Source organism: Takifugu flavidus, chromosome 20, assembly GCF_003711565.1.
Source record: "Takifugu flavidus isolate HTHZ2018 chromosome 20, ASM371156v2, whole genome shotgun sequence".
Classification (NCBI taxonomy): domain Eukaryota; kingdom Metazoa; phylum Chordata; class Actinopteri; order Tetraodontiformes; family Tetraodontidae; genus Takifugu; species Takifugu flavidus.
Genome location: NC_079539.1, coordinates 3,267,094 through 3,376,556, shown reverse-complemented (window position 1 = coordinate 3,376,556; position 109,463 = coordinate 3,267,094). Strand labels below are relative to the sequence as shown.

The following is a 109,463-nucleotide window of genomic DNA, read 5'->3' as shown; positions in this document are numbered from 1 at the left end:
TGGAACCAGACATTTACACTGATTCCATTTTGCCATGAAACTGTTGGTAAAGGACCTGTTCTCAGAGTGTTCACATGATAACAATATAGATGTGACTGAGTATTATGTGTTTGGACATGTCTTTTTTTCCAAGTAAAGATGTCACACGACAGCAATATACAATTACAAAGATTATGAAGGTTATCAGGGTACATAAAACTTTACCAATATCATGAATATGTGAAAAGATAGTTTAGGAAACTTGATTGCAACATCTGATGTTGGAGTAACTGAGACATGTCCCTCATGCTATAGGAGGAGGATCAGAATCATAATGATTTTTTGGATATTATTTACTTTATGTAGATTTTTTTCTGTATGTTAATTTTTTTAAGATCAGCCATAAGAAAAATATAACAGGATTAAACGACACAAATATCACCAATATACTACTAGTATTTGTAAGTGATTGTCGATTCCTCTATTAATATATGCAATAAATGGATAAAACGAATTACAGCTCAGATCCTATAGTGTTATTTTTAAAAAAAGGATTAAAACAGATCCCCCACGTTACTTTATTGTTTTAGTCTATTTTTTTATTTGGTTTTTCTTCGTCAAGGCTAGAACTGAAGCCGGTATCGTTTCACATCACTAACACATCGTGTCGATCTGCATTCGATTGCTTCAAACTGATCGATTTGTCTGGGAGCAACTCGTCAGGGCTGGGCTCATTGATCCACATCCAAACACACGCACACACGGCTAAGCTACATAGCATTAGCAACAGCGAACATAAATCTACAATTTCCAACAATGGCAGAACAAAGATTACGGCAAATCAAAATTAAAACTGGAATCGTTAAGAGGTAAGGCAGGCCTCATTTAATCGTTATTTGTGTTAAGTCATCTACGTTAAAATAAAGCTGCTAGCTGGCTACTAGCTCTAAAGGGGAACGTTTTCCAGCGAGGAATAACTTTAGCCCGGTGATGTTGTTGAGGCCTATGCCCATTGATTGCTCCTCTTTCCTTTGTTTTTGGTTTGCTAGTTCCCTGCAGCTTGTTTACTTCACCCCCTTATGTAATAACACATAAATCGAGTGTCCTCTTGGCATGAACGATATACTGTAAATATTTTTAGGTTAGTACATCGATAGTATTAGTGATGTTAGCTTCACTGTCATAATGCTAATGCTATTATCTTCTACTGCACAGATACAAAACTGCCTGTTATGTATCTAATGGTCTAATGGTCGTTTTTGTGAGCTAAAGTTGCACACACTGTGTAGCGGATTAAAATTGTTAAAGCCAATACATCTTTTTATTGAAATCAATTAAATTGGTGGGGAGGTTGCTGCATAATCATGCTCTCTCAATGAAATTACGTCTTCATGTTGTTTCTGTTATTAATCTGATCTTAATGATCGCATTCTTTGAGGTTTTAAAACCATAAGTGAATGCCATAATGTTGGGACACTAAGGCTTTTAGTAATAAAATGTAACAGCACACGGTGTTGTTTTTATTATACTGCGTAGTCTGACACAAATATCAAATTGCTTATGTGATGGACTTCATTTACTGTCTGCCATGTATAAAATATCGCGTTGTCACCATGGCCTGGGCCAAAATGACATTGGAGTTTTATTACAAGTGTTTCCTTCAGTGTCGTGATGGGTCACATGATACTGTGCTGACCGTAAATGTCTGCGAGGTTTATTAAATTTGTGTTAGATACTCAGCATAATATGACATACTGTTGAATTGAGTCCTTTTTTGCAGGATTGTGCATAGAAATAAGCAATTAATAACTTTATTAATACTACTAATATTTTCATATTGATCAGTGGATACAAGCTGCTGTTATTAGAAGCAATGTAGCTTTAAAAATGTGAGACCTGTGTTAAACTGTCTTTATAAAATCATTTTTAAAAATGTGTTTGCAGCGCTGAGGGATCGCCAGTCCCAATCCATTCACATTTTTCCCCTCTGAAGAATGTAACGATAGCTGGGCTCAGGATTTTTATGAAATCTACACAAACGTGTTTGTGGTGTAGGATCATTCATACTGATCATCCATGTCAAGGCTGCGGGGATTGGCCTGATATACGATGCCGAAATGGAAAATAGGGATATTATGAGGTGTAGTGGAAAGGAGGGTCTGTTTGATGGGTTGTGAGACCCGTCGATGAAGCAGACATCTAATTCCTTGCTGTCATTGGGGGTAGTGTAATTTGCTATTGATCGTGTTTTGATGAGGGTCAGATTGATAAGACTCCCTGAGGTGGTAATGATGGCGGCTAGAGTTCCCGTGGAGGATAATGTCACAAAATACACATGATACAATGGCTGCACTTTATCAAACAGTGTGACATTAACTGTTCTAATGTGTTCAAGGGTTGAATTAATAAATACATGGTGTTAGATGTTACATCCTGTGGGTAAATAATAATAGATTGAGATGGTTTTGTTGAAATCTGCAGACTGTCATTGGGTTTTCTTTTATAATCCCGTGTCCCATTCAGTCCCTTTTTACTTTCCTTGTTCACTCTCTCTTTACTTTCATATATTGGAATTTAGTGGGAACCTGCCTTCTCTTTCAGCCAAGCCTATTTCCAGTGGCTTTTGCGCATTCCAGTCAGTGGCTTTTCCTGCCCTAGCGAGGCGGATGCCCTTAATAAAGTGACAACAGTAATTTGCCTTTGTCATTCTGGTCCCTGCACCGACTACAGCGCGGCTCAAAAATACAGTGCTGGAGGAGGCGGCCCAATGTGTGACGGCTGACTCTAATTCCCTTTTTTTTCTCCTATTTTCCAGAGAACTGCTTTTTCCATTAAGGCTGAGGTGGCAGGTCTATTTAAAACCAGCCACGACCCCACCCCAATTCACACAGCTCTGCAAGTCTGGAGAAATAAGAAATTAACATCAGAACTGGAAGGGGAGAAATGGACATTTTGTTATTAGACTGTCCTTCAGTTTTATTTAAATGAGTCCAGCCTTCCCTCCGCCATCGTTCCTCAGCCTCTGCATCGCCTCTGACTGTGAGCAGGTGACATCTCTCACTCTGCATCAGAGTTAAAGGCAGGAGCTGCCGTGGCACTGGCGCCTGCTTAAAAGCCTCTTGATGGACGCACATTAGAATGAGAAGTAATTGATGTAAAATATGACAGAGTGCTGTTGGCTTCCATGGTTAAGCGAGGAGCAGCGCAGCACGGAGGGAAGGGTCTCCAGTAATGCGACTGATTAATGAAGGATCACTCACTTACACACACAGAGCTGATTTTATGAAAAATTAAATTTGTGTTGTCATTTCGACAAGCAAGCGCAGCCGGAAAAAGACTATTAGTTGGGGGAATCATTATCAATAGCCGTATTTTAAACTTCATTATGCCAATCAGGGTCAGAATCTGTTTAATAGATTTAGTTCCATTTGGCCCGTAATTGATAAATAATCAAAATTTATCAATGTACTCAAGCCCATTTTCACTAACAATCAAGGAAAAGAGGCCCATTTACCACCTGGCTTGGTCCAAATTAGGGACTAAATTGATGATCAATTAATCCTTTAAAAAGGACTAGTAGTGTGTGGACTCATTTGTGTGTTTGTTTGGGATAAAGGAGTCAGATCATTAGTGCAGATATTCCATAAAAGTTGTAACATTATCTGCATTTATGATGCCTGATGTGATATTGTTCACCAAGAATTTAAATGTGATGAATAGACAGTTTGTTGCTTATCCATAATACTCATTATTTATGCATTCTATATGAGAGATCACTGCTAACAACTGCCCAGCCAAAATCAGAAAAAATACACAACTTTGCAGGACGGTGTGACATTTTCATGTGGGATTCAAGGCCAAGTGCCTGGGTGACTGCTTTTTTTTGTGTGTGTGAAGCACCAGTGAGGAGGAATGATGTGTTTGCTGGTTGTTATTGAGGTTCGTGTCTTTCCATCCTGTGGGAGATGATCTCACCACGTCCCCTCAGTCGGTGAAACATTAGAAAGAATGAGGATAGATGGCCTAGTCTGGGAACGGAGGTGACCATCACAGCCGTTCTCTTTTTTCTTTTTTTTCGGCCTGCATGCGGGAAGCTGTGCATTCAGGTTTGTGTTTGTCGCTGCCGTTAACCACGATCCGTCTTCTCCCCGTTGTCGAGCGCAGGCTGGCTAAAGAGGAGAGCACGTACAAAACCGAGGCAAAGGAGCAAGAGGAGAAGATCGAGCGCATGAAAGCGGAGGCGGGAGACGAATATGTCATCAAAAAACAGGTACACGCTAATCTGGAATACTCTTGGCTCTCTGCGGTCGTTTATAGAAAGATTTCCTTCTCGGCTGATAGGAAGTGAATTTCATTGTGCTAATATTAGCAGGCCCTCGTTTATTTAATAAGGCCGCTCCACTGGGATAATGAAGAGTTGAGTTTTCAGGGGAATCGTTCGAGATTTAGTAATTTGCCTATTTCAGATGTAATCAGATCATGTTCGCTGAGAGGAGTTTGGTAATTGACTGACAAAAGCTTAAAATTTGGTGTCATCTGTGCCTACATCTCCCATCATGACTTTCTGCGTGTGGTTTTCATGCAGTTTGATGCCCTTTGATGGAGTAATTCAGAAAGAATGCTTTAAACAGATCTGCAGAGGATTAAGAAAGCAGGGGTGGATAAACCTCGTAATTCTCCACATCCCCATGTCACAGATACATCTCCCGACATCTCAGACCTCTTTGCCGATGCCGTTTGTGATTATGTTTCCCGTCCACATTGATATTCTGGGTGTGTTTTGTTTTGTCTGTTCATTCTAACACCGTGGGCTCGGGCTGAGCTGGAGTTAAATGAGGAGTTGTGGAAGGCCAGGGGGATTATGGTCAGAGATGACGGGTCTGAGATGCGATGGATTACAGGTTTTTCTTTTAATGGAATCAATACACTGTAAGCGTCTTCTTTATCCGGTGCTGATGGGATCATTCCACTCGGAGGGCACCATGACTTTACCGTGTTTCGACACTCTTTTGCTTAGTCCGCCTCACCTTGTCACATGTAAATGACACCAAACTCGGACTAGCCTGCTGCCATCCACCTTTTACCGTGTCAGGTATGAATTCGTCTGTTGGAGAGCACCGCTGTGGAAAGTGCAGGCGAAAGGCGTGTTGTGGCTTCCCAGGGTGAGCTGAGGAAGCACGAGTGTGTGTCTGACGGCATTAGCCAAGCCCTCTCTGCTCGTTGGGGTGCCAGCTGCACAGGGGAATTCCACATCAGCCACGGCCGTGCTACCTTCCCAGGCTTTAACACTGCCCAGAAATCCCTCCTTCACACCCACACTCGCTGTGCCCTCCACCCAGGGTTACTTCATTTACCCAGGCGTGGGGCCTGATCACGGTGGTTCCCCGCTGTCCGAGCCTCTGCCCGATCGATACCGCTAACATTGTTTCAAAGCACGGACTTATTGGGAGGTGTCAACCTCAGTAAAACGGTGGTTTGGGACCGCCTGCATGTCGCCGTTGCTGCTGAGAAACACTGAATGGGTCGACGTTCTATATTGTAATGTTAAATAAGAATTAAAAACTGTGCCAGACGGTGTGCTGACACTGATGTGGTCTCTATGTGATTTCAGATGGAGGTCCTGCAGGAGTCCAAAATGATGATCCATGACTCCCATCGGCGTCTGGTCACAGCGCACAGCGCTCTGGTTCAGATATTAGTGAGTAACATCCATCCAAAACATGGAATGCTCCTGATAATGTACACACAAGCCCTCCACACTGGTTACATAAGAAAAGGAACAGCATGTTCAATGTCTCTTGCACCTTTGTGAAAAACAATTCCATATATATATTTATATATTTAAGGACATGGGCACCAAAATGTCACGTTACCCCTCTGTCCAACCCTCAGGTTAAAGACGACGACCATGATTATGATACTGACACATTTTGTGATGTAACATCTGAGATGCTTCTGTCAGTGTGTTTTTAATGTTGGGAATTAAATTCTTTCCCTTAAAATGACTCTCCAATGACAGCTCTGGCTATTTTTGTTTTTCCAGGAAACAGAAGAGGACTTGAACGAGTCTGAAGAGTACAAAGAGGCTAAGAACATCTTGGATTCCCTGAAATCCGTCATGTGATTCCAGACTCTTTAGTGCTCGCACATAAAGATTCACCTAAGTGTTATATCATTCCTTTTGCCAGATTCTGCTTTTTAATTGTAGTTATTATTATTATATGCCAACTGAATCAGCCCAAGTTCTGTTTTTGATGGAAATGTTTTACTTTCGGAACTTGTTCAGCTAACGTCTGAACTTCTGCACTGGTCCTTTGGAAGCATTTCCATTATCAACAGTGATGACTGACCGGAGGTCCCGTTTTTTAGGACCCGATTATGCCTTTGGGAAATCTGCTCTGATTCAGTTCTTACATGCCAGGACACAAATTAACCTAACATCTAATATTTGCAAATGTGAGCCAAACACCCAGTAATCACTGTGGCATTTACTCCTCCCTGCTCACAGAAGAGCTTTAATACTAACCCAATGGTTAATAAAAATGATGGCTGACTCAAGATGGTGGTCAGTGTGAAGTTTGTTGTTCCTGTTAGGGGCCGGTAAACGGATTGCAGCCCCCTCTCTGATGAAAACCTGTCGGTCAGATGACGAATCCGTGAAAGGTGAAATGTCCCTGCCTGCTGACTGTGCCGCAGCTTTTATTATCCAAACGGCTGGAAATAAGCACACCTTGTTGCAGGGGCGAGGCAGCCCTTCCTGAATAGTCATACTGACAAATGAACTCAATTGCCAGACAAATTAAGGTTACATTTGACTTGATCCTTATTCTACACATTTCGATAATTATCGGGATCACCCCAAAGTCTCATTACCGCCCTAATGAGGCGCTGCTGCTCCGTGGCATCTACCCCGCTCCATCTCGTTAAGGAAATCGCTCCTCAATGCTGATTATTTTATTTGGAGGTATAATTATATTTCTTTCGGATAAATCACGGCCTAATCGAGTCCGTACAGAGGGCATTGGCGCTAATTGAGGCATGAGATGCTGCGACAGGGCCGCTCCATCTGGGTTGGTGTCGCCGTCAGGACCCGCGCTGACTGCTCTCAGCAGCCAGCAGGAATTCAGGCTTCGCACTATGAAAATAAATCACGGCATTCCTTTTTTTGTAGTCTGACTTTTTCCATTTAAAAAGTTCGATCATTGCAGAAATAAGGGAGTAACAGCTTCGGTTCTGCAGTCATGGGTGAAATGAAATGACAATGTGACAGCAGCAAACAAAATTTAGAGATTTAAAATCCATACAAATACAGTTTCTCGCCCTTTTCTGGCACGACGAAGTTATTGCAGTTAACTCTTCACATTTTCCCCTCTTCAGCTTTCAGGTTCAACTGAATGAACAGAAAATTCTCTCTAGACTGTTAAACTATTACCAGCTGCCACATCGACAAGCTGCCTATAATTTCGTCCTGGAATCTCGCTGCAATTGTTAGATTCATTATCAATTTTTGGCTGTATTATGAGGACCAGCGCAACAAAATAGTCCCTTGAGCGCGCAAAAAACATCTGATCTATCATCACTAAAAATAATCGTGAATTATAAATCGTAGGAGGGTTATGTTGAGCTGATTCCCAAACTTTTAACAATTAAAACCCAACCGACCCAATCAAAGAAACAACTTCCAAAAGAGTGAAGCTTCGCTGGCTTCCTTCCTCCGTCAAGGTGCGCTCACCTGACCGAGCTTCTGATTGGTACATTGCATGTTGATTTTCTGGTTACAACTGGGTCTCTTTTCAAAACTTAAGGCTAATGTAGATCAACTACATCATACAATGATTTCATTTATTTAAACCGAAGCCTGGAAAATCGATTCTTGTTCCCCAGTTGCTCAACGTGTACCAGGCGGAGGAATGGGGAGGGAACAAAATAGGGCCTATAGATGTTTGACGCAGGGAGCCCAGGCAGCCTCCCGCTGTGTTACCGTCCCCAACAAACACACCTCTGATCCTCCCCTGGACGTATGCAGGGTTTCCAGTACGAGCCCATTATACTTTCTGGTTTTTTTTATTTGTATTAAAAGCCACTTTCTATCTTCACAAGGCGTGAAAATGTCTACTTTCCACTCAGATGCACCGCATTACCTTGCGCTTTGTTTGTTTGTCTATTTTTATTTAGTCCTGTATGTGGAGAAGATTGATGCCAGCGTGTTAGTGGAGTCTGCAGCTCACTCTTGGTCAGCTCATCAAAACACGCGCGCACACACACGCACACGCACCCACAGGCGCAGAGAAAAGGTGCCTTTGAATTACGCAAATTTACGCAAATAACTGTTAACCAGATAGATAGATAGATAGATAGATAGATAGATAGATAGATAGATAGATAGATAGATAGTAATGCATGTTTGAACTGAAAGAAAAAATAAAATTAGCGCATATTTAGATCAAAAATCGAGAAAAAATATACAAATCGAGAAGTTTGTTCTCATTATTATTGTAGTTTTGCTGCTCCTGCCGGCTATAAATATGCTTTTTAACATGTGTGTCTCCCCGCTCTCTCTAAAAAAAAAAAAAAAAAAAAAAGACCTGCCGCCACCAACGCAGTCGTTCAGCTGTGTTTGCGCAGCTATAAAAGCACCGCGCTCGAAATGTCGTAAAATTAAACGCCTATCCATCATGTGGACATGTGATGATTCTGAATTATCCTTAAAAACACATTAAAAGCGTAAGAACCTGCTATTAGAATATGAAATGTCTGCAGGTGTGGAAAATAAAGGAAAAATAAAAAATAAAGGATCTACGCTTTGTTTCGGTTCTCAATCCCTTAATTTCTACCTTAAATCCAGTAAAAATAGGGAGAAGTATCTCCAAGTGAAGTGCATCTTGATGTCTTTTCCTCTTAAAAAAGGAGCGCGTTTCATCGCTGAGACATTTCCACAGCCACCGGTGCGCCCGGAGCAGGCTCCATCCAGCCGTGCGTCCTACCCGCGCTGTCTGTCTGTCGCTCGGTCTCTGGTTTCTCCAGATTGCAGACGAATAAAAGACGAGCATGAGGCGACTGCAGAGCCGAAACGTGCCCTGGGTTCACGCTCGGACGCATCCTTTGTGCCACTTTTCAGCAGATGATAAACAAACCGGCTCCAGAACATCCCGACATCTGCCTGAAGGCTGATTTTCTTTCTTTTTTCCCCCTTTCTTTTTGTGAGGGCCATTAAATATTTTAGAAGACAGCAAATTAAAAGAAAATCCCGATGTGCTAATTGACGGCCATTGTAAGTAACATCAAAGAACGTTTTCTCTCCACGTCTCCTTAATTCTACACAGATGAGGAAAAGTTGGGAAATAAACCTTTCTCCTCAAGGATATTTGCTCAGGCGTCACGTTATTCAGCTGTCCCTTTGTGAAAGGGAAGTAATCGCCATTACAGCTCGTGTTAAACTCCACTTTCCGCCGAATTAATCCGCTCACACATCATTTAAAGCAGGTCCCTCCCTTTCTGACAGTTGCGCCCAAACACTAGTAAATTACCTCTAATTTATACTGATCTTTGATTTTTCCCCTCCAATAAAGGTGCATGGATTCGCCACCAATTACATAAAATCTTAATGGCCTTGAAAATGAGCCCGTGTAGAGGCTAATTCAAAGTTTGTTTTTTGGTTGGCTGGAAAATCAAGGAGACGCTCGCTCGTGCTTATCACAGAGTAATGATAATAAATGCAATTTCACATTAAATACTTCATATTCCATGCGTTTCAGAATAGATCTACAGAAGCCATGTGCTTTAGCCACAGTGGATTTTTTTTTTTTTTTGCAGAGCAACACGCACAATTAAACAAATATCGTGGTGATCCAAGATTTCTTGAACGGCTCCAAGTTTCACATACATATTAAATCAGGTGATTTTATTGGATGTAATTTGGGGGAGAAATCAAAGCCAATTACGGGAATGAGGAGGAATGAACTTGTGAATGTAAGAGTGTAAGAGACTGGAGGTGCGGGCGGAGGGGCTGCTGAGGCTGACAAACCTCGGGCTTCAACTCTGATTGGTCCTCTTTTGCAGGAGCTCATGGGTTCATTCCGTCGTTAAGCGCCTCCCCATTTCTCTAAACTACATTATAATGCAACGAACCTCCCTTTAACCACAAGCCGAATTTGCTTTCATTTAGGATATATATATTTCTTAAATAGGTTAAAGTCATAGAGGGTTTTTTTGGAATAGCACTTCGCCCTGGAGCGGTGCGCAATGCTATCTCACGCCGACCTCCTGGATGCTCGCCTCGGTGAGTTATCATCACCAAACTCCGGTCTTCAACTCTACTGTAAGATGGAGACACTTCTAATCTCAAATTACGTTTTGAATGTTGTCAATTTGCTTCTTATATTATTTAATGCGACTAGAATTGAACTAAAGTGGCTTAATTCATTGGGAAAGTAATTATTATTATTACATTACTGCATAATTTGATTGAACAATTTTCTGTTACGTTCGGATTAAATAGAGTATTTAAGGAGCAGATTGTCATGTGCATGCTGTCCCTCTTCTGCTGCAGTCGCTTTTTTAAAATTCCTGCATTTGCCTGTTTAAATTGCAGTGTAATGCATGCATCTCTCAAGTATTTCTGCTGCAGGAAAATGTCGTTTGGTTGATTGACGCTGCATGTGTGGATTTCAAGTGTCATATTTGCCTCTAACCTCTCGTTTTTGCCTCCCTGTAGCTCAAGTGTTTTCTGTACAAATCTCACCAGATGTGGCTCTCTGTGCAGGGATGAAGGATGCCGCGGCGGAGCTGCTGGGTCACAGGGAGGCTCTGAAGTGCAGACTCGGTGGGGGCGGACCTGACCCGGGACATTCGGGGGAGCTCGGCCCGGGCTCGGATGGTGTGGAAGGGGCCACGATGCTCCCGGGAGAAGATATAAGCAGCGGCGGCGGATCCAACGCGGTGCAAGTCAATAACAAAGAGCAAGAGAAGCAGCAGCAGCAGCATCAGCAGCAGAACAACAACCCAAATCAGTCCGGAGCACAGCAGACACAAAAACAGAAGCGGCACCGGACCCGCTTCACCCCGGCGCAGCTCAACGAGCTGGAGAGGAGCTTCGCCAAGACGCACTACCCGGACATCTTCATGCGGGAGGAGCTGGCGCTGAGGATCGGCCTGACGGAGTCCAGAGTGCAGGTAGGAAGACAGGAGCACCGTCAACCACCTGAGACTGCTGCTTTTTACGCCAAAATATCACCGTGAAAATGACAAATGACTGTGGAAAATAGGAGATAAAGAAAACCAAAACACTGAAACAAGAAACAATGAGTCAGTCAGTAAAATAAAGCAATTCTTTTTAAAAGCACAACAATTTTAAAAAATGATTTATTTCGGGGTAAAAAAAATATTCTTTGTAATTGCCATATTTTTCGTAAATTCCTTAATTTAAAGAAACAAAAACCAGACCGTTTGAATAACTTTGTAAATAGTTAAAATTGCGCAAAATGTAAACAGCGATATTCAAAAAATACATATTAAATTTACCGACTTCAATTAACGAAGCTTTACTTTGGAAAACTTATCATTTTCTATATTTTATTTACACTCAATCAATATGCTACATCTATACACTAGGTCTGGATATTTTCGTTAAAAATCAGCAATATATAGGGCTTACGCGTTAAATTGTATTTCTACTTATTTATTTTAGGTCCGCAGATATTGCGATTATTATCGTTACTATAATTACAATAGCAATTATTATTATTATTATTATTATTATTATTATTATTATTATTATTATTATTATTATTATTATTGAGGAAGTTACATCCTCTCACTGATGGCACATTTTTGTGCCATCCCATAATGGATCCATAAGGGGTAGATGATGATGATGATGATGATGATGATGATGATAATGATGATGATGATGATGGTGATGATGATGATGATTGCAGTTTTATTACACTCCTTTAATAGCTTTAGATAAAACCGACTAAATACCAGCTGGTTAACCTGAATTATGTGGACCAGCTTGACTAAATCCTCTGCTCTGTAATTCTCCTTTATGAAGCTCATCACATTCTTATACAAATCCAAAATATAATTTATATGATCTTCCAACAGCCAATACAACGGAACCTCCTCAGATGTGAAATAACATCACAATAATCTTTATTATTAGCGCGTGAGTCAGTTCCGTTTCTATGGCCCCTGTACGATTTCCATAAAATAGGAATTAGTGAAATGAGGCTCATCTGCTTTTATGGCAGAGCTGAAATAAGAAGCAGGTCGGGGTTGCGCTTAGCGATGGGCCTGTCACTTCCCTCCACGTCTTAATGCTGAGAGCGCACTCTGTCTTTTTAAAGGGAATGAGAAATTGGCTTTTCTTTCTTTTGAAGTGTAATGCATTTCAGGCCGGATTTCACGGCTGGCTAGGCGGAGGGAACGAGAGAGAGAGAGAGAGATTGTCTCGTTCTTATTACCGAGCCTCACTTTCTCAGGCAAATCTTCACATTAATCACAGACGTCCCGTTTACACGCAAAGCTATTGAGGCTCAAGGACTCCTGAAATAAAACCCTGTTCGTCACCGGCGATTATCTTTATTATCTGACTACGTGCGTTCTTCCAAATATGAAAACATTTTCTCCAAAAATAGCAATAATATAGAAATAAATAAATAACACAGAGCTTGTAAATAATGTATGTATATATGTTGTTTGCTTTTCAATCCAGTAGACTGATAATAAATATTGGTCCGTAGATATTTACCACAGAGACGGAAAATAATTTGATTTCATTCAGTGAAAAAATAATAAAACTAATTATTAAATAACAGTATCTTCCGTGCATTTGTTTAATCTCCACTGTCTTTTTTCACCTTTACGCGCGGATAAAAAGACGTTAGTGAACAAAGATGATTGTGTGATTGACTCCGGCCCTGACTTGCTGTAGCAGGTTAACAGTATTATGACGATCCTATACGATACCATAACCTTTTTATTACAGCTCTGACAACATGGTCGTGGCCATGCAGACTTGTATTACCCTCTCCTCCTAAAGCTCATCACCTGTCTCTCCGCAGGTCTGGTTTCAGAACCGACGCGCCAAATGGAAGAAGCGCAAGAAGACCACTAATGTCTTCCGAGCGCCGGGGACTCTGCTGCCCACACACCACGGCCTGCCTCAGTTCCCCTCCGCGGCGGCTGCAGCGGCGGCCATGGGCGACAGCCTCTGCTCATTCCATGCCAACGACACCCGCTGGGCCACGGCGGGGATGCCCGGCGTGTCTCAGCTGCAGCTGCCGCCCGCGCTCGGCCGCCAGCAGGCCATGGCTCAGTCCTTGTCTCAGTGCAGCCTCGGCGCCGGGCCCCCGCCGAACTCCATGGGTCTATCCAACATGTCTTCAAACGGTTCCGGGCTCCAGTCACACCTCTACCAACCCACGTTCCCTGGGATGGTTCCTGCGTCCTTATCGGGCCCGACCAACGTGACCGGCTCGCCTCAGCTGTGTAGTTCCCCGGACAGTGACGCCTGGAGAGGGACAAGCATCGCCTCGCTGCGCCGCAAAGCGCTCGAGCACACAGTATCCATGAGTTTCACTTAGAACTTTTCTTTCACGCGTATTCAGTTCTTCATTCAGTCCACTGGTGCGCGGGGAGGAACCAGGATACTTGACCAACAGAGGAGGCCTGCGTAGGACCGATTCTGCGTGACGCTATTTATTTATTATTTCGCATGACGCTTATGGCAACTATTTATTTGTATATTTAAACTAACTTATTGGTTTGTTCTCTATTTATTTATTTGTTTATTTATTCCTCCACTGCGCCCTCATTGCGTTTGCAGGGCTTCGCAGTGACTTTTGCTCATTGACTGATGGTTTTCCCAGACAAACCTGTGGATACTTTGACGTACTGAGTTCCTTCCGCGCCTGCGGCACAGCGGGCACCTCTGAGGGACCAAGGGGACGCACAGACGTGCAGGGACAGGACAGCTGGACTCAACAGTTTTTGAAAAAAAAAATCATAAGAAGAAAAGGAGACTGGGCAGGACTGAAGATGACTCGACTGCATGTGCTGTCTAAGGCAAAAAAGGGACAAACTAGAAATAAAGACGTGGAAATCGACATTACTATAATCTGTTATATAGGCTGTTTTGTGTAGCGGAAACACTTGTTCCCATTTGGTCATTTTGTGATAAATTATTTCAAAAATTATGTCTGTGCTTCTGATCAAATATGACTTTCTAAATGTTTGAACATTTTATTTCATGGCCATGTTTATATCAATTAAATGTAAATGATCAAATAAAAATCATTCACCCTCTTTCCTCCTTACTCCAGTCCTGCCCAAACCACGTTTTTTTTTGTCTCAAATGTATAAATATAAACAATATTTTGGTTTTATCTCAACCAATTGAGGGAGACCTGACCAAAATAATGACCAAGAAAGAAATTTTTGCACTTTTTTGCACAAATTCAACTCAATTCTTCATCGCTGTATTGACTCTTACTGTCTGACCTCCAGCTGCAAATCCCACTCACACAGCAGGTCATGACATCATCACCGGATAAGGAGGTCAGGTGACCCCAGCAGTCAGTGGAGGATGATTTCCAAAGCAAAGATGGTGGAACCCTGAGGAACATATGGCTCAAAGTGATTTATTATCAGTGTTTATCAGTCAGGGTTGTGGTCCTCAAGAGAATAAATAAGTCAGTTTTCTGTAAATAATTCAATAAATAAGCGTATCTGGAACTTTGGAGGACCACGTGCCAGGGTTGCTTGACTACGTACTAAAACCTTAAGTTGCTCTGCTTTTTCTTCACTGTTTCAAAAACAGCTCAGGCGCCAATAAGAGGTCAAATTCAAGCATATTGATTAATCACAAACACTCAAAGCCTGACTAATCTCCTGAGTGCAGGCTCCTCGTTCCAGCTTAAAGAACATCATATTATCAAAATAAACACTGCGGTGCCTTTGGCTTGATTGTTTAAACCTTAACAGGGAGCGTCCAGTCGAAAGACTACTCAGCAAAGAGATATTTACATATCTGGAAGATTTAAGACCACCTGATTGTGAGATAACATAATCAGCAATCCTCAAAAATGTTCATTAGAGAATACATCCATACAGTAAATGCGACTTATTTTAAAACCCTTTAAAGCCTGACACATCAAAAAACAGCCAGAAAATTCTAATTTTTTGGAAATGAGATGTTTATTGAACCTTTTAACAAAATCCCATTTTTTTTTTGATTTTGTTTATGACATTTTTTTTGTATCAAATATGATACAAACGGCTTTATAGGGTTAAAAAAATAAACTGGTCACTTTTTATTTAAACTGGGTTTAATTTCATCGATCTCCTGTCGAGTTCAGAAGCACAAAGATGGCGTGATCACAGCCGGGGAGGCAGAAGGATAGAGATTTCTGTAGTCTGGAGACAGATGTGAAATAATATTACATAAATGTAATAATTTGTTTCACTATCACCCAGGTTAATTAGTTTGTGGAAATGGGTAACCTGTTTCTCATTGGGTAATTTGTCACACACTGACGAGGTAGCCAATCAGTGACCCTGCTGCTGGTGGGATCATTTCTCCCAGAATGCTGTGCAGCGAGTGTGTCGTGGAAAATGTGAAAGCGAGCCAATGTTTACCTCCTATTTATCCCACACAAATAAATGAAATCAGTCAATAAACCATCCAAGGGTGAATATGGCTCTCTCTATCCTGGATTATGAATGAGAGCTCATTAATTTTCCTCTCTGAGGTGTGTGTGTGTGTGTGTGTGTGTGTGTGTGTGTGTGTGTGTGTGATCTCACATCTTTATTTTGTGCATGTTTATTAGTTACTGTATCAAAAATCAAAACGGTTACTTGAAAAGGTCACCGTTTATAGCTGTAATGCTAATTAGCATAGCGACAGGAAACACAATCTATGAATTCTAATCATTTTCTATCTATATGTATTTTTCTTTCTCTCTCCATCAGTAAAGTGGTGTACTATAATAATTGTTATCTCTGTTGCTATATCTCTAGTTTTATATGTTTATATACAATTTATGTGATTTCAAATACAAATGATTGTTGTTGAAGAAATTTAGAACTTTTATTTTGTAGGAAATTTGATCTTTTCAGCCACTAAATGAAATGCAACCTGACCAGGAGATCACAGACACGCTGACACGTCTGCCATCTTGGGTCTTGGGAAATCATGGGAAAGTAGAGAAACTGAGACGCATTTGGTGGTTTTATGTCCATAATCCAGGTGGTTGTCGGGCCAGATGGTGGGGAGAAGATCCCCGCTGAAGTTTTTATCAATTTTCGTTAAAATCAAGAGCTTTTTCTCTCACTCTGATGAAACTGATTGACATCTTGCTGTTCCTTCCATTTGTCATTGTTTGAAAAGGTCTTAATTGTATTACATGCAAATGAAGAGATTTGATTTTAGCCCATTATCTATTCATAAGTGAAAATGAACAGAACATTAGTGGGTCACGGAATGAGGGAGGAGGGGCAGCGCTGATGGAGAGAGACAGAAAGACAATCGGGGAGACAGAATGGAAGTGCAGAGCTAAAGGGAGCTGGCAGAAGGGTATAGTTTACTTCTTTGGTTTGTATTGATCAACAAGAGTCTCTCCACTCAGCACACACCCATCCTGGTATGTGTGTGATGGGTGGAGGGTGATAATTAACGCGTGATGACTGAAACACAGCAGGATTACAGTCACACACGTGTCAAATCAAAGTGACAAGCTTGAGAGCACTTCCTTGGTCAGCGTTCATACCTTCCATTATCTTCCAGATATATGCTGCGTATCATAATCTGTCACTAAATTAGGTGACATGGCAAGACATTGACCATTTTGTATGGATTAATTATTTTAAAAATCGGAATATTGGGGTTATATGGTTCCGTTCATCATGTGGGTTGATGCCAGGAGTTTTACCTCTTAAACCAGTGATTCTGGCCCACCCTTGTACTGCACTACATAAGCATGTTAGAGTTATTGACACTATAGTTTTGAGATCCAGATATCACTGTTTCTATGGTGCAACCTGGCCGTGCTTGTAAGCATGACTGTTCCTTTTTGTATTTGAACACGTACATTGTTTGGAGTCTTCTATTTGACCTATTTACTCAGACATCTGACAGACAGTTAAACAGAGCATCATCCAATCCCCAAATCTAAAATCCATTCACTCCACCTCAACCAATCCCTCTCCCTAACCCTCCTCCTTTCACCAGCTGCCCTTGAGCTTTTCTATTACCGCATGGAAAGCACCTCGCAGCCCCTGACAAGCGCGGCGGATCGACACTAAATCAGAAATCAGTGCCAGTCGCAGATCTGAGCCACCATGAAGGTCACAGGCCCCTACACTGTGTGTCGTCTCAATCTGTGGAGCAGGAGGAGACACAGCTAGGGCGATGTGTTACTCTGTGTGTTTATGTGTGTGTGTTTGTGTGTGTGATGGAGAGGGCAAATACTGTATGTGTGTGTATTAGCAGAAAGAAGGGAACATGGAGGAGAAAGTACAGAAGAAAAAGATATGGAGGATGCTCTCAGCGTATTGCAGAAGACATGGAAATCAGCAGGGAAAATTAAATCATAAAACTGCCTTTGAATTTCTCAGATCAAAGGCATAAATTGTGGAATAATGGAAAAGCTTAACTACAACCTGGCTTGTATTTTTCAACGAAGACTTCCCCCGTCTGAACTCCTGGGATTGTTACACGCTGCCATCTAGCGGCCGAAAGAAGAACCTCACATGTAAACACGTTCAGCCGCTGACGACGTTACATTACAACATCCCCCCAAGGCAGTGTTTTTTCGCTTGTGTGGATATTATTCATTTTGTTGCGTTTCATTTGGATATGTAATTTCACATTATATCGACCATAACGGCGCGTCCTCGTTCCTCACAGGTTACGCTCGCAAACGTTTGCATTTAGTGTCTTCTTGTCAAAAATGGATAAATGTTGGTGATATCCGCTTTTGAAAAATGACACAAAGCGCAACATTTGCACAACAAGGCAACGTTTAAGGAAAAGGGGAGTTTTATTCAGTGGCCAAACATAAGTCGACCTGAATAAGTAAGGTCCCACGAAGGCTTCCGTAGTTTCAGTCATATGAGCGTTTGTTGTGTTCGTGACTGTGGTGCCTGTTATCCTGCCAAATATGGTGCTATCCTTTCAAAAAACAGTATTAACGTTGCGTTTTTGGTCACATATGGTGGGGTTATTAGGAAGGCAGAACGATCGGACGGGAGTTCATTAAAATACCCGCGATTTTCTCTTTGTGCAAACGGGAGTGACAAAATTGCGATTGAGTGCAGTGGCGCAAGCCCATGTCTTTCTCATATTCTAATATTTTGCACGCAGCATGTATTAGCCTCTTTAGAGTCATCGGTAGACGAGCTTATTAAAGGGTGATTTGGGCAATAATCGCTTAAAGAGTCATGCTTCGGTGGTTTCTCGGGGGTCGAGATGCGCAGAGCTCAGTGGAGGTAAGAGGCAACAGCTTCCTCAATACACACTTTATTTGCAGTAACATTCTGTTTATCACGAGCACTGCATTGGCCACATTTCCCTTTATTTTAAGGAACAGTGTATATATCACTAAAGGGTGGATTTTTTTTTTTTTACAGTTATTTGGAATTGAAGTACTTTTATCTGGAATTTTAGTGATTTTGGTGTAATTGACTTGAATTGTATTGGTTAGATTTGATTTCCGTTTTCTTTAGAGTGATGCTGACTTTAGATGTAGAAACAGCTCTTGGCCGTTTTCCTGGACCCACGCATAAATTATCTTTACTCATGGAAAAGGTCATCATTTTGCCGGAAATAAAACGGTCTTTGTAAGATGACAAACCCCAAAATGTTCTTAAAAATATTGGAGAAAGACAAGAATCTGGTGGAGTGAAAAAGAAGTTTAATACTTCTCCATAAACATAGCAACTGAAGACATTCAGAAGCTTTGCAAATCATTTTCAGAGAGGAAACTCGGGCATTGACAAATATTAAAAGCAGCTGTTGAATCATTGCCTAAACACGCTGAGCTGCGTTTGACCCTGCCCGTGTGCCCGTGTGCCCGTGCACCTCCGTGCACCTCGGCGCGCTCCCCTCACGCTTTCTCTCTGCTGTCTGCAGAAAAGCCCGGTGCTGGGCATTGGAGAGGAACAGCCCAAAAACTGGTTCACTGAGCTGCAGGTGCTGAAAGGACATTTTGACATTGTTCGATTTCTGGTGCAGATTGATGACTTCAGGTAAGCCCCCCCCCTCCCCCCCAACCTCTCCTCCACCCTTGACTGGCCTCTATCCCTCTGTGATTGACAGGAGATCCTCACCTACACAAAGCTTACAGAGCATGACATGAGCCCAATCATCACCACTGGGTGACTGGGTGTGCACAGTACAGTACGAAGCATTTAATAAAGCCTACACACACGTGCGCGCACCCGTACAGTATATGGAGGATTTGCACCTGCTCTCCTCTCTGTGTTGCGTCCTGGAAGCTCGCCGCACGCTGGCACGGTAGAGCGGGCCTGCATAAGTGCTCAGACTGCGATGTGGAACAAAACTAAGTATGTGTCTGCGTGTGTTTGGGAGGTGGCGGCTACTTCACGCCTGGCCTCCTCCAGTAATAACCCCCTCCTCAGAGTGCCGTCCGCTCTGCACATAGGTCCGCACTCGGGGGCAAAGGCCAGAAAATTCCCTTCAGATTGCTTTTGAAGTCGGAAAATGTAGCCTCGACGGTTCCGCATTTCTCATTTTACCTCTCTTTTCTATCTGTTCATCCTGTCTGTTGGTTTTGGGAGCGGGTACTGCGGACGGTCGAGGGTCAGAGGCCGAGTTAAAGTGGAAGGCCCATGGACAGATGTTTTTTTAATACGGTTTCTCAGGCGGAGATGCGCCCACTGGAAATAATTCTTCACCGAGACAGAGATTAGCTCTGTGTTTTTGGCTCCGCTGAGAGAACTTGTGAATGATGAAGGCTGCCATTACGTTCCCAGGTTTGCCTCAGCGGGGGACGACGGCCTGGTTCTGGTGTGGAATGTTGAGGTAATGCATGAAGGGATTATTTCAATGGTTTGTGAAACTGCACCCAACACTAATTGTTTCTATTTTCTGGCCAGACTGGAGAACAGCTGCAGGAGCTGAGAGGTCATTCCCAGCAGATAACGGCCATAACCACCTTCAGCAGTGACAGTGCATCGCACACCTCGCTCATCACGGCCTCCTCGGATCGCAGCCTCAGCGTAGCCTTTCTGGCAACGCTCTGACCTTTAAAACGTCGGCGTTAAGATTATTCGTGCGTGTTTGTCAGCGAGATTCACAACCGAACCTTTCCTTAATCTCACCTTCAGCTGTGGGACCCTGATACAGGTAACAGGGTCCAGACCATCTCCGAGCTTCAGTCTTCTGTGAAGGTAAATGACCTTTTTGTAAATAAGCTGTGAAGCTCCCACACACAGTGAATGCTACTCCAGGTCATATTAGCACCATCATCAAAGAACTATGATTTATATGCTAATATGTAATGGGGAGGCTCAAACTCTATCTTAAGTACTCTACAGGATAAAACCTGGCTTTGCTGTTTTTATAAAAATGAGTATCTTAGTGAGTGTTTAACAGTGGAGGTCTTTTCTGTTTTGCTGAGAGATTTAAAAAAAAATGAAATCGACTGCTCCTGATCACAGATTTAGGTTAATTACTGCATCTACGGGCTAATTGGCTTAGATTGTTCTTCATCTGTGTTTGCGTGTGTGTTTCAGTGTTTGCTGGTGCTGGAGCGCCTGAGCGTGTGGCTCTCCGGCGGGCAGGAACTGTGCGTGTGGAACGAAAACTTTCAGCTGCAGTGTCACAGGCAGAACCACAGCGACAACGGTGAGACTGTCACAATAAACCCTTCAGCCGATGAATTGTCGCCCCGCTGTTTGCACACAAACTGATTGATGCTATTTTCTGGGGGGCGGGATTTTGCAGGAATAACTGCATTGGTGGAGCTGCCGAAGAACTGCGTAGCTGCTGCCATGGATAAGGAGATCAGTAAGAAAAAAAATCAAATACAAGCAAATACAAGACCAGTGAAAAACCCTGTTCCTTTTTTTTTTGATAGTGATCTACAGGTTGACCGTCTCCACCGACTCCTCTATATCAGTGGCTGAGATCCGCTGTCTGTCGGACCACCAGGACCAGATTCGATCTCTTATCAACGTCAATGGTCAGCCAACCAACAATCAAAGAGATGAAAGAGGGAGCTCTCACTCTGACGCCTCCCAGGGGGGTCAACCTGCATCTGACATGCACGTGCCCTCTCTCCCTCAGACAGGCTGTTTGCCAGCGGCTCCCATGCAGGCGAGTTGATCCTGTGGGACGCGGTCGACTGGAGCTACCTGGCCTATGAGCACATCCTGTGGGAGGAGCCACAGTCTTCGACGCAGGTGGAAATTCGCTTAAACGCTCCCAATCCGAGTGAGATGTCCATTCAGCACCTGTGCACCAACGGAAAAGTGAAGACGACAAAATGGAAATATAAATTTTAGCCCACGAGGATGATTAGCATAAAACAATTAAATGGTGTGTTTTCAGTACATCCTGGCAGCAGTGGGATGTGGACTGTACGTCTACAGCATCTTGATGAGGGCAGTGGTGGCCTACAGGAAGGTCGCCCACGACTCAAATGTCTTGCACACCTTGCTGTTATCTGACAGGTAATTAAGTTTTGTTCGTAGAAAAAAAAAAGAAATGTTTTGCGTTTGAGTTTGTGAGTAAAGCAGATGTTAACGGGGTCTCTGGTGCAGCGAACTGATGTCCTGCTCTGAAGATGGCAGCGTGAGGATGTGGGAGATCCAGGACTTGCCTTTGGCTGCTGAACCAGCGTCCCCAGGTCTCACACACACATGTACAAAAACACACACGTACGCATGTGTTTTTGACCTCTAATCCACTATTGTAAACACAACTAGGCTTCTTTGGAATGTGGACCCTGGGCCGGTCGAACAAGCAGGCGGGCTCTTCGTCAAAGAAAGCTGCAGATGTGCCAAACCTCAAGACTCTGGAGTTGACGGGCGACCTCATTGGGCACTCCGGAGCAGTCCAGGTACGCTGTCATACCGGTCTGCAGTCCCTCAACATTGATGGTCTCACAGTCCTGTTTCTATTCCTTAACAGATGTTTATGAGCTTCGGGGAGAACGGTTTGGTCACATGCTCCACCGACCACCTGCTGATACTGTGGAAGAATGGACACAGGCAGTCACACCTGCGCAGCCTCGCTCTGTTCCAGAAACTGGAAGAGGAAGGAGAACTGTGACCTGCGAAGCCTTTTCTTGTGCCTTAGAGGACAGTTGCATTGCTGGCTAAAGAATTCAGTGTTAGTGTTTGCATAAAACAATAATGTGATAATGTTTGCCTTTGTACCAGAATTGTCCTGTGGATTAAAATGCCTGTTTCAAACAAATAATTGTCTTTATTTCCAACTTGGTGTTTTAAAACAGTCAATTCACAACATTTCTGTAATCTGTTAGCACTTTATTACTCAGTGTGTTAGACATTATATATATATATTTTTCAGAAATTACATTTCAAATCAAATCAAATTGTTAGCATCCTAAATTACCCTTAACTATGATTTAATCACATTTGCTACAGTAGTCCATTTTGTCATTTTTTTTAGTCACCATTGCTATTTAAATTACACATGTCATATTACATATTTAAGTTATACCCAAAGCACAAATTAAACTCTTCTATTAAAAGCTTTTTGTCCCCCGGCAGCCACCGTAGATGTTATAAGGCTTGCGATGGATGAATCATGCAATCTTTACTCCCACCACAAGGGGGCTGATAAATAACGTTTTCCGTTGTTGGAAGCAGGTGTGTCGGATCCCAATCCTCGAGGGCCTCATCCTAGCCATGTTTTCGGTCCTCCCAGGTGGAAATGAGCTTGAAACGCGAAAAGTTTAGATCAGAAAACCTGGTAGGACTGCCGCTTTTGAGGACTGGATTTCGACATCCCTGGATTACAAATTATGGTTGTTATTCTGCGAAACTCCGTTATGACCTGGGTACTTTTAATGACATTGCGGCTTTATATCGTCTTTGGGCTTTTCTCAAGAATAAAGTTAGCACTTAACTCAACATTCTTTTAGATATGAAGCTGCAGCCTCAATAACTTAATGTCAATCTCAGCAAGATCATGTGGAATCATATGTCTTCTCGTAACAGCACGCACCTTATTTAAGAATGCTTTAATTGTCTTGCACAATACATAATTGTGTGTTTGACAGGGTACAATAGAATAAGACATGAGAATACAGACAGTGAACTAAATCAGAGACGTTTAAAGCATTTTCAAAGCTTTGTTTTAATTACTATGCATGAGGCAGTGAGATCTGTGAAATCACACTTTAGACCTGTGATTGGATTTTTAATCTTCAAAAAGGTTTGGCGTCGATTCACATTCTAAAAAATGTTCTGTAGTGAAATCATTTTAAAAAAAATCCGGGATCAACATGGAGTTTGTACAGTTGATGAGGGAGGAAGTGATGAAGGCTCAGGAGAGACACAGGAGACTGAAAAGGAGTGAGATGTTACGTGATCAGCCATATAATTGATAACTTGACATTCCAACTGCTTCTCACACACACACACACACACACACACACACACACACACACACACACACACACACACACACACACACACAAAAGCATGTTTATTTCAATGTCTCTGAATAGAAATCTTTGATCATCGACTAGCAAAAATATCTTCTAATGTTCACAGAGCGTTATCTTTCAAGTCAAGTGTAAAAATGATGCATTTTAAACACACATGAGCAAATTATGGAAAAAGCAAAGCAGAAATTGTATTTAAGGTTTTTACAGAAACTAAAAGTAATGTCATTCACACTAATTAGACATAAGATTAAGGCGTTCTGACGTCGGTCATCCTGTAAATCATGAGGGGGCAGATGTGACCAGTTTTGTGTCCATAATAAACCAAAAATCAAACCAAAGTTTTTGAACATATTATTAGTGTTGTGATAAGCATTAATACACCCATATTTAGCTACATTTCTAAACACCTTAAACATGGCTTTCCTTGCAAAGTTTGTCAAAGGATGAACATCTATTTTAAACCAAATAATTTTTTGTTTTTTGTTTTTGTAAAATCTGACCAAAGATTAAGGCACCCGTAAAGATCTCTGTGTGCCTTTGGTTAATACTGTAATGTTGGATTCTTGGATGTAATGGGTGTGCCATTAAGTGTAGATGAACAAAATCTTTAAATTAGCTCAAACACCATTGTCTTCAGACTGAACCACTGATCACAACATTCAAATGATAGTGTTCAAGCTGGATCTTTCCAACACTCGCAATTTTAAGAATTCTCTGAATGATAAATAGACTTAAATGAATAATTATGGGATATTTCATGAATAAAATTCTCAAATCCTGCATTAAAATAAAAAACCTTTATATTCGCGTTTGCGTCTTTACTGCAGTTTCAAAAGAAGCCACTAGAGGGCAGGCACGTCATACAGACTTTAAGTTCTGAAGGCCTTTTCTGTCCATTTCTCAAAATCAAAAAATAACAAAGATGACGTTGTTGCAGCTGCAGGATCAGACTACTGTCAGCGCCAACCACTACTTAGATTTCAGCATTTCATTGTACAAGAGAACACTTTTACTTCCTTCTGATTTTTGCCACTCTACAGTTATTGTCACAAAGCTACATGTGTAATATCTAATGGGTTTATATTTGTCTGAACACTTTAGCTCTACAATGGCTCAGACACAGTTTAAATCAATTCGTCCATTAACAGTAGGTCGTTGTTGGCGAGCCTTTTCACCACAAGATACACATCCCGCGACTGCTGCAGCCCTTCTCCGATTTCCGCGGTTTCATTTTGCTGGCTGGTTTTAGACAGAAAAATGGATTTCTGTGTACTGAAGAGGATGAATAATTCCACCTGAGCACTGTCTCAAGTTGGCAGTTGGATGAAAAGGCTGTAGAGTTCACACGCATTGGCCCAAATGCGCACGTTTCAATGCTTCTGGCTTCCGTGAACACCTCATTCAACAGCTTTAGACGGATGTATGATCAAGACAAAAGTACAGAGAGGGAGCTCAAGATACCTAGATTAGCTAAAGTGCAGGTTTGTGGTCTTGTGTTTAGGACATACTGTGAGGTGAGCTATCAGGTCCACATAGGTGCTGTGGAATATTCAGTCCAAAGGGTTCTCCAATGATCCTCCTCTGCTGAGAAGTGCATGGGAGAGGTCAAGGTCAAATTAGTCCCCTCAGAGAGCAACAAACATCCATCTCATCACTCAAGGGACACATTGTTCTGGAGCAGGGGCTGTGAGCGCCGTACCACCCCGCCAGGGGCAACAGGTGAGTTGACGAGGGGTCGGTCAGGAAGGAGGCGGGGGCCGCAGGCTCTTACACTTCACCTCGTCCAAGCCCTTCCAGTAGTTGTAATTCTCCGACAAGTGCTCCATGAGGCCAGGCAAGTTGGCGAAGGCTGGATTGAGATATACAAAAGAAGCAGATTTGGATCATTTGAGACTAAATAGATAAATAAATTAAACACGCCTGTTTCTGACACACGCGGTGGACAATGACAAGTTCTGATGTTGATAGTTAAAGCTCACTCCTGACTGCTAAAGCCAAAAGCCTCCCACTGACCCCGTCTAGTTTGCGTCCTCATTTCCGGTCTGCCGCCGACCCGCGCTCCATCTGTACCTCCCTGAACTCGTGATGACCGCCAATCCTGAGAGGCTGCATATGTGTTTTTATGTGTACGTGTAATTCAAGTCGTGCTCGCCTGCCCCTCCCCCACCCACCATCAAACTCCAGTGATCACAAACCCGCATCCATCCAGTATTTTCCCCTGACGCCCTCATGATTGCTCCTCATCCCACTTGACATTTGGGATCTTTCCATGACATCATAGCTGTGTTGATAGTAAACAAGTTTCGTCTCAGGGAGACCAAACTAAAAGAGAAACTCAGTGGGAAAGGGGAGGCGGGCCCCATAATATCCTCGTCCATCCTCCTTCTCATAATATTCCTGTAATTTCCAATTTTTGAACCTTCCATGAAACCACTTATGGTTGGACTGATTGGACTGGCTCGGTTCCTGCATAAGGCCATCGTGTGTTTGCAGGAAAACAGTGTCGTGGCTCAGCTGCTGATTGGAACAACATTACACATTACAACATTACAAACCCGTTTGTCTGTGTGTTGCCGTATTCTGCGACTAAATATAACTCTCTGACTCTTCCGCATCCGCTTTTAAACCGCGTCCTCGAAGGGTCAGTGCAAACACGCTAAAAAAAAGCCAAAGCAACAACTCAGAAAACGAATGAAATCAACAGAAAATGTCTTATGTACCATCCCAGGCGTCAAACATGTCAGAGATGAAGTAGTCGATGAAGGAGAGCTGAGATTTGGGTATGCTGCAGGTGTTCCTGTCAAACACTGGCATCACCACGGGCAGCCCCTGCCGCTTCTCCTCGTCCGTCTGCAACACACGGACCGGAGGGACATGACGTCAGAGGGATGCTACTGAATTTAACCGAGCTCTTCCTGACGTTTGTACCTGTGCAAAGTACTCCTCAGAGATGCGGCCGGCCCACTCGATGCAGAGCTCCAGCGGCCTGCAGGGGTTGGACACGTCCGCACACTTGATCAGCATTCTCTTTATCAGCAGGCGGTTCTCCGGAGAGTTCCTGATGTTGGCCTGGCCGTCAGCGTCGCTGTTCAGACTCTGTCGGAAGCAATTAACGCGTCTCATAGAAGCCAAGACAAACATTTCATCAAAAATTAGGATCAAGCGCTTACATTTGTGCTGCTCTCCTCCAGGGCAGCCATTGGCTTGTTGATGCTATTCACAAATTTGTTGACGTGCTCAAAATGTCTGGTCATCTCTGTAGCCAGCACCATGTCGATAACGGCCTGCCGCAGCGTCCGGAACTGGTTCCTGCCAGAGGTGAAGGGGGTTAACTTGAATATGTGTCTCTCATTCACAACAATGTGGCGTTCGGGGGCGGCGCGGACCTTTCAATGTTCTTGAAGATGTTGCTCTTGCCGTCGCGCCCGGTGAGCTGGAAGGCGAGGGCAGCGTGGTGGCTCTCCAGCACGGCTGTGTCGTTGTAGAGGATGGCCAGCTCGCTCCCAGCGTTGCACAGGAAGGAGTTGGTTCTCCCTGGGTGGTCCACGTCGTGCACCGTTGCTGCTATCAGAGCGGCTACCTCATCCAGCTGGTCCAGACTGCTCTGAATAAGACAGCAGAGACACAGGGATGCCATCAGTACCGGACTGTACGGCAGTTTTAGCACATTCGCTAACAAATAAGCAAAAGGTGTGTTTTTAATTTGGTTCCTATCAGTTCTTTAACACTCAGCACCAAATACCTCTAACTCAACATGCTTCTCCTCTAACCTTGACTCTTTCGGTGCGCAGGAAGTAGGCCGTGGCGTGCAGCACGTCAGCAGCGTGCGTGGAGTTGTGGTAAGAGTTGGAGGAATGGTAGCTGGCCTCGATGAGCTGCAGCCACGAGCGCAACGTGGCCTCCGTGCAGTTCAGGAACTCGCAAATGCCGAAGGACGCAAAGACCTTCAGGCCAAGGTAGGTCAGCGGCCTGCGGAGGATCGCGCAGAACAGCTTTTGTTAGGATGTAGCGAAAACCTCGACTGGTCCTGCGTTAGGCGAGAAGATCAAAGATGAGGTAACGCAGACCTAGACTTAAAGGTTTGGAGTGACGGGAGTGGTCAGAGAAGCACAGTTTGCTTCCTGGGTGCTTGGAACTAACTTTTATGCCATAGAATCAGTGTCATCCAGTGCTCCAAAGCCTGATTTTAAAAAGGTGCAAAAAGACTCGGCTTGTTTGTGACGCGACCATTAGAGGGAACGCTAAATGAAATGATTGTCACGCGTCGAGCGGGCTTTCTTTCCTCGCCGTCTCTGTACCTCTTGTGCGTCGCAGCCTCCAGCTCCAGGATGTTGAAGTCCCAGCACTCCTCATCATTCAGCATCTCAGCAATGGATGGCGGGACATCATTCAGAGTGATGGGGATGGACAGCTGGCTCTGACTCATATCTAAACACACACACACACACACAAACACAGATTTCAAGGTGAAACTGACTATAAAAGGCGCTGGTGAGACACAGCCTGTGTAGCATGGCATAAATTACAAACACTCTAGATCCACACAAACTAATATGTTTATAGCACGTGAAAGCACGTCTGTCACCACGTACGTATATAGCCAGCTCAGGGAGAAGCAAAGATCGTTAAATGCAATTGTATAAGACCCGTACACTCAGTTACATCATCAGCTTTGATGGAGGGAATTAGATTCAGAGGCAGCGGATCTCATGTTCATTCATGTCCTCCCTGATGACGAAGGTCTGCACACCGACACGTTCCTCGGCTAATTTCCATGAGTGCAACATCTACGAGCGTAGCTCTGTCATCAGATCCAGGACATTATCAGACTCAGAATTCTCATTTAGATTTGACTTGCTTTCTTATTCCTTCTGACTTAACCAGCATTTAAACTCATCAACATCAGGAGTTGTTATCTGCATTAAATGTGGAATCAGCGTAGCTTTGCTTGTCTTTCAAGACAGAGCACGTTCCTGCCTGTGATTTATGCCTCTTTGCCTCATGTATAACATGAAAATAGATCTTAAATAATGTATAATATTGCAGTATTTGTCCAAATGAAGCTTACTTTTGCAGAAAACATATTCATTCCCAGAGAGTCTTCGTAGCCCATCCTAGGGGTAATGGAAAACCAGAAGTGAGTATAATCATATAACATTATATTTCTATTTATCAAACTGTCAATCCAGATTGATAATATATATGTTTAGATATATATGTTTATATGCTGCTTCTTACATTCATGAGCCCCCCAACAAGGTCATTGGTGTGGGGATCGTCCTCTTTCGAGGCGAGCTGGGGGGAGTAGAGCTCAGTGGTTCTCAAGATCTCCAACACGCGGTCCAGGGCCTCGGCTACGGTCACTGGGCTGCTCTCCTGGGCCGCATTAATGATGTTTATTACCTGGGAAAGGAGAAAAACAAAAGAGTCTCTCTCGATGCTACATGAAATCACAGGCAAAAACAGCCCCCTGTCAGACACATAGGTCTTTTGTGCACGTGGCATAAAGATGTGCATGTGAAAGCTTCAATGGGGCAAAACGGTTAAAGAAAGTTGTTTCTCTAATACAAGTGCGTCACTGGACTTTGAGTAGGTTGAGTAAAGACACATTGTGACACAGTCCGTCACCCTAGAAGAACTCAGCCTAGAGCCTGTTTTACTCCTGGATGTTCACATATCATCTGTGATTAAAGAAATAGTGCACAGCAATCACTGGGTACACTGATTGTATGTGATGACCACATTTATTTCACTAGTTGATTGGATTAAAAGTGTAAAAATCCTCAACTGATTGATATTTAAATATCTGACGCCCTCAAAACATCTAAACACCAATAAATGTTGCAGAAAGATACATTCAATGCTGGTTTGTAGAGATGTTCCTTTGTTCCAGCATAAGAGCAGCACCTGACTGGAAACACGCCCCTGGATCGCCCATAAAAATCGCTATTTTGATATGTGGAACCCGACTGAGGGTTTTGCCCACAAGGAGCATTTGTGTCTATAAACGTGCCTGAAGCAGACGTTCAAACAAAGGATTCATTGCGAAGGTCATTTAATAGATGTTTCCTTGGATGCATCGCGGTGTCTCGGTGATCTTGTGTTGACCATACATTAACCCTGAGGTTTATTTTAGAAGAGACAGGAAGGAACCCTGGATGAAACTGAAATACCTTTGTGATGGGAGCCTCAATAGTCATGGAATGAATCCTGGCGACGGAGGAATACCTTCGGTTCTGCAGGCTGGGAGCTGCAAATCAGGCATAAATGTTCACAAATCACCTGGAAAACTGACTGTCAGCTAGTTTAAACTTCTGATGGGTGTAATCACAGTGGGGACATTAGAAATGAACGCAAAAACTTCTCCAGAAACAGCCAGAAAAAAAGGTCATTAAGGACACACAAGTGCAGAGTAAATAAAGGCGAAGGAAAGCAGCAGCACTCATTAGAGACGCCTTAAAATAGCTGCAGCTGTGTCAGAGTGAATTGTGGAGGAAGGCACTTAATGCCATCATCAGCCCACGACAGCTCTCTATAGCATTCGAGTGCCTTCCATGGCTCATCCCGACTCCCTAACAGCCCCCCCCCTTCTGCGCTGATGTCTTTACCTTCCTTGGTCACCTTACAGGTTGTCCTCCGCGCCCACCCCACCCACCCACCCGAGCCATCGATGCGGCGGAGGCCTACCGTCGCTGCCGCGCGAGCTGAGCGAGCGGGCGTCCATCGAGTCTTTCCTCCTGTCGCGGTGACGTAAAGAGAAGCACTCTGTGGAGGGAAGCAGCAAATAACAAACAGAGAGGGTGTTTACACGAGGAGCGAGCCCTCTGGTTCACATCAAACATAGTGTATTTTTCTTGTGATCCATGTTTAACTGGACCTCCAGTAGTCGTCCTTTTAAAGCCAAAGCCATTTATTAACAGCCCTCTTGGGCGATAAACAACAACTGCAGCGGTTTCAAAGACCTACAACCCTCAAGGGCTTTTATAAACACGGGTGAAAGGATATTTAGCCAGCAAATAAGCACGTTTAGTTGCAGAATGAGACTGAAGGTGAAATATAAACAGTACAAAAGCTACCGACAGGGCCATTTTCATGCTATCCACAACTTTTCGTTTAGGTAAAATATGAAATTCAACAAATGCACCGTAGCGGTACCTGAGTGATCTCCGCCCTCCTTGTTGTACCTGTGGACCTGACAGAGAAAAGAAGCTCATTAAGTTTCAAAATTAGATGAATATTGATTCTAGTGTGGGAATGCTGAGATGCACCGACGTCTATAAGCGTGCAACCCCTCTGGCTGTCATACTGAATGTCACCAGACATCTGCGTTTTTGCCAAATTCTTCAACCTGTTCCTCTACTGCTCTTTAAAAATGACAACTAACGAACCAACGAGAAGAAGCATAAATCCAGCGAAGCAGAGGTAGAAAGAGTAGAAGTGAGTCCCTGAGACGATCCAGCTCAATGAGTTTCTCATTGATTCAAATCTGACATGGGGGTGGGTTCATGAGAGGCTCCTCACTCATAAATGTCACATCTCATCAGAATATGTATAAAAATTGTTATTCCTGATTGATATTCACCACGAGAGCACCTTTTTAATCACAATATACGCTTATGCACGTCTATGCAGCACATCCTGTTAGTCACAGTGAGCTTGGAGATGTGGATATAATCCGGTTACGGAGGATTTTCCTCACCCACTGACGCACGGCACCTTTGCATCTTGCTTACAGTGCATCTGGCACGCTTACGTAATGGACAGGTGCACAAAGTTGTGACACTACGTTCTAAGAAAAAGGACATTTCTCTGTTTTAGAAAGAGCTCAAAGAGTTAAGCTGCTCACAGCGCTAACAGTCACCTGACCTGGTGGTCTACCCATAGGATTAGGAGAGTATAAACAATTCCACTGACACTCAAGGTCATAAGGTGGGACTGGTTACATGTAACCAACAGACATTTGGTCTTTTTGAATGAACCAGGGTTGTGAAATGGCTGCGGGAAGGTAAAAACGTGAGATGAGACATGAAACGGCAAAAATGGATCCTTGCTGTCGTTCAAGTGCATTTAAAAGGAGGACTTCCTACAAATCCTGTGTTTCGACTCTGCACATTTCAGATGACTCCTCTGGTTTTGAGAATGGGATTATCCACTGCCAGGATTAAGGAGCCACAATCCCAACAAGCAGGAATGAGTGCCATTTGGCTTTGGCGGGCAGATGCCGACTGCTGACTCACCGTTATACACACATGTTTTCAACGGCAGTGAGCTAAAGCTAGTCGCTGTGTGGCTTTTCCTGGGGTATAAATAGCCTTGGCGCCTGGCTGCTAGCCTTTGCTGGTCTTAGCAGGGGGATCCTGGTGATTAGCCATAGCTTAGCATAGCATGACGTTACTGGCCTGGAACACAGCTGAGAGCTGAGCTGCTGCTGTAGCATAAGCGTGCATGCTGAGGAGCAGAGCGGTCTGACAACCTATAATATTCAAGTAGGTTTAAAGGCTTAGGGACTTAGCAAATTAAGATTTTCAGCAGCTTTCTTTTTCAAAGCGGCCGATTTATCATCCTGGGCATTTCAGCCAGATTTATGAGAACGCCTCGTTGGTTGCAAACGGACAAAGACCCACCTGGTTATTGTTGTCGGCATGAGGTCTTTTAATGGCTACATAATGGCGAATCTTCCTGTTGAAAGACGGGAACGTCAGAAAGGCCCATTTGCTTAAACACACACGGGTCTTAGGCTGCTTGGCTTACCCTCCTTGCCCAATGACAGGCGTTATCTTCACATGCTGCTGTATGCTGTCGCCTGACTTCTTTCTGGCATAGTAAATGCCCTGCCATTCCTGGGGGGACAAGACAGTAAGACAATTGTTCTGATCCCAGGTTTGGAGTGAGGTGTGTGGTAGGGACGGGTGCGAGACTGACTTTTCCTTTTTTGATGCAGGTGTTGATGGTATCCAGCAGGTCAGCTCTGTTCTTGTCGCTCTTGGGGAGTTCAGTCAGTTCTTTCCCAATCAGCTCCCCCTTGTGGTAGCCCATCATCTGCTCGAATGCTGGGTTCACATACTGGAGGGAAAAACAGTGCACGAGTTAGTAAAAATTCCACATGTGTTTCAGGCAGATGTGCCTGATGTGTTCGCAGAGCCCTACTTGAATCACGTGGTCCTCGCTGGTGATCTCCACGGCCTCTTGACAGTGATCCAAGGCAGTGAAGACCGAATTACAAGCCCTGCGAAAGAGGAAGGACGCGCCCCCGTTGGTGAGTGTGTCCTCGTGTTTGCAGACAAAGGCGGTGTGTGTTTGTCTTGGCGGTACCTGAGTTTGAACTGGCAGCGCACCTCTCCGTGTTCGATCTGTACGAGCTCGTTGTAGCAGGCCGACACGCTGCTGTTCTCCACAAACCTCTGGAGATCAAACCAGGTTAAGTGGGGTTTGGAGAAAGAAGCGAGACGCAACAGAAAAAAACGAAATTTTGCCCGGCAGCGACCACCGGCGTTTTAGCGCCATTTCATTTGACTTCAGCGGCTCAGACCACTTTGTTCTAAACAAACATTCGCTCCTTGTGAATTTGACTCACTCTGCTAAATCCAGCACAGAGGAGAGGAAGAACAGACGGCTCCTCTTGATCTGCTGGCCTGAAAAAACAAGAGTAGGAGCGTCACCCTCTGCTGCTAGAATCATTTTTCATAAACATCTGTACACAAACTTGCACTGATCCACACTTAATTAAAACAATCCCGTTTAAAGGCTTTCCAGGGCTCTGCTGCAGGTCTGGAATGTGTTGATGAAAACACAATATTGATGTTCGCGAACAGCCTCTGTTACATAACAGGCCGCTGTAGATTTGGTGATGCTTTGTCCCGCGGACCCATTAGGAATCATCATTAATTGAATTTGGCGTCAGCTGTCAATCATTCACAAAGCTGCCAGACTAACCAAGTCTGTTATCAGAGAGTGCACACTTCTAGATTGGACATTTTCAAATTTAGGATAAAATGTACATATCTACAAACAAATATATAATAATAATAATAATTTAAAAACCTTACTTTTGGGGAACAACAGCTAGAATAACTGTGTTTTCTGAGGGCTTTGTGGCACGAATCAACCTGAAAACCAGATACAAATGCATGTTAGCTTCACTTGCTTCGGCTCAGACCCGAGGCTGCAAAACAAATAAGCGGATCGAGGACGACGTCACTGTCGTAAAGGTTTGCCAGAACTTTTCTGTGTTTTACACAAAAACATCCAAACATCCACCTCAGAGGTTTTGGCCGCAAAGCCAAATCAAGGCCTGGGGATGAAAGGAGGAACAGACGGGTGGTGAGAGCCTCATGGGGATGAAAAAGAAACATCTTTATACTTTATCAGCGACTGGAGCAAAAGGACAAGCGGCAGAAATGGGATGAGATGAACCGTTCTGTTCCGTTACTTGAATAAATAATGAAGCGCTTTTAATAAATCACTATAAAACATACAAAGTGAGTTCTTTTGGTGTATTCTTCAACTAAATTGCCACATTGTCTGGCAATAACTCCTGCTATTAGAAGCTCTGCAGAATTGAACAATTTTGTCAAAAAAACAACGTAAAACAAACATTTGTAATTTTCTATCACATTTCTAGACCTACTATGCTTTATGAAATCAAAAAGGAGATGTATTTCAACTTTAAACAACTAGGCTGCTGGTTAAACGTTATACATCAAACGACCACTAAGCAGCAACAGTGAGCACACAATATCAAATAAACGCTATAAAAATCGAACTCATTCATAAATATTCCATAAAGTAACATTTCCAGTACTACACTGGAAAGTTGGGGATGCTTTTTAATTTATTTAATTTAAAAATGCAGGAGACTAAGTGTTTAAATAGACAAATCTGCTGCTGGATTGAGCCTCATGCAGAAGGTTATCATTTAATCTTAATAACAGTATCCCTGAAGCACAGCTAAATCCCACCTGCACACAGCTTCAGCTTCAAAGTACAGCGGGTGACGGCCATCAATGACTATAATCTCATGGTGCTTGTCCAGGAAGCATTCTACTGCAGACTCGGGAGTCCGAGCAATGTTGCATCTGAAGCCAGCCCGGTCGCAGGCCCACCAGAAGGCATCGCTTTGGCTGTCCTCCTTGGCGAAGACCAGCAGGACCTGTTGAGGGAGCAGCTGCAGGGTGAGACAGCACTGGGCAGCAATGTCATTGCTCAGGTTAGACTGAATTTACAGCTCTGGAGGGGTGCTTTATCTGGTGGGATGTCTTCTTTACAACTTAAGAATTACAACAGGTGAGATATTAAATCTTCCAAACCCTACTAAATGTCACTTTTTGCACAGTTAAAGACAGTAAAATTTAGTAAAATTGATGATACCACTGAGTGAAAACTTTATATTTATGCTAAATTTCTTTTTAATAAATCTAGAAGTGCCATCATCGTCATCACAAAGACCCAGAAGGAGGACGTGTCCAACATGGGGTTCATGGAGTTCTCGTCATATTAAAAACCCAGGAGAACTGAAGATACACCATCATGTGAATTATTCTGTGTGACTGCAGACTCGTGTTTCTGATCCCGCGGTGTGTTCATGGCCTAAGCACACCGCGGCAACTTTGATGCAGCGGTGACGAACTACAACACAGCGGCCGCACACACGCACGTACGCGTGCACACGGGCAGCTGCGGCCAGAAACAACAGCACTCAGCAGCATCACCTCCTGACCACCCTCAAAGGCCGGCGGAGGATTGAGGGACAGGTGGAGCGCACAAAGGCGCAGGTGAAGGAGAGGAGCCACAACTGCTCCCACCTCCTGTAGGGTTCCCAAAGCCAGGCTGCAGCAGAACACAAGAGAAAATGAGCTCATATTGGTGGGAGCCTGTGAAAGGTTCTCCGGCTTTGATCCATCACCAGCTTGTGAGGCCACAGTGCTCAGATGTGAAATTCCACACGTGCGGTACCCCCTCGACCCAGGGATGAGTCCGACCGCACTAATTTCTGACCTGCAACCCAAATATGTCACCATAAAGACAGGATAAGCCTGGCGGGAGGCCCACTTCATCGCACCGACATCTGATGCATCTGAGAGTCACATTGTAAAGGCTGCTAGCGGCACAGAAATGTGCGCATGCTCACACCAGCACCTTTCAACACTATCTTTAATATAAATACTTCATCCTGGCTCTAACACACAAGTGTTCAACATTCTGATTCATATGAAAATAGCTGATTTAACCTCCAGGCAGTTCTAGCCATGACCTCTGCGAGCTGACTCATATTTTCAGGCTTTAGAGGTTGACCAACCATGTCTGCAAGGCCAGACTACATGTTTTTAAATGCTGGACAGGGAGAAGGCACTGGCACAATATTTGTTGCAAAAATCTTGACAATAACTAATAATATAACTCGCTAATAATATAACTATTTAATGACTTTGCAGTGATCTCAACACATGTTCATGTTCCGTCTTACGGTGTGCTGACCGGTCAGTAAATGGTTAAAGTTTGACACAACACTTTCGGCAAGACATAGTGTATATAACGCTACACCTGCATGTAAGGGCAATGTAGCAACACATAACATGTGTGACCTTGGCTGGAGCAGAGCACATAAATCGTGAGATAATTCGAAGGAGGTAACCAGAGAGGGAGGAATTCTTCTGCAAGTAACAATAAATGTCAGGAAAATTAACTGTATTTTAGCTCCCTCTCTCCGTCCCTGTAAGAGGAATAAATCCGAAGAGGTCACGGGTCCAGAAGAGAGCTGGAAATGCAGCCTCAGAGAGCTGCTCAGTGGGATTTTACAGGGCAGGGAGGATTTTAAATACCCTCCACCTGCCTGGATGTAGCTATGGCTTCCCGGGGTGGGTTTGGAAGACCTCTGGCATTCAAATAACATCAAAGCTGGAGTCAATAAAACCCCTGGAGATCAGTCAAACTCTAGCAAATATAATCAAACTAGCAAACAAGCAGCTAATACAGTGGAGGTTTACTGGAGTAGGAAATGCCCTGAGAGGGAACTCTTAGTTCCTTTGTTACATAAGAATAAATCTGACTAGCACCTGGTCTAATCCCCAAACAGAGGATGAGTCCCGGCAATCCCGGACTCAACACCGCCTGACAATATTCCCATCTTTTCACAGGTGGAGGTTTGAGTCTAAAAACAGGTGCACAACATCTAACAGGAGGATCCATTCCAGACACTTTGAAATTAAATTTGGAATGATTACAATCAGAAAAAAAGGTGTTTGGTCACAGGTGTTGAGTCTAAGAGACAAATAATTTATCTGTTTATGAGTAATTTATCTGTATTCTGATGCAGGACCTGAAAAACAGCTCCGTTCTGTTCTTACCTGACTTGGCTCCTGAGTCAATCTCATCGGTCCAACACATTCTTCTGTAGCTGAAACCTGCAGCAGGAGAGAAAAGGGCTGTTAAATAAGATCAAATCAGTCCTGCAGAACCCCAGGATGGCAAGCGCTCCTCACCATTTGACCGCTGATGTCCAGAATCATGATGGCATATTGTTTCGTTTCTGCACCAACCTTCAGCTCCTCTAATCTTATCTCCTCTCTATTAGCATTTAAAACCCACCGCACAATAAAACAAGTCCCTCAGTCAACAAATGTCTCCTTCAGCTCCGATCACTCCCTCTACTCGACATTTACATGCAGCATTAGCAGTCCCGAGGGGACCTGTCCACCGCAAACAACTTTAGAAGGTATTAACCGGCACACTCGGCTTGAACTGGCGGGTTTACTTGCATAATCCCCCTGCAGAAGCAACACACTCTGTGCTGTGTAAGAGTGTGTGTGCAGACTTCTTAACACCATGCGTCATTCCGGTATGAATAAGCACTCCATGTGCAACCTTGGAGTACATGCAGACGCATGCATGCTTGCACAGGTGATTCAACGCTAGATGACGTCATCCAGTATCGGAAAGTGGGCATCACGTTAGCTGGAGTTATTCCGTTTCCAGTCACGTTTGTGAGTTTCTTTCAAGGGAAAATCTTTAAATTCTCCCTAAAAACTGAATGAAGAGGCATCACACCTACAGAAGAAACGAGTGTTCAGTGAACACAAAAATCAGCTGTTATCCTCCCTTTTGCGCTGCTTTAGATGAAGTATTTTGTTTTCCTGGATGACAGCTGCAGTGAGACCAAAGACCCAAATGAGTCACAAATGAGTGATCAGAGGGAAAAGGTCACGACAGGGCACCAGCGGCGTCACCCCGGAACACATTGTTCTAAGTCAAGGCTGCGATAACCATCAAAAGACAAGAGCTTCGTGGTAAAGGATCATATTAAGCTTTGGTTACTGAAGGTACTTAATTTATCGCTCATGTGGTCGAAGTCGGCTCTTCGGTGACTCATCTCTCATTCTCATGAGTCCTGAACAACTGGACTCTGTTTTCACGCAGTTCTGCAAAATCAGTAAATGTAAAACTTACAAAAGGATTTTCCTCTCCCCTTTCAGTCCTCCGCCAGCAGGCATGCTTCAATGCATGAGCTGTTTACGTATCATAAGTGCATCACATGTCGTGTTCAGATGTTACATCCACAATGTTTGCCATTGAGGAGGTGAATACATTGACCCCAGGGTGGCTGCCATGTGAGGAGACGGACCACCTCGTGTACTGGGGCCCTTTCTGGTGACGCCGTTGAAATGATGATCAGTTTTCAGATGTGATTGGATGCATATATGTCAAATGTATTGCACATAAAGCCTGACTGTAGGGTCATGGGTGTGTTAGCATGTGCTAGCATGTGTAGCTCAGCATACGTGCATTTACCTGACAGACCCAAAGCTTCTGTAGCTCTGTAGCTCAAACGTTACATCACATCACAATGACATCACTGATGATTCCTGACTTAATATCAACTGTTGAAACGGTGCAGAACAACCTGAGCTGAGCGTTTCTCTCAGCGTCATTTCATCCGACCGTGTCTGCACTCTTTGTTTTTGTCAGTTGCTGCGCAGTGATGAAAGGTGCCGTACAAATAAATCCTTAATTACCCGCCCAGGTACACGGCGCCATCGCGTGCGCCTCACACACAGCACTAATCAAACGGCGCTTTCGCCGCCCGCCGCTCTGGCGTTCATTCAGCCGGGTCGTTTATTCCTCAAAATGGAATAAACAGGTCAATGTCCTGGCATGTTTACCGCATTATTTTAGTGGAATTTTCAGTGTTTACAATGATGTCAGTTTATGAAATGCCAGTTTACATTATCACCGGAAAACAGGAAGAGGAGTTTACACTTCGGCTGATGCCTGAAGGAGGTGCATTTCATTTACTCATGATGTGGCCTCTCTTTCAAACGCAATGATGTGGTCAGATATCACTAAATGAGACGGTTTAATACTGCTGCGCGCCGTTGACAGAAGGGGCCTCAGTATTTTCACAAAGTCCTTGTAACAAGGTCTCACCTTATCATCAGCATAAGTGACCTTCTGTAGTGCCAGGATGGTCAGAATCAGGCCGTGCACTGTTCTGCTTATCCTTAGTCAGAAGTCATGAATAGTTCACAGTGATTTACACGGGTTAACTCAGTCAGCTGAGCAAGTTGAGCAAATGAGACACACAACAGCACCGACTCCGACTAGCACATTAAGACTAACATTTGTCTTGATATTCAGGATTGAAATAATGATCAGGTCCACGACCCCGACATGGTGGACAGGTTTGTGAGGACTTAAGGAAGAGGCTGACCAACCGTGTGTGTGTGTGTGTGTGTGTGTGTGTGTGTGTGCGTGCGTGTGTGTGTGTGTGTGTGTGTGTGGGTGTGTGTGTGTGTGTGTGTCCGCATATCATGTGAAATATCTTGACATTTGGTGCAGACGCTCAAGGACATCTTATCAGAGACGTAAAAATTTCTCTAGGGATCTTTTTCTTATCTTATCTGTTCAGACTGGTATTAAACCTGGCGTAGAAGAATCAAAATGTTGGCGATCTTGACAGTTTAACATCTGTAAAACACAGATTCAACAGTGCCCCCCAAACATTCTAGGTGAAATCTAGGTTTAGAGCCCAAACCAGTCAAACCTACTGTAAATTTCTGGCCAAATTAGCAAATATTGGTTGTCTGCAGAATTATCTCTTGTTATTTTTAGTCTTTTTTCCAAAAAGGCTTGTGACAATTATTATTGCTGTCTTGCAGACGGGTCATTGGAGCATCGTTATGCAACTCGGGTTTTTTTTTATCCCGCTGCCCCTGTGGAGAACTCCAGTTCAGACTGCCACCCAGCACAGTAGAACACACATAAATACGAACCGCCAGGGACTTTGTAGCACATAAACAGTTGTCTCATGATAGTCAAACTATTTTCCACTTCAGTCTTTCCTGCTGTCACACATTCCACTCTGAAAACCCAGCTCAGCCTCCAGACATATTCGGAACACAGCTGGTTTTTATATTTAAATTGAAATAAGTAAAATTAAGGTTTACTATATAAGTAATTTGGACATATTAATTTGGACATGCAGATCCTCTCCAGCTCAGTTTTGATGGAGACTTTCGTTTACAGCTGGTGGTTCTGGTTGATCCACCAGAGGACACAACCGAGCTGCTCCCCTGCAGTCGTCTCTCCTGGAGTTACGGTCTTGTTGGGAGGTGAACCTTCGGGCCTGTCAGAGGTCTCGGGCGCTCAGGAACAGGCTTTCATTCAGCATCTCCATTCCCTCCTCCTGGAAAGGATGGTATGGGGGGGGGGGTGATGTTCAGTGGCTGCTTTCCTCCCATCATGATGCTCAGAATTAAGGTCGAAACATTAAATCTTGGTGTCAGGATGAGCTCTGGAGGGGTCCATCTCCTCCACCATATGCTGAGGCCTCGCTTCCCCTATCACAACAATGTGGAGCCACTATTTCCATTTGTTTCTGCACACCAACGTGAGAATCTTTCAGTCACTTCCATAAAATTACACAATAGATCCCCGGGAGGTGAATCAGCAGCAGATTATTCCAGACTTATTTGCTTCCTTTATTTTTTTCTTTGGAGATTTAGGTACGTTCACAGTAAGTAGTTTTTCTTGGTTGACCGAGGAAATAAACTTATTGAATTATTGAATTACATTAGAATCCTGAGGAGAATTAGGTATCACTGATTCCTGCTAAATTCTTTGAGATTAAGTGGAATTGAGGGGAGGAACAGTTGTTAAAACACACACACACACACACACACACACACACACAACACACAGAATACACAAGCTAAATATTCTTATGCCATTTTCTGGATGATCTGATCTGGCAGTGATGATGATATCACTTCATAGATCACTTCAATCCATAGATTTTACTTTATTGCTCAACACAGACGAACAGAGCCCCTCCCCAAACTAAACACCATACGTTAAACATGACCGTTGAAGTCAAGGGCAGCAGCGATGTTTTACGTACACAGATCTTCACGAATGTGCTCCGCTAGATGCCTCCTGAATGAGTGACTCTGTTCCGAGGGTCTGGTGACACGATCATCTGCTCCACCACTTCCTAACAAAACACAGTAATATCCTCTGGGGGTCCATCCCAGCCATGAAGAAGAATTTGTTCACACGGTCTCCCATGACAACACATCATGTTGGGAGCAACATTGGGATGCCCCCGCCGAGGATTCTCTCACTCTCTAACGCCTGCATGAGCTTTTTGTGGCACATATTGACCTTGTAATGCAAAACTGTTGAAATTACATTTTCAGCCCCAAAATAGAAAGAAGCCAGCGTCGGTGAATTTCATTAGTTACGTCCTCGTGGACAATGAAACCAATTGTTCCACTCAAGCTGCAACCCAGAATTTGTCAAAAAACCGGGAAGAAGGCGTCAAGAACTGGTTCAAGCGATGTGATAAATAAGCCAGTTTAGGATTATTATCAGATCTATCTAATATTTGTTGGGTCACATCCCACGTGGTCCAAACCTACACTGCTTTTCATGAAACCTAAAGTTTGGGAACTGTACCGATTATGAGAAAATTAAGTTAAAGTGCTTAAACACACTGGCCCGCTTGCGCGTAATTCAATACTGCTTCGGGCTGATCTGAGACATAAATAATGTGCTTTCTGGTCAGCTATGAAACCAAAAATGTAAACCCTTCCTGACACCTCCGTGATCTCATGCTTCCTTACATTTCTTGTATTTTTCCCTGTTGGCCAATAATTCCATTTGAATGTGAGGCTCAGCTTTTGCATCCTTTTGCGCCAAGAGGATGAAACCAAAGTTCACATATGTGTTGGTTTGTTGGACAAAATCAACCACACTGGACCCAAGAAAGAAACTGAGCTGCATTTAAAAAGACCAAATGCTCATTAATAACACTTTGAAGCAAAGAAAGGACAGTTTTTTACTCTCTCTTTTCAGCTCAGACACAGTGTTGAGTTACCCTGTGCTAGGATCTGGACTAGACTCGTCTACGCCCCTTAATTCAACCATTTCCTGTGGCCATGAGACTCTGGGAAGTATAGATGCTAAACACAGAAACTCTAAAACCTTCTGCACTGTACATTAAAGCAGGCCGACAGTAATAAACACTAATGCCACATAAGGAAGAGGCCAAATTAGAACAGCATGCTATTATCTCATTTTTGCCATGGTAACATGATGCATTCACTTACCAAAGTAGAAAATTACACCTGTTTCCCATCAGGACTTTAATTTTACTCAACATTATCCAGACGCTCAAAGAACGATGGGAGAAGATATATTTGGTGTTTACTGTCTAACCAGTCATGGGCAATAGTTGTGAGTTTTCTGTAATTAACCACAAAAGTTATAGTGGAGTTGGAACAACTGCGTTATTTACATTTAGATTAAACCCTCAAGGTTATTTCATTGGCGGAGAGATTCTTCTTTCTGAATGTTTTTTAAGTTAAAACTCCCTCTTCCATTCGCTCCTTATGAGTGTGCGAGACAATAAAGTTGCTCCTGAGCAAATTCCCATTAGGAATAAAGGATTTGAGGCACATTTATCAGTCAACATCACCGCTGCTACAGAATTTTGTGGGGGGAGGAAATTCTTTGCACAAGTTTAAATGGCAGTTTCATGCATATGTCCATAGGCGAGTGCATGAGCAGGACTGAAGCAGCTGGGGCTTTATCAGCGGGTTTGTTGTTGCACTGCAGAGCTTCTAAAATAATAAATTACTGTTTCGGCCTCTTTCCTTATGCTGACCTTTAGAATATTGACAGAGGCATCGCCTTCACATTGGAATAAAGGATCATACGCGGATGCTTGCGCGGACGTTTCGATCGCGAGTCACCTACAGTCGTGCACAATTGTGAGCCGGGCCTGCTCTAGTGACAGATAAACATCCCCCACCCCCATCCCCCCACCTCCGCACGTGCGGGTTTCACTCACGACCCGGTGATGTTGATGGTGATGGCGATGCGGTGACACGTCGCGTTTGCGGCATTTAAACGGTACCTTGACGCTGGCGTGGCTGGTCTGCGTCTCGGCCTCGATGCGGATGTGCGCCCCGCTGTTCTCCCTGCGATCCCGGTACGAGTTGTTACGCGAATGCCGGCTCTGGTAGGTGATGACGGAGGGGATGGTCTCGGCCGCATCGGTTTTGATGAAGAGCCCGTGTAGCGTGGCCGCGGTGCCCTGAGAGATGGTGGTGGTCTGGTGAGGGGAGTTGGACTCGTCTGAGTCTCGGCAGTAGATCACGCCGCTCTGAGAGACGTGGATACTGGGAGCGCAGCCCATCACTCAGCGACGCGCCTCCGGAGTCCGATCCCAGATAATAAACACCGACACTTGGATCCCACCTTCCTGTCGTCCACAGCTGCCTGCACACGGGCTGCTGGCTTCTCCGGGCATCAAATCGCTCTCGCTTCCACACACCGTTTGAGCACATTAAGAGTAGGAGGGGGACGTGAGGTGCTGGGGATTGTTTAATTCATGCATCCAGTTCCTCTTCTCAGCTACTGTAAAATGCTGCAATCCGGAGTCATGTTTGATTTAAAAAAAAAAGAAAAGTCTCAACTAAACGTCGCCGGCGCAACAATGGAGTCATGAATGGATGAGAAGACGACGCAGCACCTGGCGGCGCGGTCCCCTGACGTGGATGTCAGGCCTGCAGACTAACTGCCTGTGTGAAATCGTGTCTGTGCCTCTGCTTAAGTTATCCAGCTTGCTGACGATTTGCCACAGTCAACTTCACTTCCAGCTCCATCATGAGTTCCCATCTCCCTGGAGACCATAAATTGCCCTCCAGGGGCCACTGAACGGCTCACTGTAGCGATGGATCTCCGTTATTTATCGAAATAATCAATAGGTGGCGCTAAATTTACAACTATGTCATAAAACCAGCATAGAGAGGTTTTCAAGCACAACTCCCTGTCTCTTGTCCTTTCTGCTTCTGGTCTGTTATATAAAGAATGTATTTATTTTTAAAATCTGGGTTAAGGACTTAAAAGAAACCAAACCTGCCAGCTGCTTCCGCCATGTTTGGGAAGCAATAAAAGAGTTAAAGTGGCCCTAACCCTCAATAAACACACACCAAAGAGTTTTAGATTATTATGACCCACGGCTACAAACATTATCCACATGTTGTGCACAGAACGATTAAATGAAGTGTTTAGTCGCAGCAAGTATACCTGGCATGAAAAAAAAACTTTAGCTAGAGAAAAAACTAAACTAAACTTGATGGTACAAGTCTTAAATGCGCTGCTAACCCTGACCAGTAGGGGGCACAGTGTCATCATGTCACACACAAATTAAACTCAAATGTGCTGAGTCAAGAATGGAAAAGAGGGTTCTTGGTGAGTATTTTCTGTCTGAAGCTTGATTAAAACTGTCTTCTTTTTTCCAAGTAATGGATTTTTATCCCCCCCAGTGTCACAATGTTCTGTCCAACCCTCAAAAGAGTACAAAAGTGAATACAGGGCTAAGAAAGTGTTGTATAGTTCCAGCAAGAGTGTTGTCACATCAAATTAACGTTTCTGGTCATTTTTGTTGTCCCCCACCTTGTTAATGGAGCCAGTGATATTTAGCCCAGACTAAAAAAAAACCCAATACAGTACATCAAATAGATTCTCGCTTGACGTCAACTTTAGAGTGTTAAATTCTATTTTAGTACGCGGCTTGTGCTTTTATTGAAAAATAATGAAAAGAACAGCGCCATCTAGTGGTCACGATGAAATCAGGTTCAACTGACTAAATGTAGGTGAAAGAACAGGCTGAATATCTGCAACGAACCACAGTTATTCTTTTAAGGCCTCATGCAGATAAAATTAACCATGAACTGCTCATGTGTCATGCAGCTATTATTTATGGTGTCACAATTTTAACACTTAATGCTGTATGGTAAATAAACAAGTCACTTTAATGCAAATAAACATGTCAGTAGACTAGATGAGCTAAATGACATCATTTAAATGACATAATTTTCCATGCAAATGGAAGCATGGAAACAACAACAGTCAGCTCCTACCTTTCGTCTTCCATTCAGGGACGAAGGTTTTGACCCACCACTCATGTCTGAATCTAACGTCATGTGAAACGATGGAATTTCTGCCTGCAGAGAAAATAATTTCTATTAGAGATTTTAAAACAACAACAAACAACCACGGTAACCTACAGGACAGATCTGCACACATGCAAAAACATTTGATGCAAGTATTTTAACACTTTATACCTTGTGATTGCATTGGAAAAAAGACTCACATTCATGCATTTTGTATTCTAAATACCCCACATATTTACATCATATATAAAAAACTGTAATTACTTGAAAAATCACGTTATAATCACTTACTGACACATTTGACTGAAACATTCAATGCTTTTCTTTTTCCCTTCAAGCTTATTCTTTAGATCTTTGGTGAGTGTTTTCGGATCATTACCTGTTATTCCTTATCAAGTCATTGGAGGCTAAAGCGCACATGCATAAATCCTCAGCCTGTAAAAACAACTCCTGTTGCTCCTGCAGGCTCATCGATCACAGAGTGAACATTTGGCTGTGAGTTTTCTCTTTTACTGGAAGGAGGATTAAATCAGATCTGATTGCCAGGGGATTCAATCATCCATGGGCACTGAGTGGGGATGTTGTATATCTAAAGATTATTCTGAGCGTCAACACGGCAGAATGGAAGGCACAGCCGTCAGCTGGTGTGTTATGATCCAGAGCAGACAGGATGCAGCCATCACGAGGAGCGTGAGCTTGGTTCCAGCAAAGCCAGAGGAGGTTTGGGAGAAACAGTTACTGCTGGATGTAAACTGGTGTAAACGGTGTTAAGTGATAATGGCTACATGCCTTCATATCGGAGGCATTAATTTATTTTGTGTATTTTTATTCAGAATTAAGGAAGCGTTTTTTGTAGCTCCCTCAATCGACCACTAGAGGGAGCAACGGGCATAACAGATCATAAACTACGTTTTGAGTACATTTCTTCTCCATCTGGAATTTGATTTAAAAAATAGAGACATGGGCTACAACCTGGTGATTTATTTTGATTAAAGGAATACAATTTTAAAAATTGCATAAGTCAAATATAATGGGAAAAAGTATCCTGTTTCATGTGCATAGAAAGATGGAATTCTTGGAAAAACTGAAAGGGAAAGATGCTGATTGAGGACAAATTTTTCTCTCCTCTGCTCATCTTGCACGTAGCTTAACCATGTTATGACATAAGAAGGCCTTTGTTTCCATAAATCTGAATGAGCTATTGCTGTACTGAATCCAGCGCTCTTTGATGCACAGGGAGGATTTTGCACGCAAGGATTCCGCATGTGTGTCTTTTCATTTCCTGTCGAGGAAAATGAAGGAATTGTTTTCTTTCATTTTGATCACAATCACATTTATCCAACAAACCAACTTTAATCAAAAAAAGAGATCACTTTGATACTGAGATGACAGGATAAATCCTGTATTTTTATATGGCAGAATTTTATGGCAGTAAAATTTGAAATATTTCAGATATTTCATTGCCCAGACTATGATGTCAGGTTAAGGTGTCTGCACGTCCAAACTGTCAGCGCAGGGGCACTTTTTATATTAGTCTAAGTGTCCACATGTGCTGACAGGAGGCCATCTGTAAACCTGACAGTGTGCTCTGTGATAAAAAATGTAATTTTAGCCTCCCTGAAAAAGAAAACACCTGAAGAAATTCAAACCAAAGAGTTTCATTAACATGTCATCTGCAGAGGGTGAGGGCTGTTTATCAGTGTCAGAGGGGAGCAGGAGGCATCACAAGCTCATTACCAAGCCTCAGTCTGTTTTTGACACGCTGTGATGCTGAGAATCTTTTTTTATTGGCCTGTTTGACCTGTCCAGGGGGCTTTGCTGCTTCTCAGACCCCAGCATCACCTGTGACCATGACTGGGAATAAAAGATGGTCGGCAGGAAACTGATGGATGGATAAATAAACAAATATTTGTGTCTGAAATTAAGCATCTCAACATTTGGTGCCCATTGACAGAACTACACTATTCAGACCCAGAGACAACTTACAGTCTCTAAGCTGGGGTGTTCACACCCAGTCCTGGAGGCCACAATCCAGCCAAGTTTCCTACCCTACCGGATAGACAACCTTTCACCTGGGCTCCAGCTTTGCGTGATCTTGTTTCTGACTGGTAGGACAGAAAACCCAGCCGGGATGTGGCCGTCGGTGGACCTTCTTGTTGTGACCCAACCTTGTGACAGACTGATTAAAAAGAGGAAACAGAATAAAAACAAAGAAAACAGGTCACCAAAGCACATGGAGCAACTCAGAAGATCAACTCAGTTACTGGTATCCTGATTTTTCCCAGATGAAGAATGATATATTAGCAGTACACAGTGATTTAAATCGGTCCTTTGGTAGCCTCAGGCTGTTGAAAAGGACTCTGCAAAGAGATGGCCAAACCAGGATGTGTGTATTCTCAAGATAAGCCAGCTGGCAATCGGAACTTGGCAAATGTATTAAATATCTCTCACCCAGAAGGCAAATGGAATTTCAAATATGATCAGATATAAAAGGAGACAAATGTCTTATTTAGAATAACTTCTGCTGTCCTTGAAAAGTTTTGTGCCATGTTGATGTAAATAACTCAATTCGGACTGCAGCACCGCTGGCTCGGAGCTTTGTCAGCGTCGCTCCAGTGGGTGAGAAGACAAGAACCGGATTCTACCTTCACTCAGGTAGTCGTACTGCACCTCATTTTAAAAGAAGGATCACCCAAGGGTGCCTACTGACCTCTGACCCTTCTAACCCACTCAACTCCAACATCAGCACTTTGTTATAATTAATGTATTTCCATGATCTCTACCTATTCTCTCCTCTACCTGTCCTCCCCCTTCTCCTCTCTCTCTACCCAGCCCCCCCATCAGCAGGAGGGTCCCGCCTGGTCCTCCTCAAGGTTTCTTCCTGTTAAAGGGGAGTTTTTCCTTGCCACTATTGCTTGTTGGGGGTCAGGCCCTGGGATTCTGGAAAGGGCCTTGAAACAATTTTGATTGTAACAGTCGCTATATAAATAAAGACTGATTTGATTTGAGTTGAAAACATAAGAAGACGTAAAGTAATTACACAGATCTGTCCCATAAGGCATCTGTCACAGAGCATGACCCCCAAATTAAATGACAAGATAATATATATACACACACATGCCAGGTCCAATATTTAAGACACACAAAAGTACATTTCATTTACATCTGGAAGTAAGCATTCGGACTTGTGTAGTTTGTATTGTGGCTGTGTGCAGCCCTTGTGCAATCAAATAACATATAAATAACATATCACATCTTAAATTTGTGGCATAAACATGGCAAATGGCCCAGCACCCCCCACATTTACCTTTTAATAGAAGCAGATTCAGTCCCGCCCAGTTGAATGGACCATTACTGACTTTTGGAATAACTATCATTATTTTGACTAAGACACGGCTCCAAAACAGGCAGCCATCAAAGAACGATGTTTAACACTTGTATTCCACAGTCTGTCACCTGTTATGTAAGCAGACAGGGAGGTCGTCGGCTGAGCCAAGTAAACAGAAACTGGACTGCACAGCAGATCCCAGATCTGTGCCCGTGTTCTGGAAGGAGGTCGGGGCCATGTTACCGCCGATGCCCCCACTTTATCCCGTCAAAACGCTTTTGGAAGTCAGCTCAGGGTTACTGTCTAGCAGGTTGGATGAGTGGGAGATGCTGAGAGGAAGGGGAAGTGTGGTTGGGGGAGCAGCATCACTCGTGCTTCCTTCACATCTTCGCATGCAGTGATGTTTTTTTGTAGAGAAAACAAGCTTATTTTGGTGTCATTTGCCCAAAATATGGGTGGATGCTTTGATTCACCTTTTCTGCGTTTGCCTTCATCTTTATTATCAAAAAAGTCAATATTGTATAAGTCTTGCTTCATTTTCCCACTCTTCTAAAGAAAAGGGCCGTGTAGCTCTGCAGAACCGATCAGAAATTGCATGTAAACTTACAATATCTTGTCTTTTTTTTCTTTTTTTTAAGAAAGACGAACTAATTACTAGAATTAGTGCCCATTATTCCCTGTGAACTCCACTGAGGTAACCATACTGGACATTAATTGATTTTTAAATCAAATATACAAACCTTTTCGTCCTGGTAAGTCAATAGTTTATTCAAAATGTGTCCCTATCAAAGACAGGTCAGAAAGACAACTGTAGAGGCATTTAAATAACTTTTTAGCCCCGGGACATCGTTTAATGAGCGCGCTGTTTGAAGCACGATGACGTCATGAAGTTTGATCGTCTTTCAGGAATCAACTGATAATCTCTCTCTCTCTCTCTCTCTCTCTCTCTCTCTCTCTCCCCCTTCAGCGTGTGTCCATCCTCACCCTCGTCACAGCCTCCCAATTGGTTGGATGTGAGAGGGGAGGAGGGGGGGCCGTGGCGGTGGCGCTGAGGGGGGTCCACATTAGCCGAGTTGATCCTTGCGCAGAAGTTGGACCCATAAAAAGGGTCGCGGCTTGGGAGCGCGCTTCAGACCGTCCTCGCTCAGGTGCGGACAGAGACGCGCGTCATGGAGCGCACTTTCCGGGAGCAGCTCTTCGTCCTGCTGCTGAGCCTGTCCGTCCTCAAGGGAGACTGCAGGTATATGGAGGTGAGTTACATTCCTTTATTCTTTTTCTTCACCTCTTTAAAACCTCCCATTAATACTCGCTTCACTTCTCCTCTTCGTGATCTTTTGTTTTTCTTCTTGTGTGTGTGTGTGTGTGTGTGTTTTAAGAACAACGAAATCTCTAAAGACGAACTGTACTCATTTTTCAACTCGGAACTTAAAAGAGAAACACCTGAGGAATTAATGTTCCGCAGACCTTTACGTAAGTTTGACGGCAGATCTAATCACCACATTAAGGAAATATGAAATTAGTACTAAATTACTGATTAACTTTCAACGAAGCACATGCCAGGTGTCTGTTGGTGTACCTTGGTTGGCGTCTCATGTGGATCTCCTTGGCTCACAGGATGCCTGGACATGATTGCAGTGGAGGGTCGGTTCGCCTTCACAGCAGAGCGTCCTCAGCTCAGCTGTGCAGCCTTCTTCATAGCAGAGCCGAATGAAGTGATCACTGTGGATTATGACGGTGTGGACATCGACTGCAGTGGAGGAGACTTCATCACGGTAGATCCACAGCGTGCAACTGAAGAAAAACATCTGGTCACTGGGAGAAAACAGTTTTTTGAAGCTTGAATTTTAAACTCTTGCAAGGGTTTTTGGTCATTTTCCAATAAAAGCAACTGGAATAATCAGGTCTTGTTACTGTCGGTGACCGTCTCAGGTTGTGTTCAACAACCTGAACCTCTAAGCGTACAAACACCTCCTGATTATTCTCAAAGCTAAATTTAACATCAGATAATCATATATAACCTGCTTACTTTAAACGACCTATGGTCAAATCTCCCCTCTAAGTTCAAAGTTCAGGGGAAATGAGCTTGAATTTAAAGTCCTGCCCCTGACTTCTATTACTGTTATTTTTCTGCTGTCCTGTGAAGGTGTTTGATGGCTGGGTAATGAAAGGAGAGAAGTTCCCAAGCTCCCAGGATCATCCTCTGCCCCTGTACGAGCGCTACGTGGATTACTGTGACTCTGGGTCACTGAGGAGAAGCGTGCGCTCCTCGCAGAACGTGGCCATGGTCTTTTTCCGCGTCCACAACCCTGGCAGCACGTTCACCCTGACCGTCACGAAGCACATCAATCCTTTCCGTGAGTATGACACAAACCTAAACTCCAGCCTCCTCTGCTCACAGACCAACTGTTCAGCCATTGATTTGTGAATCTGTGGTGACAACACAGCCTCAGGCGGAAAACACCGCCATCGCTGGTGCTGCATCGGGGCCAAACTGGGAAATGTTGTGTTACGCATATGAGCAGAGTTTCATTTATATGTCCACACATGCCTTCGGTTTCATACATCTGCATTGAGTTAGCTGCGGGTTATTTATTCAAGCAAAATATTTGGCCGCCTGTGACAGACCAGTTTTAAATGATGTCAAATGTCCCCTGCAGCCTGTAATGTCATCTCCCAGTCACCAGAGGGCGCTTACACGATGGTGATCCCGCAGCAGCACAGGAACTGCAGCTTCTCCATCATTTACCCAGTGGAGATCGACATCTCCGAGTTCAGCCTGGGACAGATCAACCACTTTACAAAGGTAAACAAAGAGTTCTTTTCAAAAAGCCAGTGATGATAGTAACACCCTTGGAATTTACATTTAAAAAAAAGATCTATGTTTTATTATGGCAAAATCTTTTTATGCTTAGGTGAGATTGTAGTCTGGTCTGGTTTAAACTCCTTTCAAGTGATTCACATTAAAAAAGGAAGAAAAAACAAAGCAGAGTTATCAGGTGGCTCCACATCAGGTGTTCCTGCAGCTCCGTGGTGTTTCAGTGTCTTTAGGCTTTTCTGACTGTGTTGCTTCCAGACAGATGAATCCCGCTGTGCAGCTCCACACAACACAACAATGTTTCCCCAACAGGACTAAAACCATCAAAAACAATACAGGATTCAGAGCCATAAGCAAACCTGCCATTTTAAATCCACACACTTTTCTTTAGCAGGGGAAAAATTTGAGTGATATTTTGGCTGCAGGTTCTCTTAGTTTGTGTCAGTATTTGCATGATTTTGGTCTCCACAGAGGTCCAGACCAGCGTGCGCAGAAACAGGAGACTTTGTGCAGCTGCTCGGAGGAAATGGGATCGATACATCGAAGTTGCTGCCCATCACGGACCTTTGCGTCTCCTTCACGGGGCCCAGTAAGTTCACGCCGCTCCCTGTCCTTCCACGCTGTCCCCGCTGTGCGAGTGATGAGAGCAACCTCTCTTGCAGCTCACCTGAAGGTCGGCTGCGACAACACGGTGGTCAGGGTGGTGTCCAGCGGGAAGTTCGTCAGCCGGGTGTCGTTCAGCTACAGGCTACTGGACAGTCAGGAGCTGCAGACCATCAAACTCAACAACGTGGAGGATTTCTGCTTCAACAACTGACACCAGCACCACCACAACGTGTTTCATTTGACTGTTTTTAAAAAAAATTAAATTATTTGACTTAAACTGACAAAATCACTCTGATTATTATTCACTGTAATGTCCATATGAACTAATTTTACAAAAAAAAAGTCAAAAGTGTCCTTTTGGTTTGTTGGAACTTTAAAACCATTTTTATTTATACTTCAAATTTTACTGTTATGTTCTTTAAGGTTCACATTAGTGAAAAAGGAATGGTGCTAAAATGAATGTTAACTTGTGTTTATATCTTGGATTAAAGCGAGACACGTCATTTCAACAGACCGCGCCTGAGGAAACATTCAGTGTCATCAATCCCATAATCGTGATCATTATGCAGCTGCATTTGTATAAAACCCTTTTGTAGTAAAACTATACTGCATGACAAAGCAATGAATCTTGGTTTTGTGCTTATTTTACATTTTAAAAAGAACCTTACCGTTGTCCTACAACATTAAAACTGAACAGCACCAACAAGGTAGCAACATATTCTAAATGAATCAGGAATCCCACCTCGGAATTAATCTGTGATCGACCCTGTTTGTGCGCGAGCGGCTCTGGTGCCTGCGATTCGATGGGTCAGAACACTGATGTTAGCATTAAGCTATAAGCAGGTGTTGACATGACAAACCTGGCAAAACCGCAGACCTTTCAGGGGAGAAATTTCCACTTCATTTTCTCCTTTATTTGCACGGGAGCGCCCCCAGAATGGGGTGTATTATCACCCTTGAATGTCGCTGTATAGAGAGCAGTAAAGGATTATCTGGGGGATAAATGGCCTGAGTGGTACCCAGCAATGGGGCAACCGGTGATTAAATGCCTGCAGGGTGACTATCTTTGACAGGCACCTGCAGCCACAGCTGGTGATGGAGTGTGTGTGCGTCAGAACTCTGGTATATCGTGGGGGTATATGAGCACCTTTAGGGCTTTGGTTGGAAGAATTATGGGTAGAATGGATGCAAAGGAACTACAGAGGTGCTAGAATGGCTGGTGTGTGCAATGCAATTTAGCCCAAAGATTTAAAAAAAAACACCCCAAAAAACTACACTTATCACAATAAATTGATGGGATCTGTGTATCATTTCTGTCATGCCGTGAACAGAAGATTAAATATACGAATGGGATAAAACTCCCTAATTCTGCTCTGAATATTTTTCATAATTCATTTTAATGTTCAGGATAAAAAAGAAACTATTAGCTGGGACTTCAAAGCCAATCCAATGGGACTAAAATGGTTACAGCAGCTGCTATGCTGCAAAAAAAAAAAAAAAAAAAAAGAGACAACAGCATTTTTCATCATTTAAATAGACTCTTTGGATATCTTATGCTATATGTCATATGCTCGAATGTTTTATCGCTTCAGTTTCATAGATGTGTGCAGATGGTTCATTTTCAGATGACAGGGATAAACTCCTGAAGTTTGGAGTGACAGATTAATTGAACTCCTCTGCTAGTCTGCAGATTGAGAAAATTAAGCGTGACATTTGAATTTGGCCTTTCTGAGAGACAGAATCAGCAACACTGTCAATCACTCATCAGCTGCAGCAAAAAACAATCAATCACTGTTATAAACACTGCGATTGATCACTGCGAATATTAAAACATCAGACACTGAATGAGGGGAAAAAAGGTTTGCCATAGTAAAACTGGAACACGTGGACGTAAATGACTATATTTTTAAAACAAACAACCCTCTAAAGATATTAGTGACCGTCTGATCCCTCCTCAGCTTCGCAAACACACACTTAAAATTAAAAAAGAATAAATAAGGGGCCGTCTTAAAAGGATTGAATGTCTTTGGCTTTATCCTTAATCTCCCCATCATGTCAGTTTTTAATCTACACACACTCACATGTACGCGCACACACACAACGGGCCCCTCCTCGAGAGTTATCACACTGATGGTGACGCATAGAGTGACGAACAGCATGTGGGAGATAAGAGCTTCCAGCACAAGGTAAATTTACTACTCATCACAGGTAGCAGCCTGGAGCAAAAAGAATCTGTCTTATTGGTGAAAAAATGAACAATTGTTTATGTGTTTGTATATATATATATATATATATAAAATCTATTGAATTGTATACATGCTTCTAGTGCTGGTCCCTCACCTTACTGTTGGCAGCATTATTTCTACATTTCATCTGTGACCAGTGATCGATCCTGCCGGTGTCCCTCACACCCTTCCATCATTTCTGACGTCCAATATTTCTCCTCTCCTTTCTAAATTTACGGCTGGTTTCTCCAGAGCGCCGATTCCGACTTCTGGAGGGGGTGAAACTGAATTGCATCACCTCAGATGAGGTGAAGCCGAATGTCTAAATCCCTCTTTCATCTATTGCAGGTGTAAGAAGGAAACACTTCAGTTGGTACAAGACGGTTGCCACGGGGCTGAATCAGTTGATCTGTGAGCCAGGCCACACAGAAGATGCAAAATAAACTGATGCCTGAAGAAGACGACAAGGTCACGTTAGCATTTGGACCTAGCGTTGTGGAACACAGGGCCTCTGTAACCGAATGCTGCCCTAGCTTTTGTCTCGAGCCGTCATTACGGCAGCAAATCACAGTCTTTTTTATGAGAGACGCTAAAGACCTTCTGACTGCTTCAGAAAAGAAATTAAGATAATAAGAGAAACAAATCTACAAAACACTCAATCGCACTGACGAGGCAGAATTATTATTCCGGAAGTGTCCGGAACTGAATGACATTTGTGAAGTTTATTAAATGTCACTTCTAATTAACTGTAACCTTTTTTAAAAGTGATGCTGAAAAAGCCCATAATTACTGCACGTCATCTCCCTGAGAGCGAGAGGGTGATTATCCAACCCGATTACAGCCAACCACGCACAAATTGCATTGTAACAGCGAGGAGCACCATCTGTGCGTGGAGAAGCGTCTCACTTGATGCTGTCATCTTCCTCAACGTCACTGCCCGGAACGCTGCGGCAAATTGAGTGTTTTGGGAATTGGGATTTACAAAGGAAAACCCTTTAGAAAATACAGTTAACGCTCGTATCCTCCCCGAGGTGAGGATGTCAGCGCCGCCACTGGAGGCAAACACGTGCCGCTGTGATTGGCTGCTGCTGTAGGACCCAGGTGCTGCATCTATATTGGTGCTGCTGTGCATCATCGAGACACAAAATACCTCCTCCCAAAAGGACAGCTTCGCTAACCATGTCCGATGATCGGTAAATGAAAAAAACAGCTGACTTCTCCTCTTTTATGGTCACGCGCAAAATGCCAGAAATAAGGTGATGTCTGGCTCGTGCATGTTTCTCTTCTGCAGCCTCCTGTTGTCATGGTCGCGTCACTTCAAATTCTGCTTATATGGTTTTTAACTGTTACATAAGGAGACAAAACCAACCGTACTCATCATGCCTAAACCTACACGGTCATCCGGAAAACACGCTAAAATACAAATATGACACATTTTACTGCCTAATAACCCAGTTTTTTTTTTTTTTAAGAAATGTGTTTTGTATTAATTTCACCAAGAAATATGCAGAACCAGTTAAATATAAAACAGGACATTATATTAAAGCTCTGGAGATGTAAAATGTGTTTTCACTTACTTTGAGTTTTGAAGAACAAACTTTGTGACATTAGCTTCTTGCACACAGGTGATCCAATCACTTTGGAGCCTACCACTTCCTGTCACATGACTGTCACCTGATCACCACACCAGGATGTTGAGGGAGTTAATGTAAAAAAACAAAAATACACTCATTGTGTTGCATGTGCACGAACACCAACACGCACAATAGTTTGGAACATTTACCTTTTATTTTCTGATACAAGACTACAATACTCCAGTCAAATATCGCTTAAAATATCTAAATACACAAGGTTTTTGCAACACAACAGACAACACATTTAATCACATGGAATGTCCCTGAAACGTGTCCTGAAGACCTGATTCACTGAGATTTTTCCATCACTCCAGGTGTGTGCCAAAATAATATTCCTCCCCGGGGACACACGAGGCTGACAAAGAGACAAACACGTTTCCTTTGGACTGAATGCTGGAAAATATTCCATTTCTGACATTTCTAACAGAGCAGGCTGCCCCAGCTGAGAGGGCAGCATAAGAAAGGTACAATTAAGGAATTAATGAAAACTATTGAAATCAAGAAGGTGCGTTTGGTAAAGGTTAATCAATTCATTTATGATAATGACCCCACAGACAAAAGTTAATGTTGATGCAATGAAAGGGACACACACAAAAAGTAAACAATTAATTAGGAAAAGGGTATTTTCACATTAGGAACTTTGAAATCAAGGCTCATTTTGACAGCGTTTTAAATCGGCTGTTTAAAAAACCCAAACAATAATGTTGTTTCCACATTTACTTCTTATTTTGCGCTTGGAAGAAGTCGTTGCAGGCAACAGTCAGGGCCGCCACCAACACGACAAACTCGTTGAAATCCACCTCGTTGTCCTTGTTGGAATCCAGGTCGTTCATGATTTTCTCCACCAGCATCGGATCCTTCTGGGACTGCAAACAAAACGGGAGAACAAAGCACGTCACATGACCTTTGCCCACAGAACTTCTACTACCGAGTCAAAGGTGCAGCGTGGATACGGACTGAAGTGACATGTTCTCCTGATGTTACGGCTGAATCCTGACTCACAGGCGGCGGAGAGCAGACAGATGTTGCTGCTCAATGAGCCGCGAGCTGCTGCTCATCACACTCGACATGTTCTGCTTTGCTCATTTCCTTCAGGATTAAGATACAAGCGACGTTTTCCACATCCACCCTCGTGCCTTTTCCTGACGGATATTTGGATTTTTCTATCCAGGGTTTTTGCTCTCGTACGTGCTTAAGTACGAGCAATGCTGCTGGGTAACATGTGGTCACAAAGTCAAATTTATTGACAGTGAAATGCTGGATGAAGTCCAGGATGCATCCTTCCATTTTTTTGGAAGTGCTTGATTCCCAGAGGCGGCTCCGTTCCTGCCGCTTGGCTACGCCTTCATTTTCCTCCTCCCTGCAGTGCCTGAAAACCTGTTAAACGGCACCTTCCTGTTTCTAAATGGAGGATGATACCCTAATCTCTTATGCCTGGCATCCTCCAAGAAATAGAGGTTGAATGTTGTGCTGGTTCGTCTTATCTCAGGGGCGACAGCGGCCCGGGGGGGGATGCAATGACATCATGGGAGATTCTATATCTGGACAGGACACGGGTCACTGGTGATGATAGCGATGATGCGCGAGCACCTGAGGCTTCCTGTCCTGCCGAGCGAGGGCGGGGACTGAAGACGAAAATATATCTGAAGGCGTCAGGGCTCCGGATTCTCCGATCGCCATCACACAAACCTTATCTATCTCCTTCACACTCGCCTTTATTCCCCCAGTCGGTGTTGCGGTGCGAGAGCTGCTCTGAAGGAAGTCAGCAAGGAAACAATTTCCTTTGACGAGGTCAGAATGTTCCTTTTGGAATCATCCTGCTCATCTAAAATATCACTTCTAAACAAATGACTGAACAAACATTATTAGGAATTAGGATTAGGATTATTAGGAATGACAGGGAATTCTACAAATACTGTCGACAACAGTGATGATGCTGACAGGTTTCTTTACCGTGAGGAAGTCGGTGAGCTCGCTGTGGAGGAGCTCCTTCAGCTCGCCCTTGTTGAGTTTGTGCTTGTCTCCGTCGTTTCCGGAGTAGTTGTAGAAAACTGTTATGAGCGCGTCCATCGCACCCTCGAGCTGAGTCGGCATTCTGCTGGGAGGACCAGAAACGGGGAGCAGCCAGAGATTCAGGGGAGGAAATCACCAAAAGCCAATCCAGCGAGGAGCGGAGGTGCTCTTACCTGCTTAGAGTCGCACGCAAGTGTGGCAAAGCGCCGCAGTGCTGCTTGTTTATCAGTAATTGAGGAAAAGCTTGGCTCACCATCCTCTTTGCGTGGTTAATTAATTCCACAGGTGAGAGGCCCATGGTAACTGTCTTTCTTTCCAGGTCTTAATCAAGGCCGTTAAGTGAAAAACAAAACATGCGCCAGTGTGACCCTGGAGCCCTCGAGGGGGATCTGTCACACTTGGAGCCATGCAGGGACACGCCTGTCAGTGAAACCAGAACCTTCGTGTTCTTGCTCTTCTGTTTATCTTCAGGTTCCACCATCACTGCTGGGTACTAACTTCACCTCATTCTGGGAGTTTTTTCCACCAGAATGAATCAACACCTGTATTCAATCAGAGTGGGCAGGAAGTGGTGTCTCCCACACTTGAACAGATTTGATGCTGAAGGATTCAGTCATCTGTGGTCGGATGATTATTATCACCATGGGTTACTGTAAAACATGTGCGAAAGGGGTTTCTACCAACGGGGTCACCCTGTTTCAAGGTTACGCTTTGAGTTTTATTCTTGAGGAAATGTTTGTGTTGCCAAAATAACCAGTTTATTGATGGTAAGGGAACGTACCACTGCTGTCCAAGACTCTTGTTCAAACTTTTAAATGTAAATCTTATTAAAACTATGCAATGGTCGTTGCCAACCTTGTAAATTCGCTTCAGATTGGTTTGCCTGGGTGCAGGTTCCTGTCAGGTTCTGGTCAGTCATTCTGCATAAAATGGCCTCGCAGCTAAGCAGGAGCCCACATGTTCCCTATTGTGTCACAGTGAGGCAGAGGCCTGGACGTGCTCGTCTGCAGGTCGCCACTCTCCCAGTTTCACCTTGCGAAAGGTGTCATATTGTAGGTTTATTTTTATCCGCGGCGCTGCTCATCCATTGTCCCGTCTGAAAGCGGCTGCTTCTCCTCTGTCATTGTGTCACAACTGCCGGTGGAGAATAACAGCCCGCCAACCCTCCCTCCCTCTCTGAAGACAACACCTGAGGGAGGTTCACATGTCAGACGCACCTGTAACTTCTCCTCCACGTCTGCCAGTGGAGGAGAAGAAGTTTCCATCGGTCGAGGTGACGACACCGTCCTCACTCCCCGATGGCTGCTTAGAGTGGATGTTGTGGAGGACAGCGGCCAGCGCAACGGTTTACGCCAGCTGACATCACATCCTGATGTAGAAACTGCGAGGCTGATTCATAAGAACAGTCTTGCAGCATATTGCAGTAGCCTTAAATAGTTTTGTCTTTATGTGTTGTTTTTAGCACATACGTGGATCTAGTGCATAAATGCATGCACCTAAAAGTAAACTAGACGAAAAGGTGTGGCTATACTGTACATGGTGCAGCACGTACATGATAACAAACTTAAGTGAAGACAAGGCAGGTTTATTTCTATAGCATTAGTCAGACACAAAGCATAGTGTGTTACACGCTTCCTCAGATATATTCGATCAAAGCCAATACAATAGCAACAAAAAAAATACAATAAAAAAAGCTTTATTAAAAGGCCTGATTTAGAGATTGTGTGTCTCACAATTGAGGAGCATAGAGACTAAAAGCTGCTTTACCTTGATGTGACGCTGGGAACCATCACTGAACCTCTTCCTGAGGACCTGAAGGTTCTGGGTACCTGGGGTCTGGGTATCGTACAAGTAAATCTGAAATGTCTTTAGACCCAAGACCATTCTGTGCTTTATAGACCAGTGGTGAGATTTTTAGGTGGATTATTGACGCACAGGCAGCCAGTGATGTGTTGAAGGACTCTGGCTGCAGCGTTCTGGATGAGCTGCAGCTGTCAGATGGTTCTTACTGAGACCTGTTAACAGGCTGTTACAATAATCCAGCCTGCTGAAAACAAAGCACATGACCATACTTTTCTAAATCTTGCTTGGTTGGAAATCTTTTAATTAAAATAATTTTTCAGATGGAAGTTGGCTGATTTTATTATTGTCCTAATGTGGCTGAAATTCAAGTCTGAGTCCATAATTCAGAGTTCTAGCTCGACGTGGAGTCAAGGTGGGCACTGCTGTCAAAACCTGTGATTGAGCATTTTTCCAATTTATTTTAGCCTTTTTTGAATATTATGACTTGATCCATGTTTTTATTCTTATTTGAATTATTACCCATATTTCAGATGGATTTCAGTCATTCATGTAAACGTATCATTTATTCCAAAACCTGGAATAAAGCACAGCATCCTGTGCATTGTAGATGTGACTAAAACGCATGTAAAATACAACCAGTAAGATGTGAGAAAGCAGAGAGAGAGAGAGGAGAGAAGTCTGACACACTGTCATCGTCTCCTCAGACACCTACTGTACATGCAGTAGTGAAACATGTCTGTGGTGTGTTGAGGCTCAGTGTGAGAAGAAGACTCCTGTTTCTATTACGCAGGCTTGTCCAAAGTGATAACTCAGAACAGGGTCGCTGTGCACAAGCTAGTGCATCTGACAACGTGACAAATCTGTACATCCTCTGGCTGATGAGTATTTTCTATTTCTGTCCTCTGAAGTCTGAAGATTAGAAACACTGACACAGCAAAGATTCACTTATTATTGATTAATCACTGACCTTTGGAATGTATGTTGAGATCATTCTTTATCTTTCTATATTTCCACCCAAAAAAGCAGATAGATAGATAGATAGATAGATAGATAGATAGATAGATAGATAGATAGATAGATAGATAGATAGATAGATAATTTGATTCAAACTGCTGTCCTAATAAAAAACGCTTATTTTTGAAGATTTGTCAACTACTGCCCTCTAGGGGCGTTTCCGTGTATTATAAATATGTATTATTATGGGATTATTATGGAGAATCACTGTTCACTGACCTGATCGAAAAACTAAGTTTAAGAAAAGATTATATATTTATACAAAGGCTTTATTCTTTAAATCCATTCTTGTCCTTTTTTTTAGGTATTTTTGTTGGAATTTGTACAGTATTTATACTCGACTAAAAGGGGTAACAAGACTGTGATCTATTAATAATGCATTAAAAGGATACAGTCAACATCAGGTATCATGGTTATAAAAACAATAAAACTTCCAGTGTACTGTAACCTGGGTTCAGAATGTAAATTAAGATCCATACAGGAGACAGGTTTTTATTTTATTCAACTGTGTAGAATAAGAGAATGTAGAAAGCTAGTCACTCCTCTACATATCTGAGATTATAAAATGAACTATGTAGTTTATTGTTCAGTTATAATCTGGGTCTTGTACCAATACAGATAACAGTTCAAATATGTTTAAATGACGTAATGTCCATAACTGAAGCTGTATCACATGAACTTGACTGAGCTGCTGTGTCACACCAAAGAAATAAAAGCTGCGGTCGCTGCGGAAATCATTTGTTTCTGTAAATAAACTCAAACTGAGCAATAAGTCAGCTACAAGTCAGCATCGGAACGGAAGCGGTTTTGAATGCTTGACAGCTTTTCTATGATTAATTACTCCTCGGGGTGGGTGTGTGTATGTGTGTGTGTGTGTGTGTGGGGGGGGGTGGGTGGGTGTGTGTGTGTGTGTGTGTGTGCTGAACCATTAAAATATTGATGAGGATGCAGCAGTAAACGTGAGCCATCCGTCATTAATGTGAAGTTTTCGTGGCGGTTCCCCTCTGATGAACGCGAACACCTCGAAGACACAATGGCTCCGTTTTGGCTGTGTTGGGAGTCAGATCCACCCGTCAGCGGAAGCTCTCTCTCCACGGATCGGGCCAAAGATTGGAGCTGTTGCTGAATCCTGGCTGCCATCCTTGTGCCCATGAAAAAGGGCCTTTACAGACACAGGGGTGGGGGGGGGGACATGGAGGTGGGGCTTGAAAATACATAAAAGGCCAAAGAGAAGCCGGCGGTCCAAATTGCTCTCGCAGAACCTGTACTGGGAAGTTGATTGGACCTTTTCTTTTATTCATCTAGACTCTCTTTGTGCTCTCCTGGGCCTGGTTAATCGGCCCTCCTTTGGAAGAGAAACACTGAGCCAGTGATGAGCACCAGCGGGTTTTTCAGAATGTTGGATGAGAACAACGTGACCGACAGCCAGTCCCAGAGCCTGGTCCTGCAGCCTCTCTGGGACTACCTCCTGCAGAACCACCACGACTTCCTGAGAAGCCCTCCCTTCCCTGCAATTCTCTCTGTCACTACCTACTTCATCCTGGTTGGGTTCTACACCGTGCTGGACCTGTTGGCTCCCACCTGGCCCTGTATCAACCGCTACAGGCTCCACCCGGACCGGCCCGTTACCTGGCCCAACATCTGGACTACTCTGGGCGTCACCGTCTCCAACCACGTGTTTTACATCTTCCCCGCTACGGTGGCGCAGTGGCTCTGGAGGCCGCCAACCCTGCTACCCCGTGAGGCGCCCACGTTCTTGAGCTTCGTCCTGGGCATCCTGGGCTGCATGGTGCTCTTTGACTTCCAGTATTACCTGTGGCACCTGTTGCATCATCATATTCCGTGGCTGTACCGCACCTTCCACGCCATCCACCACCAGTACAACCAAACCTTCAGTCTGGTCACACAGTACCTCTCTGGCTGGGAACTCTTCAGTGTGGGATTTTGGACCACAGTGGACCCCATCCTGCTCCAGTGCCACTGCCTGACCGCGTGGAGCTTCATGGTCTTCAACGTCTACATTTCTGTGGAGCAGCACTGTGGCTATGTCTTCCCGTGGGCCATGCATAACCTGGTGCCCTTTGGCCTGTGGGGCGGCGCCCCCAAACACGACGCTCATCATCAGAGGCCAGGCACCAACTTTGCCCCTTACTTCTCTCACTGGGACTGGCTGGGGGGCACCCACATGGTGCCAAACCCCTCCAGCCTGGCCACCGCAGGTGAGCCGGACAAGACAAAAGGTAGAAAAGACTGAAAAGTTCCGTTTTTCCGTTCCTGGCTTTTAATAATGTTACCATTCTCAACTGCACACCAACTAAACATGCATCTCCTACACACTCTTTAGACTTTAAATACGATTTTGTGTTTTTGCTACATTCTCAGGTTTCTGCATGTTTTGTGTTTTGTGAAAATAAAAGTGTATGATGAGAGCTGCATGTTCACACACCTTAGAGCATTTGCTACTATGTGACACACTGATTGCACAAGTTAGCGTGTACATTTTTCCCTCTCCTCCCTCAGCAATGACCCTCTCACACTCATGCATGAATAGCAGCCTTTTAGCTGCTTCCCAGTATGATGCGTGGATGCAATACTAACATCCTGCCATTGAGGTAAAAAGTTCTCTTAAGCTGCTCAGCATCATTATCGCCTCTCAAAGCTATATAACATCTGTGATGCAAACTTGGGGAAAAAAAGAAAAGAAATAACATAAACCATTGCATTTTAACAAGCAGAACTCCTATAAAATATCTGATTGTTTTGAGATAACTGTGAAAACTAGTATATTTTAGCTAAAATATTTTAGGAATAAAAAAACTCTGAGATTATAGAGATGTTTTGCATATTTGTGTCAATTTCTTCATGCTAACCAGCAGAGGGCGCTGTTACGCCCCCGCACAAATCTGAGCAGAAAAGGCAGATATGTCAATTATTGTCGATTTTGCATTATTTTATCATGGTCAACACTGCCAGATAAAATTTGTAAATGTGTTATGTTTTTGTGCTGTGTTTTTATCAACTCCAAGAGTGCCTGTAGTAATGCAGTGGTGACGCTGGAGCCAGAACCAGTTTGACAGGTTCCTGCTTTAAGAGAGAAGTATTGACTGTTTCAACATGTCCTGCTTATTTCAGAAACATAGACAGGCCTGAAACAGCCCTCCACTATGCATGTTTCATTTGTAGGGTTAGTAAGAATTCAATAAACCTTTTATGAATCTGTGTTCTAATTTCCATTTGTATATAAAATCGTTGAAAGAATCTAGTGTATAAAAAAAAAAGAAAAATAGCTTCAGTGTTATGATGGCTGTCCGTCGAGGGCTGAACGCACACCGACTGTGCCAATGGGTGACACAAAGGTATGTCTCCCAGACTCACAACAAAGGGTAAAACGATTCTCCGCAACAGTGGTTTAACCTTTAACGGCCCGGAGCTCACAGGCCGTGTTTACCTGGGAGGTTATACAGCCTGGGTGGGGTCACGATATCGCTTGCTTATCTAGAGATAAAGGACCCCTTTGTAATCACGACAGTCTGTGAGAAGAAATGCTCGATACAGGGGGAGAGTTTAAGGGAAAAAATAAGAAATTCAACAGTCAGGTGAGGAAAAAGAATCCCTACTGGGAGGAAAAAGACCGATAACTTATTCAGCATTAACTATAACCAATGTGTAACGGACAGGAATGTGCCACAGCTGTGTATTCTTTTTATGCCCGCCACAGCACATTCCAAGACTTCCTAAAATTTCCACGAAAGTGATTCAACTGGCCCCGCCCACAACTCCGCGCCATCGACTCAGAGCCGAAACCATCAGGTGGCTCACGAGTTCAGTTGCGCAATGCTGGAAGAATTTCACAAAAGCTGCGTCCAACTGTGTCACCATTTATTTTACACGCTGTGTAATAACAATACCTTTTTCTTCGATTATGAACCCAAAAGGTGGATTTTAAAAAAACGTACGTCAATAAAAAAAAACAAAAAAACCCCCATCTGAAATCACCCTTTCCTTTTTCTCGCCAGTGTCAAATGAACTTCATTCCTCTCAACATGTGTGGCTCTTTCAGCTTGAGTCGGGATATTGGAGACAAAACGAAAGACGGATTGGGGAAAATCTCTTCAAAGGGCTGCTGTTTGTATATAAAAAAAATATTAAAATATGTATTCACAAGGTAACAAAGTTCACAATAATGTCACAATTTTCACCAGCAGCTTCACATTTCAACTTCATCTTGGATGGGAAGTCCAGGAAGAACTAGCAGGCACTGCTCTGCGTGTCCCCGCTGTCCGACACGTACGACTTGCTCTTCCTGGAGTATTTCATGGAATTAAAAGAGACCCTCATGCGCTCCACCGTCCTGCTGCTCCTGCACAGCAGCGTGTTCTTCACGTGGTCCCTGAAGTCCTCCGACACGAAGTAATAGATGAACGGGTCCAGGCAGCTGTTGAGGCTGGCCAGGCACAGCGTGGAGACGTAGAAGCCGTAGCCGTTGTTCACCAGGCCGTCTTTGAGGAGAGAGTAATGCACCACCAGCATGATGTTGCTGGGGATGAAGCACACCAGGAAGGTCACCAGCACGATCACGATCAGCATCACGGCTCGGTGGCGGTTCTTGGAGGCCGCGCTGTCGCCCATGCTGTCCCCCAGGGCCCTCAGCAACAGGATGTAGGCCACCACGATGACGACGCACGGGACCAGGAACACGACCAAACCCATGAAGATGAAGTAGAAGTACAGCAGCTCGATCGAAGGGAACGGGTTGAGGGGGTCGTGAATGACGTTGACGTCGTGGCAGGTGGTGATGTTGGGGGTTTTGAGCTTGGCGGTGTGGTTGTACAGGTACAGAGGCGTGGTGGTGCTCCAGATGAACACCCAGATGGCGACGCAGACGCACACCGCCACTTTGTTGTTCTTCCTCTGCTGGGACAGGGGGTGGGCCACGACCCAGTACCTCTGAACGCTCAGACAGGCGATGAAGAGCACCGAGCAGTACATGTTCCCATAGAAGAAGCCCATGAGCACTTTGCACAGCGGCTCTCCGTAGGTCCAATTGTTGCCCTGGAAGTGGTAGGAAATCTTCAGGGGCGTCCAGATGACGAAGAGCAGGTCAGCCAGGGCCAGGTTGGCCATGTAGATGCTGGAAGGGTGCTTCTTCTTGGTCCGGAAGAGAAACACCCAGACGGCCATGGCGTTGGCAGGAAGTCCCACCACCAACACGATGATGTACAAGACCGGCATGAAGACGGTGGTGAGCGGACTCGTCAGCGTGTCGACCGCCGTCTGATCCACAATAACATCGTCCAAATTTTCAGGGTCCTTCCAGCCGATGAACCCCCGTCCTTTGGATCCTAGAATAAGGCAGAACAAAGTAAGTATCAGAACTACACACTGATTCAAATTTCATTTGATTACAAGTGCTTAAATAGGCCTATTACGGAATAACTCCATGCACAGTTTCCCCCCTGAATTGTAGAGCTGGAAGTCTTGTGAAGCTGTAAAGATTAAATATTTATACAACAAATAACCAATGACCTGTTGGACGAGCTGCATTTCAGCCGCCTTTCTAAACACGACTCTCCCACAGCTCCGCCCGTGAATCTCTCTTTAAGGGCCAAGGTGACCCGAAACCCGGCTTACTTGGCTGTTTATCCTTTAAAACATAACACACTTGCACTTTATTTTACCAACCGCGTCGCGTCATTAGCTCGGTATGCGGCACTCCTTGGAAAGGGAAAAGTTCGAATCTCACCTGAAGCACAAGAGGCAGAAAAACAGCCCAAAAGGAGCAGCAGCAGAATCCGCGTCGACTCCATGTCGGTGCCTCCCGGTATGAACAGTTTGGATATGAACAGTACGAGTTCTGCGACTTCCTTAAAACGTTGAACGGAAGAGACAGAGAGAGAGAGAGAGAGAGAGAGAGAGAGAGAAAGAGAGAGACATTCGCGGACACACCTAGAGCACCTGCGCGTAACGTGCGTGCGTCACGCACCCCCGCCGCAGGAACAGCTCCCTACATGGCGAGTTTCAGTGACAAGAAGCCACAAACAAGTAACCTCAGACATAATTTAGAAACTGACCCTGAGCTTTCGGGGCTACGAACAAGTCAAACATGCTGAAGAAATATATTCCCTTTTCATTAAAAAAAAACGTAAATAACTTTTTCTTATTATCTTCTTTATTTTAAATCTAAAAAGACAATGAGAATGACTCAAAGTCGAACGTTTTGTGTTGCTTTTAACCCAGAATAAAGTACCAAGTGTCAGAGAAACCTACTTTCAGAATTGAACTGGCTGTTTTTAGTGTATTCTTGGACATTTACTGATGAAGTTGGTGTATATTTTAACGCATTTCTAAATTTTAATCTCAGTTTAATCACTTCATTTAATTGAAAACGAAGCAGTTAGGGTTCCATTTCTTTTTCTGACCGTTATCGTTGCTGATCTTATCCACGATCACTGTTGCTGTACTTTTATTTGTCGTTTATTTTTAAACAGCCGTGACGTCAATCAGAATAAACGCCCTCTGGTCTGTGTGTCACCTTTATTTGATGTGATAATGCAAATGAAAACCAACGTGAATCCTTTCAGCGTCCTCATCAAGACAGGATATTTCAGCTGTCAGTATGGATCTAGTTTTAACATTGCATTATCTGGAAAAGCAGATGATTTCCATAAAAAGATAAGATCTAAACACTGCTCATTGATCAGATCCTCGAAAACACCAACAAATGTGTTATAGGAACCCTGGTGTTTGATTTATTTGTGCATAAATAAAAAAGGAATAATAAAACCATGTAATATTTACAAAGACCCTAAAAAAGCAGAAATGGCTTCAAACCTTAGGGAGTGAGTCAGAAAAGAGGATTTCACACAGCAACAAAATACAGTAACAGATTATGGCCAAGGGACGAGCTAGCAGTCGGTGCTGCCGGTGTTGCCGCTGCTGCCCGACTGGGACGTGTACGTGCTGGTCTTCTTGGAGAACTTCAGGGCGCTGAAGGAGACCCTCATCCTCTCCACGTTCCTCTGGCTCCTGCAAAGGAACGTATTCTTCACGTGCTCCCTGAAGTCCTCGGAGATGAAGTAGTAAACAAAGGGATCCAGGCAGCTGTTGAGGCTGGCCAGACACAGCGTGGTCACGTAGGAGCCGTACAGGGTGTTTGGAGAACCCTTTAAAAGGAGAGCGTAATGCACCAGCAGCATGATGTTGCTGGGCGTGAAGCAAACAAGAAACATCACCAAGACTGTGACGATCAGGGCCACAGCCTTGCGCCTCTTCTGCGCTATGGTTGGATCCGTCATGCTGTCCCTGAGAGCCTTGAGCATGCGCACATATGACACCACGCACACGATGGCGGGAACGATAAATCCCAGCGTTCCCATCGTCAGGAAGTAGCCCGCCGCTGTCTTCTTCTGGCTGGGCCTGGTGACGTCATGACAGGTGTTGATCTCCAGGTTCAGCACGTGGACCTGTTGGTCGTACAGGTACAGAGGAACGGTGATGAGCCACACCACCAGCCAGATCGCCACAGATACCAACACGGCCATACGGTTGCCCCGCTTCTTGGCCAGCGGGTGGAGCACGGCCCTGCAGCGCTGGACGCTGATGCAGGTGATGAAGGCGATGGAACAGTACATGTTGCCATAGAAGAACGCCACCAGGACTCGGCACAGGGACTCGCCGTAGATCCAGTCGTTCCCGTTGATGTGGTAGGCGATTTTCAACGGGACCCAGATGACGAAGAGCAGGTCGGCCAGGGCCAGGTTGGCCATAAAGATGGACGAGGAATTCTTCTTCTTGGTGCGGAAGAGAAACACCCAGATGGCCAGAGCGTTGGCTGGGAGGCCCACGACGAACACGGTGATGTAGACGACTGGGAAGAAGACGGTGGTGAGGCGGCTGCAGAGGGCGTCTTTGCCATCGGGGTCCACAGCAACCCCATCGTCACTCTCTGCACCAGGAAACCCTTTGACATTCTTTGAGAGATTTTCTACATGTTTCCAAGAGAAAGATTAATCGTTTAAGAATAATGACTGATTGATTGCTTGGTAAATAGAAACCTCAATAAAGTTTAAACACGAAATAAAGAACAATGCTGGCATTCTGCTAACAGACCACAGAATTATACTGAAAGGCGTGAAGCAGAAGTGCGTGTTTATAGGCTGAGATGTCATAAACCTGCCAGTAAAACGCTGTTTTAACGAGTTGTTCCAGCTCTAAACATATAGGTTTTTAGTTTCATTTAGGTGCTTTAGTGCACTTTTGCATAACACACAATCTAATCCAAACTCCACTCTGCGTCAAAAAGAAGACAACCGGGCCCAACAAAGAAAAATCAGACAAACCAAAAAGATCCAGTAAGCTCAGATGTTAATTTAAAATACATACAAGAACAAAGATAAAAGTAATTCTTACCGCATTTCTGAGAGAGTCCGACACACACAAAGCAGCAGAGGAGGAATAGCTGGAAACACGCACAACTCCGACTCATGACTGTCGAGGGAGGTTAGAGAGTCCAAGTGTTAATGACTGCGGGTGTGGCCGCTCCTCTTCACAAGCCATTCTTCGCTCCTCCAATGGTTTTGTTTATCACCTGCGTGATGTCACAGTCAGGTGACCTGGGGGAGTTCATCTGTCCCATGACTTGCCTGAGTATGATTTAGTTGACTTTAGTTTGAAATATTTTAAGTAATGAAGATATGCCGAGTGAATGTGGATATTTGGATCATATCTGATGTCTTTACATGTGTTTACCTGGTTTTAAAGGAACTATGGCGCCACCTGCTGGAGGACGGGATGACCAGCACTATATATTTGGTCCAGCAGGGGGCAGCGCCCCCACCATATATACAAACGTATAATAAATAAGGAGACAATTTGCGCAGCAGTTTTATGTAACACCATGAAAATACAGACATCTAAACAAAACAGGAGTTACATCTGGAGAATATTAATTTTTTTTACAAGAATACTTGACTATAAAGATAAATGAGACATGACTGGTGCCTTTTTCAAAGGCAAAAGATGAGCACTTTCAAATGTACACTGAAGCAAATCTATAAAAATAGCAACATTTTAAACAATTTCCTTCCACTTAACATAACGAGACATTCACATTTAGCTTGAAAGCTGATTTAACGCATAGAGTGCAAAAAAGGGGTTTTCCATCAAATATTAAGCTGAATTCTAGAGAAAAACAAACACTCTTTTTACGAATACTTGAAGCTTTTTGGTGGTTTACTCTCTTATTCTCCCTCCCTTGGAGGACACGGCAGGCCAACAATTCTTTTATTACTGATGCACTTCATAAAATATTTAAAAACATAACCCACAGCCCATTAAATCCACTCGGTTTATAACGAGTGATCCGTCCATTAGATTAACAGTTTCTTGTACTGGCCGTTGAGGTTTTTCTGGAAAGTGTCTGATGTCGTAATTTTGCTGCTTTCTGTTCGGCTGGATTTCATATTTCTTCTGCTGTTGAACCTGGATGATGAGTGGCTGCTGCTGCTGTGGCTGCTGCTGCACTCTCTGGTTTTCCTGCAGGTGAACGCGCTGGACAGTTGTTTCTGGCACTGGGATGATCCAAAGTAGTACACCAGTGGATCCAGGAGGCAATTAAGACTCCCCACGCACAAGAACACCAGGTACAAGGCGTAGGAACCATCTGGGGCCTCCTGGATGATGTCCATCCCTTCGTGAATCTGCAGGTAGTGCACTAACAGGAGACAGTTGGTGGGCATGAAGCACAGCAGGAATATCACCAGCACCGTCAGAGCCATCACCATCGCCCTTGTTTTCCTCCGCGAGCGCCCTGGGACCCCACACGGGACCAGGCTCAGGGACCAGATGACCTTTGCGTAGGACACCACAGTGATGAGCAGGGGCAGGAAGAAGAGCACACAGCTGAGGACGAGGAAGTAGAGCTTGTAGCTCCAAATGAGCTGGGAGGGCTGCACGTCGTGGCAGGTGGTGATGTTCAACTCGCTCACGTAGAGGGTCTGCTCAGACAGAACGAGGGGCACCGAGCCAACGAAGGACAGTATCCACATGGTCACGCAGGCGATGGTCGCGTTCCTCGGCCTCCTCCAGGCCAGAGAGTCGATGGGGTAGACCACGGCCAGGAGTCGGTCCACGCTGATGCAGGCTATGAGGAGGACGGAGCAATACATGTTCCAGTAGAAGGCCGCGGTGACCACGCGGCACATCAGAGAACCGAAGATCCAGTTGTTGCCGCCAAAGTGGTAGGAGATCTTGAAGGGGAGCAACAGGGCGAAGAGCAGGTCGGCAGTGGCCAGGTTCAGCATGTAGATGACCGCCGGCTTCTTCGGACGGATCTTGCGGGCGAAGGCCAACACGGCGCAGATGTTAATCGGCACGCTGATCAAGCAGACCAGCGTGTAGAAGGAAGGCATGAGGACGGTGGACATGGGCCCCTCCAGGAAGGACAGGGCCAAGTCCGACATCCTGGGCTTGTTTGAGCCGGTCATGTCCAGCCCTCGGTGCTTGACAGAGAGGTTGGTCCCGTTGTCGTCCGTGAACAGATAATTCACGTCAAAGGGCTCATCGGTGAATGAAGGGTCCGGTCTGAAGAACGTCTTCACCACATGCACTGTGTCTGGGGACAGAGACGGAGACAATCAGGGTTTGGTTTCATCAGCTCAGTCAGTCATGTCCATCATGTTTGTTACCTCAGCAAAAGACCGGTTAAATAAACATGTTTAATAATGGAAAACGAAACAATAACAGCAATTCTTATGGCTAAATATTTAGTTTTGTACTTAAAGTTTCTAAATGTGAAGCATTAAAACAGGGGTGTCCAAACTTTTTGCAAAGAGGGCCAGATTTGATAACGTGAAGATGCCCGGGGGCCAGTAGATATTATATATATATATCTATATATATAGATACACTATTATAAAACTATTTTCAATGTCACAATTCTCTTTATTTTTCAAATGGCAGTGTAACCAAATATAAGCCACTCAGGCAGACGTGAACAACTCTAAAAACACAATTCTGCCTTTAATTCATATCTGGAGAGTCAGATAACATTGAACACTGAACGGTAATGGAATACCTTAAATTTCCATGAGTTTGATAAATGTAATGCAAAGTTGTCTGTTATCATTCAAGTTTAAAACAAGTAAATTTGCTCTTGTCTTTTACAAGATCTTTCAGAGTAATAGTTTGTGTCACATTTACAAGTACACAACATCAACAGTTATAACCAAAATCTTAAATCTTAATCTAAAGATGTTTAATTAAATGAAAAAAGTGCCATTAGTCCAAGTGTGTAAGTATGCTTTTGGCTTTTCACTGTTAATAGTGACAGATTCAAAACATTCAATTACAGATTGATCAAGAAACCAATAACTTGCTGAATCTAATGAGAAGGGTGATACTGAGATCTGGATTTCAGTAAAGAGGCCAGGTCTGGTTTGAGGGAAGTAGCTGGGATGCGTAAAATGTCACGTAAGTGGGAGTCACTTAGTTGTCTAAGTGTCTGCTCACACAAATATGTGGAGCCGAATAAGCTCAGCATTTTCTTGGCAAATGTTCGCATTTCTGGAAACCTGCTTTTATCCCGTAAAAGTCAATAAGCGAAAGCTGCTGGTGTTTGCCTCATCATCACACTGCAGCTCGATGAGCTCCAGCTGCAGCTGAGGAGGAGCATCATCAGGGTCCACGGAGAAGGGAGAAGAGAAAAGCAACATGTCCTTTTCAGTAACGGCAAAATCCCGAAAGCGTTTGTTAAATTCCATTGAAAGAGACGCGATAGCGGTTGCGTAACTCATCATTTGCGCACCTATGTTGTGTTGTCGGTGGTGTAGAGCTTTAGAAAGTTAAAATCTTTGAACAAGGCCACAGTCTCTTGACAAATAAGACAAACCCAATTGCCTCGATTTTCAGTAAAGAAGTACTGTGATTCCCATCTTTCTTGAAAGCGGCGTCCCTCACTATCAACTTTCCTCTTTCTTTGCGGTCGCCATGACTAATAAGCGGAGAAGGGTTTGAGGCAAGGATGCAGAGCCAGACAGCATTACAGTCGTGCTGCCACCATGTGGTGAAAGGGGGAATTACATTTTAGTGATTTATTTATTCAGTTAGTGCCAGCGGGCCATAAATATTACGTTGTAAGACTGAAGTTGCGGCCGTATAAAATCTTTGGACATGCCGGACTTTGAACATGCCTGCATTAAAAGAATAAGAAGATCCTCCCCCCCAGGTTACGCAACTAATGAGACTGTTCGCCCCCACAGGAAAAACGCACTTATTTCATTACTTTAATCGCGTTTAATCAATCGATTAAAACTAAACAACAGCAGGATTTGGTTTAATCGTGCAGCAACGGAGCCGGAATGTTTGACATTCTTCCCGTTTCCTCTGAAACTTGTATGTAATTGTCGTAATCGTGTCATGTCAGTCATCCTCACATCATGTTCGCATCTTATTACCAAAACTTGCGCGCATTCTCTGGCGCATAAAGAAAATAAACATCAATCTTCTCACCGTTCATGTCTGCAGCCGAGGAGACGAGCGCGCACGCCAGAACCGCCAGGAAAGTTTTGGGATTCCACATTTTATCAAATCCAGACGCTATAACAGACCCAACGACCACTGACCACTCTTGTCTGTGACTCACTCCGCTGGTTTTTTTTGGAGTGTAGTCGCTGCTGAGTCTCCACCCGCCGCCCAACAGGTCCAAGTGTCTGTCCACCAATCAGCTGCGGCCTGAAGCAGCGGCCTGAAGAATTCCTGCAGCCTGACGTCACATTTCCCGTATCCTGACCCAGTCAAACCATTAACGCACCGGCCCCATTTCAATGTCGACAACAATTAAATATCAAAAACTCTGCTGTTGTTTAAAAGTTGAATTTGCCTCATAATTAATGATTTGATGTTTACTGACTGACAACATTTCAAAAGAGCTGTTTTAATAGTAGAATAATATTATTGCCAGTCATGTTCAAAAGCAACAGCAGTATATATTTATCTGTGATTAAAATTAGAAGTGCTCTGCAGTGTGTTTTGGGATTTCCTGAGGCAGAAATAAACTTCTGCTGAAACCTGTGCACACTTGGATGTGCAACATTCAAGATCGCTTTTATAGATATTGATGCATGTCCCCTCCGTAATGTCCATCTCATCTCACTGCATCTGACAATTAGCACTCTAATTTAAATCCAATATCTACAACAACAGCAACACCAAAACCACCACCACCACCAACCACAACAACAACAACAACAACAGCAGCCCTATTGATTTGGAAAAATCCACTTATCCCTCAGCAGCTACCGAAGGTCAGGTTTGAGGCAGGCATTCAAATCTTACAACGTGCACTCTCACCACTAGATGCCACCAAATCCTGCACACGTAACACTTAAACACCCTTTCAAGTGGTGACCTACGTATGTTAGCCCAGTTGTCACTTACAAAACTGTTCCGTTCCTTTCTAAGTATGGAAACAATTATGGAAACATGGGACATGCTAAGGAAACCACACATCCCTAGAGATGCTGAAGGCTTCCTCCATTTACAGGCAGCAAAAACACCATATATTACATCTGTTTGACACAAATGTGAGGAAGTTGGTCTATTTGTGTCTAGGAAAAACATGTAAACACAGTTTTTCCTCCACAAACAACCACAATCTTGATACCTCGCTTGTCTAAATGGATTACTCGTGGGAACTATATAACTAAATGTACTCAGACTTTAATGGCCTCCTTTCCCAGGAGATTACATGCCATCCAGGGTAATTACCAAATGTTCGTGCTGCGTCTGGTCAAGATCTTCAGGCAAATGGGTCCAGAGTTAGCAGTAGCCACAGAGGCTAACAATGAAGTTAACTGAAAGAATGCAAACATGTGCCGGAGGTGGAGAAATGCCCCGCTTGCCTTCCCCGAGATAAAAAGAGAGTCTGATGTGAACAGGATAGGGTGGGATTCATGACTCACGCTGAACTTTCTGTCCTCTGAGACTCAATATCTGAGCTCGCAGGCAGCCAGACTCAAGTCATTTCCTCACAATAACGGCCTCCACAGTGTTTAACACATCAGTCTGTCCTCAAAGCTGCCAAAGCAAAGACACCGTCATTCGTCCGCCTTTACAGTTGGATTAATGTGAATTATCTGCACGGAAAAAGCAGAGATGCCCTCTATGAATGCACACCATGAACTCTTGGGGACGGTTTCCCACAATTCACATGTCACAGAGGAGTTTGCAGCTGGACACGTCGTCCATTTCAGAGGTTTTGTTGCTTCTGGAGGCTGCTGACTTTCTAGCTAACATAACCTTGCTCCTTCTCCTGGGAAGAGGGGAGTCAGGATGCAGACTGTGGGAGACAGCGTCTAAGGCCTGTTCAGTGGCACAGATCACAAGTTCAAATGCTGTTGTTTTCTCAGTGCCCCACCCCCACATCACCCCCCCCACTTCGTCCACTGAACATTAGGTGTTGAACTGTGGGGTTGGGAAGGGCGAAAACAGGGCGGCCAACAGCAACACCAGTGAAAAGGATGTTATGTCGATGAAAGTTCAGAGGAGAGAACATCTTTTGCCGTACATCTTTGCTCCCTGGCCGTGAAAACCAAAAACAGCATTTGCTTATTTTCCTATGAGGTCACAGCTGCTCCTTCACTGAGAATTAAAGCCCAAATTTGAGTGAAAAGGCCTCATTCACAGTGCATGAAGACTATAATGAGCATCTAAAGGCTGCTGCTGATGTGTTATTTTAGCACAAGTCAACAGGAAGTGAAAACATGGTCGAGTAACCCCGTGCTCGGGTCACGCTAGAATGTTCTGGAGGGTTTGCAGATATCTGCTGGAAATAGAAGGCAATTTCGAAGGAAACGTCATCAAAACATGTTTGGGAGGATTTTACTGATATCAGATATCAGCTTCCTGAAGCCAAGATATAAAAGCGGCCACTGACAACATTGTAATTTTGTGGAATCAGAAGGTGGGAGGTTCACAAACTCTGCTCCTCGTTTTCTGTCCTTCTCTGGAGTGACTGGGCGATGGTTTGCATTAGACACACTGTTGGTGACGCAGACAGAAGCAGATGCCGACGCCCCCGTGACTGTCCGTCTCATCTTCATCCGCTAATTCGGGGCAGATTCAAGGGGGCAGCAGATTCAGTGGGGAGCGGGAACCTTCCTCCCCCACTCACATTCTCTGGGTCCTCGAGCACTCATGATACAGTGGTTTTCCATTTGTGATGTCACGCAGCAGAACAGACAAACGAAGACTGAATTTGATCAACACTACAGTGGAACAGACAGAACACCACTCCCCATTCATTCTCTCCCTGACTTCTGCACTTTCAAAGCTGATCCCAGGACACTTGAAATTCCCCACATTTGGCACAAACATAACCAGCATCCAACTCCGAGTGTGTCGGTTTATCTCATGTGGCCGCCAACATCCCGGGACATCATTATCAATCTTTGATTTCAATATCTATTTTCCAAATTTGCCTGTGCCGACAGCGACAGATGCAGAAGCGGTGTCGATCATAAAGGTCTCAGTTTCTAATGACAGCAGTCCCGTGCCAGGGAAATGGAGAGAAAACGGAGTAGATATTCAAATCATGTGCAGATAGTCTGTAGAACTCACGTGTCACTCTGAACCTGTATTTAAATAGAGGGGGATGCCTTTGTGTGACGATTTCAATGGATGTTAAATTTCAGAATACCCTGAATACATAAACAACCATCTGAGGAACTGTTTGAACTATGGACATCAAAATAAAAACTACAAAAACAGCAAACACCTTTTAATGTATCCTCACAACTCTGAAGGATATATAAGAAACTCTCTTCTTCGTGTGAAACTAATGCTTAAGAAAGAATAGGAAAGGGAACATAAGCGTCCAACAATATGCACATACTGCCCTCGTGTGGCGAAAGCAAACAATGCAGTTCATTAGGTTTTTGCTTCCTGTACGCAGAAAGTTTTTTTTCCTTAAGAAATAAAAAGCAGTTTTCCGCTAATCACGAGGATGAATGACATGTTCCACCTGACACGCTGAACTCCACCAATTTCATAAAAGAAGACATCATTGTGCTTTAGCGCTGACGTATGTGACTATTTTTAATGTGACAGGAAGCAGGTGTTTACTGCTGATGTGCGACAAAGCATCTCCTTCCTCTCCCCTTTGAAGGCTTGAAAGGAAATGCCTCATGCCTCCCCGCTGTACGAGTTCAAAATAGTTTGTCTGTTAAATTTAATTTGAAATGGTGCTATTTTGTGTACATGCATTTTAATGCATGAGAACATTGGATGATTTGGATTGATAGCAAATGGATTCCCAGGAGAACCAGAAATCTCATCGACTTTGGTATAAGACCATCTTTGGTGCGCTCAGATCGCATTCTCGGTTTGAGTATTGTGTGGCGTTTAAGCCGGCGATGACGTCAAGGTGGGAGGGGTGTCTAAAGGCACAGCCGCAGGGGGTAAAAACACGGCCTGTTCTAAACAGACATGACGAAAAACAGGGCAAAGGTCACATCTGCTATCAGCTGGATGTTGATTTCCAGATGTTTTCACATTCGTTCATTTTCAGGCTCATAAACAAACATGGTGGAATGAGAGAGAAAAGTTCTCATGTTCAAACCATCTTATCGACTTTACAGACGTTTCCTCAGTCAGGGTCCGACTTCCGGCTCCTCATATACCCCCAGGAATCACACACAAACACACACACACACACACACATACACACAGACACACACACACACACACACACACACACACACTAAACCCATAGTTTCTAAATCAGCAAGAGGGACAAACTAACAAAGACAACCCAATTGTTTGTATATTACAGTTATTCACTGCTGGATATGAGCGAGAGTCTAATCTGGAATAGATTTAGAGTCGAGAGATGATGAGTGAGCAGATGTGACACAGATCAGGATCAGGGGTGTGACTTCTCTTGCATGTTCAAACACAAAGCAAAGGCAGACCGCATTCCGCGCAACCCGACCCAAAAACAAGTCAGAGTTTTTTTCTAGGGGGAAACACAAACCCCAAACCAAGTAGCAGCAGGCAGCCGAGACACAGACGATGAGGAGGTGTTGAGTTGAACTCTTGGAGATGAGAAAGGTTTTTTGAGCTCTTTTTTGACCACAAGGTAGAAAAATGGCAAAACATTTTGTCTTTTTCTTCATTCTTGTCCTCTGTCTAAGTGCTACGCTTCAGAAAGAGGGTAAGTGGTGCGCGTGAATGTGTGCTGTGGTTATTTTATCAATTAGGAACTCAAGAACAGGCTGGATCGTTGTGTCATTATTACAGCATTGTTACAAGGAAATAAGTTTCATAATAAATAACTGTTTTAAGGCTTTTAACTATCTCTTCTCTGTCTCTTAATTGTTTTTAACACAACAGTAGTTTTTTCACTTAATTTTACCACCAAATTACACAAAAATAACGAGGACTTAGGCTTTTCACTTCCAAAGAAAGGAGTTTTACCACTTATCAATGATTTGATTGCAAATGAAATCTTTACCGAATCAGAGCTGTTGTGGTGAATCTTATTATACAAGCTTGGCATGATTTAGAATGTGATTAAAGCATAATGAATACTATTAATAATAAGACTTTAATCCTTTTGTTTTAGGGAAGAAGAGAAGAAAAGTGAAAAGAAACAGCTCTGTTGTTGCTCACCCAAGAACATTTTTAGGGGTCCCTGAGAAGGGTTCCATTTTATTTGCCCTGAATGGCACGCAGGCTCCCGTTTTCTCCAATGCTCCTCCTGCACTGGAGTTGCTAAGCAACATAACCAAGATCTACCTCGACAGCCCCCTGAGCACTCGGGTCATCCCCATTATTTACATACTGGCCATGGCTGTCGGGATGCCGGCTAACATCGCCATTTTGTGCATGCTCGCTACCAAGCTCAGGAAGGTGTCTTCTGCGATCCTGTACTGCAGCCTGGCCGTCTCCGACCTCCTCCTCCTCCTCTCCCTCTCCTTCAAGGCTTACTACCATCTCCATGGAAACAACTGGGCGCTCAGCGAGGACCTGTGTCGACTGGTCACGGCCTGTTTCTATGGCAACCTCTACTGCTCAGCCCAGACGCTGGCTTGTATCAGCATCAAGCGCTACATCGCTGTGGTGCACCCGTTCCTGTACAAAGGTCTCCCCAAGAGGACGTGCGCCACCTGGATGACAGTGGCCGTGTGGGGGGTGTTTGCGGCAGGCGTCACCCCGGAGCTCCTCGTCCAGCAGAGCTACTGGATCCCCGAGGTGAATCGCACCACCTGCCATGATGTATTACCTCTCAAAGAGAGCACCCACGTTCTCCTGCTCCACTCCAACCTGTTTCTCACCATCTTCTGCCTCCTGCTGCCCCTGGTGGTCACGATTGTTTGCTACTCCCGGATCATCTGCGAACTGAACCGGTCGCACCACGACTGGTCCGTATACATCAAAGCCAGCTCGCTGGTGTTTGTCATCTTCCTGGTGTGCTTCACTCCTGCCGGAGTGCTGCAACTGTCCCACCATATACAGCTGTTCCTGGGTGGAACAGAAGGCCTGTACATGTACTTTAAAGCAGCCGTGTGTTTGTGCTGCCTTCATGCCTGTCTGGACCCCTTCCTCTTTGTCCTTATGTCCAAGTCTGCAGGCTCCAGGCTTAACTTCAAGCCTTTTGTCAAAATGAGCGTGAGTCTTTCTGCTTAGGAAGATGGACGTTTAGGGTGAAATAAGCTCTTCGGCTGGACTCCAAAGAAAATTTTCACTGTGTGAATTTTCACTTCTGCTAGAGAGGTCAGAAGGTGAAACATGTTATTGTATATACTCAATGATATATTGAAAAAAAGTTTATATTTATGAAATATTATATATATATATACACAGACACACAGACACAGACACAGACACAGACACAGACACACACAGACACACACAGACACACACACACATATATAGTTGTTTTCCATATCCCAGAGGAGGATTTCACTTATGTATTAATGACTAGTCGTGGTCTAAACTGTGAGCACAGCAGAAAATAAACAGATTTTTAATAGCATACCAGAAGTAAAGAACAGTTTAATGTGCACTTGCCTTCAGAGGTATTCCATGTTCGGATGTTGCAGTAAATGAGCAATATTTGATAAATGACAGTCTGATGGCAATTTTAGGGCTGTTGGATGTGTTTTCATTAAACTTTGTGGAGATTTGTGCCTTGCAGATCATTAATCTTGGTGATATGATACTGTGATTTATGTTGTGATCCATTCCACATTTCACACCAACAATAAAATGTCAAAGTAGCCCTGCGTCCCTTCATTGGTTGGAAAATTTAGAATTTTTAAAAAATATGTAGTAGATCAGTGCTAAGTTTGAGTAGAAATAATATGATCTACTTTCATTTCATTGCCTTGTGATCACATGCAGAAACAGTTTTTCTTTCGTTTTTGAAAAATGTCGTCATCTTCTGGTGAAAAATGTTACAGCCACCAATAAGTAGGCCCACAGCTGCTCAAATGGGAGTCTTTATTCAATGTTTAGACACAAGATAAATCCACCTATGCTGCGTTCAGCTTTTCTTATTAAAATAAATCATATCAAGGACAGGTCTTTACACACACTTGCACTTGTTTGATTGCAGAGGCTGCCATATCTTTTTCTTAGTTCCTGCTGATTAATCTGAAACAATCCTGCCAAGAGTATCTGCAAAACATACAGTTGTATCTCTTTGGAGAGATCGACCGCCTTCCCGTAACAAACCAGATGACGCACGAGAATGATACATTCACCTTTCACATTTTCTGCTCCTCCTGTGGAGGAACAGCGAAGACACCAACAGGAAACACACAAACAGCAGAAGGACGTCAGTAACAAACATGCAGGGTCGCAATAGAGAACATTCTGTTTGGTGGGAGGGCTGCACACAAGCAGACGGAGGGAAATAAAGCGTCAAACACACCAGAACAGCTGCATTTCATTTCAAAGAAAACTCTTGTTACCCTTAATCAACTTTTTAAATATATAAATGAAGCAAAAAAGAACGCTTCTCTTCCTAATTGAAAGCATTTGGACATGAAAACACAGGCATAGTAGCAGCAAGAGTTGGATTCTTCGGAGGTTTTTAAGGGAGTTTTCGCCCAATGGAGCTCAGATTGTGAGTAGCCATGCAGGTTTCCTTCCAGGTGCTTTTTTTTTTTTTCAAACAATAACAGTCTTGTCAGGCTTTCACACTGTTGCCGGAGAGAGTGAGCTGTTGTAGTTCGCAGAGCACCACAGTGATTCAACCTGGAGCTTTAATTTTAAGTAAACATATCCTCCAAACTCAGAGGACAGAGCATTAAATTAGTGATTTCCCTATGGGGATCCATTTGGGACTCTTATTATGAAGTGTCACCAGGTTATGACCTGAATCGTGAACTTTAGTTGAGTGCCACAGTGTATTTTTGATTTTATAATCAGAATACCAGTCTGCATAAAGAGATGCAAAAGTGATACTAAACAGCACTCATGAGTAAGAACAGGTGAACAAACATCACTCCTGTTTTTCTGAGCAACGATTTGTCAGTCCGAACTCAGTGGGGCAAAAATGACAAAGGGATTTTCGGTTGTCAAGGTGACGGAAGATCAAATCAGTACCACCAAAGACAGCGCGCCTTTCTGTACATGAGTGCATGCATGTGCAGTTTTTCATTTGCATCAATAATTCCACGAGATCAAAAGCTAATTTCATCAAGATTTAAAGAACCATGAAGGAAATCCTGACATCAATGGCTAAACAGGAAAAGTTATCTGCATGGCTACACTCTTTGGGTGAAGTACTCCTTTAAACATGGCTTTAATTTTCATTTAATCATGCAGGTGTTGTCACGGTTCTCCAAACGCCCCGTTTCCTTGGCATAGAAGAACAAAATTCCACTTTCAATATATAAGATAGTGCTCTTATTTCCTTCACCACCCCTTTTTTTTTAACATGTACATTGTCTCAAACACAAACACACAGACACAGACGCGCATTCACGCTGCAGGTATCCAGAGATGAGCGAAAGAGCAGGTGAGCGCAGCAAAGCCTCCAGAAAAGGTTTGGAAGGAGAGACAGGCTCAATGGAGAGAGAGGCACGACATTTGAGAAAGGCCTTTGAGTTTGGGAGGAAGCAGGAACAAGGCAGAGAGAGATAATCAGAGCAAAAGGACGAGACGCTGCGAGGAAACAGAGATGGACGGAAGGGGGGGGTGGTAAACAGGAACAGATAAATTCCCCTCGACAGAGCAGATCGCAATGGAAAGAAAAAGCCCCCGACGGTGAGCTCAGAGCCACAAGACAGACACGTACGAGAGGGAGGCAGAGAGGAAGTGTTCAGATGCGAGGGTCTTCCAGCTCAAGAGTCTCTGACTGCAAAAAGCAGAAAATGTAAACTTCTTCTCACTTTAGAAATGTAGCTGCTGAAGTTGCCAGTTGGGACTCAACTGTTACGTTGTTAGTGATAATTTTTTATAGCAAAAAGGCTCGAACACCCTCAACTGTTATATAACAAGCTAGGCTAGCAAGAGCTCGCAAGCTACTGGGAATATCCTTATTTTACACAATGCTGACATAATTCATGATAACTCAAACCAAAGCAGTTTAAATAATCCCATCCTGGAGAGGTTTGTCTGTGGTTCAGGAACCATATGTCCATGCTTACATAACACTAATGTCCTGTTTGTTAGAACTGCCCCAACACAGATAAAGATCACACCCATCATTTGGGAACCATTACGCCCCCAGAAATTAAGTTACGAGAAATAAGTTCTGACTGTTACAGCATGTTGGCATGGCTGCCTCGTCTCAACACCCTGTCACTGCCATGAGGTTTTTACGATGAAACTAATCCCATAAACATGCAAACTGTCGACAATGACAAATGTAACCACGGAAGAGCCAAATGTATGAGTTTGCTCCCGGAATCATTAGATTTGAAGCCTAAAAAGAAGGGGCGAGTTTTCCGAACTCCAAGCCTTTAGCGTTTCAACATGTGTGAGCTCATATAGTTTTATCACTGCTGCGAATTCTTGTCTGTTTTTATAGATTCCTGTAAGAATAATCAAGATTTTCTCATAACTGATCATAGTTGTCCCACTCTTGATATCAACAGCTCATTGCTAAATTCGTTATATAATCCCAGATTATTTACCAGGCATTTGACTGACTTCTTTAACGACCGGGACATAATTTGCCAAACAATAAATATCACACATAGTCGCCGTTAAATCTATAGTAGACAAATAATCGGCCCCTTTAAAACACCTGGTAAATAATCTGTTTTCCCTCCAGGTTTACATGAGGACGTTGGCCCGCGTGTCTGGCAGTCGGAGTCCCACCAGGCCGCCACAGACCAGCACGGACGACGCCAGCAGGATGGGAATAGCTTTGGTGATGCCAACCAGCGAGCCAAAGATCAGGTTGCCCAGCACGGCTGCCAGCTTGCACAAGGCGTTGCAGAAGCCAAAGCCTGTGCCCCTGGAAATGACAGCAAGAGGGGAAACACCGCCGTCACCTGACCACACTCTTTTGTCCCGCGGTGGGAAATGTTCAAACACCCTCGTTTCCCGGGTTCCCACTGACCTCCTGTCTGTCGGGTACAGCTCTGTTGTGACCACATCCAGAGAGTTCCAGGCAGAGATACTGAGGCCGTTGTAGAGGCAGAGCATGAAAATCATCATCGACTCGCTGGTCCCAAACCACAGGAAGAAGCAGCTGATACCAGACAGCACCATGGAGCCCCCTGCAGGACACAAGGCAGCAAACGTTTCACCCATCACATCCCCTCTTGGATGAACATCAGTAACCCAGATTGCGTCATACCCAGCATGCTCAGACGTCCTATTTTGTCCATGAGGAGGGCAGAGACGATGTTCCCAGGCAGCACCGCCAGGGTTCCAAGGAAGTTGACAAAATAGACCCAGTAGGCGCTGTAGTCGTCGTCAAATGTCATCTGACAGCCCGTCTTGTTGTGGTGGAAGGAGCTGTTGATCACTCGGGAGTCTGTTAGCTTGAAGTCATCGATATCTGTAAAAGTGTCAGATCGTGGTCACGCGGTGCACATCTCGAATTACTCAGCTGCAAATATGGGTGTTAGGTTACGTTTGTAATTTGCAGATTTGGTATCTTTACATTATAGATATAGGAAACTGATCCGACTCATCATTTATAGACGTCATGATATTTTCTACGAGGAAAACTGGGAGGAACACATTTGAAATGCTGGGAAAACGGTGTTTTTTTCCTTTCTGCAGCAGAGCTCTGCTGGCCTCTGTGCAGCTGTCTTCAAAGAGAAATGATTTATTAATAAAATGCAGCGGCAACAGAAAACGTTCCCTTCTGCTCTCATGACACACTCCTCCCTCCCTCCCCGTCTCCCTCCGCCTGCCTTTATCCTCCAACATCCGACAGACACGCTGCTGTTGGGCAAATAGACTTCATTTCCCAGGAGGCATCATGTCCACCTTACGTGCCCTCGCTGTTTCGGTGTTCAGCACTTTCCTGGGTGCTGAAGGTAAACTCTCTTTTTTTTATCCTGGACTCCCACGAGGTCTGATTCAGCTGCAGCTCTGCTCAGGACATTTTAAATGTCTGTCCTCTCTTTTCCTTTTTTGTCTGCTCCAAAATAGGCTGGATTACACTTTCATAACGTTACCTTGAATTATTAACATTCGCAGAAACACCTTCATGCTCATCTTTTACAGAAAAGAGTATGAAAGTAGAGAAGTGGCTGTTTATAACATCTAGTTTCTTCAAAAGCATTTTAAACACCAAATGTAATAAAAGTCTGGCTCGGTTTCACTTTTGACGGCGGGCCACTGAGTCCAGAAAGGCAATCTGTGCAGGGGCAGCGAAGTCAAACTGTAATTTAGTGGAATAAAGCAAAGCCATAAATGATGAAACCCAGACTCTCTTACAGAGAGCTCAAACATTAGGCCAAAAACTAAGATGCTATCAGTCAGACTAATGTGCCAAACTGTGTTTCCTGTGATGGAAGGGAAAAAACGTCCCTCTCAAAGACGCACCTGTGTTGTAAAAAAACGAGTCCACAATAGTGCAGTTCTTGAAAGAGGACCCCACAGAGGAGACGTCTTCAAAGTAGCAGTTGAGGAAAGAGGAATCGATGAACGTGACCGCCTTGAACTTCATACCGATGAACCTGGGGAGACAGGAGATGGAGGCGGGAGACGTGAGCGACATCAGCTAACAGCTAGCTCCAGCCTCTCTTGCAGGCTTTAGGTCTATTACTCTTTGGTTAAGAGTAACTCTGAGACCATGATTTATATGTTTAGCGTGTTCTGGGTGATTAATAACGTGCTAAAGGATATCTGCACCTCTGTGTCTATCAAGCTCTGGCAGTCTGTTATTGATCTGCGCTGATCTGCTCGCCGCTGTACAAAGTAACATGACATTGGGATTGATATGATCTCCCTGTGAGGATGGAAAAGAATAAAAGCAGCACATAGACGCGTTTCTGCTCTGGCCTTTGTGTAAGTGAGCATCATATCCAGGTGGGACAAGAAAAGATGTGTTCGGGAGACGGAGAAAAGAAAGAGGGAGACACAGATAAGTCTTTTAATATCCTGCCGGTAAGAGAGATAAAGGAGGCGGGATTAATATTCCTGACAGCGGCGTGCTGTTTGTGGGAATGATGAATTGTACACGATCCCACGTCAGACAACAACGGTAGGAAAGGTTTGGAGTCTGCTCTGAAATGCTGCTGTGATCCCCTGATCAATAACTGCCAGTGAAAGTTAAGGTTATTGCCAAGCGTTCTTGTTTTTCAACCTGTCGTTGAGAAAGACCCCGTTCCTGTGGATCTGGTTCTCCAGGGTGAAGTTAAAGGTGAAGTCCTCGATGCGTTCACTGTTGTGGATCTTCACTCTGGAGGCGTACTCGTCTGCCTGAAGGTGCTTGATCACATCCGGGAACCACACGGAGAGCCCGTAGAACCTGCACAAAGGATGTCACCAGATCACTGGGAGACATAAGCAATCACAAACACTGAAAGGCTCAGTAACTGGCTCAAATACACCTGGGGATCTAACCCCTGACCTTTCTACCACAAGCGGGAGCCCTCCCTGCACCCCTCCGACACAGGCCGATCAGCTGATTCCATGTCTGTCAAGGAATGGCAGCAATATCATCATTTTCCTCTTAAACCCACTGCAAGATAACAATTATGAGAATGTTTTTAATGGCACACAAGCCCAAACTGGTTTTCTGAGCAACATATTCATACGCCTGTAACAGGTACTTGAGTCCAGCTGTGGCACTAGAGGCAAACCAGTTGAGAAAAAGGGTGCGGAAGAATATGGTGGCCTCAGAAACGGCCCTCAACACCGCTCCGTCCCCACCATCTCGGGGACAAAATCATCCAACATATTCTAGAATTCATTACAGCAAGTCAGTCCATAAAACCACACGGCACCTTCTCTCGGATCAGTTCTCGCTTTCCAATCTAACCTGTCAGCATTCATCAAGACGCTGGGGGAGAAAGCCCCGGCCTATGTGCTCAGTGCTTCACTGAAAACTGTAATTAAAGTGGAAAGTAGTGATGACTCAGCTAAATGTCATACAGGGAGTCGTACAGCGGAAGTGTGGAATATTAATATAAAGAAGTGCGCCACATGCAGATATAAATATCTTACCCGAAAGACAGAGTGAACCAGACCGCAGCCAGTTTCACCGTGTTGTCCTTCACCGGAGGGCTGAAGCACTTCTTAAAAGTTGACCAGATCTGATGGGAGAAGAGAAGCAGCTTGTTGCTTGAAGTTTAATCTGGCGTAAAACACAACACCAACGGGAGCAATGACGTCCTACCCCTCTGAACTCGGCCCTAATCTTGGCGAAGACCTTGAGAACAGGGTTGGTCGACTCGTTCTGCATCTCCACCAACTCATCCAGCTGCTTGGGGATCTTTATCCTGTTCACCTGCAGGGGGAGACACTGAGCTGTCACCGGTGCCACCACTGCAGCAGCAGAGGAGAAGTCGAGCTTGGTGCACACTTACAGTGAAGACCCTCTCGGGCTCGCCACGTGCACGCATGTTGGTGTCGTGGATGTGTTTGAGCACCATCCAGGCCTCATCGTGTTTTCCCATCTAGGGCACAGGGGAGGACGGTTAAGGCAAAGACAAACCCTTTCACCTCTACACAATGTGTATACACATCGTCCCCGGAGACGTCTGTCTCAGATGTCTGAAAAGTTCTTGTGCCAGACGCTGGTCGTTATTTTGCTTTTTGAGTTGAGATCCATGCCAGCATCTTCTGTTTAGAAGAGCACGTTGCTCATTTCAGTTAGTGCACTGCTGGCAAATAAACAAACCTTTTGGAAACTGATCCAACTCATCACCCCACAAGATCCAAAATCCCACAAGATCCAAAAGACCACCCAAGAAGGTGCGGTCCCACAAGCCACAGGTAAGGGAAGGGCTAATCTAAAAATGAGTGATTAGCAGTTGGTTTTCAAGCAGGTGATTGTGATTTGAAAGCAAAAGTGCTGACTCAACACGGGTTCTTGGTTCCCCCTGAGGAAGCTGATGTGGTTCATGCAGCTGATGGTGTTTTTTACCTAAAATAACCAAGTGACGGCAACGGCAGGGAAAATGCGGGTGAAGGCATGGAAGGCGTTCCTCCTTCACACCCCCACATCACACAGATTTGCCCTCCACTATACATCAGCACATTTTTAATGTGAAAAAAGAAACCCCAGAAAGAAACAGGGGTGCTCCTCTGTTCTCTGAAACCCTTTAAGAGTCATTTCCAGTGTCATTAAGAGAGAAAATGGGGCTGCCGCGGCTACAATACATCGTTTCTCTCTTACCTCCAGGTAAAAGCGGGGGCTCTCAGGCATAAAAGTGAGAGCTACCACCGCAGAGACACACGGGAGCGCACACACCACCACAAAGACTCTCCAACTGTGGAACTGGTAGGCTGAGCCCATGCTGAAACTCCAGCCTGCAACAGAGAAGCAGTCACACGGCAACAGTCAGCAACAATGAGGCGGTGCAACAGTCGGCCCTAATGAAGCTACAGCAGATTCACGTTTCAGCACCAGATGCGTGGTTTTTCCCAAAATGGCTGCATTTTAAAATCGAAATGTTCATTCGAGACCATTTTGGGTTGATGGTTAGATGTAAATATGGTCACGATTAGGGTTTATATGTTCTAATGAAGGTTTAGGGTTTAAGTTTGTTTTAAGACAAATTCAGTGGACTTGCTTTTATGGCATGTTTTTTGCTTTGCATGGAAACCTTTGCATAGCAATCAGCAGGACCCCTCCTGGAAACGTGGCCCCGCCGTGTTTCAGATGACAGGATGAGTCTGGACTTTTCTTTTGGCAGGTTTTCTTTAAACGATTATATGTCATCAACAACTAATCAGTAACGTGATGGAATTTCACCTCAATTTCATTTATACAGCAGTGTTCACGTGTGTGGTATGGAAAGACACATACACACACACACACACACACACACACACACACACACACACCGCTCGCCTGTATGAGTACAAACCTCATTAGGGGGATTAAAGCTTTAATGGACTAGAGGGGACGGCTGACTGATTCAGATACTCAGCGAGATTTATGTTCCTACTCTACAGTAAGTGACTGCCCAGCTGAGACACACACACAAACACACGCACACGCACACACACACACGGTGTCCTTAGCCACGACTTAATGCTTCACACATACGACAAGATTTTGCAAAAAAAGGTAAAACTCAACATACAATGAAGAGCAAATAAAACCTTTCACAACATCTTAACACACACACACACACACACACACACACACACACACACACACATGCGCGCACACCCACCCATACAGACGTATCTGTCCACCAGTCAATGTGAAGTGCACTGCGGCAGAACCTATTACCCACACACGGCTGCATTTTAGAGAGAAAAGAAGTGTTAAAACACAGACGTTTAATCAATTGACCTCCATTATTATCCCCAGGTTGCACTTTTACTCATTTCACTCCCGGAAGGTGGAAACTTGTATCTCCACATGCGAGTTGCTGAGATACACCCATCCTATTTCCAGTTGATGGTGATTTAATTCAACCTGAAGCCCTGCAGTGATTTACAGTAAAATGTAATTGGATCCAGATCTCCAAAAAAATCTGCTGTCTTTGCCCTGTTGTCCTGAAACTTCTCTGCATACTGTGCAAAACCCACATCTGGACATTTGGTGGGACATTTCATGTGCACAGATGGACACAAAACACCGACGCCAGATACTGCCAATGCGCAAGGCTGAAAAATTAAGACAATATTCTTCTGTTATGGGTCTTATGATGATGCGCCACGATGGCTTCAGGAAGAGACGTCACTCACAGATACCTTCACTCCTCTACCTCTCTACTTTCCCTTCGTTAACTTCTCCCGCTCTCCCTCTCTGTTTGTCCCCCTGCCTCAGCCGCGTCCCTTCTCCTTTCAATTATCCCTGACACAGGTCGCATAAATCAAGTCCGTCCCTCCGCCCCCCCCCCGCCCTCCTAAGCTTTTTCATCCACCTTCTGCGCCGTGAGATCGATTTCATCTCTTTCACTCCGTCTGTTGAGGCGCACCCCCAGTTGCTCTAAATTTTCTGTCTTGAATCCAGGCCTGAATATGCAGAGTGTGTGTTGTCCTTTTGGGATACTTTGGTTGAAAATTGAAACGGACACACATTTTTTTCTGGCTGCTCACGCAGTTTTCGCCACGTCAGCTGACAGCTTACCCACCACACCCTTGTGTGTCTCCCTCCACCTACACCACCACCTGCTTTATGTTCCCCTGCATCCTGGAGGGTTCCTGCCTTTTTTTAAAAAAAGAAACCACCTGCTTTAGGGAACTCTCTGCTCTCTCCCCGCAAAATCCGAATGTGAGCTGGGGATTTCTTACGCCCGTCACTGCTGTCTGACATCTTCCAGCGTGATCCGACAGCACAAACGCTCCCACATTCTTGTCTTGCAGTAAACAAACACCCCCACACCTCGTGATCAGCTCACTCAAATGTGCACCGATCAGACGTTTTTCAAATAACTAAAACAGGGTCACTGCAAAATAAAAACAGGGCGGTTCAACACTTTGACTGCACATTCACGGCAGATTCTTGTCTACATTTCACCTCAGGATCACAGCAGTTAGAAATGAAGACAGTGCTGCAGGAACTATCAGCTGCAGGCTCCATTTATCTGCCAGAACCTGTAAAGCCAGTTTAAAGCCCCATAAATTGATTTTATTGCAGTTTGATTTCTATTTTTGTATTACTTCTTGCGCTATAAAATAAATTAATAAAGATCTACAAATCTTTGGTTTTCATATGGAAGTGGGGGGAAAAAATTGCCCCTGCCATTGGTGTGGCGGTGCCGTGACTGCTAGTGCTAGTGGTCCACTCACCATAGTGCGGGATGATGGCCCAGGCCATGGCCGAGGCGTAAATTCCGCCAATCATCCAGAACATACACAGCCAGCTCAGATGCTCTCCTCGCTTCTCTCTAGCCAACACCTCCGCAAAGTAGGAGAACACTATTGGAACCGCTCCGCCAATCCTGCAAACATCGTTCGCCGTAATTGCTTATGCACGTCTAATTTAGTTTTATCAGTGGGGGTAATGAGAAATATTTGACAAATATCAGCAGAACAGATTTGAAAAGACAGAAAGTCATTTGGGAAACGAGCCAGCAGGTTGCAGATGAGGATTTAAACACATCTTTAACATCATCCAAACAAGTTAGCACATTCTGGACATGGGGGCCTGGAGGAACATCTGTATACCTCCTAAACAGGAGTTAAAAAACTTGCTTTTATTTGTAAAACCTTCCTGGTATCTTTAGTATTTTTTGCAACATGTCTAATAGTAATAGTATAGACATAGTATTCTTTTAGCTATGTTTTATTAGCATTTTAATGTAACCAGTGAGACCGTTATGAATGTCTCATATAATAGTGGGTTGCTCAGTAACATGACATTTGAGATGAGGAGGTGTAAATGGTCAGGTATGAGCAGGGATGTCAGGTCAAGGTGAGGTCAGGTCATTTACTGAGCATGTGAGCAGCCAAGCGCGGCACATTAAAACAGGCAGATGTTCATCACTGTCCCCTGATCAGTCTCCTTTTCAGTCGTCTTCTTCCTCCCTCTCACGTGGCGAGCAAGGAGCCCTCCTGTCAACCCTCTTCTTGAGACAAACCACACAAAAAAAAACAGTACTCACCCAAAGCCGGACACCATGCGACAAAGGAGGAACATGCTGTAGCCTTGGACAAAGGACGACAGGAAGGCGAAGAAACCATTGACAGTCATGGAGATCAGCAGGCACTGTTTACGGCCCACTTTGTCTGAAAGCCCGCCCCAGAAGAAGGCTCCGAACATCATGCCCAAATATACAATGCTACCTGGAGACAGGGACAGAGACACGGAGGAAGAGTAAAACAACCCAAAAATAACACACAGAACTGGCCAACTTCTTTATGTCCATAAAACATTCAGTAAATATCCCAAATTTGATCATGGCAACTGTGCTCTCTGTACTGTTTTAGCAATGATGGGAACTTCACTGTTGCTCTTTCGGCTTTTATTTTGGGCCATATTAACTCCTGAGGGCAACACCTGGCTGTTTAGCAGCTAAATGTTCCACCCACGTTACCAGCTAGCCTCTGACTGTCTGTCTTCCGTGCAGTGTTGAACAGATGGGTTCATCAGAGATTCACTGGGAAAGGCTGCCAGACTGGAACCTAAAGTCGATTAGAGCCCAAAACGACAGCGCAGGGCAACTGTAACGAAGTAACTTTCCAGGATGCTGGGTGAGAAATTCTAAAATAAAGGAAAGGTCTTTTGTATAGGGTGATGTTTCTATCAGATTTTAACAGCTGCACTGACTGATTATACTGTATAGTAATCATGCGTGTGTTTTATTTATGTGAATGCTGTAGACATTTGTACCTCTGTGCCCGCTGAGGACACTGAGTGCTTGCTGCCCCCTCTCTCTCTCTCAGTTTTTAAAATCCACATTCGTCCACTCTTACGCAGAAAGGCGAGGGGTCATTTCTCTTCCTGTCACCGGTCACAGGCGGCATAAAGCAGGGATTGGTAGAGAAGGGTGATGGTTGTCAGACCAGTAAATAATCCACTTCGCTCTCAATGTGCTAATAAAAATGCTAATGGGACGCGGGCAGTTTGACGACTAGGCTGCTCGAGAGAGCTGGCAGATGTGAGATGTCGAAGGCTTTCTTTCTTTTTCTTCCCCCCTCCCTCTTGCTTTTGTTCTCCCTCCCCCATTGCCTGTTTGTGGCGATGGTACAGATATGCAGGAAGTGGAGGCTCTTATCAAGCAGCACAGACATGATGCTCAGAGCTAGTGATTCATTACAGGTGACAGCCACCTGATCTATCTGTGAGCAGCTACTGCAGAGGCTGCAGGCAGCAGGATGGAACCCGCTAAACCGGCACCTCCCAAATATCACAGCAAATATCAACACTGCACATCCCCATCATGGTCTGCGCATACGGACAGTGCGCATGAATGCATGTACCCGAGGAGATGCTATCACTGTACCAACAGCTCATTTGTTTTATGGCTCCCCTTTACACCAGGGTTTGTGTACGTGATATGGGGGGAGGAGAGGGATGGTGATGGGGCATCTTTCTGATTGGATTTCTGGGTTCAAACTCAGGTCAGACCTTTGGACCTTTGCACATCAGGGCTGGTCTGGTAGAAGCAAGCTGTGTTCAAATGTTGATAAATGGCAATGACACCACCAAAAAAGACATATTTAGTAAAAAAAAAAAAGAAAGATAATACTATAGTTTTATGACTTCACAAAGCTGAATTAAATATTTCATTTTCAGCTCATATTACGAATGAGCAGCAATAAAATTTGCAATTTTATAAATGTTTTAATGTAGTTTCAGTGTTGAGGATATTGAAACCTCCAGTTGCTACATCATTATTTAGGGTTAAATTCATCTTTATAAGACATAAATGTCATCTCTTTAGAAGAAACACTGCAGATCTGCAGCCAGTCTCCGTAAAGTTGTGCTGATCCCACGTGATTTTTTCCCTAGCAGATGGTCTCTATGCTCTGCTGAGCGGTACACTGTGCTGCTCTCCTCTGTATCCACAGGGATTATTTCAGCTCTTAAATTCAGATGATTTTATTCTTTAGTAATTAGCTCTTATGTTCGGGTGCAATTCTCTTCTCTCTCCTTTTTTCTCTCTCCACAGAGGTAACCAGCGTCCCGGCATGGATGACAGGAGACAGGCAGCCTATGGAGTGATGCTTTCCTCACTTTTTTAAAGCTGTGGAATTTCAACAGACGAGGGGATACCCAGAGGGCTTCTCTTGATTGACAGATGGGGAGCAGCAAGAACAGAAAGCGGAGGCAGGGGAGAGGCACAGAGAGCCCGCTGGGAGAAAGTGTGTCCTTTAAGCATTAATTACAGCAACACCTGCTAATTTGGGTTCTGAAATAAAATCCTTAGAACTTACAAATGATATCGTCTTTAAACCAAGATATGGCCTAAAACAACACAAACGCGCACCAAAGATAAGGCTAACATTTCTGTATTAACATTTCTGTAGAAGGTGCTCCAGTGCTGGGGGCTTTTCTGTGTTGGCATGGTGCCTGCTAGGGGTCTCTCTGGGTCTTCCAGCCCCCGCCCCAGACTTCAGACATGCGTCTGTGGGACTAGCAAAGTGGCGACTTTATATTGACCTAAGGTGTAATGTACCCCCCGCCACTAGCTGAGAAAGCAGCTTTGAAAAAGCCCCCCGTGACCCCACTAAGGGATGAAGTGGTAAATGATGGATGGTTGGAAACAAAGGGAAAGGCAAGGTGCCGTTTTAGTTACCGATCTGCTGTAAATGACATCGGTACCGTCAGGTGACTTGTTTTGACCAGGAAGTGTCAATAGGTCTGTCTACCAAAGAAAGTTAAAGTGATGCTTTAGAATTTAAAGATATAAATTTCTGCAGTATTTGCTGAAAATGCTGTTTCATGATCTGCCAGTATTTTTCAGATGATTGAAATATTCTTCTTGGCCCTGATTGACCCTGACCTGTTTGTACCGCAAAGGAGACCTAATGAGATAATAGCTGTTCCCCATGATAATGCTGCAAACCTGCGGATCCGTTTATTCATTAACCTCTGTTGCCATCGCTGATCAAACTTTTACAGGATAAAAGAAGGGAACCGACAAATATCCATGCAACGCGTGGTACCATCCTCAAAATACTCTCTGCCATTCCTGAAAACACACACAGACAATTTACAGCCATATGCTGCTGAACAGTAAAGGAAGGGAGGGGAGACACTGACAGAAAGTGGACGATGGCGCTCTACCTCTCTTTCTCTGGGGGAGTGCATGAGGCAGCCTAGCGTGTCTAAACTGCAGTGAGGCACATTGTTGCAGGGATGAACTCCAGCCCGTATCTCCAGATCAAGAGTGTAAGAGAGGGATTACAGGAGGAGGGCAGCACGGGCAGCAGGCCGGGACAAGAAAGGAGGGGAAATACACCCCACATCTGGATGCATCACACCATCTTTCTGTTGTAATAATCAGACTTTAGGTAAAGGACACCTCTGAATCACTCTATTAAGCATTCGCAGGGTCATTTTAATTTATAATAAATGTTTTAAGGAAAAATTGTGTTATGGCCACAATTCAAAATCCTCATTGTCTTAAAATGTGTCCACCTCATTTTATTCTCTCGCTTTTTTTCAGCCTTCCTGTGGACCAAAAAGTTTTTAAGCCTCCCGAAGATTCACCAGACTGTGCCTGAAAAAAGCAGTTGGGTTATGCAAGTGAGCATATTTGCACATTATTTCTGTGCCCTCGCTGAGTGGCAGATCTGGTAAAATGACTCATTGTTTCCATTGTGTGGCTCGTGTCTCCCCCGGTGCAGAGTGAGTCAGACTACAAGTGAGATCTGGCTGAATAATGATCCATCCTGCTCTAAATAAAAAAACAAACAAACCGGGTTAGCTGTCTCCTTTCGCTTATCAGCCCACACAGTATTGTGAAAAATTGTGTTTTTCCCTTCATCTTTGTGTATTATGGGTTTAATAACCCATATATTATAAAGCTTCCAGTCTAACGCTGCGATAAAACCTAATCATGGACTCGGTTTACAGCGGCTATTTTTATGTTTGTGAGAGAAATGTGCAGTGGAGAACTTTTCTCTTGTGCACGAGAGAACCGCCGAGCTTAACACACCTCCTACTCATGTACCCAAATACCTAGTGCTATGACAACCCACTGGCAAGCTCCTAAAGCTATGAGATTATTGTTGAAAATCACCCACCGCTGCTCTCCACGGGCATTCCATTGGGTCACAAACACCACATTAGCAGAGCGCCTCTGCTGCTTGGATGTCGCTTTATGAATTTTACTGATTTGCCTGTAGAAATGAAAAACTAATGTCCAAGGCTTTACATTTTTAGCCGAAATTAGAGGATTTCTTATTATCTCTTGATGAAAAGAGTTACAGCACCAAGTTTAGGCCAGTTGCAGGAAATCCAAACGTCACAGCTATCGTGATTATGGTTGTGTGTTAGTGCACAGGCAATGGGAGAGCATGACAATTCCAGCCCAGCATTCAAAGCCCGGAATGGTGAGGCAGCGGCTCCAGCCGATTGGTCTCGCAGGATTGTATTTGCATTTCTCCTTGTTATAATGGAACATTTTTGAGTTCTGAACCTGTCAGTCGACCCTGGCTGAACCTGTGAACTAGGCCAGACGCTGCAACAAGACGATTGGGGACATTTCGGGGCAAAATGCAGGAAAATCCGACACTCATTCAGGGCTTTAATAAATCCTTACCAAGCCACCCGGCGCCAGAGTTGGGGACACACATGTCCGTCTCAGCGCTGGGCAGGACGAAGCCCACCACGAACACCTCCACGCCATCTGACATGAGTGCCAGCCCAAGGACGAAGAACAGCTGCCACTGGAATCTGCCGTGGCCGCACTCCTGCATGATCAGCTCGTACTGCTGGGCCAGCTCTTCCTCATCCGCCTGTCTCTCATTCTCCAGCTCCTTGTGGCTCTTTAGACTGTCGGACACCGGCTGGCCAAGGGCCACCTGACCATCCTGGGGCTTCCCATTGTTGTAAGCGGGCACGCCTTGGTACTCGCCCTCGTAGATCTCGTCTTCATCGTCGTGGCCCTCTGTGGCATCGCTGGAAGCCCCGTCGTCATCATTGGCTGCGTCATCGTTGTACTGGTCCTGTTGACTGTAGCTGTTGTAATTGTCCTCTTCTTCCTCATCGTTGTGGAAGCGGTTGTAGCTGCGATGAGTTGAGTATTCATCCGTGGCCCGATCAATTGCTTTGTTAAAGTTTTTGGAAGCTTGCCTCTTGGCTTCTTTAGCGATGTCCTTGGCACCTTTAGCTAAGGAAGTCCTGTTGTTATGCGTCTCATCCATTTTGGCACAATGCTAGTCAATGGCCACTTACAGTCTTTGTATTCTTTAAACGCTTATTAAACTTTTAATCCACCAGGTGCTTCTGATCTAAGCTATTTATCTAATTTGCCCACTTGAAACAGGTTCTTGATGCTGAAAGTCAGATAGCTTCTGCCGAGGTGAATAATTGAGTAGTGATGTCAAATTCCATCAGAAGGCCCAAAACTACAGGAATGGAGACAGTTGGTCTCAAATGGGAAAGATCTTCATGCTGCCAGAGTAGGGACCACGAGTCTGTGGGGACAGAAAAAAAGGTTTTTTTACTTTTTTCCAATTGAAATCGTTTCAGAAGACCTTGACAGCGAAGCCATCAAATTACCTGCTGACTTAATAATTAATAATAGCTTAACTTATTACATCTCATATTTTTAAGTTTAATATTTGTATTAGCAATGGTAGCGACCTGCAGGCACAATGCCAGAGACAGCCAGTAACATAATGCAGTGTCATTCCCAAATTTTAGACCGTGCCAAGCATAGTGGTGCAGTGGTATTATGACTGCAGACTGGAAACTGCTACAACACCACTTTAATCTATGGGATGGTTGGTGGAGACTTGCAAGAGGCAATAAAATGCAACGGCGTGTCTTTAGCTGCGCCGCTCAACCATGTGGAAGGAGAAAGTATGTAGCCCTTAGCATCAGGATATGAATGCGGTACCCATAACACATCTGAAGCGTGAATTATTTATCACACACAGAAAAATGGGGTAAAAATATATCACATCTGTTCTATCGTGTCCTCTAGCAGGATATTTTATTGAAATCTAGTCAGAGTGGCCTTGTAATGGAGGTAAACAAAAGCCGTAGCCTCCCAGTATGGGCAGCACATCAAACCTGAAAAACCACGTCCTCATAAAGCATTTAACAGCAGACCTGGGAGCCCGACCACCTGCTAATGCTAACAGTCAGCCAGTCAAATAAAGCCACAATAAGACCTTCATCAGCAAACTGAGTTATTGCTGCTAACGTCAGTCAAAATGTACACAATGTTCAAGTCTTTTAGTTTTGAAGTTGCATTCTTCAGCCACCTGATGTCAACCAGCAGTAGCAACTGTGCTGTTTAATGGTAAAGATGATTCGTTTTTAAGCTCGATTACCCAGCCAGAACTTTCTTTGGGTTCTACACAGTGGGATGTGAGACTGACATGATCTCCCAGAGGAATTGTCCAAAACCCTTCCACATAAAGGTTCACGTAGAACAAATAGAAATCATCTGGGGTCAAATTTGGGATCGATAATACTCACAAAGGACAAAAATCACAACACAATTAACATTTTGTTAGCTATCATCGCTGTTGCCAAGAGTAACCGCCACAAGCAATCCTGACATAATCTGATATAAATGCCTAATAAATAGACTTAGATGCTTTTTTAGGTTATCAAGGATGGAATATTAAAGCTGTCCATCTCTTGAATAGTATCAAAAAGCTGATTTATCAGGCCAAACATCCCAGCATATCTGCAGTTCCTCTAGGGGAAATCATACACCGAGGTTCTTGGACCGGGTTAAGTGCCCGAACAGACAGTGGCAGGTTGATGTATGGTGTTTCTACTCACCTCTGCTAAGCGGGATTAGATAAAACATCAGTTTGGATCTATCATTTCAACATAAGAACCGGTTCCCCGTGTGCAATGTCAAGCACCCTGAGAGATTTTGGTGCAATGCAGCAATGAAATGAAGCAGGAAATGTGTTGTAAATAATGTTGCTTATGGCCAGATGATTTGCCGCCCTCCCTCTGGAAGTGAATTCTTTTAAACTGCTTCAAATTGGTGGAATTCTTAAATCTTTCGTCACATAAAATGTACCTTTAGCGTAGTTATGTTGGAGCATGAAGGCAAATCAAAAGGATTTTACTGAGCTTTCATGATTTAATGGGCTTATGGAGAAAAAACGTGAAAACATATAGAATGCACCATTTTGTGCAGGACTTTATCTTAACACAGCAAACAAGATAAACAGCTGCCAAAAGACAAACTGTTACTTTTTTCTATGAGCTGATCATCAAAACGTGGAGTCAACTGTCATATATAGCTGCTTTTTATAAGTGAGTTTTAATATATAGCTTTAAAGTCTCCTCTGAGGAGCCTCCATCGGAGGGACTGACGTCTGAGTCTGAAAGGTCAAGCGCTGTTAACCTTGTGATGTGCTCTGGGAGCCGCTGCCCACAGAGGAAAAGCACTACAACTTTTTTGTTGCAACGGAAGACGGGCAGCCAGTCCGGCTTCACTTCAGCCATCTTTCCCCCGATGCATCCAGCTATCTTTCTCTCTGCCCTCTCCTTACTTTCATTCAAGATTTTTGGTCATCTTGGAGCCTGAAAGACACCTCCCCTGCTGGCATTTCATTATTCATAATGGGCTCATTTATGTTGACATTTCCTGAAGAAGCTTCTCCAGCTATGGGTTCCTGTCCCCGCTGATGAACCCACATATGGCTACATCGGGTAGCTGCACTTACCCAAACTGGCTAGCTGCTATCATAAATTGTTTTCCATCTTCCTCTCTGATGGAGAATCGCCACGTGTGACCCCCCCACCCCACCGCTGTGCTGTGATGCCGTGATCGGGGTTATTACAACCGCGGCCCAAAGATGCGATTTCAGCAATCGGCGCAAACCTCCTTTGAGCTCTGAATCAGCAGTCCACAGAGGGAGAGAGGAAATGATTTCCTCGCAGTCGTGCTGTCACGGCCCGCTGACGCCATCCAGCCACGTCCATTAATCACCCACCCAGACACGGAAACACACACGCACGTAGGCGATGCATACAGTACACTCTGCAGGTGCACGCACACACGTGGGGGGGATGTTTCGTGCAGGACGACACTGATGCAGTCAAGATGTATTTTTATTCTTTTAACTGTGGCTCAGACCGCGTCCTGCATGCGACACGCAGCTTGGCACAAGTGTCGTGTGCAGAGCCCTGCAGGCTTTCTGGAGTGCCCACAGATGGCTGCAGCGAGCGTTTGTGAATGCACCATCGTGTGAATAAAGCTACACGCCATGCTCAGCAGATGCTCCGCAAGTGAGGTTTTCCAAAGCGCCGCATCCTTCGCTTAGTATGAGTCACAAAACGTGGCCTGGTTCAGGGCTGAGTGTTGTTCAGTCGATGTTCAATGTTGGTGACGGTGATACGCGCACCTGCAGGGAGGCTGGCCCGTGTGTTTAACATAAAAAAAGAATCAGGTTTCAGCAGCTGCAGAAGGTCACGTCCCATCTTTGAATGCTAAGCTGGAGAATAAATCATAAAAATGCATTTAAACTCAGTTTAGAGCTCCACATTCAACAGCAGATTTTGGCTGCATCCTTAAACGAAGTGCTTTCCTGGCGTCGGTCCAGAATTAGATTTGAGTATTTAAAAGAGCTGTTTGCTCCATTGATCTCTTTGATGAAAACTGGAACAGACAAACGCATCTCGGAAAGAACTTTCTGGGTAAGTGAGCAGTCGCACGAAGGCTGATGAATGGGTGCGTTAAAAGACCAGAGTTAAGATGCACCGTCTTCTTTGCAAAGAAATGCGTCATCTCATTTTAAAATTGACCTCCCACTTTTGTTTTTTTGTTTTTTTTTTTTTGGGGGGGGGGGGGGGGGATTCCAAAGTGATGAAAGTTTAGCTCCACAGGTGAGGCTGGATCTTCTCCTGCATCAGGTGATCTGAAAATCATCCATCATCCATCTCACAGCAAAACAATGACATTATTTCCAATAATTCAGTTCTGATAAGTGGACATGGTGCGTTAAGCCTTCCCAGATGGTCTGGCCACAGTTGTCAACCCCAGATACCCTCCAAATGCACATTTAAATTGACATGATTGTTGCCATCTCTCCTATTTTCCGGACTAATGATTTAGTGACAAATCGCACTCGGACTTTTCCCCCTGAACCTTATATCTCAAAGCGCTGAGCCAAAGCCTCCTTTGTGTTCGGCCCCTGATCAAATATCTATGACCATGACTCTGAATGGAAAGCAGCTAAATAAACGGGCTCTATTATCCATCAGCTGGGATAAAGCAAACACAGCCTACAGCGGAGTAAACATACATCTGCTGACTTGGAGGTTCGGATATCCATCCCGTCAGAAAAGTGTCTTACAGCAACAACTTTCTTTTTAAATGATTCCTTTATTCAAACTCCCCATTCCTCAGACTTGTACAGGACTCGCCGCTCACTTTCCTCCCCTTTGTTCACATCAGACCACGCTGCACCCGCACCTCCACGCCGCGTACAGCAAGAATCATTAATCAACGCAGACTCTTTCTGCGTCCCCTAATTAGATTTGCTGGCCGTCCTGCTGCCTGGGAATCAATCCTCACAGCACGGCGCGCTAAGATGACCAGCCGCTCGCTGCATCGCACATTTAACCCCCCCCCCCCCCCCCCCCATCAACGCCGCCATCTCCCCCCTCAGGCTCGCTGCAGTCACTCCGTCTGTGTGTGCGCGCTAGCGGGGTTGCCTCCGCCGTGCGTGGGGATCACTCATCTTTGTTATCACCTCGATTTCTTCATTACAGTAACATATGGGCAACCAGGGGATAGGTGGGTGGGGGGTGTACCAAAGCTTTATTGTTTTGGCTGCGTTCATTAAAATGGAATAATCGTGCAGGAGCGAGTGTCTGACAATGCGATCTTTTGATGGTCTGTGGTGGGTTTATGTGATGCATTTTTTAAGAAAATAAAATAAAAATATATATATTCACAGAGTCTCATTCTGGAAAACTGTTTGGAAGTTTCCAAACTTTTCCGAGAACCTGGCGCCCGCAGGATGGACTGGATGCACAATTTCAGCACCAATGCAGGGGGAAATGGAAGCGTTTTAATCATCAGGTGATTCTCCTTTCCATTCCATTAAAACTTGCCTCCGTGGTGGACCTCGAGGAACACGCGAAGCGCAGAGGGATAAAGTTGCAGTTCTGCGCAGGCAAAATAAAAAAAAGGAAGGGAGAGAAAATTAATTTAGACTTACAACAACGTAGAGGATCCGACGCATCGGCGCTCGCTGGGTTCCTCTACGCAGCGGCAGAGAAGAGGCGCATCGTGCAGAGATTCCTGTTTCTTGTCTTCTTCAATGCAGCGGTTCCTCTGCTGCAGTCCGAGGAAGACACGGCGAGGCTGAGGGGAGGTGGGAAGCGTGAGTGTGGATGCGGGGAGGAGGAGGCGAGGACGGAGGGAGGGAGGGAGACAGAGATCGATATATGCCGATAGTCTACGGCGATCGTCTGCGGACCCGGTGATGATGCGGGATGAGACTGCTGAGGTTCTGGACAAAGAAGAACGAAATGAGAGCAAAGTTCAGAGATCCGGACTGTTGCTGAATACGCAGAGAACCACAGAGACGGAGGGGGGGTGGGGGATCAGCCAAATTCAGATGAGGATTTTAGCCTCAGAGTGGATCAATATTTAATCAGTCTAATTTGGAAAACTTCTTACGAAGCATTTTAACGGAGAGAGCTCCTGCGGTGTGCTTCTTGTTTTAGAAGAAGGCTGGTTTCATACTTCATAACTCATCCAATTTTTGTTTTGTCTGCCACACAAGTGGTATTTTTTTGTGTGTCACAATCAATTTTAATTCACCCCCAAGTGTGTTTGCACACAACAGGGGGCGCCTCGCAGATCAGCACTGGTACAGTCAACAGACCATTTAACTATACTGTTGGTTAAAAACTTGGAAAACACACTCATACTGTGTGAAATTCTTTCAATATCTTCGCTACCCTCCTACTTCTCACTCTATTAAAGACATTTTTGTATTCCAGCGAAGCGGTGGATATTCAGAACATGTGTGTTCTGACAGATCCCATCGCCTCATTCACGAAGCGCTAATTAGCTGCAACTCATCTCTCTGTTCTCTTCATTCTTTCCTTTTCCTTTCATAATTGTCACCCCAACAGCCTTTGATCAGAAAAAAAAAACGTGCCCTCATTTCAGGTAGTGAGTAGGTGAGTGGGAGGATTTAGTGAATACTAATGCAAGCAGCCTGAGCCTGGTCTTACTTTTTCTCTTTTGCTTATTTATTTATGTTTTTGAAGCTGAAGGTGTGGAATTGTGTTATAAAGTCAAAGCAGAAACAAAAGCATTAATGCCAAAGTTGTTCTTCATTGCTGTAGAAAAAATTAAATCATATCAGTGCAAGAAATAATCAGGCTCTGTTAGCTTTATAGCCCCCACTTTATCACAGGAAAGGCTAGTCTCATCTTATGGAGCCTATATTGTTCAACCTGCAGCTTCGCCCTTACAAACCATCATCAATCAGGCTTTATTAGGATTATTAAAGCAAGACAGCACCAATCTTAGAGCATTATTCAAAGGCGCTAGCCTGTGAACATCCGTGGTTTGAAGGATGTGGCTGCAACTGTAGGCTGGCAAAGAACAAGAACATAACGTTTCCATTTTAGAATCCATTACCTATATTGTCTGACTTATTTTCAAAATCAGGATGGCAGAGCTGAGCTGAATACAGATGGCAAGTGTTGCTGCATGGAATCATTCCTTTCTTGCAGGGAAAAATCTGATGCTCGTGCATGCCGATAAGTTAGCAATGAAAGGTAACCTGCAAAACTCTCCTCCTGACCTGAAATGTAAGCTACAAGTAGGGGTTCCTGGTGTCACAAATAAGGGAAGAAGTTTGGCTGTATTGTGCCACAGCAAACGTGGTTCTCAGTTCTTTTTCAATACATTTTTATATTTTTGTCACAGTCTTCAACCCTTTCAGTATCGAGCCTTCGGGGAGCACACTCAGATTATACGCAAGTTCTTATGTGGTATGGAATTTAATTGATTTCTAATTATACAGCCTGGTGGCCGTGTCGTTTCATGCAATTGATAAACAAAGGGGGCTGTTAGCGAGGTCTGCTTTAGCATGCATCAGGATGTGCTGCTTTATTTTCCCCAGTAATTACACACTCCACTCATCTTCTTGTCCAGAAAATGTGTTTTGAGAGACAGGTAATTACTCGTTTAAGCACTCATCTCCAAACTGTTTGGTAAGTAGGGTGGAACGGGACAGTCTGGATCACACAATGCATCGGTTAATCTGTGGGATTATTAACTGGTTTTTAAACCCAAACCCTTTATATATATTTTACCTATGCTTTTAGTTCCATTACTGAACTAATCCATTTACCAGTCCTTTGCAGCTTTAAGCAGGTGTTTCTGGGCAGGAATCAGACACCTGAACACAACAGGGTGAAATGGGCGTCATGAACATTCACCCTTCTGCATTCTTCACCTGCCTTTTTTGTAGCTCCACACGTGTCATCACGAAGCGGCTTTATCGGAGTTACAGGATGTGCTTCCCCCAGTAATCTGATAGTGGTTCACCAGCACCAAAGGATCCCATTTCCTTTTTGGGATCCAAAAGCAGCGACAAAAATGTTTCAGTATTCGGTAAAAACAATAAATCACAAAATTTGAAATTTCAGATGGAATGAGAGTGGACTTTGCAGCAGCAGATTATTTAATAAAACACATGAGGAAACCCAACACAAACTATCGCTGTACCTCGTTCAACGTGCTGATTTACTGAGTTGCTTTAACCCTTCACGTGCACAAAGACGCAGAATAAAACTATTTATTCAGCCGGTCACGATGCTCTGTCCTATCTCTGGGCCCAGTTCCAGCCTCTCATAAAACTACATGAAAGAGCTTGTGGGGATTGAGATACTGTTGAGTGTTGTTAAGCAACAAGACAAATGGCCCCTGGAATAACCCGCTGGGTTAAAGCAAGGTTAATTACATTTTTCAACAGACATGGCTACAGATACGGGACGGAGAAGTGCACAGTAGATGAGTTTCAGGGACAGTTTAACACAAAAAAGGAAAATACTTTTAGAAATAAGTAACCACATAAATGTGCTTTTTAAAATCAATTCCTTATATCTAGACTTCTTTTAGCTTTCAAATTTTCATTTCTGGCTTTAATGAGGCAAAATCAGTGCTGTGTGATAACAAATATTGAACACCAGGGAGGTTTTTTTTTTTGGTTTTTTTAAAGATGTACTGAAAAGCAATTTGCTGCCTTGAATCAATCTTCTATGTCTCGATGTTCCAGTCCATGTCACTGTGGTCTTAATACGGCAACAGCAGCCTCAGCTCTATCTATCTATCTATCTATCTATCTATCTATCTATCTATCTATCTATGTGGCTTTTTTCTCTTTACAGCTTTTCTTTTGCTCTTCATCTCAGTTCTATGACAGAGAACAAACACTTTAATCTACAAACCTGCAAATGGCAAAATGTCAAGTCATTCTGGTCCTTAGACAAAACGTCCAGGTATCTATTTCTGGGGGTTTTGTTCTTTTCCCTCATGTGCGGGATTCTCTTTTGTAACCAGTCGGACATTTTTTGACAGGTCACTGTCTCAGTTGCAAATCAGGACTGGGCTTTACTTTTTTATTCATACGTCATTACTTTCCAAATTCCAGACAATGGCACTCTTTTATTGACCGTAGAGCCATATTCAACTAGAGAAGCAGCACAGAAGCTCAGCTGCTGCAGGAGACACATCAGGCTGTTGTACTCCTCAAAAGCATTTTGTCCTTGCAGAAACTGGTATTGGCCGACTGGTTCATGAGGTTACTGTGATTATCGTGTTTTTCAGGGCGACTCCTCATGTCTTACCGCTCATTTTAGCATTAGCTTTTTGGAAGGATTACTGCTGATTTTTCATCAACCGTCATCTCTGACAATCATTTCTTGATTGGCCAGAGCAGTTTCCGCTCTCAGAATATCACTTTAACGGCCAAACAGACTTTTTGTGAAGCACCATTTGCCGTTTTCAGAGTTTGTGTTGTGAGGAAAATCCATGTCAATGGGGATGTTTTCTCACATATTTTCCTCCTGTCATCAATGTGCTTGTGTGGGCGTCTAGATGCTGTCACAAAGATGCATGTCAAGTGAAGCTTAATGTAATGAGGTGTGTGTGGGGGGCGGTATACATCTATATAAAATATATACATATACAGCAGTGAAATACTTACTGTAGTAAGTAGTAAATGTTTAGGGATTTAAGTATTTGTTCATTATTTTAGGATGTTGAAGAAACACACCGAGGAGTCAAGTGGAAATGCGGTGGGAGGGCTCAGGCCCAGCGGCCGATGGTCTCCGAGAGAAGAAATAGCATTTTCGGTCCGCACAAAGAGCCACAGTGTGCCTAAGGTGTAGCAGAGGTGACCTATTCTATTACAAATTAAATGAACTCTGACTCAATCTGTCCCTCAGGTAGAAAACTATCCAGTCTCATGTCAGCATCCTGAGATAAATAACCCAGCAGTGAAGAATGTGAAAAGGAATGAAACTTGGTAATCTTAAGGGCATGATCTGCACTCGGATAACAGAGCTGCAGTCTCTCTGTGACATCAAGAGAGTTTGGCTGCTGACCCTGTTATGGCCCAGTCGTGAAGTCCACAACAAAAGAGGAAGACATGCTGTCCAGTTTAACCATTTATTTTCTAAACCAAAAAGAAAGCACCCAACAAAGGAGTATGGCAGGTGAGAATGAAAATCAGTGGTGTGAGCAAGTGCCTGGATGAAGTGAATGAAGGGGTGAGGTAGGTTGTAAGTACAAAAGTCAATAATTCACCTCGAGGCAAAGCAGCTGGGGTCATGAGGCGGAGATGCAGAGATAGGAGAAAAAGCCCACAAAATGCTGGATCGGGTGGAGCTTTATAACCTGCAGATCACTGGCCAGGTGCTCCAATTAGGTTAGCTCCACCCTGCTGGAACCCCGTGAGCCACAGACAGCACACAGCAAGACAAACCCCACAGCTCAGGGGCCGTCACAACCCTAATGAAAGAGGAAATAACCATTGTGTCCACTAGATGGCGCTGTTCGTAAAAAGGAGCTACCAGAGCACAACCTGATCCACCTCACAAATACAGTAATGTATGTAGATTGCTGCATACTAGCTGTATATGTTTTAAACGTGCATTAAATGTCTGCAGTTTACAACCATATGCTTTAGCAGCATCATTGCAGCTGTGACAGCAGTATTCTCCATCAGGTCGCTGTACTGGAGATGACATCTGAATGAATTGTGCATTACATTAACAGAAATTTCAGAGGCCTAAATCCACTGTGTTTATTCCTTAATTTGTTTATTTTACAGAACTATGGGCTGCTACTCAATCTACTCTCTCCTCCGTAGACACAGGGACGTAGGAGGTAAGGCATGACATCCCGCAACGCACGCAGATACTTGTCATCTCCCATTAAGATGGAGAGTAATAGATGGTGACAGCGATGTTAATTGCTTCCCCTCCTGTTGTCAGCCAGACCTTGGCGGATGAAGAGAGAAAGAAAGAGAAAGACAGAGAGACGGACAGAAGGAAAGTTACCATCTTTTTCACAACTTAAACAGGAAAACCCGCTGGATTTGGCTTATTAGAAATTTGAAGTGTTGTTATTGTTCGGAAAAACATGATCACATAGACAGCAAACAGCACGTAGGGAACTCCGACTGGCAACTACACTATCAAGTAATGTTCACACATCACCACATTCAGGTCTGATTTAGTGTTCAGAAACACAGCCAATAGGCAGAGGATTAGAGGCAAAGTACACAATCTGGACCAAACAAAGGGTGGTGAGTACTTATCATTGGCCACATTTTGTGCAGGTGTGTGCATATATGGCACTAAGACTATTGCAGAACAGAACTTTTCCTCATTCCATTTTCTATAGTAAGCCCCATGGCCTGACAATGTCACATGGAGCCACTTTTAGAGGAACAACAGCCCAAAACCAGACCCGCCGTCAAACTTTGCTCTGCCAGTTCATCATATAAATGCGAAGTGGTAACTGTGTACTGGCTCCTGTGCATATTCTTATTGTGAGAAGCTAGTTCTGTTCCTCTGATCGCCTTTGTTTTGCTTTCCAGCCTCACCTGCCACGCTCAGCCTCGTTTCTTGGGTCCAGCCTTCTCTCATTTGGACTACAGCTGCACGTTGTGCTTGGGGCTCTTTTTGTTTTGAATAAACCTTTTTTGGAAAAGGACTTTTCTGGTCGTGGTCTGTGTTGTGGGTTCCGTGTCCTGTCGGGCTTCCGCCTCAACCCACATGTGATAAAGTAAATATAAAGTATAAAGTATTCTCTGCAGGAAAAACAAGTCCAACGTCTGAGAACAACATCCATTTTCAGTCCATCTTTCTTCTGTCTGTTTCGCCTCAGACGAAGACATGATTGTTTCTGGAGTACCAGAAACAATCAGCAGCAAAGTCATCCTGAGAATGCTCACAGTGACACCAATCAATAGTGGTTTTCATGCAGTGGAAATTTTCCCAAATGCCCATTTTCACTTTAAATCACTGTGCATTCGTGCATTTGTTTGAATGTCAGATTAAACGTGCGGAGAAACACAAAAATGTCCCCACTTTTATGCTTCATTTAAATTTATCAACGGTATTTCATCGCTGACCTGCGATTTCTGGATTTGCAAGGCTGCAGCAATAGACTTTAGCATCCCTGCAGGATATCAGGAGCCCTCCTCGCGCATATTGCGCACCATATGGCATCAATGCTGCAGTGATGATGGCACGTGGACCATATATCTGCAGTGATTCCCAGATCGTGACAAAACACCGGAATATTATTCTGAAATGTTTTTTCCACTCCTGCCATTGTTAGAGTTGCATGTCATCTACCCACTCCTTGATAATCTTGGTTCAAGCGTCAAGTGTCACCGTTCCTTTCTAAGATTTCAAATTAGTGCTGAGTGCTGAGAACGGTGGGGGGGGGGGGGGGGGCACGATTGTGACAGTACTGGCCAGCGCTCAAACAAGCATGCAGACACTAAATCAGGACACGTGGTTTGGTTGCTGTAATATAGGTGGTTTATACCATTATACCTGTTTCACTCTGGATCCTGTATAGGGGAAGATGGCAGTCTCAAGAGGAGCTCAAGATCCAATTCACAAAGCACATCTCTCAGATGTGGTTGGAAAAGTGTTCCATAACTCATAAGATGTGGTGGAGATGGAAAAATGACTCCATCCTCGATTTCTGTCAGATCTCAACACCAACTAAATTCATTTTCAGTTTTTAATCGTCTCCATTCAAGCAGAGGTATCATACAGTCAATAATTAGCATTAAGGATTCCGGGATTTTCCTCCTACGTGCATCTCAAATTAAGATGATCGTGCTGTGACTCACAGCAGGGAACTCCTCAGAAGGTGAACGTGGTTGTTACTGTATATCTGTGACTCAGCTCATTCATCCGGATTAAGAGGAGGGTAGAAGCTATGAATGAATCCCTGATTCGTTGCGCTAACGAGCAGCCGTCAGCTTGTTCATTGGACAAAGAGAGCGCTGATTTGTCCCATTAGTGTCAGCTCTGCTTTGTCACATCCATCAAGGCCCCTCTGCTGTTGTAAGCGTACAGATCATTTCAGAGCAGCGGCAGCCGCTGGAATGATCAGACCAGTCCCAGCTACTGTCCAATATTAAAAATAACATCTTGGAATCAGCTCTGGATTTCCAAGCTTTGCAATTATACCTGCCACCGGCTTGAAAACCCTAAAATGTGAAACCCTTCAAACAGCCATAACTCAGCAGCTCCCTCATAACCATTCTGCTTCTGACAGTGTTACACCTCTGTCTCTGAAGCTGTGGAGCATTCACGCTGCCCAAGGTTGCTGTTGTGACACAGGTCACACATTAAGGTGACTTAATGACCAGTTCTGCCCCTGAGGTCTGGAGCTTTTATGCTCATTCATCAAATCTGCATTGTTTATGAGTGCTGCAGAAAATCAGAAATGAGTATTTAAAGTGAGCAACTAGCGTCTTTAGTGTGAAGACAGATATTTCCCTTTCACATGGATCCACAATTGAAGCTAGAATGGTATTAGTAGCTTGTGTTGGTACATTTGATAATCAGGCTTCTACAGTAGCCTAGAGTGGACAAACAATCATTAACTGTCCAGTTAATTAATTATTCAGTCCAGATTATTTAATCAGTCTACATTAATTAATTGATGTGATTAATTTGATTCAATTATTTTTGTGTGCTTATCCCACTCACTGGGGACTGATGCACCAACACAGTTCTCTAAACGGTGGATATACCATACAGTGATTTCCAGTATGGAATTACACCTCTCTGAAAAGCATTGCTTCCTGGGGGCCATCCAGGTTTGACCTTTGGCCCTGTCCTGTGCTGAAACGGATTCCTCCTCAGTCTCTGAATCTTTAGATGATATCACACATTGTAAATGGTCTTTAAAGTCACTTTTACATTGAATATGTTTTTTTTTCTGAAATTATGTCACTCTTTTTAGGTGCAGTGTTGCAGCTTGGTGAACCTTCTCTCCAGCTTTATATCTGAGCGGCCATGGTTTTGATATAATCATTTTATACTGTCAAATAACACAATTAGTTGTCAAGTCAAATTAGTTGAGGCATCTACACTCAAGGTCACATGACTCTCCAATCTGACCACATACACACACAAAATGGAGGAAAATCCCATGCTTAGAAC

At 44.1% G+C, this 109,463-nt stretch overlaps 11 protein-coding genes and 1 long non-coding RNA gene across 15 annotated transcripts; 6 read left to right on the top strand and 6 right to left on the bottom strand.

The window, feature by feature from the left end:
* Positions 1-654: 654 nt before the first annotated feature.
* tbca (tubulin cofactor a) lies at positions 655-6,537 on the top strand. Its single transcript, XM_057019262.1, has 4 exons — positions 655-848; positions 4,144-4,249; positions 5,591-5,677; positions 6,023-6,537. Exons 1-4 carry the CDS (start codon positions 796-798, stop codon positions 6,101-6,103), a joined length of 327 nt encoding a protein of 108 aa, XP_056875242.1. The 5' UTR covers positions 655-795; the 3' UTR covers positions 6,104-6,537.
* Positions 6,538-10,083: 3,546 nt separating this feature from the next.
* otpa (orthopedia homeobox a) lies at positions 10,084-14,297 on the top strand. 2 transcript variants are annotated; one of them, XM_057019558.1, is made up of 3 exons: positions 10,084-10,297; positions 10,742-11,151; positions 13,044-14,297. In XM_057019558.1, the coding sequence occupies exons 1-3, from the start codon at positions 10,222-10,224 to the stop codon at positions 13,563-13,565; spliced, it is 1,008 nt and encodes a 335-aa protein (XP_056875538.1). In that variant the 5' UTR covers positions 10,084-10,221; the 3' UTR covers positions 13,566-14,297. The 2 variants fall into 2 exon arrangements, with proteins under 2 accessions (XP_056875538.1, XP_056875539.1); XM_057019559.1 differs by having other exon boundaries at positions 10,088-10,258.
* Positions 14,298-17,896: 3,599 nt separating this feature from the next.
* wdr41 (WD repeat domain 41) lies at positions 17,897-22,426 on the top strand. The gene is made up of 13 exons (XM_057019044.1): positions 17,897-18,468; positions 19,112-19,227; positions 19,975-20,023; positions 20,098-20,220; positions 20,329-20,391; positions 20,737-20,848; positions 20,948-21,010; positions 21,081-21,185; positions 21,290-21,474; positions 21,554-21,675; positions 21,766-21,851; positions 21,931-22,064; positions 22,136-22,426. The coding sequence occupies exons 1-13, from the start codon at positions 18,421-18,423 to the stop codon at positions 22,274-22,276; spliced, it is 1,347 nt and encodes a 448-aa protein (XP_056875024.1). The 5' UTR covers positions 17,897-18,420; the 3' UTR covers positions 22,277-22,426.
* A 772-nt stretch (positions 22,427-23,198) lies between these two features.
* Positions 23,199-43,925, bottom strand: pde8b (phosphodiesterase 8B). Of its 2 annotated transcripts, none has more exons than XM_057019042.1 (22): positions 43,054-43,925; positions 36,986-37,042; positions 34,601-34,791; positions 33,689-33,748; positions 33,217-33,274; positions 32,955-33,043; positions 32,790-32,868; positions 32,565-32,705; positions 32,394-32,482; positions 32,267-32,321; positions 30,798-30,834; positions 30,330-30,407; positions 29,816-29,892; positions 28,881-29,045; positions 28,711-28,756; positions 27,941-28,070; positions 27,413-27,611; positions 27,029-27,246; positions 26,813-26,951; positions 26,571-26,738; positions 26,363-26,492; positions 23,199-25,491 (listed from the first exon to the last, which is right to left on the bottom strand). In XM_057019042.1, the coding sequence occupies exons 1-22, from the start codon at positions 43,333-43,335 to the stop codon at positions 25,382-25,384; spliced, it is 2,598 nt and encodes an 865-aa protein (XP_056875022.1). In that variant the 5' UTR covers positions 43,336-43,925; the 3' UTR covers positions 23,199-25,381. The 2 variants fall into 2 exon arrangements, with proteins under 2 accessions (XP_056875022.1, XP_056875023.1); XM_057019043.1 differs by lacking the exon at positions 43,054-43,925 and adding an exon at positions 37,121-39,391.
* Positions 43,926-45,984: 2,059 nt separating this feature from the next.
* LOC130517548 (uncharacterized) lies at positions 45,985-50,138 on the bottom strand. Its single transcript, XR_008947742.1, has 3 exons — positions 50,002-50,138; positions 47,170-47,276; positions 45,985-46,379 (listed from the first exon to the last, which is right to left on the bottom strand). It is a non-coding gene; the product is annotated as an uncharacterized LOC130517548 (long non-coding RNA).
* crhbp (corticotropin releasing hormone binding protein) lies at positions 49,347-52,468 on the top strand. The gene is made up of 7 exons (XM_057019490.1): positions 49,347-49,675; positions 49,802-49,895; positions 50,040-50,197; positions 50,569-50,779; positions 51,083-51,228; positions 51,712-51,829; positions 51,903-52,468. Exons 1-7 carry the CDS (start codon positions 49,595-49,597, stop codon positions 52,055-52,057), a joined length of 963 nt encoding a protein of 320 aa, XP_056875470.1. The 5' UTR covers positions 49,347-49,594; the 3' UTR covers positions 52,058-52,468.
* Positions 52,469-55,840: 3,372 nt separating this feature from the next.
* On the bottom strand, positions 55,841-58,329 carry s100z (S100 calcium binding protein Z). Of its 2 annotated transcripts, none has more exons than XM_057018816.1 (3): positions 57,892-58,329; positions 57,659-57,803; positions 55,841-56,571 (listed from the first exon to the last, which is right to left on the bottom strand). In XM_057018816.1, the coding sequence occupies exons 1-3, from the start codon at positions 58,014-58,016 to the stop codon at positions 56,422-56,424; spliced, it is 420 nt and encodes a 139-aa protein (XP_056874796.1). In that variant the 5' UTR covers positions 58,017-58,329; the 3' UTR covers positions 55,841-56,421. The 2 variants fall into 2 exon arrangements, with proteins under 2 accessions (XP_056874796.1, XP_056874797.1); XM_057018817.1 differs by having other exon boundaries at positions 57,659-57,800.
* A 3,447-nt stretch (positions 58,330-61,776) lies between these two features.
* ch25hl2 (cholesterol 25-hydroxylase like 2) lies at positions 61,777-63,821 on the top strand. Its single transcript, XM_057018314.1, has one exon. The coding sequence runs from the start codon at positions 61,908-61,910 to the stop codon at positions 62,787-62,789; it is 882 nt and encodes a 293-aa protein (XP_056874294.1). The 5' UTR covers positions 61,777-61,907; the 3' UTR covers positions 62,790-63,821.
* Positions 63,822-64,400: 579 nt separating this feature from the next.
* Positions 64,401-66,640, bottom strand: f2rl1.2 (coagulation factor II (thrombin) receptor-like 1, tandem duplicate 2). Its single transcript, XM_057018312.1, has 2 exons — positions 66,279-66,640; positions 64,401-65,877 (listed from the first exon to the last, which is right to left on the bottom strand). Exons 1-2 carry the CDS (start codon positions 66,340-66,342, stop codon positions 64,784-64,786), a joined length of 1,158 nt encoding a protein of 385 aa, XP_056874292.1. The 5' UTR covers positions 66,343-66,640; the 3' UTR covers positions 64,401-64,783.
* A 617-nt stretch (positions 66,641-67,257) lies between these two features.
* On the bottom strand, positions 67,258-73,289 carry LOC130517618 (uncharacterized). The gene is made up of 3 exons (XM_057019620.1): positions 73,043-73,289; positions 69,909-71,147; positions 67,258-68,519 (listed from the first exon to the last, which is right to left on the bottom strand). Exons 1-3 carry the CDS (start codon positions 73,110-73,112, stop codon positions 67,441-67,443), a joined length of 2,388 nt encoding a protein of 795 aa, XP_056875600.1. The 5' UTR covers positions 73,113-73,289; the 3' UTR covers positions 67,258-67,440.
* Positions 73,290-77,322: 4,033 nt separating this feature from the next.
* Positions 77,323-79,813, top strand: LOC130516914 (proteinase-activated receptor 3). Its single transcript, XM_057018313.1, has 2 exons — positions 77,323-77,744; positions 78,156-79,813. The coding sequence occupies exons 1-2, from the start codon at positions 77,678-77,680 to the stop codon at positions 79,217-79,219; spliced, it is 1,131 nt and encodes a 376-aa protein (XP_056874293.1). The 5' UTR covers positions 77,323-77,677; the 3' UTR covers positions 79,220-79,813.
* Positions 79,814-80,018: 205 nt separating this feature from the next.
* LOC130516912 (synaptic vesicle glycoprotein 2C-like) lies at positions 80,019-101,229 on the bottom strand. The gene is made up of 13 exons (XM_057018311.1): positions 100,955-101,229; positions 95,350-96,226; positions 90,742-90,922; positions 89,927-90,078; positions 87,354-87,487; positions 86,542-86,631; positions 86,352-86,462; positions 86,180-86,268; positions 85,317-85,481; positions 84,554-84,687; positions 83,352-83,555; positions 83,112-83,271; positions 80,019-83,006 (listed from the first exon to the last, which is right to left on the bottom strand). Exons 2-13 carry the CDS (start codon positions 95,951-95,953, stop codon positions 82,823-82,825), a joined length of 2,208 nt encoding a protein of 735 aa, XP_056874291.1. The 5' UTR covers positions 95,954-96,226; positions 100,955-101,229; the 3' UTR covers positions 80,019-82,822.
* Positions 101,230-109,463: the final 8,234 nt, after the last annotated feature.

What these genes read in the sequence shown, in the direction of transcription:
- s100z (XM_057018816.1), bottom strand. Translation starts at nt 58,016, where the DNA reads ATGGGCCTCTCACCTGTGGAATTAATTAACCACGCAAAGAGGATGGTG. An exon ending in TTGCGTGCGACTCTAAGCAG is followed by an intron (nt 57,804 to 57,891) that starts GTAAGAGCACCT and finishes TGGTCCTCCCAG; the next exon opens with CAGAATGCCGACTCAGCTCG. An exon ending in AGCTCACCGACTTCCTCACG is followed by an intron (nt 56,572 to 57,658) that starts GTAAAGAAACCT and finishes TTTTGTTTGCAG; the next exon opens with TCCCAGAAGGATCCGATGCT.
- LOC130516914 (XM_057018313.1), top strand. Translation starts at nt 77,678, where the DNA reads ATGGCAAAACATTTTGTCTTTTTCTTCATTCTTGTCCTCTGTCTAAGT. An exon ending in TGCTACGCTTCAGAAAGAGG is followed by an intron (nt 77,745 to 78,155) that starts GTAAGTGGTGCG and finishes CTTTTGTTTTAG; the next exon opens with GGAAGAAGAGAAGAAAAGTG.
- f2rl1.2 (XM_057018312.1), bottom strand. Translation starts at nt 66,342, where the DNA reads ATGGAGTCGACGCGGATTCTGCTGCTGCTCCTTTTGGGCTGTTTTTCT. An exon ending in TTCTGCCTCTTGTGCTTCAG is followed by an intron (nt 65,878 to 66,278) that starts GTGAGATTCGAA and finishes GCCTTATTCTAG; the next exon opens with GATCCAAAGGACGGGGGTTC.
- wdr41 (XM_057019044.1), top strand. Translation starts at nt 18,421, where the DNA reads ATGCTTCGGTGGTTTCTCGGGGGTCGAGATGCGCAGAGCTCAGTGGAG. An exon ending in GTGCAGATTGATGACTTCAG is followed by an intron (nt 19,228 to 19,974) that starts GTAAGCCCCCCC and finishes TTACGTTCCCAG; the next exon opens with GTTTGCCTCAGCGGGGGACG. An exon ending in AGCTTCAGTCTTCTGTGAAG is followed by an intron (nt 20,392 to 20,736) that starts GTAAATGACCTT and finishes TGTGTGTTTCAG; the next exon opens with TGTTTGCTGGTGCTGGAGCG.
- LOC130517618 (XM_057019620.1), bottom strand. Translation starts at nt 73,112, where the DNA reads ATGTGGAATCCCAAAACTTTCCTGGCGGTTCTGGCGTGCGCGCTCGTC. An exon ending in CTCGGCTGCAGACATGAACG is followed by an intron (nt 71,148 to 73,042) that starts GTGAGAAGATTG and finishes CTCTGTCCCCAG; the next exon opens with ACACAGTGCATGTGGTGAAG. An exon ending in CCAGTACAAGAAACTGTTAA is followed by an intron (nt 68,520 to 69,908) that starts TCTAATGGACGG and finishes GGAAACATGTAG; the next exon opens with AAAATCTCTCAAAGAATGTC.
- pde8b (XM_057019042.1), bottom strand. Translation starts at nt 43,335, where the DNA reads ATGGGCTGCGCTCCCAGTATCCACGTCTCTCAGAGCGGCGTGATCTAC. An exon ending in TGACTCAGGAGCCAAGTCAG is followed by an intron (nt 34,792 to 36,985) that starts GTAAGAACAGAA and finishes CTCCCTCAACAG; the next exon opens with GTCCTGCTGGTCTTCGCCAA. An exon ending in TGCGCACCGAAAGAGTCAAG is followed by an intron (nt 27,247 to 27,412) that starts GTTAGAGGAGAA and finishes TGTCTTATTCAG; the next exon opens with AGCAGTCTGGACCAGCTGGA.
- LOC130516912 (XM_057018311.1), bottom strand. Translation starts at nt 95,953, where the DNA reads ATGGATGAGACGCATAACAACAGGACTTCCTTAGCTAAAGGTGCCAAG. An exon ending in AGCCCGAGAGGGTCTTCACT is followed by an intron (nt 86,463 to 86,541) that starts GTAAGTGTGCAC and finishes CTCCCCCTGCAG; the next exon opens with GTGAACAGGATAAAGATCCC. An exon ending in CTGTACCCGACAGACAGGAG is followed by an intron (nt 83,007 to 83,111) that starts GTCAGTGGGAAC and finishes TGTCATTTCCAG; the next exon opens with GGGCACAGGCTTTGGCTTCT.
- otpa (XM_057019558.1), top strand. Translation starts at nt 10,222, where the DNA reads ATGCTATCTCACGCCGACCTCCTGGATGCTCGCCTCGGTGAGTTATCA. An exon ending in CTCCGGTCTTCAACTCTACT is followed by an intron (nt 10,298 to 10,741) that starts GTAAGATGGAGA and finishes CTCTCTGTGCAG; the next exon opens with GGATGAAGGATGCCGCGGCG. An exon ending in TGACGGAGTCCAGAGTGCAG is followed by an intron (nt 11,152 to 13,043) that starts GTAGGAAGACAG and finishes GTCTCTCCGCAG; the next exon opens with GTCTGGTTTCAGAACCGACG.
- ch25hl2 (XM_057018314.1), top strand. Translation starts at nt 61,908, where the DNA reads ATGAGCACCAGCGGGTTTTTCAGAATGTTGGATGAGAACAACGTGACC.
- crhbp (XM_057019490.1), top strand. Translation starts at nt 49,595, where the DNA reads ATGGAGCGCACTTTCCGGGAGCAGCTCTTCGTCCTGCTGCTGAGCCTG. An exon ending in GTGGAGGAGACTTCATCACG is followed by an intron (nt 50,198 to 50,568) that starts GTAGATCCACAG and finishes TGTCCTGTGAAG; the next exon opens with GTGTTTGATGGCTGGGTAAT. An exon ending in CGTCTCCTTCACGGGGCCCA is followed by an intron (nt 51,830 to 51,902) that starts GTAAGTTCACGC and finishes CCTCTCTTGCAG; the next exon opens with CTCACCTGAAGGTCGGCTGC.
- tbca (XM_057019262.1), top strand. Translation starts at nt 796, where the DNA reads ATGGCAGAACAAAGATTACGGCAAATCAAAATTAAAACTGGAATCGTT. An exon ending in AAAACTGGAATCGTTAAGAG is followed by an intron (nt 849 to 4,143) that starts GTAAGGCAGGCC and finishes TGTCGAGCGCAG; the next exon opens with GCTGGCTAAAGAGGAGAGCA. An exon ending in AATATGTCATCAAAAAACAG is followed by an intron (nt 4,250 to 5,590) that starts GTACACGCTAAT and finishes ATGTGATTTCAG; the next exon opens with ATGGAGGTCCTGCAGGAGTC.